Source organism: Leguminivora glycinivorella, chromosome 12 (genome assembly GCF_023078275.1).
Source record: "Leguminivora glycinivorella isolate SPB_JAAS2020 chromosome 12, LegGlyc_1.1, whole genome shotgun sequence".
Classification (NCBI taxonomy): domain Eukaryota; kingdom Metazoa; phylum Arthropoda; class Insecta; order Lepidoptera; family Tortricidae; genus Leguminivora; species Leguminivora glycinivorella.
This window is the reverse complement of record NC_062982.1, coordinates 9,630,301-9,751,701: the sequence shown is the minus strand read 5'-3', so window position 1 is coordinate 9,751,701 and position 121,401 is coordinate 9,630,301. Positions and strand designations below refer to the sequence as shown.

General features: G+C 37.0%; 1 protein-coding gene across 1 annotated transcript; it reads left to right on the top strand.

Annotated features, from left to right (window-relative positions):
- Nucleotides 1-1,885: 1,885 nt before the first annotated feature.
- On the top strand, nucleotides 1,886-100,715 carry LOC125231982 (dual specificity protein phosphatase 22-like). The gene is made up of 9 exons (XM_048137590.1): nucleotides 1,886-1,937; nucleotides 33,712-33,828; nucleotides 74,278-74,402; nucleotides 78,733-78,904; nucleotides 83,008-83,161; nucleotides 88,398-88,574; nucleotides 100,000-100,189; nucleotides 100,537-100,597; nucleotides 100,656-100,715. The coding sequence occupies exons 1-9, from the start codon at nucleotides 1,917-1,919 to the stop codon at nucleotides 100,713-100,715; spliced, it is 1,077 nt and encodes a 358-aa protein (XP_047993547.1). The 5' UTR covers nucleotides 1,886-1,916.
- The last annotated feature ends 20,686 nt before the right edge of the window (nucleotides 100,716-121,401 follow it).

Below are 121,401 nucleotides of genomic sequence, written 5' to 3'. Positions count from 1 at the left end.
CTCAAACATGGTATGAAATATTGATGTTATATGTTATGTGCCTTATAATTGGCAGCGAAGTATGACGTTGCAGGTGCGGCTAGGACGATTGATAGATAATGGAATTTCATACAAACCTTGCAGGCCAAGGCCGGCAGTCTTCTTTTTTAATTTCCAAACACAGATAATTGTGACATAACATCCAGGTATTTAGCCAATTAAAAAAAAAAAAAAAAAAAAAAAAAAAAAAAAAAAAAAAAAAAAAAAACTATAAGGGGCTTTATAGACGTGCCGACTGCAACTGGTACGGGCCCTAGACAATATTTGATTTTGGGTGCGTTTTCATACAGAATTTTTTTTAACTTTTTTTTTTTTAAGCGTATACGGGGTATCAAAGGGGAACGAAAATTCGATTATTTTTGCGCTACGACGCACCGTTTAGGAGATACAGCCATCCAAAGTTACTATTTTCAGTAGACTTTATTTATTTCATACCATGTTTGAGAAAACCACCATACATACCTCGGCGGGAAATGGGGTTGCCCGCCTCAGACCTATCCGTCTATATGTCTTCGGCCGGCAACCCCCTTTGTCCTGGCCTTTGTAATAATGTACTATTATGAAAACCTTAGTAGATTTTGCGCGCGTGTTACGTCAGGACGGCTAAACAGCCTGAAAAGCTCCCTGCAGCTATCGCACTAGGCACGCTAGAGCTGCCCATTTTCTAATCGATAATTTTAACCGACTTTGAATGAATGAATGAAATCGTTTATTCACAATCAACATATGGTTAAAAAACATCTTGGATTACAATAGTGTGTCCTTAATATATTCAGTAGTTCAGTATTTGTTGTTATTCATAATAAATTATTTGTATTTGTAGTCTAGGTAGACGTGTGAAAACAGGATGTCAGTGATATTATGATCATTCAGTCATTTAAAAATAATTGCAGCTGTTTAATTATGTCTAATTAGATTTACAAAATGTATATTTGACAACGAATAGGTATAAAGATTTAATGAAATGTCACTAGCATAACTGAAATTAACATTGGCATTGAATGAAGAAAGAATACATACAAGACATAATTAAGAATATAATAAGTCAGTTAACATTTAAAAAATATGCAATAAATAATCATTTATACTGTAGAAGCAGTTGTCAATTAATATTTGATACAATGTCTTTTTGTACTTGTACCTATTAGGCAATGTTTTTATTTCAGCTGGTATTTTATTAAATATTTATGTTTAAAATTTTTGAAATGATTCTTTCTTTTTTAGGTCAGGTTTTTATTTAGACTCTTATTTTAACCCGAATCCTCATTCTATTTTTTTTTGTAATAATAAGTCACAGCTAGTTCCACTATCATGACAATTAAAAAAAATCTAAAGACGCACGCATGTTTCAAAATTCTAATAAATTCCTAACTATACATAGGAACTATATCAACGTTCATAGTAATCATAGTATGTATTTCTAACGGATTTCATAAAAGTACTAGGTAACTTTACTTTATACTTCATGTAAATTAAATATATTCAAAACTAAACTTATAATCACGTCTCATTTCTTCTCACGAAACTTTAAACACACTGCAAGTATTTCGTCGATAGCGCGCCCCTAGCGGGCTAATAGACGCAGTGACGCCGGCACCGTCAGTGGCGCGTCGCCAGCCCTCCGCGCCGCACGTATCGGCTCCTCGAACACGCCGCAGATCGATACTTGCACAGCCCTAGCCGCCAACTGGCCAGTATGCCCACGTGCGCTGACGTTCATAACCTGTGATGTGCGCGTCAACAATGTAGCCATAGTGACGGTTTACAAATTGACATTTTAAAATGTCGTTTTTATTAAAGTTTATTAAACGTTGAGTGTTGTTATTGTTGTTATGACAATAAATTTGTTGGTTAATTAGGAGTTTGTTGCAACGAAGATGGGAAATGGAATGAATAAGGTGAGTTTTCCATTCCCAAGTTATTCGATTGTTTTTGACGTTTGTTTATTTGTAAAGTTTTGAGAGGATGGGGTTACGTAACGCGGGAATTCGTAGCCGGCGTCCGTAGCAGCCGCAGTCGTAGCTCGCGCGTAGCACCTCGTAGCCGGATTTCGTAGATATTGCATTATCCTGACCTACCTACAATTTTATTCGAAGAAAGGGAACGCTTTGAGTATGTCATATTCTATTTTTCAGTACAGATGGTGTTTTTTTTACGCACTAGTGCGAGAAGTGGTTCATCATATGCCAGGTCGAAACTTCTGTACTGAAAAACGTCGTACGATACACGTGCGAAAAGGAAATTCTTTTCTACGCACTTGTATCGTAATGTACTATTATGTATGCAAAATGATTTCATACAAATTTACGATTACGATTGGTTTGAGTATAGTATAGGTATCTACTCTTCATACCTATACTATACTCAAACCAATCATACTCTATGGAAATTTTCTACTTAGTACTTCCACTTACTAAATACTTTTAACCTACAATACCTGCATAAGTCTATATACACAATAAAGATTACTGATTGATTACCTATTTACTTTATGATCTACTAGCTTTTGCCCGCAGCTTCGCTAGCGATAGAAAGAGAAAAAGTAGCCTATGTCACTCTCCGTCCCTTCAACTATCTCCACTTAAAAAATCACGTCAATTCGTCGCTCCGTTTTGCCGTGAAAGACGGACAAACAAACAGACACACACAATTTCCCATTTATAATATTGGTATGGATAATGTGTATTCAGGTAATTTCGAAAATCACTCATAATTCCTTCATGTCAGATTCTAGTTTTAGAATTACCCGACTTTTGTAAGTAATTTGGTTTAGGTTACAACGTTTTTACTTGCTTGCAACTTTATTGTGTAACCATAAAAGTAATACCTAGAAATGATGTATTTCTATCAACTACCTACTCTTTATTTTTATTAGTGCAAAGCGATAGATGTATATATATATATATATATATATATATACACACATAAATATATATATATATATGTATTTAACTTAATGATTGAATAGTGTATTTCATTTTATATTATGATGTAGGTTATATTTTAATAAAATCATTATTTTATTATATCAATGAAGGTAGGTACTATTAATTGGAAAATATGCAGCCAATCTCCACACAAGGAATATTTTCGTCATTTTCCTGCCATGTTTTACGTAAGTATTATACTCCTAACCAATAATATTGAGAAATATGTAGGTATTAAACTGAATTCAATCAGGTCAACACATTTGAGACCTGCTTTATACAGAAAAAAACCGTTTAAATTATTAAAAAAGTTATTAAGCCCATTAAATACGATAATATAAATACGATAGCATTTGCAAAATTACTCAATCACCAATTGTTTCTGCGTCTAAATTACTACAGAGTTCTTACTAATTTGCGCAGACCACTTTCACATTTCATCATTTCTCACAAATTGAATTTGAAGATTTGGAGATAAAGTTGGGAAGAAAATTGTGTGGCCTTGTGAGGAACTCTATTATTATTCTGTACAGTCACCGGCATAAATATGTGATGATTTCTATACCTTGTTACATTAACGCCTTGTTTGAAATGTCATACGAAATTGTCAAACGATTTAAAGCGACAAGGTACAGAAATCATCACTTATGCTGGTGATGACTGTCTTAGATGTGGTATGTAAATATTGGGGGAATTAGAGAATAGTTTAATCTGAAAGATTTAATTCAAATACGAGTAGGTAAATGATTTTCCTTTCATTTGTAAATAGTGTCATTTATTTCCTTGAAATCACTGATATATTGATAACGCCCTTTTATAGGTATGTATGTATATCTTGATTTTCTATCCACATTACCACTCCACCCTACTTGAGTAGCTTTATAAATATTTCAGATTCTATTACCGCATAAAGGTACACATACACATTCTATATCCACGCATAACGGGTGAGCTCTATATCACTCGGTCTATGATATGTAATGTAAGTAACCTACATACTTTGGGCCCAGCGCGGATGGATATATTAGATTAGATACCTGTATATTTCAGTGGATCAGTGCCAATGCCAACTAATTCGCCAATGCTTGTTTTTACAAGCTTTTATTCAACTTGCCTTGTTAGTATGATAGTTTGGGTCAAAACGTAGAAGCTAAATTTGACCCACTTCCCGGTTTTCGATTGAGCTGACATTTTGCACACATATGTAAATCACGTGAAAATGCTATATTATAGTATCATGGAGCTGATCTGATGATGGAGCAGAAAGGTGGTCATAGGAATTAACTCTGTTATGAAACGTCGTATCCCATCGAGCAAGGGTTTTTTAGAAACGTCTCGGAGAGCAGTAGACGAGAAAGGTACAGTCTGCGATAAAAGCTTGTGCCAAAACCTATAGGTACACATTTAGGTGGGTTGAGAGGTATTCCAATCATCATAAACAGTTTTCATTAAAGGTTTTCCATCCAAGTTCATTACGTTTTTGTGTTCGTCCATTAAAACCCACATTTTCCAATTCATGATAACAACGACGTCGTATTTACGGTATTGGCAACTCGTAAATTTGGCAATGGGCCTAAAAGCAATAACTCATATCATAAGCCGCCGGTGGCAAATGACATAACGTTATTTTTCGCGGCTTCGCAACAATATCGATCGATATAATGTGTGAACTTTCACTTATTATTCCCCCGGTGTAACAACATTAGCATATGATGAAAAAGTTCTGTGCGGAAACCGTTCTACCGAGTTCCTTGCATCATTTATTTAATTTGACTATAGGAGTTCTAGTTACAACACTTCACAGTTTTTGTTTTACAAAGTGTTTGTAAACTTGATAGCATTCTAGGTTTATTATTCTTTCATTTTGTCGTGTCTAGGTAGAGTGGAGTTCACATAAAAATAACATTATAGATATTTAAATATTTAAAGAAATATATTATAAGAAAATAATTCAATTATCCCCACACTCAGTCTTAAACATGAGAATCTGGAACTCGGGACAATAAAACGATGCGGCTCTTATTTTCATAAAGTCGAGTATTTTTAGTGAAAAACTTGTAAATAGCAAAATTTCAAGTCTTAAAGTCCAACGTGGAAATAATTTACGTAACATATACTTTTCGTCCTAGGACCAGGAAGTGGTGACAGACACTCAGGACGCCCACGTCGCCCACTCAAGCGTTGGGCGGATGACCTAAAGATGATTTAGCCCAAGATCGAGAGGCATGGCAAAAACTGGAGGAGGCCTTTACCCAGAAAATAAAATAAATTATTAAATAAATAATTAAGTATATAAAAATGTCGTCGCGAAGGGTTGCTTAACTATATATTTTTTAACTATATTTTTATACAGTTAATGTAAGTGCTTAGCATGCCACACAGGAAGAAGGGATAAGAAAGTGCAACTTTCATTCCTCCTAAGCAAAATTGTGCTTTTAACTTTAAGATTGAATTGAATCTTTGATATGATAAATCAACTAAATAATTATATGTTCAATCCAACAAAAGATAAAATTTTATGGCTAAATACTGTCTTTTCGTACTTTTATTTCCCATTTTGAATGCTCGCCAGGTATTTGAGCGTGGGACTGCCTCTTTTCACAAGTCCATTCTGCGCTGTTTAGAATACCAACCATTCATCCGGGGTTTCAAGATGACATCTATTGAAACCCGGAATATTTGACGTTAGATATACATTTTTCAGCATCTTTCATACCCGGACGGTTTATTAGAATTTTGTGATTGAAAAGGAATCTCGTTATTATATTTTGGATATTGTGGTATCCAAAATATGATTTTATCTTTTGAAATTAATTTCACAGTTTCATCATTCTTCTCAAGTTGTTACGTATAATTAAAATTCCATCTGAAATGCTTATAGAATCTAAACTGACGAGTAACCAAGGCCCAAACCAAGGACCATATAATACGGGACAGACAAAACCCATAGAAAAAAGTGTCCCCCTGAAATGTTAGGGCCTTTTAGGCTTCAAACTAGATGGCGCTGTTTCGCAGCCTGGAAGTGGCCAAAGTCATATTTTCCCGAAATATTTTTGTGTGTTTTTAGTTTTTATAGGAACAAATGACATGCTTCTTTATTTTAATATCATATATAATACCACAATACACATTTTGAAAATAAATAGATTTGTAGACATCATATATCAGTGTAGTATTTAATAGGTGGCGCTAAAAAAATGAGGTACGATGAGGTGAGACTGTAAATCCTATATAAATAATCCTTGGTTGTAGCATGTATGAAAATAGTCCCGAGTTCCTTTTTAATATATTTTTTATAAAAATAAACTCCTTTAGTTGCTCAGCAGAGCATGGTTTCCAGGCTGTGTAATAATTATGCTTGTAGTTATAGGTAGGTAGAAACTTCTCATTCACTGCTTATAATGAGAGCTCATAGTCCTAAGTAAGCATAAAAAGAAACAACTACACTTACTTCATGATGTCACAGAAATGGAAAAATGTAAGTGAAATTAATTCCTCTTCGGGCGTAAATAGTTATTTGTTATACAAGGGGGCAAAGTTGTATTTTAACGCCGAGTGTGGAATTGAAAAACGAGCAAGTGAAAGGATTCTATAGTTGAACCACGAGCGAAGCGAGTGGTGCGAGAATAGAATCCTGAACTTGCGAGTTTTTTAACACACGAGAAGTAAAATACATTTGCACCCGAGTGTAACACAAAACTTTTCCCCTCACTATAGCGAGGAAACTACAACGCAAAGATGCGTTTATCACTGCTTCCAGGTAGTTCCACAGGTGGTAAATCATCTTTATTACTAGATTCACCTACTTTTATCAATTTTAAAGCATGAAATAAAACTATGGAAACGGATTAAATCGCAGCGTCGCGGATTAATTTGCAGTTTGTTTCTTTGTCAATTTTGTGTAGATTAATTGGTTAATTTTTTTTTTTTTAACAGAGTAATGGTAAAATTTTTTGAATATTGTATAACTAGCTTTATTAATAGTGTGTGAACCTGCCTTAGAAATCTATATTATTTGTGGTCATGGTTCGTTAATATTTCTTGTAAGTGGGTAGCTTTTGCACATTTTAATTTTTCCTCAGTCACCCGTTGACCACGAACGCTGTAAAGAGTTCGAAACGTCGGGATGTATTTTAAATTCATTATACGCGATTTAATCCGTTTCCATAGTTTTATTTCATGAGTAACTATCGCGGTAACCGAAGACAATATTAATTTTAAAGCAGTTAATTTGAATTTATTCAAGGTCAAATTACTTTACCCACTAGTGGATAAAATGCGTTTTTACCCGCTGGTATTAAAGGACAAAACACGTGTTTCCGAGCTGGTGAGGGGAAAAAGTAATTATTATCGCTATCTTGAACCTAACCATTAATTATAAAGCTTCGTGGAAAAAGCAATCGTCACTGCGGACACTATGTAGGTAATGCTTCATAATTGTATATAATAATGGTTTTTAGGGTTCAAACTAACTGCCTCTTAAAACTGTGAAGAAGAAAACTTTTACGATACGCGAAAGAAAGATAGAATAGAATTTTTGATAGGCCTAACTTTCGGCCGTAAAAACTTATTTTTTTACACTCTCAACTCTCTCGTTTGTCAAAATGAATACGGTACGTTCGCGTTGTCCTAGAACTGTAAAATTTAGGAGATAGTATACTTTAGTCGGGTTATACTACAAGTTAATAGATATAGCAAAAATTCGAAAAAAAAATTGGTATAGGGGTCGTGCACGTTTTAGGGTCTACCATCTCGTGACCCAAATCGGAAACATAAACTTGCATATTGACATAAAACCAAGTGCTACCAAATACCAATGCTACCATCTACCATTCCCGTACGTTTTGATGTGCATAGGAGGATGTACATTTGATTTGATGTACATCGAAAGCATAAACTTCTTAAAATTTACGCCTCGCGCCAAAAATTTGACGGCTCATGTGCTGTTCTTACAGTTATTGCACGTTCCCAATTAAAATAAATAAGTTGAATTTGTATGTACGGAACCCTCGACTCGGTTTTTCTCGCTTTTTGTTTCGAGAATTTTCTAACACGAATAATAGGTGTCAGTATATCCAAGGTCGTCCAGTAGAATGGGGTTGCCAGTTACACGATTCTAACAAAGGTATTCCTTTACTTAGATAAGGGTCTAACACAAAGCACTGGTTAATTTAGCGAAAACAGATACGATTAGTTATAATGGACTAAGTTTCTTTCATATCAAGAATCTTTGTAACAAAACACGAAACTGGTAGAAGTTTAGCTAATAATTTTCAAAGATATTCTGGAATAAAGCCTAAATTAAATAGTTCAGACTACGGACTAACTATTCCGGCTCCGTTCAGCTTGCATTGCTACGTAGCAATTATTAGGGTCGGTACAACTTGTCGTCCCTTTACGTACCACATACATTTATTACAATTTTATTTAAATGTTTTTGGCGGATTAGTCGAAAGGGATAGTGCCATGCATTAGAAAGGGACACCACGATTTTATTCTCTGTTGATACCAAAAAATAAGAACAAAAGGTAACATATAAAACGTAGATTGTGGCCCGAGTGGCCGGCGGCAAACACGCCTGTTTACTCGGAGGAAGCTGGAATTGGATTCGGCGAAATGTTGTCTTTGGAACTGCGAACAAACAATCGTTCGGTACGTAACCCCGGTGGGTCTTTATAATTAGGGGTGGCCACCAGCGATTGTTAATATACCTAGATGTCTAAAGAGCTCTCAAAAATGACCCCACGAATATTGTGCCACGGTAGGCAGGGCCTCAATATTGTGCCACGGAGCTTGTCAGTGCGCTAATGGCGGACAGTCGGAACAGTTGTAGTACGGCATATTTAGAATATATGTTTACAAAAAGAATATGCCGTACTGTTTTGTAATATCATGTGCTAGTCGTTCCAACAAATACAAAGAAAAATATGGGATTAAGTTTCATGTGTAATTTGGCGAGGTTCATAATTATTTCGATTTATTTTGTACGAGCTATTTTTGTATGGGGATGATGTTATGCAATATTTTTAATAATTTTATTCGAAGCGTTTCTTCCCGGCACTGTTTTACTACTTAGGCGTCATCCATATATTACGTCACAGTGTAAGGGGGGGGGGTCATACTAAATGTGACAATACCTGTTAAAGGGATACAAAAAAGCGTGACATAGGGGGGGGGAGGGGTCCAAAAACCTGAAATTTGACGACGTGTGACGTAATATGTGGATGATCCCTTAAATGCCTACACTATGCCGGTAGATATTACTAAATTCTCATTCCTATGCCACTGGCATATGTCAATTTTTTATTCCTATGCCAGCGGTATAGGGATATGAAGTTTTTAAACACATCTGCCAAGCAAGTGTGGTCGCGCGATAAATGATAAAACATCTGACCGTCCCCCCTAAATATATAGTGAGAAGGGACGGCCAGATGTTTTATTATTTATCGCGCGACCATGCTTGCCTGCCTGCTGTGCGGCCGACATAGGCCAGTAAACTTGTTTAAACACACGTACGTGTCAGTGGCATAGGAATTCGATTATTTTGATCACAGACCTTGTGTCACCGGCATAGTGGTTTAAATGGCCAATCTGAACACATTCGTGGACACGTATGGTATAGCATACGCGTAGTCATTTGTTTCCTTTGGTCTATGACAGATGACGTCACTAAGCGTCCCTGAACGTGTTAATTTAGAAGGTTGTAGAATAGAAATAGACTTGACCTGTGGTCCGGTGTCAGTACGGCGTATTATGATTTTGGAACCACTTTTCGGCTGACATTTTGTTTGAAAGTAGTGTTCTATGTTATTATCTTTCGGTGGCGACATCTAAGTAATTACATATTTAAGGGCCGGTTTTTCAGTCGCCAGATAAATATATCTACCAGATAAAGTTATCACTATCCTTTTCATCACACGTATAAATGACAATAACAGCTAACATTTATCTAACAGATATTATTTATCTGGCGATTGAAAAACTAGCCCTAAAAAGGTAAAATTTATATAATGAAAGCCTGCGTTTAACACCTGTTAACAATAGATGGCAACTGACAACAACCTGAACGTAACTATACATTGATATACAGATATAAATTGAATTTATCTAGCCATAAAAATACTTATTATAGCGGAATACGTGTACGACATAATTAATATTTTCATATGTAGGCTGTTACTTCATAACAACAAATTAATTATGTGGTTATTTTTTAATATGCATAAAATTAAAATTATGTTTGCTTGGTTCTTTAATGTATGACATAAACCCATCCCTTTTCGTGTCAAATTTTAGTCAAATATGAACCGCGAATTCTTAGCTGCCAGTACGTACAGCAAGAAGGTTATTAGCCGAATAAAATCGCTGATTGGTAGTTAGTGACATTATCATTTCAGCTACACTTATCTGTGTGCATTAGTATAAAAGAGATGACTATTGTTTTGTTTACCAGTTTTGATTACAGGGCCTGTAAACGTATTGTCTTGTGTAAATGTAGGCGTAATTGTGTATGTGTGCTAAACGGTGCCAAGAATTTGAACGGTAATGTTCTTAAAGGTGGCTTCCATGTTTATCTTACTTCGTTGGTGGCCACATTTACACTTTACAGTGAATTGTAGAAATGTCATCAAGGCATCATTTTGAGCTTTAGGTATTTAAAAAGTAAATTGGGGGCGATCTGGCAATCTCGACTATGGCAAGTAATTTCAACTACTTAATCGAAATATTTTATGCGTGCTCAGAGGATACATTTAGCACTCTAGAATATGGAAAATGATTAGATTAGTTGAAATAAGCCGCCAGATTGATTGTTATGGTTTTCTAACTAAATTTTTCTTTTAATTTAGAGCACGCTTTTTAGTCCTCTAATAAGTTTGTTAGTGTAAGTGAAGTTCAAATAGGTTGATTATCAATAATGATTACCTAAATAAGTCGATGTAAATTAGGTTTGAGGTACCTATATAGTATATAGGTACCTACTGTTCCATTTGTAATACTATTAACTTTATGTCAACTATCCTAATATTAGAAAATATCTAAAGCACGCTAGTTATTAGGTAAGTAGCTACTTTATCTAGTTATGATAAATGTTCTTTTTAACTTTTCAAACCACCATTACCATATTAACGAACCAGGGTAGGCATTCTGTACAATCATGCAACAAATTGAGCGGGTGGAAGAATTCCAAAGGTCGTATAAAGAGCTCCAATGAATTAATTCTGAGGTTCGTGAGGCGCCGTGCCGCGCCGCGGCTGACGCGTTCGCAAGTCACGCAAACCGAAGATTTTGTCATTGCCCTATCGACTTTTCTTCAAATACAACAAACTTATCATTAGATTCACTGCAAATATGTAGACCTGGCCCCGTAGCCGAATGGCATTTCTGCGACGCGAAACGAGAACGAAACGCCGCGAAAGGTAGTCTGGCTCTGTTGCGCCAATCCGCAAGAGCGATAGATATCTACGAGCGTTTCGTTTCGTGAGCGTTTGTGCCATTCGGTTACGCACGCTGTACAAACTAGCTTTTGCCCGAGGCTTCGCTTGCGCTAAATTCGAAAATTGCGGTACGTTTCATTCAAACTTCCACTCCCTCCCCTCATTTTAGGGAAATGGGGGGCTAGAAATATACAAAAAGTAGCCTATGTCACTCTCCATCCATTCAACTATTTCCATTTAAAAAATCAGGTTAATTCGTCGTTCCGTTTCGCCGTTCAATTATGGACCAAACCGACACCCACAATTTCCCCATATATAATATTAGTATGTAATGGATATATAAGGTCCAACGATAGTTCTTTACTGATTGTTGATGTAAGTTTATTATTTACCCCACTGACTTAGTCATGTTGGAATGTAGCCAACTTACCAGTGCAGTCCCATTATTGGGTATTTGTTTTCACGTTCTTCGAGGCAAACAGTGGAGTTATTCAGAGGTCGCATTTTTGTGCGTCTCATCTCATATTAAATAAATCACTAAGAATGTCGCAAATCCGTGCGATGTCTGCTTATCAATCTTATCATAGATAGGAAATCGAAAGAGTATAATAAGGCGAACTTATTGTTCACTTTTGAATATAGATAGATAGATAAGTAGATATTTATTGTTCAACCGTGTTACACAGGTGTTAATTCATTACATTACGAGTAGTAATTTACAACGGTGCACGGTGACCTATTTAATTCGGGTATACAATCGTAGGTACATAAGTATTTCAAAAGTAGTTTTAATTTCTACGACGATTTCAAAATGAAACAGAATTTATTATGACGCTACGTTATTCAAGTCTCGGCTACAGTCTAGCAATTACCTAACATAGCATTCCATCTCGGGCATAATGCGCGGAATCTGAGGCAGTTGACGATGCGGAGCCTTTAGCTGTCATAGTGAGGATATCCAAATTCATATTTGTATATTATTTAAACGAATGTGTGTGTACGAAAAAATGGACACACGACCTGTGATGTTTTCTTGTATGTAGGTTGAATCTTATGGAGTCATAGCTCTATTATACACGTTGTCATTATTTATTACTATTACCAGTATTTAGTAGGCAAGGTTTGAATATGAGGCTGCGGCATCTAGGTCTCGGCTTTATAATAGCAATTATGCAGCATTCCGTCGCGAAGCGGGCATAATTGCGCTGAATCTGAGGCAGTCGCGAAGCCTGTTAGCTGCCGTAATGAGGACATTTCAATGATACCAGAATTTCCAGATTCATCTTAGTGTTCGCGTTTGTTCAAATATACCTAACTTACTCGAAATTTTGAATATATATTCAAATTAATTCGTTTGTACCAGTCAGGCATTCGGTTGGTCAAAATATATGGCTTTCTGAATTGATTTAGAGAGATTTAATTTACCTCCTGGGAAACCACAATGAAACAGGCAGCTAATGTTTGATAAGTGTACCTACTTGTAAGCCAGTAATTTAAAAATGCTTTAGAAAGTTTAAAATCATGTTTAAACTGAAATGTATGTTTTGGTGGAAATTTAGGACTTGACGACTTTACCCAGCATTCTTACTTAATTAAAAAAAAACGGAACAAAATACCATTATCTTTCCATCCATCATTAAAAATTTGAGAATATCTCGACTCGACACATAGTTTTGACAATGTGACCCATATCATGTGTCAAGTTTGTTAAAATGTTGATATGAGCGCCAGTTACACGACCGTATTTTTAAGGTCTTACCTACGTTTTTTCTTAACTTAACCCATATCGTACAGTCGACTTCTACGACACTCACGGGAAGAAAGGGGTGGTGAAATTCTTAACCCGTCACCACACGGGCACGGTTGTACTCTTAGCTAGAAACCCTGTACTTATATTTGGAAATTTCATTCGAAATGTGAGACGTTTTTTAAACACAGCATAACCAACCCATTTAAAAGCGTACACTATGTAGCTTACCAGCTCAGATTTCATCATCATCATATCAGCCCTTTATCACCCACTGCTGAGCATAGGCCTCTCTTCTAGTACGCCACTTCTCCCTGTCCTGGGCTAATCTCATCCAGTTGTGACCCGCAGTTTTTCGGATGTCGTCGACCCAACGAGCCAACGGATGCCAGGCACTTCTTACATTTGTTAGTGGCCACCATTCCGTTTACATTTTGGTCCACCTGCCATCACTCTGCCTAGCAACAATAGCAACATGTCCCGCCCAACTCCATTTTAGTTTGGTAATAACGAAACCTACGTCTTGTCTTGCACCTTAGTGCGACGACGGATTTCGGTATACTTACATACGCTTAAAAATCCAAGCGGAAAGCCTCCGCAATCCTCTAACAAGCTATCTCAAACACTCAGCTGGTACGTCATCTCCCCTACTCGAGGCGTACTCTTCACGCTCTAGTGCCTTGATTGCACTCTAGGGTTTCACATGAAACCACCGCACTGGATATGCCAGAGGCATCTTACTAGCAAACTGTCTAGCTTTGGCTTACGGACGATTAGCTGTGTTAGAGCGAGATGAGATGAGATAAACAAAAATGCGTCTAGCGGTTAGACGTGCGGGGAATTATTCACGACGACTGCAGTAAATTTTTTATTACTGGGTTCCGTACGTTCAACGCTGTACATAAAAGCATTTGGATGTAAACTATTCTCATTCAACGCTAATCTGTCGTAGCGATCCGTAGTCCGTACCCGATAACATTGATTTCCTCCTACCTACGTATCAAAAATCCATCGTAGGGGCAAAACGACATTGTGTCGTGATTAGCACTGAATTGGGTTAATGAACAGTTATTGTGGAAAATATTTCCTCATATCTATTTAACCCTTAAATGCATGGTGATGTATATATGCATCATATATTTGATGGCCCGTGGCTCGATATGTAGCTATCCAAAATCACATTTATTGTTTAATTATTATTCATTATTTATTATTATTTAATAAACAATTAAATAAATTAAATAATATAATGATTTATTATTTAAGGATTAAGATGAGATGGCGGAAAAGTGTGAAAAAACAGGACGATGGCGATTTTTAGTATGTAATTTAGGCTGATTTTTTCGGAGTTAGTAATTAGTTTATGTTTAAACATTTTATCATAGAGGTTCCACAAATAGTGTACCTTTTTAATAGTAGTATTTTTTTTTAAATAAAAAAATAGGATTTGACCTATTTAACTTCTAACACTGATTTAGTATAAAAATCGATCTTAAATATTTTTTTTATTGTTTTTCCCAGAGTCAGAAAACCATTGTCTATCACATAGGGATATATTAATATATCGATAAAAGAAAAAATAATGCATCTAAGGGTTAATTGAAGGACCAATGTTGAGGGGCTATCCGGGTTGTGGATGCTTGAATATGAACTCCAAAGAATTGTTACTATGATTTTAATTATAAAAAATATACAAAAATATAAAGAGCCGAGTCATGGCCGCGGTGGCTAGTAAGTAATAAGTCAATCCCGAAGATGGCTGCTCCCCGCTGTCCCTCACCCCGCGGTCGCCCTGTTGGAGTGGTACGCGACAGTAAGCAACCCAATGAATAATAACCGCGATCCAAATTTGAATTTTGATAACCCCCCGAAATAGTGGACCGATTGTTATCATTATCAAAAAAAGCTAAACATTCCCGACTCAGCTTTCAAACAAAAAAAAACTGCGATGCCACAAACAGACAGAAGACATTTATATGTCACACTTATATCAACCCGTCGTTTTTGCGTCGGGGGTGAAAATGGATAGGTAGCTAAAAGTACGACCGCACTTCGCCACCAGTCGTTTGGCTATCTAACTTTTCGATTTAAAGACTAAGTAGTCTAGCCTCTATGGACTTGTAAAAGGAATTACTGTGAAGACTGTGGATTTAGCTCTTTCAAGTTCCCATTTATAAGACGTAAGGGGAAGACTGTTTTAACCGGTTGTATTTATACAAAATTAGTCTACAATATCTACCTACAGAGGAAAAAGAGGAGACACAATGGTCCGGACCTTTGGGAGGCATGCGCGGAGCCGAAACCAACACGTAGATGCCCTTTTGACAAGTTAATTTAATCTAATGGGTACACTTTTAGAAAATACTTTTAGCCATTGTTATGTACCTATTTGGATCTCGGCCCCGTAGCCGAATGGCATTTCTCCGACGCAAAACGAAAACGAAACGCTGCGAACGGCAGTCTGGCTCTGTCGCGCCCATACGCAAAAGCGATAGAGATAGATATCTCCTAGCGTTTCGTTTCGCGAGCGTTTCGTGAGCGTTTGTGCCATTTAGTAGGGTAATTAGTGGCAGTGACCTTGCAAAATGTTCGCAAAAGAAGCCACTTGGCACATTTGTTCCTTGGGTCATTCCGAGCTATTTAAGCCCGGTTGACACGCGGTACCCCCCGACAGGTAGGAGGGGCGGGAGGGGGGGGGTAAAGGTACATCTCCCACACTACGTTCTGGGCTCCATATCTTCCCCCAGAAAGTTCCCCGATCGAGTTTGGTGTCGTTTTCATATAATTCGAGGATGAAATATTCATATAAAAAAACTGAGAAAAATGAAAAATCGCCGTTGTTTTATGGCAAGCGAACTTGTTACTGGTTTAAAATGGTTTTGATACGACCGTCTTGAATATCGGGCATCTCAGGCGCGACCACTTCATTTCGCTCGCACCAATCAACTTAACCTACAGCAGCAGGCAAGCACGGTCGCGTGATAAACGATATAACGTTAGGCCGTCGTTTTCGCAGTATTCGTAAGTGGGTGAATCAACTTTTTCTTGCTTTTTGCAAGAATTACCCTTACTTATTATTAGGTCTACTTTTGTGATTTTTAACCTTACCATCGTGAATAAAGATCCTTATTTCACGTATACCAATTACGGAAAAATTTAAAAACGATTCATTTTTAATTAAAACAATATGTGACCCAGTGGAAGAGACACTTTTTTCATACAAAAGTGAGGGACAGCTATGTCCACTGGGTCACTGCTCGAAACAAAGTTATAAAATAGGAAATCCTATAATTACATGTTGTATTGCGTAGCTATTATATTTGTCTTTAATATAATAATTATACATTAATTAGACTAAATCCCAATTAAATTTTCTGACCACATGTAGTCGAAGTATGCGAAATTTTCCTGGCAAAGAAAAGTTGATTCACCCAAGTGCGATAGGGATGCACCGATACGATAAAGTTTATCCAACTAGTGTGCTACGCTCGCTAGTCTACTTATAAATTATAATTAGGGATGTACCGACTAGTCACCGACTAGTCGAGAAAGCCGACTTTCCGGCCACATTTGTAGTCGGCGACTAGTCGGCCACTAGTCGGCAAATTTAGCCGACTAGTCGGTACTACTTTATCTACAGGAAAAGAGGAAAAAAGTACCAATATTTATTATAATCATTTTTATTATCAAAGTTAACACTAAAAGTTATAATCAAAGTTAACACAAAATCAACTCTACGAGTATATATCTATATTTATATCTAACAATCGTATATCAATATAGAATAATGACAATCATAATACCGCACTTGGTAATGAGAAATATGTTATTTTATACAGGATTAGGTACTTTATTTTGTACCAAAGGCAAATTATGATGCAGAAATGTTAATGTCTCCGCTCTATCAGGGAGCAGGCGGTTTCTTTTTGATTCATATATGTTGCCAGCCTCTGAAAACAGACGTTCACTATAAACAGAGCTACTTGGGCAAAACATGTATTGTTTAGCTATACGAGCCATTTCAGGGAGCCTTGAGCGGTTGTGGCGCCACCACTCAAACGGATCTTCATCACGCTTAATGACTGGGATAGCGCAGTAGGACTGGAGTTCATGCGCCACACTAGGTCCACCATCGTTGTAATCTGCGTCTTGATTTTTTCTTGATACTAACTCTTGATAACATTGCCAAAAATCGCCGACTCTACATGATCAGCGGTATTATTAGTAGCTTCAGATCCATTTCGATCGTTTGATTCACTTTCATCTTCATTCAGATTGTTTGTAGTGATTGTAGCTTCGTACAAAAATTGCGATTTCACAGTGCCTATATTTTCTTCGTCGAAAAATTGCATCTTATATCTGGGATCTACCAAAGTCGCGAGTGCGAATAATTTATTTTTTTCCAAGCAAAGTTTACCGAACCTGGTCCTCATCTCATTTTCTAAGATGACTTTTACTTGCATAATTTGGTCATTTTCATCCGTGTAATTTGACAAATACTTTTGCAGTGTTTTTGTGTGAGGTATTACTTCGGATAGCGAAGAGAAGTTAGAACTGACAATTTTTGTAACCTCTTCAAATGGTTTCAGCAGGGTAATGTACTTTTCAAGCATATTCCATTCTCAGCTTGACAGATTTTCAAAATTGACATTTGTTTCAGTCAAGTATAACGACACTACTCGTTTTTGCTCAATGAGGCGCGATAACATGTAATACGTGGAATTCCATCTCGTAGGAACATCTTGGACGAGTTGATGCTGTGGCAATCCCAGTTCTCTTTGCAGGTCATGAAGTTTTGATTGAGCAGGACCTGAATGGTTGAAGTGGCTGACAATTCTCCTACACTTTTTTAGAATTTCCGCTACACTGTCCATTTTCAATGTAGCTGTTATAGTCAATTGTAATGTGTGAATAAAACACGGAACTCCAGTAAATGCAGAGTCATCAATGGCCTTAACTACATTTCTTCCATTATCTCGCACGATTGCATGAATTTTTTCATAATTTATATCCCACATGGTTGGAATTTCTTCCAGACAATCTTTTATATTATGAGCAGTATGAGACTCGGGGAAATATTTCATTTGTAGCACCGCGTGATAGTAATTAAAGTTATCATCTGCCCAGTGTGCAGTAAAACTCAGAAAACTTTGCTGATTGTTTGTGTTTGTCCACAAGTCAGTGGTTACCGAAATCGCCTCGGCAGCGAGCACTCCTTTTTTAATCTCAGATTTTGTTTCTTCATATAGATAAGGTATTTTGGTTTCAATTTTTTTATTAATTTAATAAATCCAATGTTTTCAACGATGGACAAAGGTTGGTTGTCGAGCGCAATCATTTCCCCAATGGAAAGGCTAATTTCTCGGGCCCTGGGATCTTCTCTTGGCCATTGTACAACAAAACAGTCTTTAATATTCTGTTGCCGTTGTGACGGGCTGGCCACTGGATTCGATGCTGGCGCAGGTGTCGGTGATGGTATCGACGACAGTTGCTTCTGTTGCGGCAGAGAAACAGAACGAGGTGATGAATCGCTAGACTTAATCGGAGCGGCCAGTTGAGGAATCAGATGACTGTGTCTATATTTTATATGATTGGTCATACTTGTAGTATTAGCGCCTTTGCCATGACCACCACGGGAAATTAATATCGAACACTGGTTGCACCTCACTTTATTTACATCGCCTTCAGCATCGTCAAAAAAAGTCCACACTCGCGATCTCCGTTTCGACATTGTTCGTACGATTTAAAAGCACTCAATATTTATTTAAGTTACAATTCGATGTGATGTTTTTGCTATGAAATGACAGCGCAACTAATAAATCACGAAAACGTAGGTAGACAAAACAAGTCATACGTAAATATGAACGCAAAACATGTAGGTACCGCGACCGCCATAAACAGGCCGATTCGAATGGTTCCGAATGCTTCCGAACTCTGCCGATTACAATGATCGGCCAGGCCGACTAGTCGGCCACCTGAACGCCGACTAGTCAGCTAGTCGGCTGGTCGGCCAAATCCATAGTCGGTACATCCCTAATTATAATATATACCGTCATTCGCCTAAAGCATTGGGTACTAATGTATCATTTAGTCAATGAATTATAGATTATACTTAGGTTAAGTAAGTAGGTACACATGAAATAAAACTATGGAAACGGATTAAATCGCGTATAATGAATTTAAAATTCATCCCGACGTTTCGAACTCTTTACACCCGTTGACCACGAACACTGTAAAGAGTTCGAAACGTCGGGATGAATTTTAAATTCATTATACGCGATTTAATCCGTTTCCATAGTTTTATTTCATGAGTAACTATCGCCGTAACCGAAGACAAAATTAAGTAGGTACAGTCGAGTTCATAAATATGTGTACATTTTGTCACCTTATTGCAACGAGTTTAGGTGAAGAAATGTACACATATTTATGAACTCGACTGTACATCTGATTTTGCAGTAGAAGACTGAGCTAAGTTGACAACGATTTTAACCCCTCGTATGCTTAGACACGGATCCGTGCGTGGGAATTTTAATCTATTGCTTTAAATGTCAAGGTCACTATTTCAATGACCAAAATTGACAGGCCGCATATGAAGGGTTAGTAGTAGACTGCACGTACCGTACACGCAAGGCTGGCACTCCTCAACTGTGCGTTTCTCCAGAAACTTCCTGCCTCGCACAGCTAAACTGTGGAATGAATAGTCGCCAGCGGTATTTCCGGACCGATACGACCTTCAAACCTTCAAGAATAGAGCGTACACCCATCTCAAAGGCCGGCAACGCACCTCCAACACTTCTAGTGTTTCAGGTGTCCATGGGCAGCAGTGTGTAAACTAACTACTCTGATTATGAAGTAAATATAAAACACTGGACTACGAAATACTTTTATTTAATCAACAACAATTAATTACAAATTAAATGAACTTGTTTCAACCCTAACGGACGTCGCCGGAACAAGAGGCCTCTGAAGGTCGTGCAGCCGCTTTTATCAGCTCGGTGTCCCCGCCGAAGTCGGCTGCCAGTCCAGGTAGGCGGGGAGGCCAGCTACCTGGCCTGTGACGTAGCTCCGCGACAGATGGCGCTGTAGCGGCTCCCCGTAGTACCTTCATGGTCGCTAGATGGCGCTTTCGACGTGTGGCGCCATGGTTGCCAACACGGCCCTCCTGCAAGGGGCCCGCCTCGGGCACCTCACGAGTTCAGATGAAATGCTGTAACACACCAAAACATAATTAGTATATATTGTTCAATGATTTGACGGAAAACATCTCGACTAGCAAAATTTCCTCATCACTCCATTCAAGTCCCGAGTCTAGGCACCGACTAAAGGGCTGTAGCCGCACTTAGTTTTTTGGCCTTTCTACATCGGAGCAACTTGCACTTAAAGGGCATTTCGCCGCACTTAAGATTTTCAAGCTTAACTTGAATGACAGTTATGATAAAAATATTTGCATATCGTAATGATCCCGTAAATAATGCATTTCATCTTGACTCGCAATTATATTAATACTTTAAGTTAATATTGTATTCTTATATGGAAAAAATTAATAAAGTTACTATTTATTGTACCAAATTTTTATTTTCCTTGCCAACACGGCACTTCAATCAAACTATAAGAACGGGAGAGAGATAGAAGAGAATCGAAACAACGCATATTTAACACATACAGTTACTTGCGTATTTTAGAATTATTGCTTTTATAAGAAGCTATAAATATAGGGGTGAAACCAATCAAATTAAAAAAAAAATGAAATTAATGAGCAAGTTGCATGGGCATACATACTTTAAATTGAATTAAGAGAAGTCCCATTCGTCGATTTTTATCCATGGTTTTATATTTTCTGCAGATGTAATGCCTGTATACTTTTTAGCGGTTCTCTCACTACCTTTTACATCCGTCACCTCATATCTATCGTTACCTAATACCTTCTTTACTTGAAATGGGCCTTTGAATGTAGGTAACAGTTTTCTACTCTTGCCGTCATTACTTTGGCTTTGAATTCTGATTAAAACCAAATCACCTTCAGTGTACTTTCGTGCCTTGATTCTTGATCGATCGAATCTGTGCTTTTGTGTTTCAGCGTCAGCTCTAATATTTTCATCAACTTTCTCGCGCAACCTTGTCACGTCTATTAATTGTTGACAGTCATTATCTGGGGCTAAACTATCGCTATCCATACGCAATCGGTAACCAAAGAATACCTCGCTCGGTACTGCTTTAATTGTCTTATGGAACGTACTATTCAAGCCCTGCTGTAAAGGTTTTATGTACTGGTCCCACCTATCGTCTGACGTATCCGCACCGATTGTTTTTAAAGCCTCTAAAATCGTTTTATTAAAGCGTTCAACTTGTCCGTTTGAACGCGGCATCCCTGTCGCGATGGTGTGCAAATGAATGTTTTTACTTGAACAATATTCAACGAATTCACTCGAAGTGAAACATGTCCCAGCATCCGTAATTATTCTTTTGGGATTACCGAACGATTTTGAAATATTTTCTAGTTCTTTTATTGCACAAGACGATTTTGTTGATTTTACAGCCGAGATAAAAACAAATTTTGTAAAGGCATCAACGACTACCAGCAAGTACTCATTTCTAGTTTTAGTTTTCACAAAAGGGCCTAGGTGGTCTAGGTGCAGTGTATGGAACGGTTGAGCGTATTTGGGAAGTGGATATAATTCTCCTTCTTTAGGTCCGCCTTTGTTTTTATGATAGATGCAATTTAGACAGTTTTTTATATATTTTTTTACAATGTGTCTCATTCTTGCGAACCAGTATTGACTTCCTATTCGCTCAACCGTTTTATCAACGGAGAAATGCCCCAGGTCGTCGTGATTACATTTAATTATTTGCCAAATGCATTTTTTGGCACAACCCAGCGACGACCGTGGGCAGTTCTTCTATAAATTTTCCCACCTAGTAATTCGTATTGAGAAAAAATAGTTTTGTTATTATCCAAGTCACCCGATTCAATAATGCCTTTAATTCTTTGTAATTCTGGGTCCTGTAATTGTACCGACAGCAACCAGTCCGATTCTGTTATTGACATAATGACCTCAGTTTCTGATTTTTCACCGGATGGCACGGGGTTGCGACTTAATGCATCCACGTGTTGCATCCGACTACCTTCGCGATGCACGATATCAAATGAAAACTCTTGCGTGGATAGCACCCAACGTGCGATCCGGGGAATTATCTCTTTTTTGGACAGGGCAAATCTAACTGCATTGCAATCGGTAACAATTTTGAAAGTTGACCCCAATAGATATAGACGAAACTTTTGCAAGGAACAAACGATCGCCAAGAGTTCCAATTCGAAAGAATGGAACTTTTTTTCGTCTAATGTAGTCTGCCTACTGTAAAAGTGTACAGGTTTTTCGCCTTCGTTTGTTACTTGCATCAGTATTCCAGCAATACCATCTCTGCTCGCGTCTGTATATAATACGTTTTCCTTATTAGGGTCGAACATTGCCAAAACGCTTTCTGATGTTAGTTTATTTTTAAGCAACTGAAACGTCTCGTCATGAACTGGCTTCCATTCCCAAGTAGTGTCATTTTTCAGTAATTTAGTTAGTGGGGCCGAAATTAAGGCACAGTCTTTAATGAATTTTCTAAAATAATTTATCAACCCGAGAAATTGCCGCAATTGATGGACGGTTTTAGGAACTGAAAATTTGTGTACAGCTTCCAACTTCTTATCATTTGGCATAACGCAATCTGGTTTAATTTTATATCCGAGAAAATCAATCTCTTTTTTGAAAAAATGACACTTCTTCAGGTTTAAAGTCAGTCCATTTTCTTTAAAAATCTTAAGAACCTCCTCTAGAAGTTTCAAATTCTCCTCGACTGTTTCAGTTACTAAATAAACGTCATCTAAGTACAAAATAACATTTCCGAACCGTAAATTGCCCAAAACCTTATTCATCATACTTTGAAAGCAGCTAGGCGCGTTGGCTAAGCCGAACGGGAGCCTTAAAAATTCCCAATGCCCGTCTTCGGTGACAAACGCACTTTTAGGTATTGATTCTTCACTCATCGCGATTTGATAATATCCGCTTTTCAAATCTAAACTCGTAAAGCATTTATGACCTTGAAGTCTATCTATGAGTTCCTCAATCCGGGGCATGGGATATTTGTCCTTAACTGTGATTTTATTCAAAGCCCGATAGTCAACGCAGAGCCTTTTTTCACCGTTCTTTTTGTTGACAAGCAAAACTGGACTTGCATAAGGCGATTTGCTTTCACGAATAATTTTATTTTCTACTAGTTCATTTACCATCTCCCGAATTATTTTTCGATCTGGAATTGAGGCTCTAAAGGGTCTGCATTGAACGGGTTGAGGACTCGTTAAGTTAATTGTCATTTCATGGCCGTTGACTTTACCTAAATCCTTGATATTTGCCGCAATACAACCGTCATACTTTCTAAAAAGCGCTATCAATTCGTTCTGGTGCGAATCAGTATCTAACTCAAGATCGTTCACTTTATGACAAAATTCTTTGAATGAAGCCGCATAATCAAACTTCAATGAATTTCCTACTCTTGAGTACATTAAATCATCTCGTTCGGTCACGTTCCTACCAATAAGTATGTCACAATCTGCTAAATCGTCCATAATGTAAAAGTCTATTCCTGTTAAACAAACCGCATCAATTTTCAGATCAACTGTTATCTTATGCGTAATCGTGTCAGTGTTTTGTTTTTTATAGCCATGCAATGTAACAGGCAAGGGCAGCAGAATTTTTTCAAGTCTTGTTTATTAACTAAAGATGTTGATATGAGTGAACAACTACTACCGGAATCTATAAACGCTTTGTGTTCAAAATCGTTCATACGAATCTGCTTTATGAATTTATTCTGTGGATTGGGGGTAGATATGAATTTAGTTTCTTGTCTTTCTATTTTAACTGCATTCTTTTTATGATAACATTCGGTTTCTGAGTGTCCTTGCTTGTTACAATAATTGCATTGCTTTTTATTGGTAGTCTTGTCACAATTTGCTCTAGTATGATTACCGCCACAATTATAACATTTGATCTGTTTTCGTTGCTGTGTATTATTATTACGTGTCGTGGTGGATCGTTCAGGTACACTAGGTGAAACTGAAGATCCAGATGATTGCGTCTCACTTTTTTGATTTGTGGTCGACTGCGTTTCACTTTTCGTTGAAACTTCACGAGAAACCGCGCCTACATTTTTCACGTTTTTCGACGGTTTATACACGCGACCATGTAAAAAACTCGCTAAGTTATCACAAGTTCCGAAATTTGTAGATTCAACAGCCGCGCCTATACCGCAATCTCCTATATTCCCCACGATTATAGAAATTACATCTTGCTCAGAAAAACCTAACGATAACCTATCAATTTTGCATTTTTGTTCAAAAAAGAACTCATAAAGAGATTGGTTATCGTTTGGCTTGTTATCGACAATTTCTTTTAGTAATTCAAACATGTTTCGACGCCGTTGAAAACTGGAAGTTAACTTTTTATTCCAATCGTCCCATTTCCACGAGGGCCAAGAACAATCGGTTCGTAAGAGAGAATCGTACCATACTTTCGCGGGGCCTTTTAGTTTATTCAACGCCTGATATCGGGTCATTTCGTCAGTCCATGAAAAGGTTCGCGCGTAGTTCATGATTATATTGAGCCAAGCACACACGTCATCATTTAGTGGATTAAACTCGGGTATCATATTATTCAAGGTAGGAGTATTGTTTGTACTCACTGTTTGGGCATCAGCTTTATGTGATACCTTTTTCCTCTTTGGTGGCGGAGGTGACGGAGTTCTCTCGGTAGACACGCTAATGGCGCTCGATGAACTCGAACTCGACCGCTGCCGCTTCCGCTTAGTTTTTGAGCGTTTACTACGCTTACCCATTTGGACGAAGGTAAGAACACTTCTGATGTAAACTAACTACTCTGATTATGAAGTAAATATAAAACACTGGACTACGAAATACTTTTATTTAATCAACAACAATTAATTACAAATTAAATGAACTTGTTTCAACCCTAACGGACGTCGCCGGAACAAGAGGCCTCTGAAGGTCGTGCAGCCGCTTTTATCAGCTCGGTGTCCCCGCCGAAGTCGGCTGCCAGTCCAGGTAGGCGGGGAGGCCAGCTACCTGGCCTGTGACGTAGCTCCGCGACAGATGGCGCTGTAGCGGCTCCCCGTAGTACCTTCATGGTCGCTAGATGGCGCTTTCGACGTGTGGCGCCATGGTTGCCAACAAGTGATTGCTTACCATCAGGCGACCTGTCTTGCTCGTTTGCCTCATCTCCCATAAAAAATATGTTATTTTAAAGTTTTAAACACGTGCAATATCTGCCTTATTATTAATGTTCCGGTCAGTACTTCAGTATTAATACTTACCTACACATTTCCTAATCAACTTAATATACCTACTATCAACTACCAACTGCCTCAATTACCTTTAAATATGTAACAAATAAACCTGTAATATCAAGGAGAATTCCCAAAGTTCTATTTCATATCTGTAATCGAACACGAGCAGAGCTCTCGTCGGTTTATCGGATTATAACATCGAGCGTGCGCAACTTAAGACCCACTTACATTAGATACATTAGATGTAACGAATACGATTTTAGGTGAGTATATTAACAAAAGTGACTCAAGAAAAGATTCTTCGCCTTGTTTTTGTCCCCAAAACTGACGTAAATTATTTGGATAACATATGTACTTAAATGTAGGTACAGATAGAAAAACACGCGAGAGCACTTCACACGGCCGCTTTTTTTATTTATTTGCAAATAAAATAATTTTGACCACGTCACGTAATTGTAAAAAACTATGCTGATGGGACAAAAAAAACAGTGCGTGGAGTGCCTTCTATTATATACTAAACTGGAAACTGACTTTTTCTCCTTGTCTTGTCTAGGGGGGCTACATTTAAATATGATACAATTCAAAGAACATCTACAGGAGCAAAACTTTTTACTTTTATGCCTAAGGCACTGGTCCCACCGCGAGCTAGTAAACTATGAGCTATCGCCGCTATCGGCTATAAAAACGAACAAAAGATAAGCACTCCCGTGCAAATAAAAGAGACACGGCGATGTTTATAGTTACTCGCCCAGCGGTGAGCTATCAATATCGCCGTGTCTCTTTTATTTGCACGGGGATGCCTATCTTTTGTTCGTTTTTACAGCCGATAGCTCATAGCTTACTAGCTCACGGTGGGACCAGTGCCTAAGTCAGTTAGTCGTAAAAAAACGTAAGGTGGACTTCAAACATATCCGTCGGTAACGGATATACTTAAAATACTGATAATATTTTATTTCTTCCTTATTGTTTTTTTACTGTAAAAACTTTTTATTTTACACTTTTTTGTTTAAGACATTGTTATATGTCTACTGACAGCACACTTAATCTACACACACATCTCTCTGTATGCCATTCAGAATTGAGGAGTTCCCTCAGTTGCTACGGATTCCATCAGCAAGGCAGAACCATAAATATTAAAAGAAAACCTTAAAGTTATCTCTTTTCATATAAAAAAGGAATTACTCAAATCGGACCACGGGTGCTTGAGTACTCACTGATCATTTTGACTGACTGATTTAATTTTTTATTAAAAAATCGTCATCATTATCATAAAAACATCATCATTATCGGGTTAATTTGATTAAATTGTTGATTTATGAGAGAAAATGCTCGAGTTGCTTAAGAAAACACCGAAATCACCATCCATGCGCCTTTAAAATTTGAGGAGTTCCTTAAACTTTTCATGGATCCCATCATCAGAACAGCTCCAGATTAAAATAGGACCACTTTCAAACAAAATAAATATTATTGAAATCGGTCCACGGGTCTCGGATTAATCAGGTAACATACATAAAATGAACCCGAATATATACCTCCTTCTTTATTTTCAGTAAGAAGTCGAAGAAAAAGTTAATAGGTATTTTTTTTAATTAGCCCGTTATAGTGTCCCACTGCTGGACAAAAGCGTCTCCCCTGGATTTCCAAACTCCCTCTGGTGTGCTTTTTCCGGCCAGTCACTCATAAAAGTGTCCAAGTCGTCCCGCACTCTTCGCCTAGGCCTGCCACGTCCCCGCTTCTTTGTCGACATCCACTTGGTAGTTATACAGAGTGGGGCCTGTAACAAAGGCGAAAAATTGAACTCTAGGCTATTCTCCTTATACTGATCAACATTTGTTCGGCGACTTTTAAAAATAACTTGTTTTTTGATTTTTATCACCCTTGAAAGTTTTTTCTAAGAGGTAATGTATTGCGAATTCTGTTAAGTCTAAAGTGTGACAGACAACGTCAATGACAACAATAATGGCGTACATTGAAGCTAATATTTATTTTGTATGAAAAATTAAAAATTTAAAGACATCATAATTTTTAAAAGTCACTGAACAAATGTTGATCAGTATAAGGAGAATAGCCTACAGTTCAATTCTTCGCCTTTGTTACAGGCCCCACTCTGTATTATTAGCCCACCTATCCAGATGCATGCGGTAGACGTGGCCTGCCCAGTCCCACTTCAGCCTGGCGGTCTTTTCCCCTACGTCAGCTAGTGTTTCTGATGCGGTGCATCCTTGTGACACCCAGGATGCTGCGCTCCATTTCTTGCTGGCAAACCTTCAGTTGGGACTTCTGACTCTCGGTGAGTGACCAAGTTTGGGCATCGTAGGTTAGGACAGGCAGTATACACATGTCAACGAGTGTCATGTTAATAGGTTAAAAGATTAAAAACTTAATACTTAGATTAAAAAGTTAAAAGGTATCAGGTTTAAAGGTAAAAAAGTTAAAAGGCTACTGTTACCCTGATAAAGTTTAAACGTTAAAAACGTTAACGTTAAAAAAAAGTAACTAAGTAAGTAATTGAGGCGCAAACAGAATGCTTAACTTCAAACCTCTTTTACACAATCTTTAATCTCATTAATCTTTTTTCACTTTTTTAAGGGCTGAGGGTTTAGGGGCTGAGCGCTACCGGATACTCCGGATATCTCCACTTAAAAAATCACGTCAATTCGCGCTCCGTTTGGCCGTGAAAGACGGACAAACAAACAGACACACACACACTTTCCCATTTATAATATTAGTATGGATATACGATTCTTCTACGAGTCTTTAAGTTAAAAATTTCAAAGATAATGTAGATTAAAAAGTTAATAGGTTAAAAAGTTTAACGGTTAAAACGGTCGAAAAGTTATAAGGTTACAAAGTTAAAAAGTTAATAGGTTAAAAGGTTAAAAAGTCAATAGGTTAATTGGTTAACCTGTTAAAAGGATAACCGGTCAAAAGGTAAAAAGTTAATAGGTTAAAAAGTTAAATGGTTAAAAGGTTTAAAATAGGTCGAAAGGTTCCAAGGTTAAAAAGTTAAAAGGTTGAAAGTTTAAAAAGTAAAAGGTTAAAAGGGTAACTGGTTAAAAGGTTAAAAAGTTCATAAGTCAAAAGGTTAATAGGTTAAAAGGTAAAAAGTAAATAGGTTAAAAGGGTATCCGGTTAAAAGGTTAATAGGTTAAAAAGGTAAAAGGTTAAAAAGTTAAAAGGTTAATCGGTTAAAAGGTTAAAAGTTAAAGACGGTTAAAAGGTTAAAAAGTTAATAGGTAACCGGTTAAAAGGGTAACCGGTTAAAAAGTATTAAAGGTGAACCTTTTAACAGGTTGAACCTGTTAACCAGTTCAAGTTCAGACGTTAACGTCAAAGTTAAAGAAGAACTTAATACTTCTTAATTTTTTTTTTATATTTAACTTTTTTTTTACTTTGAGGGCTGAACGCTACAGGATACTCTACGATTCTTCTACGAGTCTTTAAGTTAAAAAGTTCAAACGTTAATAGGTTAAAAAGTTAAACGGTTAAAAAAGTTAACAGGTCGAAAGGTTACAAGGTTAAAAGGTTAAATATTTAATGGCTTAAAAAGTAAAAAAAATTTTAAAAAGTAAGGAATAAAAACTTCACACTTCTTAATCTTTTTTACTTTATTACTTTTGTAAACTTTTTCGTTTTTTAAGTTGTTTAAGGGCTGATGCGCTAAGATTCTTCTACGAGTCTGAGTTAAAAGGTTAAAAAGTTAATATAGTTAACAGGTTAAAAAATATAAAAGGTTACAAAATTAAATAGGTAAAAAAAATAGGTTATAAGTTAAAAGGTAATAAAAAAGTTCGAAACGAGTGGCGTTGGTATTGGTAGTGTTTTAAGTCGACACGAGTTACGAATTTCCTTTTCGCACGTGTATCCTACAACGTTTTTCAGTACACATCTGTCCATCTATCAATCCATTCAGGCCATCGCCCTCCGAATAGTACATTACGATACAAGTGCGTAAAAAAGGAAGTTCGAAACGAGTGGCGATAAATTAAAACAAGACCGAAGGGACTGTTTTAAATCGACACGTTACGAATTTCCTTTTCGCACGTGTATCGTACGACGTTTTTCAGTACAGATGAGCCTCCGAAGTTTCGACCTGGCATATAATGAACAACTTCTCGAACTAGTGCGTAAAAAAACACCATCTGTACTGAAAAAATATAATTCGTGTACACTGTAAAAATGAGCCTTAACGGTACTCAGAGTATTTAGAAATGCCCGCATTCGATAGCTACATTAAGTTATGGCAAGTAACTCGTACAGTGTGAATGGTCCTTTATGAACTCCCGCATCATCAAAGACACTCCATAATCCTAACAACGTCTATGAATTGAGTCTTTTGTATTCAGTTTCCGCACAAAGACGTGATTTACTGTTGGAGCTACACCAATAGATAGCACCTACTCTTTATTACTGTGGCTACACACTTGGCTTGGCAAAGCTTTCAAAAGTAACTACCTTCTCGTACAGACCCGTTCATAATAGGCGAGACGACTAAAAAAAACTAATTAGTCCGTCAGTTAGATTATCAAAGAATTTTAGACACGTATTTTTTTTTTTCTCGTAAACGAAAAATGACGACGGTACAGTGCGTTGAAGTTTCGCGTGACGTCACGCCTAGGTACAATTTTTACTTAGAAGTGACGTCACACGCCCCCATTCAGGAACTTTGATGCTCTATATCTTTGTATTTTTTCATTAATTAGAAAAAACTAAAAATATGTGTTCAGTATTTTTGGACGATCTAACTGACGGAGTAAACAGAATGCCATTTTTTTTATGTAGTCGTCATCCCTATTCTGTCCGTTGCCAACGAGAAACGAGTCGTTGGTGTGCTGTGATCTGTGATGGAATGCTACAATCCGACTGGTCGATGAGTTCGCATCACGCACGTGATTGGTCGCGTTAGATTGCACGCTTTGCTCGCATTCGTGTATTCAGCACAGCGGCGTCACTGACAGCTGACACCGCTGTGCTGGTACTGGTACCAATGGCCCGCCTTTATGAAGCTTTTGCCCGCGGCTTTGCTCGCATTAAATATTCGAAAATTACGGAATGCTCCATACAAACTCCCACCTCCCTGAGACAGAGAGAGACAAAAAGTAGCCTATGTCACTCTCCATCCCTTGAACTATCTCCACTTAAAAAATCACATCAATACGTTGCTCCGTTTTGCCGTGAAAGACTGACAAACAAACAGACACACACACTTTCCCATTTATAATATTAACTAGCTTTTACCCGCAGCTTCGCTTGCGTTAAATTCTAAATTTTAGAATGCTACATACAACCCCCCCATTTTAGGGAAGTGTGGGGTTAGAAAGATACACAAAGTAGCCTATATCGCTTTTCCATCGCTTCAACTATCTCCACTTCAAAAATCACATCAATTCGTTGCTCCGTTATATGAGTCAACGCTTGGCACCATTTTATTGCCGTCCTTAAGATTATAATAAATGAATGCTCAGGCAAGAAACCTTGTAAGATATAGCACGTGAGCTAAGAAAGGTTTCTGTACAGTTCTAATCTTGTTAAAATAATTAACTTTTATTGCGCTGTTACTGCAGTGATAATAAAGTTGCATGAGTGTATATGTATTAGTTTAAACAAATATTGACAATATTTTACAACTAAAGTTGTTAAAAATCAAGTGCTCTGTTACAACTAACCCCCACATTGGGATAGTTGTTACAGATATTCAGATAAGAATTGTAATTTTAGGTATAACACGTATAGGCAAGATTTTATTTGGATGAAATTTAATTTTCCTGACTGAGACTAGAAGCTTATCAGTTAAGCTATTTATATGTATTTAAATACATCATAATATGTTTACTTTAAATATAGCACATTTTTCTTTAGAATAGGGATGACGACTACATAAATAATGGCATTCTGTTTAGTCCGTCAGTTAGATTGTCCAAAAATACTAAACACATATTTTTCGCTTTTTCTAAATAATTATAAAATACAAAGATATAGAGCATCAAAGTTCTGGAGTCGGGTCTTGTGACGTCACTTCTAAGTAAAAATTTTACCTAGGCGTGACGTCACGCGAAACTTAACGCACTGTACCGTCGTCATTTTTCGTTTACGAGAAAAAAGAAAAAAATACGTATCGAAAATTCTTTGATAATCTAACTGACGGACTAGGTAATTAGTTTTTTTTTCGTCGTCTCGCCTATTAGAATAATTGTAAAAAAAAGCATATTATTATTTAAATCTCGGATAAAAAGACTTGCAAATACTGGTAAGTACAACACCTAAGGGCAACAGGTCCTGTTACAACTGGCCCTCCATTTCCCTTCCTACATAAGACCAATATGAAAGTTAAGGGACAAAATAATTAAAACAAGATCCTCATCGTTGATATTACTAGGTATTAAAGAACTGCAAATAGCGAGAGCTTATCCAACGCCAAGCTCTTTCAAAGTCAAATATAAATATAAATTTAAAGCAACCTTGTCATGCGAACCAAAGGCGGCCTAAAGGCCACTGTGCGGGCACGGTTGCCTGTGCCAAAACACGCGATAACTAATCCTATCTTGACACAAATGCCATTCCATAACTTAACCGCGTTTCAGAACAAAAGTTCTGGAAAATTGCAAACGGCTTTAATAGAAGTTTATGAAATACAGTAAGTAGCCTAGACCTATCTAACTACCTATGTTGTTAGACAAATACGCAGATTTTACCTGTCTGGCTTAGGTAACTATTTACCAACTTCTTTAAAAAAGGGTACAGCCTACTGAAATAATGAATATACTGATGGACTAATTCCAATAAGGCCTAGTTTACCCTTTGGGTTGGAAGGTCAGATGGCAGTCGCTTTCGTAAAACTAGTGCCTACGCCAGATCTTGGGATTAGTTGTCACAGCGGAGCCCAGGCTCCCATGGGCCGCGGCAAATGCCGGGATAACGCAAGGAGGATGATGATGATGACACTTTGATGTTGAATTCTACATGTATCCACTGAACACGCAGCCTACCATATATGTATAACCGGTGGACACTCTATTTAATAATTCAAACATTGTAAAACATGGAAAAAATAGACCAGTTACATTTGCCCCCCAGTCGAGATTTACCCCGCTGTACCTTACACTACTTAGGTAGGTACTTACTTATAAAAAGATTGTCCATTTATTAAATTGATGCTAAATAAAATAAAAAAGTTTCTATAAAAGAAAAATGTTCATTCTGTTACTATCTAATACTTTAATGGACTACAGGCAGGCAATTATGGTCGCGCGATAAATGATAAAACATCAGGCCGTCCCTATCGCACTTACTAATAGTGTGATAGGGACGGCCTGATATTTTATCGTCTATCGCGCGACCATGCTACCCGTCCCAGGAAGGAATCCCAGAAAGTTTAGTGTCTCGTTCGGCATGAATATTCGTTTCACGAAACTTGATCGATAAAGAGGCGGATCCAAAATGCTCGAGTCAGGTTCACAATCGCCGTTTTAATCCAAAATAATACATTGTGAATACATTCAAACAACCGTTCGTCCTAAGTAGGTACCCATGATAGTACAGTCAACTGCAGCGAAATGGAGACTTGCATACGGATTTGTGTGCAAGGGGGTCTCCATTTCTCTGCAGCTGACTGTACATGTTCTTATAGGTACATCTTACATTTATGATGCTGTACTTATTAGGCTATTAAGACACTGGTTCGACCGCAAGCTAGTAAACTATGAGCTATCGGCTATAAAAACGAACAAAAGGTAATCACTCCTGTGTAAATAAAAGAGATACGGCGATGTTTATAGTTACTCGCCCATGCGGTGAACTATCAATATCACCGTGTCTCTTTTATTTGCACGGGAGTGCTTAACTGCTTATCTTTCGTTCGTTTTTATAGCCGATAGCACATAGCTTACTAGCTCGCGGTGGGACCAGTGCCTAAGTAGTATACCTCTCCTCAGAGCATATAATACTAGAGAGCGGACAATCCGCCCCAGCGGCGGATTGTCCGTGTCACCGTTGTTACTGTTGTTAGCTTTGTGGTCGTTATCAGAAAGTCTTTCCAAGGACGCCAATGACGGCTACAGCCGACAGTTTCGCTAAAGCAATAGAGACTTATGCGGGACTCCGAAAAGTTCAATGTTTGCACGGGACAGAACTCATCAATCTCCCTCCTCTAACTATTTATTATCAAAATAGCAGTTACCTATAGTTCTCTACCTATTATCACGATTTCCTTTGCCCGCAGGTGCTTTCCGGGCTGTATGTTGGCAACTATCGGGACTCGAAGGACCCCGTGCAGCTCGAACGATACAAGATCACACACATACTGTCCATACACGACGCCGCTCGTCGGTTACACTCCGTAAGTACCTAGATTCATTCAGCATCAGTAGCGGATGACAACTGAACCTGAACCCACATCCCATAATCATCTGAGGCGCCATATACGATACCCAGCATGATCGGAAAAGGGGTGGTGAATTTCTTAACCCATCACTACACGGGGAACTCAGTTATATCCCTTTTGAATTTACTGTGGTATAGGTATATAAAACAGTTAAAGACAGAAACAACTATTAAAGAAAAGTGAATTCAAGGATGTTAAACTATTTATTGAAATGCTTCTCTCTGATCGAACTTTCTTAATCTCTTCAATGACAGGTATAGATTCAAATCGCAAGGCGTCGACTTAGTTATGAAGTATTTTTATATTTGACATAAGTATGTAGGAATCTAGGAATAAGTTTCAGAACAAATATTATAGAGGTTAATACGGCAGGGTTTAGCACATGATTGTCGCAAGAGTATGTCGCCGCGAGATAAATCACACGTCTTCTTCTAATTGTATTAATGACAATGACATAAGGATGGGTAGTCTATCTCGCGGCGACATACTCTTGCGCCAATCATGTGCTAACCCCCTGCAGGACAGAGAGGTAATGATTTACTATAGTTTGAATGCACGTAGGTGTAGGTATCTCATTTCAGTTACAATTTACAAATTAATTCCATTAAATAATGATAAAAAACGCGAGGCTGTATGTACTTTACATAAACATTCATTCGTCTAATCAGTCAGCGACGTACGAAAGACTTGATTAAGTACAACATTTACAACTTCGCCGATTAAGGAAACGCAGGTTCAAGAACCTCAATTTAGATCCTTACGTGACAAGATTAACGAAGTATAACGCTGATTCGACAACTCTGTTTTGATAGCTACAGTAAAAACAAATTTAAAGGGACGAATAACAGAGTTCCCCGCGAGGTGAAGGGTTAAGAAATTCACCACCCCTTTTCCGCCCGTGGGTATCGTAGAAGGCGACTCAGAGAAAATTACAATTTTGGTTTCTTTTAACCCGTTTTCTAAGAGTGGCTGACGTCAACAGTTGCGTACATATGCTCTGGCCTTCCCTTTAGAATAAAGGCATAAGTGTATGTATTGTTATGTCATAATTACATTTTTTCCTTTAAAGCATCAAATACCGCCCACAACGTCGTTTCGACTGAACACACAAGCGCGGCTGTGTACATATTTGATACATTTTTAAACTTTCGCTAAGCTCAGCTGAATCCCAATGGGGACGGGACACAGAACATTGTAGTATACTGTTTTAACATGACGATGAATATTTTTCTGGTGATTTAGTGATATGTTTTAAGTAGGTACGTGTATGTGTTTTTAAGGGGTGCGCCAAAGTTCATATAAAATTGTTATATAGATTATTGGTAGTCCGAAAATGTTCCTCATACAATTTTACATTATAACGATCATTATTTGTAACAATTTTATGTTAATAACTATCGTAACTTCGAATGACTTATGTTCATAATGTCATTCATCATAAATACGTTTTATACTAATGTTTATGTTCATATACTTATTGATCATAACGATTGCGAGTAATATAATTTATCAGTTAGCGAGGAGGAGCGTGTTAGGTTGACCGTGCGCGAACCAGAAACGAATTTTTAATGTAAATTGTATATGTCACTGTAAAAGCTTCAAGCGCGCTTCTATAAATGGCACAAGTTTTTCATAGAACTTCCCCAAAACTTTTTAAATAATTTTATGATGAATGATTTTCTTAAACACAAAATTATGAATGTTATTAAATATTTGTATCGAATTTATGATTAAAAATTTTCGACTAAATGATTATTATGAACAGTGATAGTACCTAGTACTATTGATAATAATGGAACAAAATTATGATAAGTAAAATTATGAGAAATGATCATTCGGAGCACAAATCGGTATAAACAATAATTTTATAACAAATAATTTTATATGAGCCAATATGGATGGACCCGTTTTTAAGGCACCGTCGACCAACGTTTTCTTCAATAATTATTGGTAAGAAATAACTAGTATTCCTAAAGACTGAGCTAAGTACTTATTATCGTAGAATATGGTTAACAATTTGAGGCTAAGCTGAAAGCCGAATCGTTGATAGCGAATACTTAGACTACTATCGTTTGCCCGCGACTTCACTCGCCTTAGAAAGAGACAAAAAGTAGCCTATGTCACTCTCCATCCCTTCAACTATCTCCACTTAAAACATCACGTCAATTCGTAGCTCCGTTTTGCCGTGAAAGACGGACAAACAAACAGACACACACACTTTACCATTTATAATATTAAGTATGGATATTGGATAGTGATTTGTGCGTGTGCACGGGAAAACGTTCCACTTTGTCGATTGCTATAAAGCCGCTTTGTCAGTTTATTCATATAAAGATACAAATAAATCTCGCCTTAATGGTAAACCCACAAAGTGGAGCGTTTTACTAAACACACTCATATTTAAAGATGTGTGCATGACCCTGTAAATGACAAATGAAAGTACGGGAGTATAGTAAAAATAATTGACGACCGGTTTGGCTCAGTTGCGGTCCTGGGTTCGAATCCCGGTAAGGGCATTTATTTGTGTGATGAGCACAGATATTTGTTCCTGAGTCATGGATGTTTTCTATGTATATAAGTATGTATTTATCTATTTAAAAATAAATAAATAAAAAATAAAATATCATTTATTTCAGACCTTGAGCCCATATTAAAATACAACACATAACACAAATTAAACTACTAAAATTAAATTAAATTAGATTTGAAATTAAATTAAATCAGTAGAAAAATGAAAACTTAATGCTTATTTAAGTATGTATATCGTCGCTTAGCATCCATAGCACAAGCTTTGCTTAGTTTGGGGCTAAGTTGATCTGTGTACGGTGTCCCCAATATATTTATTTATTTATTATTTATAATTATAGTAGTTACAAGGTGTAGGCATAACCTAATCACAAAATTAAAATTTTGGAAAACCCCCGACATAGAGGACCGATTTTCATGAAACATGGCCAAGAACATTCCCGATTAATTCAGCTTTCAAAACTAAATCTAAATCGGTTCATCCGTTTGGGAGCTACGATGCCACAAACAGACACACACAGAAACAGACAGACACGTCAAACTTATAACAACCCGTCGTTTTTGCGTCGGGGGTCAAAAGTGCTATAGCCGAATGGCATTTCTGCGACGCGAAACGAAAATGAAACGCCGCGAAAGGTAGTCTGGCTCTGTCGCGCCAATACACAAGATCGATAGAAATAAATATCTACGAGCGTTTCGTTTCGTGAGCGTTTCGTTTGTGCCATTCGGCTACGTACCCTGCCCTTCAAGAAAGCAAAAGGTTATAAACCAACATGTTTATTTGTAAAACGAAACCCTAATACCTATATACTGTGAGCATTCTTGACACTAGGGCACGGCAAATTGTGAAACCTCTTTAGATTATTAGTTGAATTTTCAATTAAGTATTATTTTTTCCTAAGTAGGTACCGACACTACAATAATTAATTATTCTGACCTTAGTTTAAGTACAAAGTGATTCAAAATACCGTTTCACTTTTTCTTTCATTAAAGACTTGAAGTTTTATCGCCATTAGTCATTGTCTGCGCTGAATATTCAACTTAAAATTATCTGCACCTAACTTTGTTAGGGCGGTTTCAGACCGGCACTTGTTTTTACGCGCTTTTTTTGATATTCATATTTTTAAAGACGCTAGAGCCCATCAAAAATTTCCAAAAACGGCGCAAAAAGGGTGTGGTGTTCAAAGTTGGTAATAATTAGCCAAAAAAACTAAACGGTCCGACACAGATTATTTAATTATTATTCAGATTCTCAAATTTTGTTACGTTTGATTAAGTTTTGAAGGAGGAAACAGTCGAGAGCGAAACCTCGCTTTTAAAGATTTTTTCGCAATATCTTTTAACTGAGTTGTTCTGAATGGACAATTTTTTTTTCAATAAATCTAGTTAATAACACTAGTATATTTAACTGAAATTCCCTAATTGAAAGGAGGAGCCCCCTTTCCATTTTCGACGACCGACGACGATTCTTGACGACCGGTCTGGCTCAGTCGGTAGTGACCCTGCCTGCTAAGCCGCGGTCCTGGGTTCAAATCCCATTAAGGGCATTTATTTGTGTGATGAGCACAGATATTTGTTCCTGAGTCATGGATGGTCTATATGTATGTATTTATCTATTTAAGTATGTATATCGTCGCTTTAGCACCCATAGTACAAGCTTTGCTTAGTTTGGGGCTAAGTTGATCTGTGTATGGTGTCCCCAATATTTATTTATTTATATTTTATTTAAGCATTTTCGCTCGTATCATCTTAAGTGTAAGACCTGATTTAGACGGCGTGCGAACTCGCATGCGATTTTAGTTACATTGCGGGCTGTTGAGGTTACATACAAGGCAGCCCGGCCATCAAATACCGCAATGTAATAAAACTCGTATGCGAGTTCTCGTACCGTCTAAATGGGCCCTAAGGCCTGAGTGCACGGTCATATTGGGCGTGCACGTGCAGCGGGGCGGGGCGTGCGGCGTGCGCGTCAAACAATTGAAAGTGAAGCTGATACAAGTGTCCTGAGTCGACGCTGCATAGATCGCCCCGCCGAACGCTCCGATTCAAGCGTCCATTCAGACTTTACAGTAATGGTTACTAGGAATAATATTAAGTACTACCAAAGAGGATCGAGTATTATAGAGAGTTACTGTCGAAGTAAAATGTGTAATCACAGTACATAGACTGCCATCACTTGACACAGGCTAAAACTTTTGAACCTTAGTTTTGACAATTTGGCCCATAATTATTCTTAGCTTGATATGTTTTAAAATGTCAAATATTAATATTAGCGCCATCTAGCTGAGCGTACCCCAAAGGTGTAATGCTATCTAGGCCACCGTACCTTTTTCTGTATGGTACTAAGGTACGTTTTTTTCTTAGACTTTACCTGTCTATACGGAGTTATATATGTCTTTGGTACTACTTACTTACGTAAAAACTAATCTCCATTCTTTAATGTATACGCAACTCGGTACACATCACAATATGTATTTACCTTATATTTCCTAAGCATTTTCTAAAAGACAAAGTACAGACACTTTTTTAAAAAGCACAAATCAATTTATTTTAGTGTCTTTTACATTTTAGCACAAACGCTACTGACAAGAGTGGCAAGTAATTAATTTATCTAAGCGAGACATATAATCACTTTAATTAAATCCCACTGTCCGCGGTGGAAGGATGTCGGTAAGATATAATTTTCCAAAAGATACCTTACAGCATCTCACTATAAAGCGCAAACAAACCATATTGAAACGGGTTAGAGTCCGTTTCCTCACTTTAGAGCAATAAGCACTAAAGCCACTTTTCTCAGAAGTTCTGCAGGCCTAGCCGAAGTGACAATAGTTGACGCTAGGTGGCGATCGAAACTCAGTCTGGCTCTGTCGCGCCACTACAGAAAAGCAAAGGAGAACTAGCTAGGTATTTAAAAAAAAACGAATAGGACGTGTTTGGGCTCATTCTTCTCAGAAGATATTACGAAATGATTTGATCCCGACGTTAAAGAAATATGTCCCAAATTCTCCATATAAAATTCGAGTTTCCAATACGTCACGCTCGTAGTAAGTTCATACTAAAATCGTAACGTAAAGGAAAAATAAAATGAGGACACATTTTTTTTTTCGTCGCGATCGAATCAGGCCCTTGTTTCTCGTAGATAACCAAGTTTGATAACTGGTTTTGTACGAGGAAAAATAATTCTTCCTAGCTAACTGGGTTATGAAAGATGACAGAGGATTTTTTATTTCTTCGTAGATAACCATTATTTTTTGCAGTTTTCTACGAAGATTTTTTTTCTTTTTTGCTTACCGGGTTATGAAATGGGATTTTTTTTCCTCCTAGAAAACCATTAACCAACCGGTTAAGCTTAGAAGAAAAAAAATCTTCACAGAAAACTGCATACAATAATGGGTTTCTTTGAGGAAAAAAAATCCCATTTTAAAACCGGGTAAGCTGAGAAGAAAAAAAATCTTGATTAAAATTGCAAAAAGTAATGGTTTTCTACGAGGAAAAAAATCCCATTTCAAAACCGGGTAAGCAATGAAGAAAAAAATTCTTCGTAGAAAACTCCAAAAAATAATGATTATCTGCGAAGAAATAAAAAATCCTCTTTCATAAGCCAGTTAGCTAGTAAGAATTATTTTTCCTTATACAAAACCAGTCATCAAACTTGGTTATCTACGAGGACCAAGGGGAATCAGCTCGAGACTCTGAGAAGAATGAGCCTAATAAACACGTCCAGATCTGGTGTTAGTTATTCGATATTCGGGATTTTTTTTTAATACACTCAGCTACGATACGCTTACAAAGCGTTAGCGATTGTGACGTTGGCTAGGTACCAAGCAAACAAAACGCTTCGATTTAGTTTCTTAGAAACGCTTTTCCCGTTGTATTGAAATGGCTTTAGATTATTCTCAATGAACTGCGGAGAAATCTCTTTAGATCAAACAATGTAAATATTTGAATGAATTAAATTAGTTGAATGAATGGAATTGTAATAATGAATGTAAATACGGAAAGTTTTTTATGAAGTTACTTCTCTTGGCTAGCAATTTAATCCTGGAAAATAAAACTGAAAGCTTGAAGAAAAATATGAGCGGATCCAAAGTAGGATCGTTTAATTAGCATTGCGTGAACATCCATACTAATATTATAAATGGGAAATTGTGTGTCTGTTTGTTTGTCCGTCTTTCACGGCAAAACGGAGCGATGAATTGACGTGATTTTTTAAGTGGAGATAGTTGAAGGGATGGAGAGTGACATGGGCTACTTTTTGTCTCTTCTTAACTCCTCACTTCCCTAAAATATGGGGTGGAATTCTGTATTGAGCACTCCTCAATAATTCTCGAATTTAACGCGAGCGAAGCCGCGAGCAAAAGCTAGTTATGAATAAATGATTTGATTGTTGAATAAACATATAAGTACATAGATATTTAATTACCCATCAGGGCTTAGAATAATTTAGTTCTAAGTATTTAGACATGGTATTTGGTAATTGAGCCGCGTCCTAATGGCCCATTATGCTGAAAAAATATGGATGTGGTCTAATTACACTCAGTTCAACCACAGTATAATAAAGAGTACTATCGTACAGTATGGCCACTACCGCTCCCCGCTGAAAGTGCCGCCCACCCCCTCTCGGTTACCTCAGAGTTACCGCATGTCAAAAACGCGAACAGTCAACCTGTCATATCTCACTCACACAAGCATGGTACGCGTTCACCTACACGAGCTTAGAATGTGTGCTAGGAACGCGCCTCTTTCATATATTTGATCGCCAGTGACCGAGATGTGGTTCAACCTTACTTGTCCAATCATGTACACAAACACTGCTGGAAAACATTATCTCACTTTTCTCTGGAATTGCATATTAACCATCACTAAAAATGTATTATACACTTAAATAAACTCACAAAGTATTGTAATAAATGAAAAAAACCACTGAAAAATATCATTTCTAAAACGATTTTCATCAATAATTGTAATTACGAACGGATGACATCAAAAACTCCTGACATTACGAAGTCTAAATTGTCTATGAGACGTAATGTTGGGATGACAACTTATCGTTATGAACGATCGATATTAACGTTTGAGTTTGTATAGCTTGGAAAAAGTGCTTTGATATTAATTACAATAATTTATCAGATTTATTAACCGACTTCTTTACGATTTATTTCCTACCTCTTTACAATAAATATTTTTCACCACACCAACTGGTAAAGGCTTTCTTTGCTATTCGAAAACAGATAGCAAAATTTCATTTTATCCACAAGGGGGCAAAGTAATTTCATACAAATTTTAACTCGATGTCTTAATCTGGCTGCTAGATTTTACCTATAAATGATAATTTTGAATGATAAATATTGAATAAATTGATGGATTTGATTTATTTTGACGTTTTATAGTCAGTATTTTGTTCGTGTTGGTGTGGTGAAAAATTTTGTGTTTCACTCGGTGGCAAAGTTTGTTTAACCTTCGTGCCTTGATACCCTCGCAACGCTCATGATTCCACTTTTTGAACCACTCGCTATGCTCGCGGTTCAATATTGGAATCTTTCGCATGCTCAGGTATCAATATTGGCACGAGCGGTTAAACAACAACTTTGCCCCCTTGTAAAACAAATAACTATTACTATCAGTATATTTTTTGTTATATTAATGTTAATGTTAGGTACTATAAAATGAATACTGTACTAGCCTTTTCCATAGGATTGTTGCAAATGTGAGGAAACCTAGTTAAATTTTGGTTTTTATGTAGATATTGTGTGACGTAAAATTGAAAATCCTCTGATGACGTTAGCAGCGTTTATTTACAAATTATCGGTAATACGTCATGTTATCGACATTTCCAATCACTAGTAATTGTCTTTGATCATATCTGACGTTTCGTTTGTTTACATGATAGGACAAGTAAATATGAACCGACTGTACTTACCGTGGCTTCATATAAAACGGTACACGGTACATTATATAATAATAACCTTCACCTAATTCAGCAGATACGTTTTCTTGAATAGCCACTATCCATACTAATATTATAAATGGGAAAGTATGTGTGTCTGTTTGTCCGTCTTTCACGGCAAAACGGAGCGACGAATTGACGTTATTTTTTAAGTGGAGATAGTTGAAGGGATGGAAAGTCACATAGGCTACATTTTGTCTCTTTCTAACGCGAGCGAAGCCGCGGGAAAAAGCTAGTAAAGCATATTGTATTGTATTTAACGTGGTTTATTTAGCAATTTTTGTTCTCTCCGCTCCGTCTGATGCATCCATTATTTCTATTATTCGTTATCAAAATTTTAAACTTGCAAAGTTTCATTACACAAGGACAATATACCTTAGTATTTAGAGGTACAGGAAGTATGTTGAAATCCAAACCACAGAAAAGATAAACGAACTGTTTTAGGCTCAGTGATCCAAAGTGAATGTTTTCCTCCGAAATGATAGCACGCCACCTGTCCAGCAACTTGCGCAGCCTCCTACCAATCATTGACGCTAAGCTGACGCAGATCCGCCGTCACACTTGACTGTTCTCCCAGCGATACCTGTGCCACACCACGGACACTGGCGATCAAATATATGAAAGAGGCGCTTTCCTAGCACACATTCTAAGCTCGTGTACGTGAACGCGTACGCGTGGATGCTTGTATGAGTGAGATATGACAGGTCGACTGTTCGCTTTTTTGACAGGAGGTAACTGTGAGGTAACCACCCACCCCGGCGGCACTTTCAGCGGGGAGCGAGAGTGGCCATACTGTACGATAGTACTCTTTATTATACTGTGCCTGTACCAACCCACCGGCAATCCATGCGGGCCCAAGAACGCTCTCTTGATAGCCCGATCGTCTATCCGAAACGAACTCGAAACTTCCCTGGTTCGGTCACTCAGGTCAGAATAGGAAGATAGTTTAACCTATATTATTATCGGAGATCATTTCAATATCACTTAGTAATCTTCACTAGTTTCCTCGAAATTGAATTACGTACGCAAACCCATCACCCGATTAATCAATTTAAACGCAGACTAATGGTCTAAAGCCGCAAATTCATGAAGCTGTCCTACGCAGCAAGTGGATTTTCCTTTTGCGGCCCAATGTACATTGAGATGTACAAATTGTTTCAATTAAATTTTAGCTTTCGTGTGATCAAATAAAGTAGAATATCATTCGTCTCTAAAATAGGCCAGTTTCCTACTAAAATTTATGTCAATAAACAAACCATTACAGGTATAAAATATCAATATTTTAGCACAATTTTAATTTTTTAACCGCCGCCTCAAATCTCTCAAGGAAGGTGGTTTTCAATTCGTCTGTATGTTTTTTTTTAATGTTTGTTCCACGATATCTCCGTCGTTACTAGACCGATTTTGAAAATGTTTTTTTTTATTGAATGTATATGCATACAGATTGGTCCCATTTTTCTCAGAACCTAGTTCTGATGATGGGATCCTAGAGAAATCGAGTGAACTCCTCAAATCTGAAGGGCACACATATGGTGATTTTTGTGTTTTTTTAAGGAACAGCATGCATTTACGTACGGAACAGTGACATTTGGTGCAGTGGAACTGCTGATGATGGTCAGAACGGAACTCCTCAAATCTGAACGGCACGCTTATAGTGACTTTGGTATTTTTATAAGAACAGCATGCACTTACGTCCAGAACAGTGACATTAGGTACAGTGGAACTGCTGATGATGGTCAGAACCGAACTCCTCAAATCTGAACGGCACACGTATAGTGGCTTTGGTATTTTTATAAGAACAGCATGCACTTACGTCCAGAACAGTGACATTTGGTGCAGTGGAACTGCTGATGAAGATCAGATCACTCTTTCTAGCCCATTTTCTGATTTTTTAAAATTGCAAATATTATAATTATCCAAACTTTCCAAAACGGGTTCGAAAATAGGTAACTTTATATCTTCGTTCCCTGTGTTTAAAATTCGTACCGGTATTCTACCCTGCTTAACTTTACTTATACTCCCCGCTAAAAATATATTTTCGGCTAATTTCCTTGAGTTTACGACATAAACTTTTCCTAAATCGAATGATTTTACTTTAATTAAATGTGATGATTCACTTCTAGCCGGTAATGACAAAAAAGTTTCGCTATCGCTGCCTCTTTGTATTTGTAACACACACCTTTCGTTCCCACGGTGTAAAGTGAGTTCGTCAGTCGTAAGGTCTATAATTGCACTATAAGTTCTCATAAAGTCAAGTCCGAGAACACCGTTCGCATGACATGGCATATCATGATCCTGCAATATATGAAATCTATGTACAAATGATATTGTATTACCGTAGTTTAAAGTCACGTCAGCAACATGTGTACTTATGATACTACCACCAACGCCTGATATTATAGTACTCTTCTCATATATCCGTGATTCTATGGGAACTTTACTTTGTTGTAGAATTGATATACGTGCGCCATTGTCAATCATGAGAACAAGATTTTTGCTACCGGCGGTGAAATTTATGTAGTCTAATCCGTCACATATGGTTAAAACTTTATGATAGAAAAAACTGTATTCTGTCTGTCTCGTCTCTTGTTGTATCGTGGGAGGTCTGCGGTTCGTGTGTACATGTATACACGTTCCCTCGGCGTCCACGGCTCGCTCGAGTTCCGCTATGTCCCCTAAAAATCGCACGTTGTCCGCGACCCCTATGGAAATTATTGCTAGGGACAGTACCTCTATTTGTGGAGTAGCGGGTCCATGTGTTTTGGTAGGCTCGAGCTCGATTATACTGGTAGCTCGTCCCGCGCCCGCGCCAGGCGTAGCGCTGGGGCTGCTGTGTACCTCGCGTGTAGCCGCGGTTCACATTCATGATTACGGGCTCGTGCTGGGGTCGTGCCAGCTCTTCATCCTGGGCCGCTCTGACGGCCTCCTTCAGCTCAGTGTATTCTCTTGCAGCTAGAATGGTACTGAGACGGCGGTTTCTCAACCCATCTGTAAATTTTTTTATGGCCAGGGACTCGTTGATTGGTCTTAAAATATCACAAGCGGCCGATTTCCCGTCGGCTTGCGCTATCGTTAGACCAATGAACAACTCCTCTATTTTATCACCGTATTGGACAATAGACATATCCTTTTGTGATATATTATTTAACTGTAACAAAAGAGAGTTTGCGGATTTCTTGGGTAGCAAATATTTTTTTATATCGGCTACTAGTTGGGTAGCGGTGTCATATTTAGACTTAAGTTTTAACTGTGCAATTTTGTTGAGTCGTGTTTTTAGAACAAAAGAAATCAGCAATTTCTTTTCGCTACTATCTGTTAACATGTCATCTAACATTTCTATTCCTGCTATCATTCTTTCGACAGTTTCCTCTTTATCATCTAAAATTGGGATTATGCTATTAGCTTCTCGTATTTCAAATTGTTTCGCCATTGTAGTTGGTTTTACGGATACACTTTCTATAGCTTTATACTGTAAAATTTTATTATAAACTTCGTCTATTTTCTCGCACAATAATTCCGAACTTACACATTCTTTTGACAGGTCATCGACATGAAGAGATGCAATTATCTGTTTATAGTACTCATATATTAATTGCGCATCATTGATTTTTTTTTAAACCTAGCTTTTGTTGCCGTTTAACCTCACCTAATTTTCGTAGATCAACTCTTATTTTTTCTAACTTATCGTATATATTTTTTAAATCTAAATCCGTACCCTTGACATCACTTTGACGTACAGAAACTTTCACACTTTTCACTTCACACGCGCGTAATTACGTTAAAGTTCATCCTCTGTCCCTCCGTCTCCCGTGCTCTGCTTAAACACCTTCCTCCGCCTCGTCTGTGGTTGGCGTCGACCTCTTCATTGACAGCCTGGTCTGCAGACGTGTCCATACTTCTCGCCTCACTGCTTTCTGCACATATTTTTCATGTGCTTTCTTTAAGAACTTGTACAGTCCGCAGCAAACGATGAGAGCCAAAACCACGAACAACACGGTTATAAGAACGTTATTTATTCTAGTATGCTCGTTTGTGCCTGTTGCGTCATTTGATCCAACCGCATTTTGGGTTATAACGACCTCTTTCTCCTCCTGTTTGCTGTAGCTGTTACCCATGTTATTTATTACATTTTTATTTAGTGTATTTCACTTGGTAATTTAATTATGTCCCTCGTGCAATCACTTGTGCATTTGCTCGCGTCTCACTGTTAATTATATATTCACACGACTAAAAATGCTGATGTCAGGCGCCCTCGTCGCGGCGGCGCTCGCGTAAAACGATGTCACGGTCGCCATGTGGTGTGGAGCCGATTAAATGAGACACATGTACGATTCCGTAGACGACTGTATTAAGACTGTCTATACAATGTGGCATGCAAACTTAACTCTATGTCTATTCTATACTATAACATAAACTACGTACACACCTCAGGAACTCCTTAAATCTGAACGACACGCTTATAGTGACTTTGGTATTTTTATAAGAACAGCATGCACTTACGTCCAGAACAGTGACATTAGGTACAGTGGAACTGCTGATGATGGTCAGAACCGAACTCCTCAAATCTGAACGGCACACGTATAGTGGCTTTGGTATTTTTATAAGAACAGCATGCACTTACGTCCAGAACAGTGACATTTGGTGCAGTGGAACTGCTGATGAAGATCAGATCGGAACTCCTTAAATCTGAACGACACGCTTATAGTGACTTTGGTATTTTTATAAGAACAGCATGCACTTACGTCCAGAACAGTGACATTAGGTACAGTGGAACTGCTGATGATGGTCAGAACCGAACTCCTCAAATCTGAACGGCACACGTATAGTGGCTTTGGTATTTTTATAAGAACAGCATGCACTTACGTCCAGAACAGTGACATTTGGTGCAGTGGAACTGCTGATGAAGATCAGATCGGAACTCCTTAAATCTGAACGACACACTTATAATGACTTTGGTGTTTTTATAAGAATAGCATGCATATAAGTTCAGAACAGTGACATGTATTTAGTTATGTTTTTTAAAAATATTGAGTTTTCAAGTCAAATTTTGTCAAGTTTCGATTTCTTATAATCGGATAAATGAGGAATTGTTGAGGAAACTCCTCAAACCTTAACGGTATACATATCATACATATCATTTGTGTTGCCATCAAATAATTAAAGTATTAAAAGTAGTTTAAAAAAATACCTACACATTTCTACATAATCCAACATTCGAAAGTAGCTTTCACCAGAACCCAGAACCCCAAAGGCGGCGGTTTTTTTTTCTTAAAAATTATTGAAGGTTGAGGACCATAATGTGATATGAATTGGTTAAACACATGGTAGAAGAATGATAGAAAAACATAGCGTTTCGTTATCGTAGCTCTAGTGATTTTCACCTTGTCTAGGCCAGCAGGTCAGGTGGTGTCAATCGAGGCAACATTTTAATGAGTCGCAGCTAAACCAACCCTCTGCCCTCATTTGCGTTCATTGACTTGTGGACAGTGCGTTCATATTTTTACTTAATCCTGTTATATTCTGCACGCATTCTGTTAGTATAGTAAATTAGTAGCCGTTTTTGCGTTTGTTTTTAACCTCTAGTCGCCCTGACGGCTAAGCCACGACATCGGTCTAAGCGCGACAGCGGTGAGCGGCGGCCATACATTGGAGCGAGACACAGCGATGGGACTTTTTATTCGCACGTATGGCTGCCGCTCACCGCTGTCGCGCTTAGACCAATGTCGTGGCTGGGCCGTGAGACCTCCATAAAACGCTCGTCTGTTCTATTACAATTAGATTTTTTTGGTAAATTAAAATTATATTTTTTGTTCTGGGTTGTATTAAGGCCGCTTTGCCTGATGAGTGATGATATTGACGATGCAAACTATTGCTTACCTAATGTTGTGTCTAATGTCACATGTCTACTGACTATTTTTATACCAATTGCCAAATTAAATTTAGCGGTTTAAATATGAAACAATTACAGACACGTTCGCATCTATAATATTACGTAATAGCATTAAATCTTATTTTTTGTTAATGATTTCGTAAATATGCTTTCAACTTATATATTTGTACAAAACATGGAGCATATTTAACACGCAGCTACTGATTTGCTGACTCTACACTTTTCACTTCACTACCTACTTTTTCCACGTCAAGCCTTTAAGCGTTACATCGGTCTAAACAACGTCTAATGGCCTTTTTGCTTATTACTATAGCAAAACACACCCAGCTTTTAGCAGGGCCGGGCGATTTGTCAGGATTAGCAATGCACGGTCGAGAAGTTTCCAAAGTTGCAGAACATTCCTCATGAGAATTTTCGGTAATTTCAGAGAATGTTCTCGAGAACGAGAATTTATCAGAATACTTAGTAACTTCGTAGTTTATACCATAATTTCGTCGAACTCAGCAAGTCAAGACGTAGTCCCGTGGTAGTGCGCTGGCTTCGTTTGCCGATGTTCTCAGGTTCGATCCTGACAGCGATTTTTTTGTTTTTATTTTGTTTGTTTTTTTTTGTATATACATATATTGGCATGACCAAAAACAGGCATCAAGAAATAATAGTTCGGTACCTAATTTAAACAAGTCAGGACTAAAACTGTGAAGTCTGAAAGTCGAAATGTTCCCTGAAGTATAGTGAGAATTTAAGCAACTTATAGTGAGAATTTAGGTAACTTATCACTTATCAACAAAATAGCTAACTATAATAGACAATATTATACCTATAATAACATATAGTTTTATATTATGCCCATTTAAACATTACTTCAAGTATATTCTCTTGTTTAAATAATAAATTGCATGTTGCGGGAATGTTCTGCGAACATTCTCAAGAATGTTTCCGCTTTTTGGGAATGTTCTGCAATTTCTACATTACTAGTCAGGATTAGGTAGGCAAAGGTTTTCTATAGGGTCCGATTTAAATTTCGGTTTCGGTTTCGGTGTTGGTACACTGAGAGAAATTTGCATTGTGAATTTAACAAATTTGACTTGTTGCGGTTTATCCGTTTGAATCAGCCAAACGTATGTTTAAAACAATATGTGTCAGTTCTAATGAACACAAGTTAAATTATAATCTATTGAAAATATTTCAACTTGTGCTGTCTTAAAGTAGTCACACTACTATGTATATAAATTAAAACCGAAATAAATTACACATATGAATATGAGGGCGCTACGAGTCCTTGTATAGATTACTCATATGAGAGATAATTTCGACCTCGACAGCTGTGACCTGGGTGGCCGAGCGGATTAAGAGGCATTTCCCGCGATTGGAAAGTACGCTGGTTCGATTCCAGCCTCAGGCACCAGAGGACTTGGTCACTTTTTCTTTCATATGTGTAATTTATTTCGGTTTTAATATGTGTCAGGTTGTTTTTATAAAATCGACTTGTTGATTCAAATATATTGCCGATTCAAATGACAAGTAGCTTGTTGTTTGAACCAAAGAGCACGTAGGCGCTATTTTAACCAAAAAACTTGTTGAACGAACATGAAAACTGGTTGTATTTTCTCTCAGTGTATAAAAAAAACATACTTCTGGCTAAAGCTGCTGAACCTTTTAAGCAACAACTAAATTGTTAAGTAGCAGCTAGTATAATTAGTTCTGTATGTAAGACTTAAGTTATATTCTTTTTCTTTCTTTGTTGATATTTTGATGCAATAAAGTTTTTATCTATCTATCTAACTTGGACTTTCGTTTCACTCGGATTGCTTTCGAGTATCGTAGCTAGCTGTCCCTATCGCTTTTCTATAGTAGCGCGACAGAGCCAATCTCAGTTTCGATCGCCACGTTGCGTCAACGATTGTCACTTCAGCTAGGCCGGTGGAACCGTGGAATAGGCTAGTTTCCTACTAGTCAAATCAGCTTCTTTTTAAGAACTGTCAAAACGATTTGCTAATATTATAGCTTTTTTTTTATAATTGATTTTGTATGTTTATTTTATTTCTTCTTTTGTTTTTTTCTTAATTGTTTTATGTGTCGTTGGCGTACGTGCCGCCACTAAACCTAGATGTAGTCAGGTCCTCACAGAAAACCAGCGCTGCGGGTTGCCGTGGCATCATGCTGAGTGAGGGTCCTATTTAGCGTCCATTGTATGTTTTGTTTGCATGCCTTCTTCTTTTTGTGTGTACTATGTTGTGACGTTAAATAAATGAATTCTATTCTATTGTAATATGGAATTACTATGAAATACTGAGGAGTGACGTCACGGTCAATTAATTTACTTTATGTCTTTCTCTTTGCTTTATTAAATAGAAATTTTGTTTAAAAATAACTACTGTCCATATTTTTCGTCTAATTATGTGGTACTTTATTTCGTGCATTGCATAAAATATTTTATTTTAAGTATACGAAACTAGCCTATTAAAAGATGTCCCTTTCACTCTTAAAATTAAAACTCACACTAATCAAACTACTATTTTCTATAAATCTTGGTTTAAGTATTCCATTAACTTTGTTAAAATCGGTTTCAGTATCGGTTTCTTAAAAAAATATGTTTCGGTCGGACACTAGTTTTCTTTTTCGTGTAGCCATAGGCAGACAAATAGCAGCACTAAAGGTAAAACTGGGACTAAGCTGCCGGGACCTTAATGTGACTTAGAAGTTTCCTAAGCTTGAATTCGGTATGTTTTATCCACATTTTGTGACAGGTACTTATCGTTAGGTTTTTGTACACCCTGTTTTTATTGAATTTGACGACCGGTCTGGCTCAGTCGGTAGTGACCCTGCCTGCTGAGCCGCGGTTCCAGGTTCGAATCCCGCTAAGGGCATTTATTTGTGTGATGAGCACAGATAGTTCCTGAGTCATGGATGTTTTCTATGTATATAAGTATGTATTTATCTATTTAAGTATGTATATCGTCGCTTTAGCACCCATAGTAGAAGCTTTGCTTAGTTTGGGGCTAAGTTGATCTGTGTGAGGTGTCCCCCAATATTTATTAATTTATTTTTAATTCCGTTAACTTTAAGTGTGCCTCCTCATTGTGTATAAATCCCAACTTTGATCGTTTCCAAGGAAAATGTTTCCGTTGAGTTTCACTTAGGTTTTAAGTATGAACTTGACCCGCTCGTGCGATGTTTGAACTCTGGAAGGTTGCACGCTCTTGCAAAGATAAACTACTCGCAGCCATCTAGGTCACTGTGTGGGTAGATCGTTTCATGCTCACATAAATACACCCTGTTTTTAACCCCCGACGCAAAAACGACGGGGTGTTATAAGTTTGACGTGTCTGTCTGTGTGTGTGTCTGTTTGTCTGTCTGTGTGTGTGTCTGTCTGTGGCATCGTAGCTCCCGAACGGATGAACCGATTTTGATTTTTTTTTTGTTTGAAAGCTGAGTTAATCGGGAGTGTTCTTAGCCATGTTTTATGAAAATCGGTCTACTATGTCGGGGGGAGGGGGGGGGGGGGGTTCAAAATTTTAATTTTGTGGTTATTATTGTTCTTTAGATCAAATACAATTAATTTCTCTAAGAAACACGCGTCTCAACTTTTACGGTTATCGAGTTATTAAAAAAAAAATAAGATAATTACTGAACACGTATGACCCTTTACCACTTCCCAATGTTATTTGTTTTGACATGTGCCGTCAATCACTTGACACTATAATTCTTAAGGGTCTCTCACACTAATAAATTCATTTATTATGTATGAAAACGATGAAAACAATTGTTTTGCGATGGCGAATACAGGATGGTTGCTGATAATGAACCTAACGACGTGTCGAATTTAACGGAAAACAAAAAAAACACGGTGTATATATGACATATGACTTGATTTAGCGGGCGGTTGTAAGCGATGAACGCAGCGTTATAAATAAATAAATAAATATTGGGGGACACCTTACACAGATCAACTTAGCCCCAAACTAAGCAAAGCTTGTACTATGGGGTGCTAAGCGACGATATACATACTTAAATAGATAAATACATACTTATATACATACTTATATAACGCATGCGATCAACGGAATACAAAGATGAATTTTTATGTATATCTTCAGATAATCCCTCGATAATCCAATGGCCGTTTATGAGAAACGCCGCAGTAAATTGTCATTTTTCATGCGTTTCATCATCGCATGTATTCTGAATAGTGTTTTAGTTACAATGAGTGATGAAAGCGACAGAACGATTCTGGTTCTAACAAAAGTCGTGTCTAAACCAGTTCAAAACTATAAATAAATTGTAAATATGAATTAGGCCAAGAGTACTCGTATGTTTTTAATTCCAAATATTTGGATATGTTCATATACAAATACGTATTCATAAGTAAGTAGGTAGGGACATGGACCTAAACGTTCCTGGGTAGGTAAGGTAATTAAATATGGATGCGGACAAAGTGTCAAAAATATATATACACGACTTTATTGCTTATTAATCTTATAATTAACGTGGTGGATACATATTTGAGGCACTTTGTCCGCAACTATGTTGTACAAAACGTGTTCGTATCTAGTTTTGCCGTTAATAGAGGTTACATGTCGTTATTTTTTTCGTCGCGAACATATTCTAGACCCATCCCAGGGGGAGGGAAGATCATGGCCCCAGATCTCTGAACTGATATCTTCACTATCAGGCCTGAGGCATATTAAGCATTTTTTTTTTATCTTAAATACCATAGATATTGTTGCTGTACGCACTTGTTTATGGGCAAATTAAGAGCCTCCGTTATTTTCCATTAAAGCAAATTGTTTCGTGTGACGCGGCTCTTTCTTTTAACACAATGTAGAATTTTCGTCCTGAACGACCGTTTAACATAATTAAGAGCTTTTTGTTTAGCATTCCACTTCTGCGGAGAGCCCAGTTTATTTTTAAAACGACTTTTGAGATTTTGCTGCGCAGTATTGATTAACTTGTATTTTAAAACCTAATTCATATTAATACTTTGTAATAAATATTATCTACATGTACTAGGTATGTGCCAACTGAAAAATCCTCGATTAATACATGTATCAAATCTAGGGTGAACAGGCATCTTCTGGGTGAGCTCACTCTATCGTAGGCCACGTTTTTGCTTTTGGTTAATCTGTGGCCAATAGTAAGCCCATTTATAGTAAAAAAATTACCACCCCCCCCCTCCCTTATCTCCTAAACTACTTAGCGTAAAATTTTCAAAAAAATACACGAGATAGCCTCTACCTATAGATTGCAGGAAAACCTATTAGAAATCTACAGTCAAGCGTAAGTCGGACTTAAGAGAAAAAAACTCAAACTAGGATTTTCACTCACTGCCGCTGCAAGTATTTATGTAGTTACTAAATGTCTTACAATTTCGTGAGCGCGTTTGACAGATAGAAAGAAATTAATTTCTGTTTAGATAATGTTTAGTAATTGTTCAAAATATCGATTATTTGCAAAAATGACTTAAGTTCCTTTAAAAAAGGAGGCGCTTAAGACCGTTTATAAGTTGATTGTCCAAAATGTTGTCCAAATCGGTCCAAAAAAGATCTATATATACGAAAACATAAAATTTGTGCCACCGAAAGCCCAAATCTGAAGTCCATTTTGCTCTATCTCTTATCGTTTCCGAGACATACGAAAATCTTGAAAGTACGAAATTTAGTAAACTTTGCCATCACATATTTTAAGGCGCTCATGACCTTTTTGTATGGAAAATGTCGAAATCCGACTCGCACTTGACCAATTGTTTTTAACCCCCAACGCAAAAACGACGGAGTGTTATAATAATAAGTGATAGGTTTGACGCTTGACATTTCTGTCTGTGGTATCATAGCTCCCGAACGAATCAATCGATTTTGATTTAATTTTTAATGTTTAAGGTGAATTCGTCGAGAGTTTTTTTTTACACACGTAGGTACCAAACAGGTATACGGTCCGCCTGATGGAAAGCGGCCACTGTAACCTATGGACGCCTGCCACTTAAGGGGTGGCACATGTGCGTTGCCGACTCATTAGAAACTTGTAAAAACCTGTACTTATTCCTAAGGAGGTTCCGGGGTGCCGACGACTCAAAGGACAATAGACAGTACTAATTAGTTCCGTAGGTCCTCCCGTCGTCAGCACACCGCACCCTCGTTGAGCTCTGGCAGCCTTACTCACCGGCAGGAACACAACGGTATGAGTAGGGTCTAGTGCTATTTGGCTGCGGTCTTTGTAAAGCGGAGGTACTTCCCCAGTTAGACTCTGCTCTAGATTAGAGCGAGATGATATCCGCTGTGCTGTGCTGTGCGCTACCATAGAGTACATAATATTCAATAGTATGGTATAGAGCAAGAACGATTTAATATTGCACGGGTAGCATGGTCGCGCGATAGACGATAAAATATCAGGCCGTCCCTATCGCACTATTAGTAAGTGCGATAGGGACGGCCAGATGTTTTATCATTTATCGCGCGACCATACTTGCCTTCCTGGACTGACAAAGCCCATATAAAAAAGCGTACCTTTGAAATGTATGGTAATGCCTTTTAGCCTTAAAACTAGATGGCGCTGTTCGCAGCCTGGAAGTGGGCAAAATCATATTTTCCCCAAATATTTTTGCGTGTTTTTATTTTTTATAAGAACAAATGGCATTTCTTTATTTTAAAATCGTGATATCGCGTCAATACACATTTTGAAAAAAAAAATATAGGCATCATCAGTGTAGTTAAGTTATGATAGTGTTTATAATAGGTGGCGCTAATAAAACGAGGTACGATTCTTAGTATAGAGTTATCAGTCGTGCGTTCGTGGCCCACAAACTGGTCTCGCCGGAAGACCAGCGCTGACCCCTGGGTCAGCATTTATGCTGAGGCGGGCCCATTTCGTGGTAAAACCGAGTTACATTTTTTTTAATCTTATGTATATCACAAATCAAATCACAAATCGTTTATTTGCCAAAAAATATCTACATAGGTACATTTCCAAGCAGAACTTTACATAATTACATTTTTGCCATTAAGGTTATATCCGTCGGCCCCAAACTAGGCGCAGCCTGTATCTCGGGAACCGAAAAAATAGATTTAACTGTAGGACATTGTCTAAACGGAATATGTATAATTGTGTTTACCATTGAATAAATTATTGAATCTGAATCTGAATCAGACAAGATATTTGAATGCCGCGCCATTTATTATTAGTTTGACAACTTTTCATGTGACTTTCCATGCCTAAAGGATCCCACAAGTCACAAGTCGCGTAAATTACTTAGTAAATTTTGCCGAGAGATGGCGCTAAACACAATAATGCTCATTAGAGTACCTATACTTCTAGTCTTATATGAGTACCATGAGATTATTTTAACCATTGAAAGTTTGTACGGAACCCTCGGTGGGCGAGTCCGACTCGCACTTGGCCGGTTTTTCTAGGTCAATGGAATTACTTCATGCCAGATTAAAGTTCACAAGCCGTCCTATAATACGATATAGATACCCTTTCAAATTTGCAGACGAAGTATCCTTAAGGGATTTCTTGACCTCGGCCAAGTTAAAAGGCTTTTGACAGGTCCTCTTATAGATGATATACAACTACATACTATAGTTACAGCTCACCGCTTTCCATAATTACGAACAAGAGATGGCAGTCTATGCACTGTGATTACACATTTTACTTCGACAGTAAGGGCCCATTTAGACGGTACGAGAACTCGTATACGAGTTTCATTACATTGCGCATTTGATTGGTGCGCTGAGTTGTTTGTAACCTTAACATTCAGAAATGTATCCAAAATCGCATGCGAGTTCGCACCCCATCTAAATCAGGCCTAACTCTCTATAATACTCGATCCTCTTAGAGTACGCACCAATAGAGACAAGAGACAGAGTAGGGAAGTTGATGGATAAGTGTAAGTACTCGTACTTGTGATTTTCAGTATCTCTAATACAAATTTCATTCGAAAACGCGCCGTAACGCATACGGTAAATCTAAGGGCCAGTTGCATCAACCACATTTGACAGACACATCATCGTCACGTAGCAGACGTCTATGGAACTTCCCATACTATCATATTTAACGAACGCTTTAACGGTGACAGACGGTTTGATGCAACTGGCCCTAAGTAATTTTGCTCATAAGTTTGAATAACGGACCGAGTAGGACGTTATGGAACACTTAGACAGGTTCCATTTCTCAAAAAAATCGATGCGACTGGCAAATCATATTACTTTTTGGCAACCGGGTTTTTTAACCTACTCGTAATTTGGGGTCGTTGAATCCGAATTTGCCGGTTGCCCTCGCGAAATCTTGACCAGGGTGGCTAGCCGAATGGCACAATCGCTCACGAAACGCTCACGAAACGAAGCGCTAGTAGATATCTATCTCTATCGCGCTTGCGTATTGGCGCGACAGAGCCAGCGGCGTATCGCTTTCGTTTGGCGTCGGAGAAATGCCATTCGGCTAGCCACCCTGAAGTGAGTTATTCAAGATGGCAGCCAATATGACCTTAATATAGCGACCTCAGTTAGTTTCTTGTATGGAGAACCCATTTTTTTGGATAATTATTATTGAAAGTAATGACAATAGCAATAACGCGTATTTTCTAAATGTTTTGCCCGACCAAATTCCTGACCGGAAGTGAGATATTTAACATGGCGGCCAATATGTCCCTATATAGCGAGTTCCTTAGTGAGTTCCTTATATGGAGACCCAAACTTTTTTTAAATATTGTTTTGAAATGTTAATTGCATAAAATAATAATAACAATATTACGTATTTTATGAAAATTTGTAGTTTCTATCTGCCATAGTTCAAAATGTACACCCCAAGCATACACTGAAACACGATATTGTAAGGCAGAAAATATCATTAAATACTATCTACAGGTTTTAATTCGCAGTTAGTTTTCAAAATTTATAAGGTACTGCTTAAATAGCAATAAATTCTTTTGAAAATGAAACGTAATTAACTTACGTATCTAATGCTAAGGAATTCTTCTAGTCGAGTAAATTTAACGAGTTGAAATATTATCTGGCAAAATATCAAGGGGAAAATAAGTACCCCAACCGAGAATACTTACCGAATATCCGAGGATACGATCGGATGTATAAATAATATCTTATTCATTTATTCCACGAAAAGGCATTAGGTACTTGGCACAGAGTTTTGTGTGAAATAGTGGATAACAAAGAAAAAGGGACTTTGATTAATGACTTTGAAAAAGTGATGATAAGTTATATAAGGAAGATTTAATGGTCTACCAGCATGTAGCTCAAACGTCATGTACCTATTCATGACCGTCATGTGTAATTGTGTAGTAAGTACCTATTTTAACGAGTTATCTATTTACCTAAATAACAGGTAGGTATATGACTTACACAATAGCTACCTTTAATTAACCAACAATAGTTTTTAATTAAAGTCCCAACACTAACTATTTTCCAGAATATAAGTTACACTACAAACTAGATCTAGGTATATAGCCTAGGAACCATCCGGTCTTGCTACTACTGGGAAAATAACTTAATTCTATAACAGTACTTTTTATGTCACCAAAAATTAAGTTTGGTAATTTGAAATAGTTTTTTTAGTTAAGCCACCAAAATTTGTGACAAAAAACGTATAATAGAATAAAAAAAAATTTTTTTTAATTCACTAAAAATCAGGCGAAAATGGAATCAGGACTTTTGTTTTAAATTCGACTACTTTAATTTATGACCTTTATAACACATTAGGAAACCACCTATTTTTGTGAATGATACTTCGTAGTAGCAAAAAGCGGACTAATTAAATCAGTTATGACACAAGCAATAAAAGGACAAGTGAAGTTATGGTTGTTTTGTATATACATTATGTGTTGAAACACTATGAAAACTGAAACCACCCCAAAAACAAGACGGATGTTCAATATTTTACTAGCTCGGAATAACATTCACGGCAAAAATTACATAAGCAAAAAAATTGGAACAGACTTTTCGTTAGGATCATAATAAAGAAGAATAAAAATTAATCCACCTTTAAATGCTCGCCAAGAAGCGCTAAAACCACATACGTACGTACTGAAATAAGTATTTTCATATTCTTCTTACCTACAAACTCTCTACCATTGACGATGTAATTTCCTGCATTATTTCAAAAGTGACTCATGTGTTCAACCGCATTTTCATTACATCAAGGTATAATAATATATTTCGTCGCCACTACTATCGCTTAAATAGCTCAGGTTGTACTAGCGTAACGTAAAATGACGGACGGTCCTGATGTCGTGGGTTCGATCCCGGCAGTCGAAATTAACTTTTTTTGGTTTTTATTTTTCTTTTACCGCCTTTTTACCCCCTTTATTTAAAATATTGTTTTTTTTATTGTATACAACATTTTATTTAATGCTGTGAGTAATTTAGGTACAGTCAAGTTATTTAATTCCCTAGCCATTTTAAAATGTTATTAGACACATGTAATGCAATAAGGTCGAAAACTGTATTTCAGTATTAGTACGAGTATTGATTGAAGGTAACCTAAGGTTCAACATCGTTCCTCCCCGCAACCGCAATACTCTGTCTTAGCTAACCATCGCTAGACGTTATGCCCTTGTAATAAGGATTACAAATGTACAGTGACAGTTGTCCGGTATGACTCATAGATTTATATATTATTAAGCTAGATTGAGTTGTTAGGCCAAAAAGTGTGTCCACATGAGAGGGTAAAGTTGGGGCTGGTGTCCCTCTCGCACTTATTGCCACTGTCAAAATTATTTGAATGACGTCATCACTGTCATTATTTGGGGATACCAGTCAATATTCAAAGTTACTACCAAATCTACTAATACCGAATTAAAGGTTTTTTTTTAATTGCGCAAATCTTTGGTTTTATGGCTTCATAATAATGACTTACCAATTCGCTACAAGGTATTAATATCCTTGCCTCGATATAATACAAAAATCATTTAAGAAGTTTATTAACTTAGTTATCATACAGGTAAAAACACTACTACTATAGTAATCTCTTTAACACTGGTCACACGTGCGAGAGGGACACCAGCCCCAACTTTGACCCTCTCATGTGGATACACTTTTACTATCCTAATAAGAACGTTTTTCTGCACCGGTGATAAAGTTCAATTTATTATGGCAAAAAAAGTGTGAGCTCAGTCCCTATTGAAAGTCCATGGTATGACTCAATGAAAAATTGGCTAAATATGTAGTAATCGGAAAACAAGCAAAAAGGGTAAAATATATTTCTATAAGTTATTTCGTTGGATTACATTACAAAATGAATGTATAATACATTATAATACTCGTTGTAATTGTATAGATTTAAATAAATAATTTTATTAGTTCAAATTAATGACCGTCAAGGAACAAAAACTAATTGAGTCGCTATTAGACCGTTTTCACATTATCCGATCCGATAACGGATGTCGGAAGGATATCAATAGACGACATCGCCGACATCCGATATCGGATCGGATAATGCGAAAACGCACTTAGGTCTACATTTTACACTTTTGAAAACCAAGATTAATTAGAGTCAGTTGTATGGTCGGTATGTAGTGTAAATAAAAAGTCGAAAAGTAGTAGGTTCTTTCTATACTTTTTTCTATGTATTTTATATTTCAATAGGCAGGCTTCTGTACCCATATTACAGTACTTTCAATATATGCTATCCTATAATTAAATTCGGACACTCGCGTAGACACTTCTAATATTATTTGAATGGCATTACCAACATTAAATCTCCTTTTGAAAATAAATTTTAAAGAATATCCTACTATCAGATCAGAGCCACTGATATTTAATTTAAAACAAATGCCTATAATAAATAAATCCGATTAACCTTTGGGTTGTCTGCTGTCGAATTTAATTATTTTCATAGAAAATATTTTAATTTGTATTCTTCCAGCTCGAGATTCTTGGAAGCCCTGTAAATTTTTCTTTGTGACAACAAGATATGACATGTCAGGAAATTTACACATACATACATTACATACATTTATTGTAGTAAACGTAGTACAAGTGACCAAGATAAAGATGATACAGTAGGGTATTTTTAAAGTTTATGTAATGAAGAAGTAAAATTGCGGCCTTTTTTAGGTATTTCTATTTATGGAATAAATTGGAAATATCTAATACCTACATACTTATTATATATTGGTAGCGGCTCCATTCGTTCAATATTCGTTCGCAATTCATTTTGACATTTAAGTCATTTGAGCATATTATGACAAAAGGTATTTTGATAAAGAGTTTTTAATGTGTCACAGTTCCATTTGCAATTTTGATACTTAGGTCTTTATACACTAAGTTGGTTATGGCATGAACGATTTTTTTCCTAAGCAGATAAGAAGTTATTAACGTTATTAGCATCAACAAGAATGTTATAAATGCAATTTAGACCCAGATTTTTAAAACATTTTTGTTATGAATTGTGCGTCCTTGTATTTACTGTCATTGCAGTAGCTTGTACTTATCAACTTATAATATAAATAAAACATAAAAAAAAATAATTAAAAAAGCTGTAATATCTACGACCTACGTATGCGACGACTGAGATTTGAACCCGTGACCTGTGGCTTGTAAGTCTAACGATAATCGCTGGGGCTATACCTGGCCGTGACATAATGGGTCGAAATTAGACTTTGCATAGCTTTCGCGTGTTTGTAACAAGCGTTGCTTCAACGATTCTGAAGAATGGAAGAATACATTTTTCACAAGATGACGGAGATCTGTCAAATGGTAGAAGAGAAAAACGTGAGATAGATGTATGTACTGACAAGTATATACTCTTTTCGACGACTGTCAAATCGCATGCCTAAAATAAATATGTAATTTTTTAAATTACTTTGGACTTTATTATCGGTGGGAAACGTCTGTTTTTAATCTACCTAAAATATTACTTATGTCGAAATAGGCATGTAATGAGGAGGAACACTCAAAGGATACGACAGATGGCGCCACCCTATTAGTCCGTGAGACGTGAGAGCGAGAAGCTGATAATTATGTTTTTTTCTCTCTCTCTCACATATGAATGACAGTGACATGCCTAGACTCTTGCATAGGCGCCGCCTGGCGGGGTAAAATGTCAGTGTGCCTCCTCATTTACGTTAATGTGTAATAGAAGAACAGAATAAAAAGCATGCGACACGGCTCATCACCTACTCTCGGCCCAGCTCCACTGGCGTGGTGGTTTGCCATATGGATTCCTAAATGTAAGACACTAAGGTCCAAACCAAACCACGCAAAAAATGTAAATATATTATTAAATTAAAGTATTAAATAAAGGTCAAACTTATTGGGTGGATTATCATGCTGTTAATATTGTTAAATAGGGACAGTAAAAGTCAACCTCGTACTATTATCTGTTCCTAATTTGCCCGGTCAAATATTTAGATTTTTTTATTTCCATATAAATATATTGGTGGTTTTTAGATGCTAAATATCTGAAATATTATGTGCTATTCATTTCTGCTTAAAAATATCTGTTGTTATATTTGCTCTAGAGCACGTTAGAAAAAATTCAAAAATTCTATATCATTAAAAAAAGTCTTATTTCCCGTCATATATTTAGGTGGCTTCGGGTTGTAAACCTTAAAACTGATTTTTTTTTACATGTGTCCACCATTAAATTACTGTGAGGTATTTTGCTGAAAGAAAACGCTTATTTTTTGGGCATAGTTTTTTTTAATATCTTCCATTCCAAACTATTGGTGGATTCGAAAATATAGGTTTTTTAAATTGCGATTAAACGCTGTATATGAAAAAAAACTACTGTTGTAGAATTATTTTCAAAAATATTGCACCGTTCTTAGGCTAATAGTTAGTAAATATAACGTCTTACGCCCATTCTTCTTTTGGTTTTCATTTTAAGATCAAAATTTGTTCTTAAATTAGTTGGCATATAATATAAATCATGCTCAGTTTAATAGGTGTCGCTACAAGCAGTGTACAAGTATATTGCCTACAATTTTATAGCAGCATTTCGACTACTTCATTTCCAGGTCGTATTTCCTGTACAAAATTATTGGAAAAGCAGCCGTGTTTGTCTACGAATAACGTTTACATGTTGGGGGTATATTCTCATAGTTCGAGAGTGGGGTAGTAAAGTGGTATTTTTGCTTGGCAATTATCGTCAGGCGCACTGTCATTAACAGCAGCAATAAAAGTAACTGTTGGCAGTTTGTAACGATTACTTTCAGCAATATTTTTGCTTTATTGGTAGGTAGGTACTATTTTTACGTAACTAGACTTTTTCATTAGTTTAATTACGCTTTGATCAATTGCTACCCTGTGATCGTAAAGCTTTACGAACCTCACTTACTTTTATATTTGTGTTTTATAAGCCCTTAAGAATACGTATTTCGAAATGATAGAAGAAGACGGACATAATATTATTTTTATATATGTGGGTAGATGAATAAATATTCAGTTCAGCAACCAGCTTACAGAATATAATATAATAAAATAGAAATTCACAAGACAATTCACAAGAGTTGACGTGAATGGAACAAATGAGTGAATGAAAATGAATTCATATATGCGACAGATTAACCAATGAAATGGTAGCTTTTCTTCTTGACAGTTACGTTACGACTATATGTCGACATTACTCAGACAATCACGGTTTTGTTCATTCTATTCGTGCCAGCTTTCGTGAATCCTTCGTCTCAATACATATTTTACATGGCGCAGTCGGTAGGATACGAACCTACGCTCCCATATTCACACTACGTTCACATAGTTTTACTCATTTAGGTATGTTATTAACTTTGCTGATTCCCTGAATGGAAATGGAAAAATTGCTGGCCATTGGTCAGAATTTCCCGGCTCATGAATATTGCAAATGGCGTCGGAAGCTTTCACATTCAAATAGGTTTCTGAGTTTTCTGACGTCATTCATACACAGCGTTATATGCGAATAGTTAGATTGTTAAAATAGCAATTTAGAAGAGTTGATGGAATATAAAATGAACTAGGCTATAGGGTGAAAGCGAAAATTATTCATATCATTATTAGTAAATGAACCTAAATCGACATTGAATAGTAACTAAACGAAACAATACCTTCAGGCGACAATAGTGACCGTTAATGGTTTAGAAAAGGCTAATGGGAATGATCCAGAGCCTATTTCCACCGCGGTTCACTCTATTGTCCTAACCCAGTGTTCCGGATCAAAGTGTAAACAATGACTCTTATTTACTTCGTTCTACGCTCCTATTGTTCGCGAAAGAATCTACTGTTGAGCGGTTTCGCATTAAGTCCGATCTGAATCCATGAAAATAATATCCGTCATGCTCGCAATAACATGGACATGACTCAAAAGTGTGATTGATTAATTTCTTACCTGTGATTTTATTTGTATACGTTGTAAAATAAAAACACAGACTTCTTATTGTGTAGAAATCTACAAGTAAATAAACAGTATTTTTTTTTAATTTTCAGAGGTAAGTTTATTCCTTTTTACTTCCAAAATACACTTATGAGCTGTAAAATTCCGTTCGCAATCTACTGAAGTTAACGGAGCAACTTTCAGTGCATTAATAGGAATACTTTCGTGCCAATGGGATTGAGAGTCTATTTTGTTTTCCATGTATTGGATAACAGTTTCAAAATCTGGATTTTTTTAAAGTATTGCTTTAATTTTTCTTTGCAAACTGATTCTTATTTCACCTTAAATGCTTTGCAAGGTCAAAAAATAGATTGTTTTGCTTTTATAGAAAAAAAAATAGAAGGAAAAAAAGAACGCATATCTTTATTTTAATAAACCATTGAACTCTTATCAATTATCACTATACTCGTATCATCAATCATTTAATTTATTAATAAATCAATCAAACTTTCGAGTCATGTCCATGTTTGCGAGCAATGACGCCAATTTGTCCGACCTCTGATCATAGCCATAGAACTGCCGTGAATCTGTATGGTAGTTTACGCACTAGATCCGAAGAATGTCCTAATGAAGTAGGTACATACCATACAATTAGTTCCACGGCTATGAAAGATTTTATTTTCATGGATTCGGATCGGACGTAGTGCAAAACCGCTCTTGTGGTGAATTTTTATAGCTAGAGTCCACTCTAAGGCGTTTAAGAATTGAGGGAAGGCATCGAAAAATTCGCTCACATCCAGGAGCATCGGTGGCTTAGTTGGTTAAAATGACTAGACCGGTATTTTAGAAGGTCTCAGGTTCGAGTACTTCCTGGAAGTGTGAATTTTCTCCATTTTTAGTTTAACAAAATTGTCGTCAAAAGAATTTAATTCGCGCATAATTCCGAATGATAATTTACAAGAAAAAATGTGATTTGATGCAAATTGTCGAGTTAAACGCTTTACAATGCAAATAGTCGGCCTTTGGGCCGCGTCTCATCGGCGTCGGATTCGTTCGGATTAACGGATTCTCTTGAATTTAAACGACATTTTAAAAATAAAAAGTTTCATAAGTACTTTTTCCTATTTGTGAATGGTCTGATAAGTGATAATTTAAATTAATCATCTGAAATGTTTGATAGGCAAAATTAAACACCTACCTACATAATAAGGTTGGTTGAACCAAACCTTCTGTAGCGAATATGGCGTTAGCAAAATGTTTGTACTTATGGCATATTCCATAGACTTCTTGAGTGACCTTGATATGTATTTGTGGTTGATGCAACTGGCCTTTAGTTATCTAACTACACTAAGGATATTTTTACCTAAAATTCCAATAGACATTCCTCCTTATCAAGCTTAAACGACCCTTTAGTGCGTTTTCACACGGTCCGGTCCGATATCGGATGTCGGATCGATATCCCATACATTACAGGCGCCATCTTGGTTTTTTTTTCCCTTGAAATCCTTCTGACATCCGATATCGGAGCGGATGATGTGAAAACGGACTTAGGGCATGTAACGCTACATACCTATAACCTATCCAACTGTAAAACGTGGTTCATAATCCAACAACAGAGGCGTTACATGATTTAAAGCTTATTTTGTATATTCTGCAGTGCTTACTAATTCCCACTATAGGCACACACTTATACATATACACGTACATACGTGTGTTCGTGTGTAGAGCTTACGTAACACATGCATCGTGAAATCGTGATTTATAAAGGACTGTGACTTTTATGCGGTTTATTTCTATCCGCTGGTTCGGGTTTCTCGGAAAATTAACAGCTTTTCAACGTTCGCGAGAACCTTTTGCAGATTTACGACTTATACCCATTTTCTCCAAGTTAAAATATAACTCGGTGCGCGTTGTGTGTTGTGAATTCATCTTTAGCAAAGAGGATCGAGTATTATAGAGAGTTACCTACTGTCGAAGTAAAATGTGTAATCACAGTGCATAGACTGCCATCTCTTGACACAAGCTTAAAACTTTTGAACCTCAGTTTTGACAATTTGGGCCATATACTTAGCTTGACATGTGTTAAAATGTCAAATATTAATATTAGCGCCATCTAGCTGAGCGTACCCCAAAGGTGTAATGTCATCTAGGCCACCGTACCTTTTTCTGTATTGTACCGAGGTACGTTTGTTTCTTAGACTTTATCTGTCTATACGGAGTTATATATGTCTTTGATCTTTAGCAAACCGTTGCCTTAACTATTTTCCAGGCCGCACATCAAATCCATGAGATTTTCTTAAATAATTCAAATATCAATTAATCCAATTGAGTAGGTATTAGGTATACTGATTACAACTGGCCCCGTAGCCGAATGGCATTTCTGCGACGCGAAGCGCTACCGAAACGCCGCAGAAATGTAGTCTGACTCTGTCGCGCCAATACGCAAGGGCGATAGAGAATAGCTACGAAAGAGATAGTTATTATCGTCGTCGTTTGTGCAATCGGCTACGTACACTGCTTACATTTTCAGGGTCAAGCAATAAACTGTCAATAAACCGCTCCAAAAAATTAAAAAAATGTTGAAATGAAATGAAATATTTATTTTCCAAGTAGGCATATCACAATGCGCATATGAACGTCAAATAAAGCTACGCCGGCTCTAACCCTACGCCTCAGAATCGAGAAGATTTCAGTCCCCCCTCAGTTGGAGGGGGGTAGCCACTATGGGACCGGCAAGAAACTCAGCGAGCCACTTCTTGATGGTATAGGTCACTGAAAATAAATGAGGAGACATTTTAGTAGGTGCCACTGTACCACTGTCAAATCAAATCACATACGCTATCTATAGGAAATAAGTGTGTCGAGCACTGGTACTTATACTTACCTTCATCATCATCCTCCTTGCGTTATCCCGGCATTTGCCACGGCTCATGGGAGCCTGGGGTCCGCTTTGACAACTAATCCCAAGATTTGGCGTAAGTACTAGTTTTTACGAATGCGACTGCCATCTCACCTTCCAACCCGAAGGAAACTAGACCTTATTGGAATTAGTTCGGTTCCCTCACGATGTTTTCCTTCACCGAAAAGCGACTGGCAAATATCAGATGACATTTCGCACATAAATTCCGAAAAACTCATTGGTGCAGGCCGGGGTTCGAACCCGCGACCTCCGGAACGAAAGTCGCACGTACCTACCGCTAGGCTACCAACGCTTATACTTACCTTATATTGCTCAAATGTTACGTTTACGCTGCGCCAGTGCGACATTTGAAAAATGTCCGTCCACCTGTCCTCAGTGTCGCTGCGATCATACATATCTATCCGCCTCATCGCTTATTCACGGCCCGCCGTACGGTCGGTATTGTAACGAACGTAACGACGTTTGTTATGATTTGTGACAGAAAAACAATACTGTTTTTCGGATTAGAGGTGTTTTGATTTACGCGTCACGTGATTTACGTCACTGTGCATACCTCGTACCTACGAGGTGTTTAACGATTGTATTGGGGCATTTTCAGAATTTGGTTCCCCCCAATTAGCGTAAGTTGTTAACAAAAATTAACTCGCTGTCAGTTTTGTGACGACAATTAAGCATAAAATCTGTCTAAAAAATTACTTTTTTTCATATTTTCAATGTAGATTATCGCATAAAGTTTATGTAATTTTAACACAAAAACAATATTTTTATTGAAATTTCATGCTTCACTATCGTCACAAAACTGACAGTGAGTTAATTTTTGTTAATGACTTACGCTAATTGGCGGTCCCAAGTTCTGAAAATGCCCATTGTATTGTTGTGTGAAAGTTCTAGTATCCATGAACATGTTTGTAGCGTACCTTCACTAACTTAATTGTATACTGAAGTTAGTAGGCTATACTTGCGGTGGCTGGGTCTTCTTTGGTGAATTAGCGTATGCCACTAACTGTAACTTGCTTTCGCTTGATGTTTGGAAACTTTACTAAATGCGACTTAAGGTTTTTTTCTTATTAGAGTTTTTTGAGGTAGTTTTACTTAAGATCCAAATTAGCAGAGTTACGAATGTGGAGCGAAATTTAATTTATATTGACATGTACGTAACATATTTTCTAAGGCCGATAGTCCACTATCATATGTTTATCATAGAAATATGATCATAGGTCTGTATGCCTCCCTTTTTCTCCAACCTGAAGAAAAAGGACGGCATGTTGCCTATGATCATATTTCTATGATAAACATATGATAGTGGACTATCGGCCTAAGAACGGGACGACAAAATTAAGTGTAGAAGAAATTAAACCAACAATGAACGCTATTCAATATTTATTCCACACTCCAACACGTGTTGTACTACACACAACAACTACACACAACTGCTGTACATAATAAAGTACTACTAGCACTAACTAAAACTAATGCATATTATTAGGTTATTTGCAATTCTTACAGATATGATCTACGGATGCCCGGTGACCGGTTATGAATTCTGCCATCCCTTTGCTCCCAGGGGTGTCATAGAAGTCGTCTATGGGATATTGGTTCAAATGTGGGGTGGTCGATGGGCTAGCACTAGCAACAATATAAAAATTTCGCCTGTTTCAACCCCTCCATTGCTAAGAGTGGCACAGAAACTTTGAGCAATTTCATATGTTCTGCTTCCCCTATTATTGTTCCCTTATTGATAATATGTTCCCATTTTAGAATACAGGCGTGAGCTTCTGAATGACTTGTAGATAAAAACATAGTTACTTTTTATAAGTGAGAGCTTTTAGAAGCTCTTGAAGTTTTTTCAGCTTCAGACACAGTCTGCAAGTAAATTGTTAGGTAGGTTTGTAACTGCGCAACGTGGCACTTTAGCAAATGGCTCTCGCTTAACTTTGCATCACTCTTATTTAGGTAAGGATAATTTAGATAGGTTTACAATCTTCATACTAAGGGCCAGTTGCATCAAACACAGTTAACATACACATCATCGTCACGCGGCAGAGGTCTATGGAACTTCTCATAAAATAAAATTTCACGAACTTTTTGACAGTGACAGACGGTTTGGTGCAACCGACCCTATAAGAATCGAGGTACCTCAATTTTTTAGCACCACCTATTAAATACTTTCATAACTACACTGATGATGCCTACAAATTTACTTTTTTCAAAATATGTAATGACGTGATATCATGATGTTAAAATAAAGAAGCATGTCATTTAGCCTTATAAAAAATAAAAACATGCAAAAATATTTGGAGAAAATATGATTTCGGCCACTTTCATCCTGCGAAACAGCGCCATCTAGTTTTAAGCCTAAAAGGCCCATACATTTCAGGGGTACGCTTTTTTGTATGGGCTTTGTCAGTCCAGTATTATATCGTCCTTGCTCTTAGTGTACGCTCGTAAAAGCTTGAAGTTCAGTTCGCGTAGCTACCATTTATTATAGTCGTAAAATAAATGCAATTTAGATGCATCGTTTGTCGTTTTAGTGGCGTATAAGTTGTAAAGACATATTATTATGCAAGAGGGCTAACTTGCTAAGCTAATATATTTTACAGACTCATATTTATGCACCTTCACTCTCTACTTAATTTAAACTGACAATTTTTTTTTCTACAACCTACTCTAAATAAATAGGTATTAAAGTACCATGCCTGAGAACTACTTTACTATGTAGAATTCGACACGAAAGTGTGAAATATCGAAGATAAATACCTAGTAGTTACCGATCGCCGGCGGCATATGTGTCGGAGATAAATGAATTTCCAGCACTTTTCTGCAGAGCGCTCGCTTCCGAGGCTCGTTTAATCGTTTATCCATACAGGGTGTAATTTTTATAACAGAGGATATTTAACGAGCTGATTATATAGTTGACACAGAACTCAAAAGACGTACATTAATTGTACCCATAATTTCTATCAATTTTCATACATTATGGACACATGTACGTGGCGGTGCATTATGTGACCCTATTCTAATCATAATTGCTGCAATCAGCCGATCAACTTCACGCACTGCCGTTATTTTTATAAATTAACTTATAAAACCGTGTGTTGTAAGCGCGAGTCTTCGTTAAATAATCAAACAGTCTTCAGGAGGAAGTGTATGTGTTTATCACAGCTTACTGATAACCTATTGATTTACTCAGCAATGTAGGCTTCGTTTCCAGCATTCATGAAGTGATTGCTGTTGCATTAGTGCTTTATTGCTTTATTCACGACTAATAAAAATGTATTACTTATTGTGGTATTCGATGTAACCTTGGAAACAAATGTTTTCACACATCTATTTACATATACATTCAAGTTTTTTTATTATCTTTTTATTTATTGTTCAGGACACATACAGTCTTACAGATATACCTACATATAGGTAGCTAACATGTATAATAGATAAAAGACCTGGAGGTTCATAAATGTTTAAATACACCAAAACAAGCAAACACGTTTTTGCGAGGAGAACATATAAATATAAGTAAAAAAAAACTAAGGTATAAGGTAAAACTAAGGTATAAATAAGTTATAACGAAAGTTTTGATCTAGTGTGTTCTTTAAAAGCAGAAAGAAAATGCAAAAATTAAATGTTGAATGAATTAATGAAAATTCGATCTCATATTCAAAGTTATGAAACACATTCATTACGTAGACAGAAAGTTGCTAAGCCTTGTGTCAGTTAAACGTCACGAAGACGGGAGAACAAAAGATTGCAAGGATTTATATAGGATTTGACAGCTACGGAAAAAAGAGCGGATTTTCTCAGCCAAGGCGTTATCAACGAAGAAAAGTCATGATTCAACATAATAATGCCTTTGTACGCATCAACATGAAATGAATATGGCAATTTAAAAAGAGGTGTCAAGTAATAAGTATGAGGCCTTTAAAAATATCTCCATTTTTATTAGGGTTCCGTAGCCAAAATGGCAAAAACGGAACCCTTATAGTTTCGTCATGTCCGTCTGTCCGTCTGTCCGTCTGTCCGTCTGTCCGTCTGTCACAGCCGATTTACTCGGAAACTATAAGTACTACAGTGATGAAATTTGATGGGAATATGTGTTGTATGAACCGCTACAAAATTATGACACTAAATAGTAAAAAAAAGAATTGGGGGTGGGGCCCCCCATACATGTAACTGAGGGATGAAAATTTTTTTTTCGATGTACATACCCGTGTGGGGTATCAATGGAAAGGTCTTTTAAAATGATATAAAGTTTTCTAAAAAACATTTTTCTTAAAGTGAACGGTTTTTGAGATATCAGCTCTCAAAGTCGTAAAAAGTATGTCCCCCCCCCTCTATTTTTATAACTACGGGGTATAAAATTCTAAAAAAAATAGAGGTGATGCATGCTAATTAACTCTTTCAACGATTTTTGGTTTGATCAAAGTATCTCTTATAGTTTTTGAGATAGGTTGATTTAACTGTAATTATATTTGCTGCTACGGAACCCTTTGTGCGCGAGCCCGACTCGCACTTGGCCGGTTTTAAATAAATATGGAGATATTTTTAAAGGCCTCATATTGCTTGACGCCTCTTTTTAAATTGTAAATTTAAAATAATAAATAAATAAGGTTTCTTCAGATGTTTTGAAAGGACATTGAATGCCTAAATATGCAAGAGTTAGGAAAAAGGTGTTATAGTATTTTGACAATAATACGTTTTTGTTTACTTTTTGTAAATCAAATAATGTTTCTAAGACTCTACGCGCTATTTACTCTTGCAATAAAACTATGGAAATGTGTAGGTACCAGAGTGGAGTTAACCGCGAACCCTTTACAGGGTTCGAAACGTTGGGACTTATAAGCTTGGGAGTTACCCTCATCTGGCAGAATAATTTTGGTCAGAAACACACTTCGCATAACATGTTCCACAGAAAAACGTTCGGTTGAATGGTAATTTTGCAGAAAACTTAGTTGGCATTATTACCTGCTAGCCTGCTACCACGCATACGACTTGGCAGAATATTATTTCACAGAACATTGGTCGACTCCGATTTAGCATAATTTTATGTACTTACCATAATAATCGTACAGCATATTATTACAACAACAGAATTATGACACGCTATCGAAAAGGAAATACTGTCCCAGAGCAGCTGTTAGGTACGACGACGAGCGTAGCGAGGTATTTCATTCTATTTCAAAGTTACTTAGAGACCAACTTTGTAAGGTTTAATCAATCTCGAGAAATAGGTCATCATTTAATTTTTATAAAAGTTTATAGGGTGCATTGGGATAACTTCGAACTACAGAAATGCTTGGGTAATTTCGAAAGGGGAATCTTGATGTGATAGACATAATGTATGATAGACACTATGTAGTATGTAGGTATTTTAAAGTATTAAGCGCGAAACTTCTGAACTGTGTGTACACTCCAGCGGCCGTCAACTAATACATAGAAGGAAGTTCTGTTGGCCCTATTCGAACACACGTCGATACCAGAATGATATTTGACATTGTATTATTTGTTTACCGTATGTTAAATTACGATAAGTTTTGCTCTAGGTACCAATTAGCCAACGTCAACAATCACTAACGCTAAATATAGGTCGACTGATCGTGTTCTTGACAGGCGGTAACTGTGAGGTAACTGAGAGCGGGTGGGCGGCACTTTCAGGTGACGTTTCAAGCGGGTGGCCATATTATACGATAGAACTCTTTATTAATTCCATATTTAAAAGATACAAACCATATCCGAATTGTCCTGTTAGTCCAGAAGTTAGTGCCACGGGGAGTTAGACGACATTAAATTAAAATGAGGTCCCATCTCAAGGGAACGACACTCGTTTGGAATATGTGATTTATTTTAAAAGTTTATTTCTGGGGTCGCTAATGTGGCAAGTTTGTTTCACAGGAATGAATGTGGCGTGGATAATAGAAAAAGGAGCTGGATTTTGTTACAACTGTCATAATTATTGAACTTTTCAACTCATGAATGCCCATGAACTAAAACTATGGAAACGGATTGAATCGCGTACATAATGAATTTACAATTCATCCCGACGTTTCGAACACTTTACAGCGTTCGTGGTCAACTTACGCGTGACTGAGGAAAAATTACAACGTGCAAAAGCTACCCACATACAAGAAATATTAACAAACCTTGACCATAAATAATATAGATTTCTAAGGCAGGTTCACACATTATAAATAAAGCTAGTTATACAATATTCAAAAAATTCTCACCAAGTTTTAGATAGCTAATATTACAAAAGTATTAATCAGTATTCTGTTTTCAATTCCTTCTGCTTGTAATATAAGTTGTAAACTGTTCTAAGATTATTTTTTTGGCAGACGAGACACAGTTGCCACCTAGTATCGAGTAGTGGTACTGATAATTCCCGCTATTGGACGCGTGATTGTCGCTAGATGTCACTTAACTATGCCTATATACTCGTAAATAACCCGCATTTACTGATGTATGGAGACAACTCTTCCCTTACTTATTTCTCTATGCCCTCAAGGAGTAATGAATTATAAACAAGTTATGGGCATGTATGGGTTAAGATGTACAGTCGCTATCTGATATACGAATAAACGTTTATTCTATTCTATTCTATTCTATTCTATTCTATTCTATTCTATTCTATTCTATTCTATTCTATTCTATTCTATTCTATTCTATTCTATTCTATTCTATTCTATTCTATTCTATTCTATTCTATTCTATTCTATTCTATTCTATTCTATTCTATTCTATTCTATTCTATTCTATTCTATTCTATTCTATTCTATTCTATTCTATTCTATTCTATTCTATTCTATTCTATTCTATTCTATTCTATTCTATAATTAGGAGCGGGCAAAGTGCTCTCAAGAAGCATGTTCCGATATTTTGAGCACTGCGCCCGCGTCGATATATCAGATGGCGATTGTACGTGGCATTATTCGAATCCCGGTAAGGGCATTTTTTTGTGTTATGAGCTTATGAGCACAGATATTTGTTCCTGAGTCATGGATGTTTTCTATGTATATAAGTATTTATATATTATATTATATATATCGTTATCTGAGTACCCACAACACAAGCCTTCTTGAGCTTACCATGGGCCTCAGTCAATCTGTGTAAGAATGTCCTATAATATTTATTTATTTATATAACCACAAATTCATAAAGTCTAACTAAGAATTCAGGACTCTAGCGACAAAAAACTTAAGGGCCAACTTTTTTTAGTAAGTAAACTTTTTTCGTATGAAAAGTTTCTGCAAAGACAAAAATAAAATCATGCAATATAAAATATATAACTCGCCGACGTCCAAAAAATGTTTGTGGAGTTCGTGTCGTGTCACAACACAAGTTATGAGAAGTTTGCATGATGAGCAAAAAAATCCTCTTGACATTTTTAGCCGCGAGCGAGCTTACTTTTTTTTCAACTCGTCGACTTTAATCTGTCAATTAGGACACCACAGACTAAACTATAAGTGCTGACTTTTCAGTGTTGGATAGTCTTTGATTTGACACTTAGTCAACTATAATATTTCAATTACACTTCACTTTAGTTAACTGTGAAAAATTCAAAAATAGAACTTCATACAAGTCTGTCTGTTTGTCTGTCTGTCTGTATGTGTGTATGTGTCTGTCTGTGGCATCGCAGCTCTCGAACGGATGAACCGATTTTGATTTAGTTTTTTTTTTGTCTGAAAGCTGAGTTTAGTCGGGAGTGTTCTTAGCCATGTTTCATGAAAATCGGTCCACTATGTCGCGGTCGGGGGTTTTTCAAAATTTTAATTTTGTGGTTAGGTTATTTAAGTTGAATGTATGCTTAGTTTTAAAAAATATTTCTCTTGTCCGCAGGATAAACACTACCTCTGTATAATGGCGTCCGACTCTCCAGACCAGAACCTGACTCAGTACTTCGCTCTCTGCAACGACTTTATCCACGCAGCTCGGCTTAGAGACGGACATGTCCTCATTCATTGGTAAGAACAATAAGTCTTAGTACGATACAAGTGCGTAAAAGTCTTGTCCGCAGGATAAACACTACCTCTGTATAATGGCGTCCGCTTCTCCGGACAAGTGTGCGTAGCCGAATGAACAAACGCTCACGATAATATCTCTTTCGTAGCTATCTATCTCTATAGCTCTTGCATATTGGCGCGACAGAGCCAAATTACATTTCCGCGGCACGGCGGCGTTTCGGTGGCGATTCGCGTCGAAGAAATGCCATTCGGCTACGGGGCCAGAACCTGACTCAGTACTTCGCTCTCTGGCCTCTGCAACTATGTACTATATCCGCGCAGCTCGGCTTAGAGACGGACATCTCATTCATTGGTAAAAATAATAGTCTAACTACATTACGATACAAGTGCGGAAAAGAGGAAGTTACAGTGGTGGTAAATTAAAACATGACCGAAGAAAGTATTTCATCGACACGAGTTTCAAATTTTCTCTTCGCACGTGTATTGTACGGTGTTTTTCGGTACAGTCAGCTGCAGAGAAAAGTAGATCCCCTTGCCTACAAATTTGTATGCAGGGGGGTCTACTTTTCTCTGTAGCTGATTGTACATATGGCTCTTTGAAGTTTCTACGTATAAGCACATAAAGTAAAGAGCAACTTCTCGCACTAGTACCATAAAATAGCACCATGCGTCTAGCTGTCCCATATAGCCAGATGGTCGCATTCTCACTAGTAGCTTTTACTTACTTATGATATAATAATATTCGAGTATGCTTATCATGCAACGTTGAAAATTCCACAAGAACGGCGACCGTTAATAATAATCGTAAGTTTATACACCGTGTTTTTATTTAATTCCGTTAACTTCGGCATATATAGAGGAAAGAGAATGACCTAGTTAGTTTTCTTAAATTCCTATTTTTATCTGCCTATAAACCTGCGATAAATGTTACTTCAAATTGCTGATTTAGAAGGTAAAAAGTACGACATCCTTCAGTCACATTTATTAACATTGACTTAATAATTTAGGTATTGAAAGTGGCATCCAGGCCAGTTTGGTCACTGTGGAGCACTGGTACTTTTATCTTATTAGAAAAGAATGAAAAGGGAACCTAAAGTAAAATATTTCTTATTATATTGCGCCAATTATGTCGATGGAAAACGCTTAATTAAATATTTTAATTAGATCATAAATATCTGCGGTAATACCTCGTTTATGTTCTTTAAAAGCCTCTCCCGATCTGAAATAGTACATTACGTTAAAAAGGAAGTTCGAATACGATACAAGTGCGTAAAAAAGGAAGTCGGAATTTCCTTTTCGCACGTGTATTGTACGACGTTTTTCAGTACAGGTAGCCATCCGAAGTTTCGACCTGGCATATAATGAACCACTTCTCGCACTAGTGCGTAAAAAAAACACCATCTGTACTAAAAAAAAAACAGTTTTGCGGGAAATTGAGATGACGAGATGAACTCTATTTTGACTATCATCATCAATTTTTTATCGCCCACTGCTGAGCATAGGCCCCTCTTCTAGTACGCCACTTGTCAGGACAAAGATAACAGGATCAGGGTCTTGAGCTAGACTCATCCAGTTGTGACCCGTAATTTTCATACCAAGCGCTTCTTACATCTTAAAGCGGCCACCATTCCGTTAAAATGTTAGTCCATCTGCCATCAGTCACCAATCTATGATACTAGCTTACTTCTTGTAATTAGTAATTTATTTATAAGAATTAAAGTCATATAAATGGTGACAAGTATGTAGCATAAAGCTTGTCTCAACAAAGTTAGATTGTGGCAGACTACAAAATTCCCATTTGGATCTAGCTAAGGCACACTGTTCATACATTTTGTAAGAAGCCCACAAGAGCCGCGGCTGCCATAAGATGAATTTATAATTGTCATTGGCGCTTGTGAACGAAGCCGTCTAGCCAACATGTCAATCGATAACATTTTCGACTGACATTCTGTCACTGAGATGCCATATCATGACGTCACAGCAATATCAAAACTGTAACTTTAGTTAGACGTATGCGATGCACGACTACACGTTAGTCGTTATTGGTTTCTGTTTTTTGACGGATTAATCTGTCATTAGCGTTAAAATTAAAACTGCGATGCCAATATCATACCGTCTTTGGTGCTAATATATAGAAGAGTAATAGAGACACACAAATTGTCTACATGGCTAGGCGGGCCGATGTAGATATTAAATAACCTAATTTAGTGTTTGCTAGACACCAGAGCAATTAATGTTAAATTGGCTGAACAAAGTTTTGAATGTAATTAAACTACAAACTACTTACAGATAATTTATATCATCAATTTCGTTTTAGCTTTTAATTGGATATTTAGGTACTTAACACAGGCCTCAATTGATATTCCTTTAAACTAGAATACCTATTTAGTAAAACTTTAATAGCCAAATATCGAAAATAACGAACCACTGAGCAGCGAATAAAATGGAACTCATATATTATTTAAACAACCGCTTATATTTGAAGTGATGTGGTTTTAGCGGTCGGAATAAAGCTTCGTATTAAATGAATGATTTTTACTAAAAGACATTTCGTACTTTGGTAACTGCGAACGAGCTTAAATTATGCGTCCATTTTCGCACCACAAAGCAAACTGTAGGTAGGTCAGTTTATATAGTAAAACGAAGAAAAACAAAAAATAACGAGGGACCATCTTAGCCGCCAGTACCTTATAGCGATAAGACCACCTATTGTTTTCCCTCTTGTATATTTCTGTATTTTTCGTATTGTTTTAAATATTGAGATGTACAATGAAGTGAAGTGAGAAGTATATGGAGTAGGTATTTGAGTACTATTTCTATTGTATTTTAAACAACAGTACCTAAGTTAGTACCTGACCCTCGTTCTTCAAAATTTTCTTATGCGCACTGCCAAGGAGTGGAATTCCTTGCCGGCGGCTATATTTCCGAGCTCATATAACCCGGCAACCTTCAAATCAAGAGTGAACAGGCATCTTCTGGGCGAGCTCACTCCATCGTAGGCCACGTCTTTGCCTTTGGCTGTGGTCTGTGGTCAAGAGTAAGCCCATTTATAATAATAAAAAAAAAAAAAATTGGCGTCAAGGGAGCGCCTCTAGGCCAATATCCAAGAGTGCAATGGTTGATGCTCCTTGGCGAACGTTACGCAACTACTGGTTCTGTCCCACCAATACGGAAAAGCGATAGAGAGATAACTATGATACGCCACGGAGCACCAGCGATTGTCCTGTTCGCTAGAGTGTACCTACACTTTCCTTCGCTCTTAGCAGGGTGGCTAGCCGAATGGCACAATCGCTCACGAAACGCTCACGAAACGAAGCGCTAGTAGATATATATCTCTATCGCGCTTGCGTATTGGCGCGACAGAGCCAGCGGCGTATCGCTTTCGTTTGGCGTCGGAGAAATGCCATTCGGCTACGGGGCCAGGTGCCGTAGCCGAATGGCATGTCTGCGCGGCGAAACGAAAACAAAACGCCACGAAAGGTAGTCTGGCTCTGTCGCGCCAATACGCAAGAGCCATAGATTTAGATATCTACGAGCGTTTGTTCGGTTACGTACCCTGTTCGCTAGAGGCCCTCACCGGTGATAGTTCGTTACAATAACTAATTTGAGGCCGATCGTCGAATGAAATTGCTGACAATTTCGTGGTAAATTAAGGTTGGGTTTTATTAAACAAAACGGGTTTGGATTAGCTGACCTGATTGTATTCTTGTTCGGGTCAATGGTTGACCGCTTTATTGATTTCAGTTAATTTTATTTGCGTGTTAGGTAGCGAGCACGAAACGTATCTAATTATTACTGTATTATGCATGTTTTTATGCTAGAAATATTATAGTAACATGCAACTCTTGAGCCTTTTTCACCTTATTGCAACGAATTAAGGTAATGGTAAATGTACACATATTTACGAACTCGACTGTACCTACATAAAAACTCTCAATATTATTGGAGTTTTTCGGCACAATTATATGACTATTCAGACATTGTTTTATACTGTAGGTAGTCCGGGATAGATTAGAGCAATTGGCAGCTAGCCTAAGTAATACTTACAAACAAATCCCTTGGTTAAATAAAGCTTAAATGCGTTTTCACATTATCCGATCCGATATCGGATGTAGAACCGATATCCTATATATTAAAGCTACCATCTTTGATTTTTGCCTTTGAAATCCTTCCGACATCCAATGTCGGATCGGATAATATGGAAACGCACGAAGCTTAAACGTAGGGCTCTTTCCCGTCCCGTCCCCATCTCATACCTCTTATTTACATATAGTTATAGAATTTTAGTAGTGATATAAAAAAATTATAAACATTTTATGTTTGTCCACAGTTTAGCAGGCATGTCACGCAGCGTGACAGTGGCAGTTGCGTACATCATGTCAGTAACACCTTTGAACTGGCGTGAAGCGCTAAAGGTAGTGCGCGCGGGTCGCGCTGTCGCCAACCCTAACCTCGGCTTCCAGCGTCAGCTGCAAGACTTCGAGACTTATAAACTAGTTGAGGTATGTCCATTTGTTTTGCGGGCATGTGTGACAGTGACAGTGGCGTACATCATGACACCTTTAAACTGGCGTGAAGCGCTGAAAGTGGTACGCGCGGGCCGCGCTGTCGCCAGCGCCTACCTCGGCTTTCAGCGACAGTTGCATCGAGACATAACTGGTTGAGGTATAAAAGTTCTAACTAGTATTAAATACTTAGGTATAAATATAGTTAAGTAATATTACTGAACTCCCCATCGGCGCACAAACCTCTTCAAAGTTTTGCCGACAATGGGTCTTATGTATAACAAAAGTGTAATTTTTCTTTTATTATCCAATAAATTAAAAAATGTTCATTTTTTTAGCGGGTATGTCACGTAGCGTGACAATGGCAGTGGCGTATATTATACTTAACTGTCATAGCTAAAATTACGTAACTAATTTCACAACGGAAAAATGATTTACCAACTATAACCTCCACTTTCAGTGTTCGAGGTAAGTATTAGGGTGGAGCGAAAAAACACTTTTCTGGAATTAGCAAACCTAATAGTTATCAATCAATGCCCCTTAGTCTATGAAGCCTTTGTGCAAATTTTCAGATTTTTAAATCAACATCTTCTGCCTCCGCAATAAGTTTGAAATTTTGAAAATCTCATACAAACCTGAAAATTCAACTTTTAGACAAAAAATTTCGGCAGTATTATGTTCAGTATACATTATTGATACATATTATTACAAGAAACTACCAAAAATTGCGAAAATAGCGTCAACAATCGCCAAAGTTTGTCTAGTTTCAGTACATTCGCCAAAATAGCCGCTAAAATACTGAAAATTGGCGATTTTAAACGCTATTTTCGCAATTTTTGGTAGTTTCTTCTTAATAATATGTATCAATAATGTATACCGAACATAATACTGCCGAAAAAAAATTTTTATCTAAAAGTTGAATTTTCAAGTTTGTATGAGATTTTCAAAATTTCAAACTTATTGCGGAGGCAGAAGATGTTGATTTAAAAATCTAAAAATTTGCACAAAGGCTTCATAGACTAAGGGGCATTGATTGATAACTATTAGGTTTGCTAATTCCAGAAAAGTGTTTTTTCGCTCCACCCTAGTAAGTATGATAACTTTATAAACGGTCGGTCGGTAGCGTGCAAGACGTGCAACATATAGCCGCCGACAAAAGAAGAATGTGCATTACAAACTCAGCTCTCTCTGAGTAATAAAAAAAAGGTAAAAAAAGTTTATTTGTATCTATCGAAAGAAAATTGCGGATCCGAAAACATTTTCTTACCATCACGCCAGCCATTACTCAAACGTGCTCGATGTTTGCGAGAGGTTTACTTTCAATTGTTGGCGTTGCGCCAAAACCGAATATTTTATTAAAATATTTTACGTAACATGTCGTACCCTTGTTTACAAAAATTCACTTTCCTTTCTTGTCGCACAAAAGCAATTTTTGTGGAAATTGTATTTCAGCGTTCGTTATCTGTGATGTAAAAGCAAGCGGCGGGTGTATCATTATGTTCGGTCCGTGTTCATCGTAAAGGAACCCTTTCGGTACATCGCTAATTTGATCGATATGGGCTCGTACGGCGTGTCCATTCTTACCCTCACGTTTTGTGTCAGCTTTTTGAATTGATGTCATGATTGTAAGATAAGGATCATTGTGAAGACCAACTGTGACTTCGCAAATAATTCCTTTCAAAGTCGTCTATGTTATCAAAGAGGATCGAGTATTATAGAGAGTTACATAGACTGCCATCTCTCGACACAAGCTTAAAACTTTTGAACCTCAGTTTTGACAATTTGGCCCATAATTAGCGCCAAATATTAATGTGTGTGTCAAATATTAATATTAGCGCCATCTAGCCGAGCGTTCCCCTAAGGCGTAACGCCATCTAGGCCACCGTACCTTTTTCTCTAGGGCTTTGAGGTAGGTTTTTGTCTTAGACTTTATCCGACATCCGTCTATACGGAGTTACTGATGTTATGAATATAATTATGCCATAATGAAGTTAGATCTATACAAACTTAACACACAATATTCAAATAAAATATTTAGGCATTCGAAATTCTGTGTTCACTTTGTTGACTCATCATCATCCTCCTTGCGTTATCCCGGCATTTGCCACGGGTCATGGACGCCTAGGGTGTGCTTTGACAACTAATCCCAAGGCAATTTGGCATAGGCACTAGTTTTACGAAAGCGACTGCCATCTAAAACCTTCCAACCCGCCTTCGGACCGGACTAATCCCAACAGGCTATATTGGGATTAGTCCGGTTTCCTCACGATGTTTTCCTTCACCGAAAAGTGACTGGCAAATATCAAATGACATTTCGCACATAAGTTCTGAAAACTCATTGGTATGAGCTGGGGGTCGAACCCGCGACCTCCGGATTGAAAGTCGCACGCTCTTACCGCTAAGCCACCAGCGCTTTTTTGAGTATCCATTCTATTATTGCATTCAATTCTAATATATTCCTGAGCTTTAATAAACCAATTTGAATTCTAACACTTACTTTTAAACACTATCACAGTGTAATAAAGAGTACTATCGTACAGTAAGGCCACTCCCACTCCCCGCTGAAAGTGCTGTCCACCCCCTCCCGGCTACCTCACAGTTACCACCTGTTAAAAACGCGAACAGTCGACCTGTCATATTTCACTCATACAAGCATAATACGCTTTCACCTACACGAGCTTAGACTGTGTGCTAGGAACGCGCCTCTTTCATATATGTGATCGCCAGTGTCCGAGGTGCGACACTATGTAAGTACCTAAGTCTTCTATTGGATATTAATTTTAATAAAAATTCATATAAGTACCTATTAAAGATATAATTTTGTACCTCACCGTACTCCCTCAATTAAAATTCCCGCCGACGGTAACACACACGTTGCAAGAGCAAACTAATTACCGAGTTTCATTTCCTCCATCCGTAGCTTTACGTCTAGCTCACGTATCTACTTAGTTCCTGAAAACATTTGCCTTGCAGAAAACCCCGAGATGCTACAAATTTCTGGAATTTCAAAAGCATCCTACAATGCGGTTGGTTGATGAGTTCATATCACGAGCGTGATTAGTTGCATATACTTCGGTTGGATACTTGAACTGGTCGTGGACAGTCGTGTAGTGAGTCGTCGTACGTACCGCAATGTCAGTGGACGAAATGCGATGCGATACGATGCGTCCGATGCGTACGACATAGACATATTGTGGACGTATACAATAACTTAATTCGATAACCGTAAGAGTTAGGATGCTAGTTTATTCGAGAAATTAATTGTATTTGACCTAAAGAACCTTCCCTAAAAGTTAACGGAATTCAATAAAAACAGGGTGTACTTATATATGCGGGTTTGGCAACATTATTGGTGCTCGTATGCCATGTCCTTACTAAGTAATATAAGTCAATAATAGAAACGTGATTGTCTATGTACAACCCAGCCCGGTTTGCTTCCAATTTTATCACTTATCCACCTGGATAAAGCATCTGTCACTTTTTGGCAAGTATGTCGGTGTGAGAGTGACAGATGTCTTATCCATGTCGATAAGTGATAAAATTGGAAGCATGATAGGCCCCGCAGGTCAGAACTATGTTGGTCATCAAACAACGCTAATGGACTTGTAATAGAAACTGACGGCATAGCATTACTCATCATTGATTGTGCACGCGTAGATAGGTATCACATATTTTTATAGAAGTGATGTCAACAATGTTTTGAAAGGTTTAATTAATGAGATAATTAGAATTAACTGTACTATATGCTTATGAATTTTATGATATTCTGTATCAAAAAAATAGTCATTAACAATATTTTGTATATTTAGCTTGTGACAATGTACTTATTTCACCATTTCGTTTATCCACAGTCGGGTTTCGACACTATTTTAAAAGTCTACAATACTTAATAAACTAAAAAAAAAACTTAATACCTAAGTAGGTAACTGAAAATTGCAATACACAGAAAAAATAAAAAAGCATAGCGTTTATTTTAAGGCGAATTGTGAATAATAAACGTGTTTATAAACAAATAAATAAAACATAATAGGTAGGTCATGCACATTTAAGAGCCGAATTTTCTTTTTTTTTACATTTTTCTGATAGCATTAATTTTTCAGGAGAGAAGACGACTAAAAGAGCGCTACCCGTCCCTCGCCCTGGCCGACAGCGATCTCTCCGAGTGCCGCGTCATGCTAGACTCGTACCAAACCATGCTGAGCCAGCGCACCATCTGCGAGGGCAAGTGCTCTATGGGCCGCCAGTGTCCCACTGGTATGTAACTAGCACGGGACCTACAGTCTCCGATACTACGTGAGGTCTCCATGCCTCTACCCCTCGCCCTGGCTATAGTAATCTCTCCGAGTGCCGCAACATGCTAGACTCGTACCAAACCATGCTGAGCCAGCGCACCATCTGCGAGGGCAAGTGCTCTATGGGCCGGCAGTGTCCCACTGGTATGTAACTACAGCACGAAAACCTACGGACTCCGTAACTTTCATAGTATGAAGAAGATCTAAATGTGATGTTAAGATGTAAATGCCTTACGAAGTACCTAATGTTTCAAATTATTCTGAGAGACTAGCCAATGTGATAATTGCTTGCGTTACAATAACGAAACACTGCGTATCTTTCACCCTTCCATATTAGTTCGACATAAATAGTTTCGTTGTAAACGATTGGCATGTTGAGTATGCGGCCTAATTTTTCAGCATTCTTGTATTTAATCATTTTTCCCCTCCCTAGCTCAGAAACACGTGTTTTGTCCTTTAATAGCAGCGGGTAAAAACGCATTTTGTCCACTAGTGTGTAAAGTAATTTGACCTTGAATATACCTAGTCAAATTAACTGTTTTAAAATTGATAAAAGTAGGTGAATCTAGTAATAAAGATGATTTACCACCTGTGGAACTACTGGAATCAGTGATAAACGCATTTTTTGCGTTGTAGTTTCCTCGCTAGTGAGGGGAAAAGTTTTGTGTTACACTCGGGTGCAAATGTATTTTACTTCTCGTGTGTTAAAATACCACTTTGCCCCCTTGTATAACAAATAACTATTATTTACCTATTCAAAAAGTCAACAAAATTATTCTTCTATTTAATCAAAGGCAAAACTACTGCATAATTTTAGGTGAAACTGCAAACTAATATTAGAGGACGCGTAAAACATTTGCGGGTCGTTAAAATTCTCGTTAACTCGGAAAAGTTACAGTTATACAAAACTAAAAGGCTGGCTGGCGCGATAACCTGCCATGCAAAATTCAAATTATGTCCACAGAAATTTAAGTGCGCTGTAATATGCAGGTATCAAACTTTCTGTACCTAAACTGTGGACATAATGAAGCGAAATATTATTTCGCTTTAAAACACCGCAATATAAAAATGTAATATAGTACATTACGATACAAGTGCGTAAAAAAGGAAGTTCGAAACGAGTGGCGATAAATTAAAATACGACCGAAGGGAGTGTTTTAAATCGACACGAGTTACTACTAGTTATCGTACGACGTTTTTCAGTACAGATAGCATTCCGAAGTTTCGACCTGGCATATAATGAACCACTTCTCGCACTAGTGCGTAAAAAAAACACCATCTGTACTGAAAAATCATTTATTTCGTGCAAGTTACACTCATAACTCTTAATTCTAAGGTATTTGTTAGTGCTTAAGCCTAAGAATACTTGTAACTATAACGGAAAAGGGTTTTTAAAATTATAATTGGAAGGCGATTTTAGCACTAGGTACTTAGTTATTTTCTTTATTTTAGATTCACTTCAGCTAATTGTTCGTTTTCGTTATGAAAGGATCGAGCAAAAATCGTACGTATATTGTAGGTAGGTACGGTACCTTATGGTTGCCTTATTGGAACCCTAGGCCACTCTACAACCATGTCAAAATGACAAGCAGTAAGAGATTTCTTACAATCTGATTTATAACGTCACTATGACATAGTGCTACAGTGTACGTTGCTTCTGGAAAGTTATGTATGAAAATATTGGCATAATTAATGGAAGATTTTTTTTGATTGGGATATGTACATCATAGGCCGAAGTTATTTTTCATCAACCCTCCCCATCTCTCCCCCCTCTGCGTCACCCCTCTTCCCACCCTTAAATAGCCGAAAATGCGGTTTTTCGCGATTTCTGACAAAACTGTTGAAGATACAGAAAAAGCGTGTAGGAACAAAGTAATCCTTAATAAATTTACTACAAATCATTCATTGACACTTTGGTTCTAGAACTTATAGTTTTCGCGTGATCCATCACGAAAGTTGGTCCTTTGCTGCAATTTTCTTTAGTGAATGTTAAGTTTTCCCCTAAATTGCTTATGAAATTTGTTTGATATTACTAAAATATTATAAACTGAAAATGAATTTCAGGGGGAAAAATCACTACCATGGGTGGAACTTGAACTCACGGCTTCTGGATTGAAACTCCAGGGCTCTACCAACAGCTACCAAAAGCTCATCCCCAGTCATCGATATACTATATCAATGGTACTCCTAGCGACTACTACCGTGAAAATATTACGTCTTAAATAGTTACTGAAATTCTAAGACATATTGGAAATTCCACCCATGGTAGTGATTTTTCCCCCTTAATTTTATTTTAGTCATGGGTTACAATATTTTAGTCATATCAAAAAAATTTCGACGATTTCGTAAGCATTTTGGGCGAAAACTTAACATTCATTAAAAAAAATTGCAGCAAAGGACCAACTTTCGTGACGGATCACGCGAAAACTATAAGTGCTAGAACCAAAGTGTTAATGAATGATTTGTAGTAAATTTTTTAAGGATTACTTCGTTCCTACGCGCTTTTTCTGTATCTTCAACAGTTTTGTCAAAAATCGAGAAAAACCGCATTTTCGGCACTTTAAGGGAGGGTAGAGGGGTGACGCAGAGGGGGGAGGAGTGGGGAGAGTTGATGAAAAATAACTTCAGTCTATAACGTACATATTTGAATTTAAAAAAACCTTCCATTAATTATGCCGTAATTTTAGCTAATTTCCCCCTACTATAGGGTTCCATTGGCTGTACCTTGGTTGACAAAGAAAAGACAACAAATAAGAAATATCCTCGAAAATCTTGATAGATTGCCTAAACTATTTCCAAATGCTGACAGTGCCAAATTCTTCCAACGTTTGTTCAATAAGGATTAATGAAGACAAGTTGTTCTATCTTTAGTGGCTGTCCAAATTGATTGAGATATCGTTTGTAGAGAGAAACCAAACATAAATAAGCAAAACAAATCTTTATATACTAGTATTAACCCCTCATGTGCGGATGCGTCAAAAAATCGTGGGTTCGGCCTCGGCAACCTCGGCGTTCCGGAAAAAATGCAAAAAGATGACATATTTTTACGCACGCATCCGTGCATAAGCATACGATGGGTTAATATAATAATAATGACCTGTGCTTTAGAGCAACTTACGCAATAAGCAAATATTTTATCAATTTAAAGCACAGATAGCCTTCAGAGATAACATACACTAGAGAAATTTCGACGGGTACCTCGGCGGTCGGGGTGGTGTAGCGGTTTATCACGTCAGCCGCGTTAGCTGGAGACCCGGGTTCGATTCCCGGCTTCGCCACCAGTGGGCTTGATCGCTTTTACTTTAGTGTATGGTATATATTTCAGTTCACAATTTAAAGTATTTAAACAGGGATATAATTATTTTTTTAGCTGATTGTTTACAGACTCGTAACAAAAAACAAGATTGAAAGTATCAATTAAAGCTAGATTACAATGTATTCGAATGAAATCAAACTATCCTTAGACACGTGCCTCGTTTCCGAGCCGTTGTTTGAGGAACTATGTGGGTCGGCAATTTGCCGCGTACGAGGCGGACGTGCCAGAGGAAAGCCAAATTGAATGCTAATGCTTCAGGTACTTTTAAAAGAAATTTATTTTCACGTGCAAAGAAGTTTTTATTACATTAATGTACTTCTAGCTTAGCCAGTCAATCAAGGGAAATTATGATTACCTACCTATTTAATTATGTCCTTGTAAGTTTCATGAAGAATCCTTGTTTCGGCATTTGACGACGTGACCCCATCTAAATTGATTTAATATAATCGCACATATAATTGATTTCATATATAGCTTAGTCAGTTTGTTACTGCATTGAAACATTAACGACCTGTGTCATAGCGTCCTTCTCATACGTCTATGTCACGCATTATGTACGTACAGACATCTGTATTAATTTTAAGGTATAATAGTTACTTTCTGCTTGCTAAATTGCTTTAGATAATGCTAAATCTTTATTTAATTAATTTCCCTTTCAGTATTTCTGTATAAGTTACTAGTGGAAACTGTTTTGGGTGCTTGCTTGGCTAATTCATATTATTTATATTTTGTATTACTGCATGTTGTTTGTTTCCCGAAAAAAAAACTAACTTTTAATTTAACGTGGCAACTTGTTAACCTTTTAACCGCTCAGAATTTATATTACGAAAATTTTGTCTTAATTATGAGACTTCGTCTAAATGAGCTTGATATTGTATGTTTGATATATGTATTATGTACTGCGCATGTTAGGGGGTTAAAAGTTACAACTGTTAAAATTGCCTTCGATATAATTGTAGTTTCATAATTTGTCCCCCGTAGCGAAATTAACAAGTTAGCTAGTCATCTAGCTCGCGTGACTAGGCTCCATTGTGGCCCTACAATAATATTGTTACTGCGGGTAGTCAATCTTATTGATCGATGCGCCGGCGAAATTACGACAACAATAGTTTCAATGAAGTCAGGTTATGCTATGAATACTTAATATTAAATTACACGGCACTTCTGGCTGAGACCAGCCGAAGATCGGGATTTACTTATAAGGGTGTATTCGAAGAAAGATCTATGCTCAGCAGTAGACGATTAAAGGATAAAATTATGATGATTATTGAGAACCATGGTCTCTATTAGATGAATATAATAGAGACCATTGGTTCCCATAAACTCTTAAGTCATAATGTATCGTTTGTCCACATTTTCATTAGTCACAATTTGATTTTTCTCAGAAACGCGTAATTTTTCAGGAAAGCCAAAAAACAAACATAACCTAACCTAACCTAACAAATCTATAGATGACCCTAAGTGCGTTTTTACATTATCCAATCCGATATCGGATGTCGGAAGGATTTCAAAGGCAAAAATCAAAAATGGCGTCGTCAATGTATAGGATAGCGGTCCTACTTCCAATATCGGATCGGATAGTGTGAAAACGGACTAATGAAAACCCTGAAAAATTAACCGTTTCAGAATTATGACTAATGATAATCTGGCAATCATTAGGTACATTATGACTTGTGATCATTATGTCAAAGAAAAGGATCCGTTAATATAATGCATCCTATGGCGTTGTACCAAGTTCATTCTACTTACATTCTTGATTCTTACTTTTTGTTGTGTTGTTGTATGTTGTTGTCTTGCATTGCGAATTTTGAAATTAAATTGTCTAATATAAGTATATTTATAAACAATATTGTTCTGATCAAGGTTCCCTCTGCCACTCTAGGCGTGTGTAGAACGGGATCCAAGCGTCAGTCGCGGCCCCGCCGACCGTCCACGGCCTCCGGTGACGCGCCGGGGCTGAAACGATCTCCCTCCACGCTGTCAACTATGTCTACAACTTCTACAGCCTCGGGTTACCGACCAAGGTCATCACCTGCTGGACTTTTCAGTTATACTGGGGGTGAGTGTTAACTGTTCATACACTAGGTGTCTGTAGAAGAGCGCCGAAGCGGCAGTCGCGGTAAAGCGGACCGTCCACAACCTTTGGCCGCGTACCGCGGCTGAAACGATCTACCTCCACGCTGTTAACTAGGCCTGCAACCTCTACAGCCTGGGGTTACCGACCAAGGTCACCACCTGCGGGACTGTTCAGTTAGACTGCGGGTGAGTGTTAACTGTTTATACACTAGGTGTTTGTATAAGTAGAAAAGTGCCGAAACGGCAGTCGCGGTAAAGCGGACCGTCCACAACCTTTGGCCGCGTACCGGGGCTGAAACGATTTCCCTCCACGCTGTTAACTATGCCTGCAACCTCTACAGCCTGGGGTTACCGACCAAGGTCATCAACTGCGGGACTGTTCAGTTAGACTACGGGTGAGTGTTAACTGTTTATACACTAGGTGTCAGTATAAGTAGAAAAGTGCCGAAACGGCAGTCGCGGTAAAGCGGACCGTCCACAACCTTTGGCCGCGTACCGGGGCTGAAACGATTTCCCTCCACGCTGCAACCTCTACAGCCTGGGGTTACCGACCAAGGTCATCAACTGCGGGACTGTTCAGTTACACTGGGGGTGAGTGTTACTACAGATACACTAGGCTTCTATAGTTAGGATCGGATCCAAGCGTCAGTCGCGGCCCCGCCGACCGTCCACGGCCTCCGGTGACGCGCCGGGACTGAAACGATCTCCCTCCACGCTGTCAACTATGTCTACAACTTCTACAGCCTCGGTTTACCAACCAAGGTCATCACCTGTGGGACTGTTTAGTTATACTGGAGGTGAGTTTTCATATACTAAAAGTATTTAGAACCACCCAACTCTATAAGCAATCTGTAGGATCTTTAGGATCTTACAAGTTGGGTTTGAGTGGAATTACCGACTAAGGCCTGCGAGACTGTTTAACTACACCTAGAATCTATAAGTATAAGTTTAGTAATAAAGTCTCAAAATGATCTCCATCTACTAAGCTGTATACAGTGTCTACTACTTTTACGGCCTCGGGCTATCGACCGAATTCCTTGCTCGAAAGTCCTTTTTTATTGAGTAAAAAAGTAGTTTTTGTTACCTTTGACGTCTGATATGACGTGTAATGACACCAATAAATAAATAAATAAAATAAATATTATAGGACATTCTTACACAGATTGACTGAGTCCCACGGTAAGCTCAAAAAGGCTTGTGTTGTGGGTACTCAGACAACGATATAATATACAAATACTTATATATATATTTACTGGCCTTAGCGTCTATTTCAGACGATTTATGGTGCAATGTCCGAGAGACATCGCTTTTGATGACTAAAGAGACCTATGCGAATACTTATATACATAGAAAATATCCATGACTCAGGTCAAGTATCTGTGTTCATCACAGAAATAAATGCCCTTACCGGGATTCGAATCAAATTCATTACCTACGAAGTATTTTAAATTTCTAATACTAAACATAACACACATAGAAATGAAATTAGTTACAATAAATCCTCATAAATCAGACTGTTTCATTTCGCGTTGTCCCCGCCCAAGGTCAGGGGTGACTCGGTAAACATGTTTGTTACATTAAGAAAAGTAGAATTGCTGCCAGCACATATCGAGGGTTTACTGGTGAAACCCGATAAGTTGAGCAATCTGGTTTTTGAAATTCGAACTATGTGCAATTTCCACAATGTTGTTATTTCAAGGACAAATTATCCCGATTTATCGGGTTTCACGAGTAAACCCTCGATATATACACAGTACCTGCTTTATTATGTTATTTTTAGAGTCAAGATTACATTTATGATACATTAACTGTTTGATTCAAACCTCAAGATATTAGCTCTAAATATGATATTAATCGGATATGTCAGAGTTAAAAATAAAGTTTCTTCGAATAAAAAAGTCACTTTTAATAATCCGAGCTAGAGCTAGATATCGTATCTCTAAATAAACCTAATAACGTGTCTGAAAATTCCTATTGGATTGTTAGTAAAAGATAAAACTTATTTAGGCAATTCCTGTAGATAAATAGCCGAGATATTAGAAGATTTAAAAGCCATGCAATTTCGGTGGACAGAAAACAATTTTCCCTTTTACTCGCCTCGTCGACTCCACGTTTGCCCTAAGGCCTAAGGCTAGTAAAATATAGCGTCAGAGCTTTAGCAATAATATGCCTTACATAAAATAGAATAAGAACTTAAATAATGGAGATTGTGGAGTCATATTTTGTTTGTTGTGCGACGCCATTTTTAAAAACCGGCCAAGTGCGATTCAGACGAAGAATTTTATCTTCAAAACCGGCAATAAAATCATGCCTGTTGTATGGGAGGCCTACTTAAGTACCTATTTATTTTAGTCTGTTTTTAGTACTTATTTGTTGTTAAAATAGAAACAGAAATTCATCATTATCGAAATTTTACCATATTTTACTGAAAACTAACTACAGTAACGGAGTTAAAACTAATAACGCCTAATGTCAAGTTCTTGTCATATTTCAACAGTTCTCGAAAAGTTTGTACAAAAATTGTGTGTGTGTGGATTGAGTGAGCACCTTCCGAAAATAAAAAAAAATATGCTGATCATTTAGTAAAAGTTCTAAAACAATTGTAAAACGAATCTCTGAATTTGTAAAAAGATAAATCAAAAGATACAGCCATTAACATGTGCTCACTCAGTTCTCACAAACCACCAATGAAAACAGTGAATATATTCATTTAACATATAATATTTATATACTAACATTTAGTAAAAAATAGGCCAACCTACCTCTATAAATATTAGATCACCTAGTGACGTATTAAATTTTTTACAAATAGTTTCTTATGCTCACTCAATCCACACACTTTTGAAAAGCCGAATTTTGATGAAAAACATAAGATTTAGACCGCTATTATATGTGTATAGTTTAGTAAAAGTGAAATGGGAATTTGTAAAATACAAAAAGAACCACTAACGTGTCAGGTTTTTTTATAATAAATTTTTGTAAGTGCTCACTCAGTCCACACGTTTTGAGAAAGTTAAAAATGTAAATATCTTACGATTTGTAGCACCTAAGACACTCGAAAGTACTTCAACATTTAGTAAAAATTTTTACTAAATATCCACCATCTAATATTTTATATTCGTTGTCTGGTTTTAAAGATATTCAGACATAACTTTTCTCATACAAATGTATCAAGTAGGGTAACCACACTATGTCGGCTCCTGATTTTCCCCACCTTCCCATTGTCATATTGAGATTGGGGAGTTTCCTTCGTTCAATTTTGATAATATTAAACTAATACCATATTAATTCTCCATCTGCAAACTGTTTTTAGGTTATGTTCTTGGCCTAGTGATGATGTGTATTGTGTAATTTTTATCGACGTCAAGATAATAACCATATCGACATGCATGCATTAAAAAGGACATGAATGATAATTGGTAAGAAACAAAGAATATAATAATTCACTAGTAAGAAACCAGAACCTGGTAATCTAATCGCGCTAACAGATGAGCGTACCGGATTTGTAAGTGGGAGCGAGAAATAATTATTCTTTTCTCGCTCCCACTTACAAATCCGGTAAACTATTATCAAAATTGAACGAAACTCCCCAATCTCAATATGACAATGGGAAGGTGGGGAAAATCAGGAGCCGACATAGTGTGGTCACCCTACTTGATACATTTGTATGAGAAAAGTTATGTCTGAATATCTTTAAAACCAGACAACGAATATAAAATATTAGATGGTGGATATTTAGTAAAAATTTTTACTAAATGTTGAAGTACTTTCGAGTGTCTTAGGTGCTACAAATCGTAAGATATTTACATTTTTAACTTTCTCAAAACGTGTGGACTGAGTGAGCACTTACAAAAATTTATTATAAAAAAACCTGACACGTTAGTGGTTCTTTTTGTATTTTACAAATTCCCATTTCACTTTTACTAAACTATACACATATAATAGCGGTCTAAATCTTATGTTTTTCATCAAAATTCGGCTTTTCAAAAGTGTGTGGATTGAGTGAGCATAAGAAACTATTTGTAAAAAATTTAATACGTCACTAGGTGATCTAATATTTATAGAGGTAGGTTGGCCTATTTTTTACTAAATGTTAGTATATAAATATTATATGTTAAATGAATATATTCACTGTTTTCATTGGTGGTTTGTGAGAACTGAGTGAGCACATGTTAATGGCTGTATCTTTTGATTTATCTTTTTACAAATTCAGAGATTCGTTTTACAATTGTTTTAGAACTTTTACTAAATGATCAGCATATTTTTTTTTATTTTCGGAAGGTGCTCACTCAATCCACACACACACCAAAAATTAAGGAAAAAGTAATATTTGTTTTTTTATTCCTTTTTTGTTACCGAGATTGATTTCATAAATTGAGATTTTAGTAAGTTTTATTTGGTCATTAAGGTTCTCTAGTATTTATATTTTCTTAATTATAACAATTATCCTGTATATATCTTACGAAAGTCCACTTATATCACTAAATGTTGGTAACAAAATAGGATCGCAATTAAAAATTGCTAACGTGGCTATCCCCGAAGTTCACTTTCCTCCTTTGGAAGTCGTAGAAGGCGACTGTTGGATTTGGGTTCAATCGTGGCGAGGGCGACGGGCTAGCAACATATCACATTTTGGGTTCTTTCAACCCATTAATTGCTATGAGTGACATTGAAACTTGAGCAGTTAAATGTGCTCTGCTTTTCCCTTTTGGGAACACAAACGTGAATAGGGATGACGACTACATAAAAAAATGGCATTCTGTTTAGTCCGTCAGTTAGATCGTCCAAAAATACTGAACACATATTTTTCGCTTTTTCTAATTAATGATGAAAAAATATAAAAATATAGAGCATCAAAGTTCCGGAGTGGGGGCTTGTGACATCACTTCTAAGTAAAAAATGTAGGTACCTAGGCATGACGTCACGCGAAACTTCAACCCACTGTACCGTCGTCATTTTTCGTTTACGAGAAAAAATAAAAAATACGTGTCTTAAGGTCAGTGCGGGCAAGACCGGCATAGTTTATTTGAAATAAAGTTTGAGTGGATAAAACTCTATAATTAATGCAATCTGGCGTAATGCGCATAGTCCTATGGGATAGCAAATATTATATTTTAGAAAGCTTTTACAGTATTTTGGTGAAGTAAGGTACTTTTAAGTGATAAAAATCACTTTTTTTAAGGCTCGGCGGGTTGACCGTCCTCCCGCGATGAGCACAGAAAGACCGTCTAGTGCTTGTTGTCGCGTAATTTCATATGAGAGTAGGTTCCTAAATCATGATCATTGTTATTTTACGTAATAACGGGGCAGAATGTGCTAGATAACTATTAAAATAACGTTGAAATTTTGAACATATAAGCATTTTTCTATTTATAAGGCAAGACGGGCATATGTCCCGTAGATGGGGTTCATAACCTTTTCTTTTCAGGTCCAGATATTGCATAATACGGTTTTTCCAACGAGTACCTGCGAAAACAATTTAGTCACGATAATACAGGCTCATATAAATCCAACTACTTATGTGTTTTTGAAACTATGTTAATTAAGAAAACGTAATAGGATATTAAGATACGTGAATTAGTTTGGTAACATTTCTTAGCAATGCTTGGTTTTGTTATAGTCACTACAGTATGAATGAATGCGTAATTTTTTTTCATCACACTCGCACACTAAATGTGATTTTACACGCAGGCGGAGCGTGAGTTATAGAAAAATCGTTCTCCCAAGGGAGTTATGAAATTTCTAGTACCGTATTGAATTTTATCTTTTTACATATTTTTATGTTGCAAGTGCGATGAAAAATATTGTGTGTAACTCGGGGAGTATCAATATTACAAACTCGAGTCTTGGAGGAGCTGAGTGGTTCTTTTCTGTTCAAGGATATTGTTGCCAGTATAACATATTAATTCAATGAAAAGAGTTTGACATTATATTGCATGATCGTTTATAAATTGTTGTAGATTAAGTTCGTACTACTGATTTGCAGTAGGTATATTCATTATTAATATTTTGGTAATTTCCTCATAGGTGACGTGAAAAATTGTATATGTCACATGGTAGCAAAATTATTTCCACCTTGAGCGTTAATACTGGAATCCCTCACTACGCTCAGGATTCTAATTTTGAATCCCGAGCGTAGCGAGATTAGAGATTCCTTTACTTCGTTCAGGATTCAATAAACACCCTTTGCTCCATTTTGCTCGATTACGACTTCAAAAACTCAGTAGAGATTTAGTAGAGAGATAGAATGACGTCTGCGTCATTAATACATAAATATTTACATAAATATTTGTATACTTAATACATAAATATTTGTTTCAGTTATTAAAAATAGCAAACAATATACAAGTCATGTCTATACATCTTCCGAAGAATGTATTGATAGAATCTTTTTTTGATGCACTTCCTAACGCCAGCGTATATATCGACGAGGAAGACGAAATGATTTTGCTTGAGAAGTGCACAGTTTGTGCCACTAGTCATAGTTTCGATATGACCCTCTGTGCCTCCAGGGTTCAGTTTCTGCCGTCTGACGAACAACCTTTATCAAATATGTTTTGTCAAGGGTGCGCAAATATTATGTTTTCTGTTTAAATAAATAATTGGATTCAAAATTTCTAAAATACATAACTCTCTTTTGAAATATTTGTCGCCGCATGTTACACAATCTATACAAACCTACCAACTTAAATATGATGATGAGTAATGCAGTGTAAGTAGGCTTAGTTCTGTTCACCACAATTCTTCACAACTATGTCATTTTTAGGGTTCCGTAGTCAACTAGGAACCCTTATAGTTTCGCCATGTCTGTCTGTCCGTCCGTCCGTCCGTCCGTCCGTCCGCGGATAATCTCAGTAACCGTTAGTACTAGAAAGCTGAAATTTGGTACCAATATGTATATCAATCACGCCAACAAAGTGCAAAAATAAAAAATGGAAAAATATGTTTTATTCGGGTACCCCCCCTAACTGTAAAGTGGGGGCTGATATTTTTTTTCGTTCCAACCCCGACGTGTGATATATTGTTGGATAGGTATTTAAAAATGAATAAGGGTTTACTAAGATCGTTTTTTGATAATATTAATATTTTCGGAAATAATCGCTCCTAAATGAAAAAAAAGTGCGTTCCCCCCCTCTAACTTTTGAACCATATGTTTAAAAAATATGAAAAAAATCACAAAAGTAGAACTTTATAAGTAATTTCTAGGAAAATTGTTTTGAACTTGATAGGTTCAGTAGTTTTTGAGAAAAATACGGTAAACTACGGAACCCTACACTGAGCGTGGTCCGACACGCTCTTGGCCGGTTTTATTTAATACTTTCGAATGATATTAGTAACACCATACGAATCATTACCAAAACTGTATTTCGAAGTTAAAATCAAAAACGGTACAACTATCATAAGCAGAGGGCGGAATTACTCATGGCAAAAATCAAACGTCAATAGAGTTGGAACGTAAAATTTTATCGACTATCGATTACACTGAAATTATTGAGTTGTTTATTGTTGGTTATTGTTGAGTTGTTTTCGACGTAAGTAAGACAAGGATACTTCTTTATCCATTTGTTGACTGTTTTTCGTTTTGGATTAACCATTTTTTTCAAACGTGAATTAGTTGCAAAAGGACTAGTGACAGAAATGGTAATTAAATGTCATTCAATTTACTTTTAATCTAATCAAAGAGGTCAAAATCAAATGGTCGACTAGCTAATCAAAGAGGTTAATGTTAAAGTCAGAAATATAAAAGGTGACTGAATTTATCGATAGCTGAATATGTCGATAAAATTTAACATTCCAACTCTATTGACGTTTGATTTTTGCCATGAGCAATTCCGCCCTCTGATCATAAGCAAAAAACGTACTTATATATTGATATTGTTTACACTCGACTTATTTCCAATAAAGCCTAAAAAAGGTTGGCAACTCCTTGTTTATCGTATGCCGGTCTTGCCTTTCTCTTTTATGCCGGACTTTCTGAGTAGGCACAATTTCTAAGTTACATATTTCAGAACATAAAACAAGAAATTGAACGCGTTTTGACTAGATTAATAGTACTAGTCAGAAAGAACGGTTATTAAATGACTACGTTACATACATGATATACAAATATTCCGACTGCTTCTATTTTATTTTAATTTTTTGCGGAACCATGTTGAACTCGATGCTCGAGTTCGAAACACGAATCAAGTTTATTGTTAACTAGTGTTCGTCCTAGGGATATGTATTCAAGACCAATGGCTTAAGGATGAAGAACTGGTATACCTTCGGAGGTGTGAGAGGCGTAAATATATAAACACTAAAGTTATTGTCAATAGACGGTCTTTCCGGGTAGACGGTCTTCCCCACACTGACCTTATATTCTTTGATAATATAATTGACGGACTAATTAGTTTATTTTAGTCGTCTCGCCTATTTTTGTATGTATGTGTAAGTTCGTAGCCCGCTACGTCGTAGAAGTCTACGAACTTTGTAGCAGCCTATTGAGTCGTGTTGGCACTCAGTTATCTTCGTAGCAATTTATCTTTCAGTTAATCTATCAAAAAAAGATCTATGTTGGGGCTGGGGGATATCTAAAAAAATCATAAATTCGTAATCAATAATCATCTCAGATGAATTGTGGAACCGACTGATGAGAGAAAAATACCATTAGTGGAGATAATTATATGCTTTAATAGCCCGTTGTTTGAGGGGAGGACCCATTCGAAAACAAATAGTTTTGAAATAAACCAGCACCGATAGCATGGTCGCGTGATAAACGATGAAACAGCAGGACATCCCTACCGCACTTACAAATAGTGCGATAGGGACGGCCTGATGTTTTATCATTTATCGCGCGACCATTGCTTGCCTGCCTGGAAATAAAAACAACTTAAGCGGTTCATTTTTCACACATTTATTTCTGACGTGACGTAACTTGTTTTGTAGGTCGTATTCAATACGTGATTATAAGATGTAACAACGATGCGAAAACGATTTGCCATTTGGGCGTTTTCCAAAATAATTTCTTTCTCGAATTTCACCCTTTCTTTCTCGAATATCTAATTTCACCAGATCTGGACGTGTTTGGCCTCATTCTTCTCAGAATCACGTGCTGATTCGAACCCGACGTTAAAAAAATGTGCCCCAAATTTTCCATACAAAATTCGAGTTTCCAATACGTCATGCACGTACGTAGTAAGTTCATACTAAAATAACGTAAAGGAAAAAAAAATAGGACACATTTTTTTATCGTAAGGATTGAATCAGTTCGTGATTCTGAGAAGAGTGAGCCCAGACACGTCCAATCCAGTCCAGTCCAGATCTGGTGAAATTCGATATTATTCGAGATTTATTTTGGAAAACGCACAGTTATGAGTGTGTACCTACAGTTAACACAGTTGTGTACACAGATAAAAGAAAAACGCCAATTCAAGTATTCTGTAACTGATTTCCACTTTTATTACGAGCATCCCTTGAATACAAACGACATTAGAATTTGTCAAAGGATTGTAAAGACATTTCATTGATCTCATAATGGCGTTCTTGGCAATTTAATCCTTTGATAAATTCATTGATAGCATAGAATAGAAAAACAGACTATGGGGTCGATGTTCCCATTTAGAATTCGCCCTCTAGATGTAAAACTTTGATACTGCAGATCAAGTACTCGAGTAAAATATATAACTTAAAGAAAATGAAACAATACAATGCTTGCTGCTTTAGCTGCTGAGACACAGCTTTAACAATTAATGCGTGTTTGACTGATCATAGACAGCATGTAGATTAACAGGCTACAGAGTAGATCGATTCGAACGGGTGCGTAACGATCGATATAACGTTTTAGGATTCCGTAGTCAACTAGGAACCCTTATAGTTTCGCTATATCGTTTGTCCGCGGATAATCTCAGTGACCGTTAGCACTAGAAAGCTGAAATTTGGTACCAATATGTATATTACTCACGCCGACAAAGCGGTAAAATAAAAAGTGGAAAAAAATGTTTTGTTAGGGTACCCCCCCTACATGTAAAGTGGGGACTGAAGTTTTTTTTTTAATTCCAACCCCAACGTGTGATATATTGATGGATAGGTATTTAAAAATAAATAAGGGTTTACTAAAATCGTTTTTTGATAATATTGATATTTTCGGAAATAATCGCTCCTAAAGGAAAAAAAAGTGTGTCTGTAACTTTTGAACCATATGTTTAAAAAATATGAATAAAATCACAAAATTAGAACATAGACTTTCTAGGAAATTTGTTTTGAACTTGATAGATTCAATAGTTTTTGAGAAAAATACGGAAAACTACGGAACCCTACACTGAGCGTGGCCCGACACGCTCTTACTGAGCGTGGCCCGACACGCTCTTGGCCGGTTTTTTTGATATAATTTTAGTCGCAATAACGTTTATTTGATATATTTATTGAATCATATAACAAGTAATATACTCACAAATTGTGTAATTTAACAGAAGGTATGTCTTTATTGTATTGTTATCAAACTTTGTTACAGTTTCAGATGTTAGAGGACGTCACTCTAATGCATATATTCAAGCTTTCCAATTATAAAGGAAATAATAAATTATTTACTGTTCTCTATACTGAGTTGGAATTTACGAGCGACTGAAATTGTTACGATTTTCTTTTGTCACGTGCCTTCATTCTGAGAAAGCTCAGGAGTGAAAGAGATGGATGGTGTGTTCGTGACAAACGAACATCAAGGACGGTGGACGTGTCTTGTGATTGTCATTCGGGTGAATAGTAGTTTGAGTTTATATAGCTCTGGAATTTTATTTCCTTTATACACATGTGCTGTGTTCTGTCTGACATACGTTGTGTTTGTGTTAGAATATTGAGCAGCGAGATTTATTAATATTTCTTCGTGTTTCCTCTTTTCCTCGTTTCCAGGGGTGCAAAGATACTCATAAATTTCAATAAGAATTAAGTTTGGGGATTTTATCTGGTTATTAAATATAGAGGTATACTCGTATTTCTCGTATTATTAAATATGTAATTTTTGTCTAGGCATTCTTGGGAAATTTATAGCGCCTAATATCTGATAATCAAGTATTTTGAAGGCCAAATATTGGCTACTTTTGTTTTTTGAGAGATTCTACGAAATTGGAAAAACTTGCTACGTTTTAGTTCGTTGTATTTTGATCTCAACTGCAAATTCCGCAAAATTTTACACAAAGGGCGCTGCTAAAACATTGTGAGGAAACCGTTAGTGCGTTTTCACATTATCCGATCCGATATCGGATGTCGGAGCGGTATCCCATATATTACAGGCGCCATCTCGGATTTTTTCCATTGAAATCCTACCGACATCCGATATATTTTCATCTTCTTAAACTTTAAGAAACTTTAAGAATATAAGATTTTTCGGAAATGTAGTCATATAGAAGCATAACAAGCTGTACTTCGTTTTTCAGCAACACACCGGCCAACCCGCTCTGCATCCGGCATCAGTATAACACGAGTAACGGACCCCATAGGCGGAGGGACAACTATGGCGGTCGGTGGTAGTGAATACTCCCGTCGAAGAGCCGCCTCCGCGCCAGCGACACCCGCTTTGTCACCAGCTTCATCCCCACCAGGGTCACCTCATCGGGGTCATCAGAGGTGAGTTCATTTACATACCTACGGCGCAACAGCCAACCCGCTCTGCATCTGTATAACGCGAGTAACGGACCCTATAGACGGAGGGACAACCATGGCCGTTGGAGGTAGCGAATACTCACGCCGGAGAGCCGCTTCTGCACCAGCTACGCCAGCTTTGTCACCAGCTTCATCCCCACCAGGGTCTCCTCATCGGGGTCATCAGAGGTGAGTTCATTTACATACCTACGGCGCAACAGCCAACCCGCTCTGCATCTGTATAACGTGAGTAACGGACCCTATAGGCGGAGGGACAACCATGGCCGTCGGAGGTAGCGAATACTCATACCGGAGAGCCGTTTCTGCACCAGCTACGCCAGCTTTGTCACCAGCTTCATCCCCACCAGGGTCACCTCATCGGGGTCATCAGAGGTGAGTTCCAAGCAATCAAACTGTTCCAAACAGGTTACAAGACAGAACATACCCCTAGGTGGTGGAGGAACTATGGCGGTCGGTGGTAATAGTGAATACTCCTGCCTGCTGGCAGTGAAAATTTCTATAAATGCACTATATATGTAGGTAATACATAACTATTCATCCAGAATATTGATTAATTAATTCTTGTATAATTTTTAAGAAAAAAAAACCGCCGCCTTTGGGGTTCTGGTGAAAGCTACTTGCGAATGTTGGATTACGTATTTCGGTTCTGACCATCACCAACAGTTCCACTGCACCAAATGTCACTATTCTGGACGTAAGTGCATGCTGTTCTTATAAAAATACCAAAGTCACTATAAACGTGCCGTTCAGATTTGAGGAGTTCGGTTCTGACCATCATCAGCACTTCCACTGCACCAAATGTCGCTGTTCTGGACGTAAGTGCATGCTGTTCTTATAAAAATACCAAAGTCACTATAAGCGTGCCGTTCAGATTTGAGGAGTTCCGTTCTGACCATCATCAGGAGTTCCACTGCACCAAATGTCACTGTTCTGGACGAAAGGGCATGCTGTTCTTATAAAAATACCAAAGTCACTATAAGCGTGCCGTTCAGATTTGAGGAGTTCCGTTCTGACCGTCATCAGCACTTCCACTGCACCAAATGTCACTGTTCCGTACGTAAATTCATGCTGTTCTTTTAAAAATACAAAAATCACCATATGTATGCCTTTCAGATTTGAGGAGTTCCCTCGATTTCTCCAGGATCCCATCATCAGAACTGGGTTCTGAGAAAAATGGGACCAATCTGTATGCATATACATTCAATCAAAAAAAATTTTTCAAAATCGGTCCAGTAACGACGGAGATATCGAGGAACAAACATTAAAAAAAAATGATGAACTTGATAACCGTCCTTCTTGAGAGATATGAGGCGACGGTTAAAAATATGTGACCTGATCATTACTTCGAAACGAAGGCAGTTACGTACTTAATACGATCCTGATCCGTCTAATAAGTGTTCAATATGCAAAAATACTTTTTATAGCATCGGTCGACCTAGCCCAAGCGACAATCGTTGACGCTACGTGGCTATAGAAACGCAGTTTGACTCTGTCGCGCTACTATAAAAGAGCGATAGGGACAGGGAGAGCTAGCTAGAAAACGCTTACGAAGCGTAGGAGTCGTGACGTTGTCTAAGTACCCAGGGCTGCTGGAGGTCACACATTATCAAAGGTCATTTGTTTTAATAAAATGCCTAATTTATTACAATTTTTTTATGGTTTCGTCAAATTAATTTTTTTTTAGGTATTCGTACTTGGAAACACCGATAAAAATATTTATGACCGCTGTAAATAAAATTATCCTTTTCACGTGGCCTCGAGGGGCATGTAGTAGCCAAATGGCTATAAAAAATAAATTCGATAGAGCAGCGGTTCTCAAACTTATTTTCCCATGGAACCTTTTTACAAAGCAAAATATCTGATGGAACCCTTAAATTAAATAATATTATTATTATTTATTTATTCATAATAAACAATTACACTTATGCAGTATAATTAATGCGCCAAACGGGAATAACCAGTTTGTTGGCGCTGCGCTCAGTTCTAACTTTAATCCTTACTGGTTGATAGGTAACTGTTTACATGTTGTGTCTTATGTGAATACTATTGTTAGTAGAGATAAAGCATGCAACTATGTTAGGAAAATATTTTGAACTAAAGTGTTTATAGCTACTAATACCTATTAGTTACATATTTCGCTTAAAGTTATTAATTTATTAACGTTTAAGACTTTTAAGGTACATTTCCAACATTTGGTCTTTTAATTTCCTTTTAAAGGCTGCTTTGGTACTATTTTCGTCTACAGGTAAGGATCGTATACGTGGATATATATATCCGAGGAATGATATAGTGTAATGTTCTTTCTCCATAATAATTACAACTCTGAGGTTCGAGATATTGAGATCGGTTATCATCTCTCAACGACCTATTGTTTATAAATACGCATAAACAAAACGAATAGTTTATTGCAGTCTTTATTTTAATAAGTAGGTAATCATAATAGTAAACTCTAATCATTAGATTCTAATGTGAGGTATTACATGAAACATTTTTTAATAATTATAGGAAGATAACCAGATTCTATTCAGATTAGCGCAGTAGTAGGTATCGGGTAAGTATAAATAATTATGTGTTAGGACTTAGTACCTATATCTACTCACTATAAAGTCTGTTTTTTTTTTCATCATAAATTATAATCATTAATAAATTATATGTGTAAGCCTTCGATGCCTGAGAATAAATGTTGTTAGGCCAGATGTCATCATAATTGTTCATTACTACATAATTACCTACCTATTTCTATTTTATTTCCTGTCTACATTTTTGTTTGGTATCGTTTATAAGTTTATTGTTTTCTTTCATCTAATTGTTTTATTTCATCAGAAAGGCCTGCGCATGGGTAATACCCACGGTGAGCTGGGACCCCGACTCCATGTGACCATGCACCCCTGCAAATGCACGATCTATCAGAAGGTTATCATTTTCACATTTTTATTTTACTGCTTATTTTCTCATCGAACTTTCACAGCCAGTAATTTTCATTTAGTTGTTGGATAACCATAATTTGGAATTGATTTACTTAATCTCAATTTCTATATACCTACTTACATCGCGATGCACGTTTCTCATGTCTCATGGCACGAGGACATCCATGAAAAACGATAATTGATTTTTTATCTGCAACGCATCTCAATATTTTTGTAGTAAGTATATATGTACCTACAAAGAGAAACAGAAAAACAGGTGCCGTAGCCGAATGGCATTTCTGCGACGCGAAACGAAAACGAAACGCCGCGAAAGGTAGTCTGGCTCTGTCGCGCCAATACGCACGAGCGACAGAGATAGATATCTACGAGTGTTTCGCTTCGTGAGCGTTTGTGCCATTCGGCTACGCACGCTGATGAGATTTCAGTATTCAGTTTTTTACAATACCAACTGTTATACAGTACCACATCTCGGACAGTGGCGATCAAATATATGAAAGAGGCGCGTTCCTAGCACACATTCTAAGCTCGTGTAAGTAGGTGAACGCGTACTATGCTTATATGGGTGTAGGGCTGCCATCTCGAATTTCGCCAAACCCGGACAAACATTCAAAAAACCCGGACATTTGGCGTAAATCGCGTGTTTTCCCCGGACGAGTCCGAATTTTTTTTTAACCTTTAATTTTCATTCATTTTTTTTTATTTCATACAATGTGTAATTTGCAGTGAACAATAACAAAAACAAAACAATTTTTCTTACAAAAAAATAAAATTTGTCTCTTGTTAGGGTTCCGTACCACAAAGGTACAAAAGGAACTCTTATGGTGCGACTCTGTCCGTCGTCTGTCACATTACTAAATATCTCGAGAACTACTTATGATATCGATTTGAAATTTAGAACAGTTATAAATGTTATGAACATTGTTAACCTCTATAAATTGATTGTATTATTTGATTTTATTTATTAATATAAATTATATAAAATTGCCAAACTAAAAGGGGACCAAACTGTAAATTTCAATTTACTAGGCCAAGTAAGGTATCGTTAGAAAGAGCTCAAATTGTGCATAACAAACCTAATATATTTTTTTTTTGTTGAAGAAAAAAAAAAGATATTTGAAGGAAAATGTAAAAAAATACCGTTCTCCCCTCGTCCCACTTATCTCCGAAGATTACCAACGAAAAATTGTGAAAATTTTAAGAAACATATATTACAGGAAAAATAAAATCGAGTCTGTATCTTGGAAACTTTCTTTCTTAATTGACAAAAAAACTTCAATTTTTACTCTCATTTTTACCACCCTTGCATAATACATATTATACATCCATATCGTATTTCAAAATTATACGAGATTGTACCTAAAACATGATCTTTCAAATAAAGTGAAAACTGTCGGTTAACTTTATAAAGAGTTATCCCTGAAAAACCATCATACTATACAGGTCGCGCAAATTAGTTAGAGAATGCACCGAGAGATGGCGTACACAAAAGAAAACGAAACGACGTGCGAAATTACCGACCATATTTTACGTTTACTAACGCGGAAGAAAAACGCATGAAATTCAAAAATTCGCATTTTCCGGGATCTAAGGTTACGCTAGATCGCTTTTTCACCCCCGAAAACCCCCACATAACAAATTTCAGCGAAATCGTTAGAGCGGTTTCCGAGATCGTCCGTATATATAAATAAATAAATAAATATACAAGAATTTCTCGTTTAAAGGTATAAGATACTTCTAGTCAAGTCATTAGAGTTAATTATATGAGATGAGATTTTTTTAACCGTAAAAGTTTGTACGAATACGGAACCCTCGGTGGGCGAGTCCGAGTCGCACTTGGCCGGTTTTTTATTATGTAAACAGATATTAGTTAATCAGTCAACTTAAATTCGCTGATAAATACTTAAATTCAATGGGGTGCTTCCTTACATGAAAAGTGTCCGGGTTTTCCCCGGACACTTCTTGACACCCCGCCCAGACGGCCCCCGAACGGCCTCCAAACTAGGACAAATCCGGGGAAACCCGGACGGATGGCAGCCCTATATGGGTGAGATATGACAGGTCGACTGTTGGCGTTTTTGACAGGCGGTAACGGTGGGCGGCACTTTCAGCGGGGAGCGGGAGTGGCCATACCGTACGATAGTACTCTTTATTATAATGTGACAGTACTTACCGTATATTTATGCGTATGCCCACCGATATAAAGTAAGCGATTGTTTACTTGCAATGGTCCTCTATCGTCAGCGTTCCGTAATTACAGTTTTTTTCGATAAAAGTGAACATACGACTTCACTTTCAAAGCGAAAAGGCTATAAGAAATCAAACAAACCATTTTCTTTTGTTTCTCGTCGGCCATGCTAAGCATTCAGCACGACTTGACACATTTAATTCATCGTCTGAGCGAGTCTGCGACATCTCCTTATCTCGCTTAAATCCTTTATTCAAAACGCTAGCAAGCGTAACGGCTCAGACGGACCAGCCGAATTCACAAACGTTTACGATAATATCTCTATCGTAGCTTTCTATTTCTATCGCTCTTGCGTATTGGCGCGACAAAGCCAGACTACATTTTTGCGGCGTTTCGGTGGCGTTTCGCTTCGCAGAAAAGCCATTCGGCTATTACGGGGCCAGTTTTATTAGCGACGGCCCAAAATACGCCTGTAATGCCAAAGAGGCTGTACTTTTATCGGACAACTCTTTCATTATCAATCAATGCATTTCATGAGTCGGAAAAAAGTTTTCTTAAAATAAAAATGCGACTATACCAACTCACATATTGCCAAAGCGCTAGTGTTTAGGTATTTTTGAACACCTCAGACGCTGTGACATATGTAACATATGGCGACTGTTCATTCTTCCATGCAAACGTCCATTATATTGGTTAGCTTAAACAATCCGCTTTGGATACGCGATTGGATTAGTCGGGCAGTGGGCGGACATTATTCTTATCCCACTGAGGAATGAAACAAAATAGATGTTATCGCAGACGATTCAGCACTTCCTTCATTCAAGGGGGATTACTATGACGTACTAAAGACGTTCAGTTTAGGTTGAGAGAAAGGGACACAGCTATAGCAGTTACATAGCTCCGTCCCTCTCTCTCCCAAGGTCGCTCGTCCAGTCTTCGTGTTTATTGCAAGGATTTACTTGCTCATTTCACTTCTTGTGCAAATCTTACAACGTCTTATTATCACAAGTCTGATGGTTTATTTGACTTGAATTTGTTTTATTTACATTTCAAATGAGCACTTAACAGTCAGATGAAGGCACGATATTATTCTAAGCCTGGAGTCACTGTTTATTTTGTGTTAAATAAGGAATATTATCTTTCATGTAATTTTCATTCAGTGCAAAACTCACTCAAGAGGATTTTCTTGTGGTGAACTTGAAAAGCCAAATAACTGAACATTATTATAAATAAGTACCTATTTTCTATACTTGACAAAACACACAAAAAATCGTTTACAAATTGCGAGTCAAATTGTAAAGTTCTTTTAATCTACCTTGACGAAGTTTTCAAAATATCTATTTTTTTAAATAGGTAAGTATTTATGTGTTAATATCTATTTTCACCGGCAGGTCGCGCGCAGTGCAGCGGTGTTCGTAGCACGCGGCCCGGGGCCCCCCGAAGTCCCCGCTGCGCCAGGCCTCCGTCGCCGCGAGTTACTATCACAAGGATTGCCCGCCCGCCCATCAGCGCGACAGCTTCCAGTCTAACTACGTCAACTAACTTTATTCTTCACGATCTGGGAATATAATTACATAATACACATCGTCCTCTCGGGCTTGTGATGGGTCAATTTGTCAGGGGTGTGTAGGGGGCCTGAGGCACCTCGAAGTCCCCACTGCGCCAGGCCTCCGTGGCCGCCAGTTACTATCACAGGGATTGCCCGTCCCAGCGCGACAGCTTCCAGTATAACTACGTCAACTAACTTTACTGCTTCACGGTGTGGGAATACTAGACACATCGTCCTCTCGGGTTTGTGATGGGTCAATTTGTTGGGGTTATGTAGGGGGCCCGGGGCCCTCCGAAATCCCCGTTGCGCTAGGCTTCGGTGGCCGCGAGTTACTACCACAAGAACTGCCCGCCCGTCAGTGGGACAGCTTTCAGACTAACTACGTCAACTAACTTTATTACTTCACGGTGTGGGAGTACTGTTTACACACCCTCTGGGTACCTTATGATTAGCTATTTTTTGGGGGGCATGCAGGGTTCCTGGGGCCTCCCAAATGCCCCCTTAGGCCTCCGTAGCTGCGAACAACTACAAAGACTGCACGCAACATATTCAACTCTGATTACGTCAACTGACTTTATTATTTGACTTGTTTGGAGGTATGTAATGTAGGGGCCCGGGACCCGCCAAAGTCCCCGCAGCGCCAAGTCCGCTCGCCAGCGGGATAGCTTTCTATCTAAATACGTGAGCTAACTTTAATGTCCGAGCTGGCGATTCGGTGCGTTATTCGGTAGGTAGACATTTTAACTTCATTTTTCACCATGACGATATGTCCCCACGGGATTGTGTCGCGTGATTGTTGCTTGTCAACGAAAAGTGCTATTTGTTAATATGTACGTTATGTACTCCTGTCTCATTGTAAATCCTCAATTTGCACTGTAACATAACAATGCAAAAATTTAAAGGGCTTTCGTGACTTAAATTTCCCAGCGAAAAACACAATTTATAATTATTATGTCATAATTTACCAATTTAAAATTACAATTAAATTGTTTGAATATATAAACGCACATGATGTACGTAGGGTAGTTAGGTATTTAAATACGATTGATTATCATTATCAATATATACATATGTGCAATGTGATGCAGTAACGCCTGAAGCCCGTCGTGTATTACAGAACTACGGTGGATATTGAAATAACTTAAACAAAAACGTCATCCGAGTCGTACTTATTTAGAGCTAATATTGGACTTAAATTGAAGTTCGAATCGGGGATGTATTTACTTCATTGGAAAATGGAATAGCGTAACAAAGTTATTGTCTTATTGTATTACATAACTGGTTGTTTTTTTTACCAATATAAGACATGTTTATAACTTACCTGTACGTTGGATCACACTTAGGCCGGCAACAGACAGTCTTAAAATTCATAATCTTATAAAGATCAGATCGAGTGCACGGAGTTCCATACAATTTCGCGACTGTCCACAGCCACACGCACTCTTGTTTTTTAAGATTATGAATTGTCAGATTGATCTGACAGATTGCATACAAGACTTTTTTTAAGATTATGAATTTTAAAGCTAGGAACATACTACGCGGACGTCCGTCGTAAATCGACCGCGACCGCGACCGATCAGTGTGCACGGACCAAAACATCCAGCGAGCCAGATTTCGATCGGACGTCCATGCGCTCAAGGCCACGTCCACGTCCGTCGACCGATAGTTTGCACGGTTAAGTGTATAATTCATTGTCCAGATCCTCGTCCGCGGTCGATTTACGACGGACGTCCGCGTAGTATGTTCCTAGCTTAAGACTGTCTGTTGCCGGCCTTATAACTTACCTGCGAGAAAAAATGGCTGGCGATAGTGGCGATGGCCGTAGATGATTTATTTATACGCAACTTTTTTGTATATATTTGATGCGTACGTAAAAATGCCTTTAGTCCATTTGCTAATAAGTCGAATTAATTAAATTGGATATATATGACTATATTACGTTAAGTATGTTAATTCATAATGTGATGAAGCAAACGAAATAAATTGTAAATAAATTAAATTATGCTATTTTAAGATGCTCTGGCTGGTTCAGATTTACAGATACGAGTAAATATTCTAAAGTCGGTTGAATTGTACTAATTGTAGCTGTAGTTTGTACTTATTTATATGAATTGTAAATTATAGATAGCGTGTCATTCCAATTTAAGCTTTTGAATCTTAATATTCATTCTAATATGGTTTAAATCCTATTTCAAATCTCGCACTTTTTTAGACTAGTTGAATCGCTGCAATTAAATGTGCAAATTATGACTCTAAGTGCAAAACAGTAGATACCTATCAATTTTAAATATACTTTAATTACTACACAATTTAAAAAAAAATCGAGTTCTGTTCGAGGACCGAAAAGCATTAACGACAGGGATCGGATACCGGTTTTACTCAGTACATAAATAACGGTATTATTCCGTTCTTCGATTTATTATCAGCAATTCCCGTCAACTTTGTACAAAAATTAAGGGAAAAGTTAAATTTGTTTTTATTAATTCCTATTTTGTTACCAAGATTTTGTTGATTAATTGAGATTTTATTAAGTTTTATTTCGTCATTAAGGTTCTCTAGTATCTTAATTTTCTTAATTATAACAATTATCCTGTATATATCTTACAAAAGTCGAATTATATTACTAAATGTTGGTAACAAAATAGGATCAATTAAAATTTGCTGACGTGGCATTGTACAAAGTTGACGGGAATTGCTGATATATTTTAAAGGGACAATTTTGTGATTCGTTGTTGTTATCCAAATCTTCCAAGTCTTTTTGGAGGCTTTTCAAAAATATCGGTTCTGATCTCTAATAAACGATCAACGCAACGCTACACTGTAGCACGTGCGTAGCAGCTGTAGCGCTTACAAACGCAGAACCCGCCTAGTGAGTTATCTACTGCTACCAGATAAAAAATGGCGCACTAAATACTTACGTCAGAAACGGGTCGTAATTTATAACCGCCCGCTTGTATGGCTGGCTGAGCAAAGTTCGAGTGCCCACCAGGCGGGTTCTTTGTGTCGAATTGGACAATATTTTGATAACCAACTATAATTACCTTTTGTCCTCAAATAGTTTCGCACTATTTTTTCATAAACATCGGCATACTTGTCCCACTATATGCACTTCGAAGTTCGCAAAGACTCGTTTTAATTTATAATTACGTATGTGTACTGTACTTAAAATCTTGTCTTTGCTCAAAATTGTAAACCCAGTCCGTTCCCTTTGCATACTTTTAGTACTTACTTATAATTTAGCTTATGCGTGCTTACTCGCACTTTTATAAGTAGTTTCTAAGAACTTTTTCCTATACTTACCTACAACTGATATTATAAGTTTAAGAATGAACACGTGTCACTAAACATCTGTCAGACATACCTATAGCTTTCCATCAGAAAAAACCCTATTCCAAATTTTAAGTCAAAAGACCTCTTTGATAAACTACTTGAATTCTTCTCGGTTGAACAAGTTCCTTATGCGCAATTGCGCATGCAGCATAAGAATTAAAGACCCTATGGCCATATAATTGTCACAAAACAAATAAATTGATATTAGTATTCGTACATGAAAGCAATAAAATTCTATTCTATTCTATTCTATTCTACTAAAACTAGCGACAATTGATATAATAACACTTTTCCGTTAAAAAGTTGCAATCATTGCGAACGTTGTCAAAAATCGTAAAAGAGAGATTAACTTCCGGCTGTGTAATTTAGTCCTTGTACCATTTGCAACACTGTTAGCTGTACATTTGTAATCCTTATTACAAGGGCATAACGTCTAGCGATAGCGAGCTAAGAGTGTTGCTGTTAGTACTGTACCTACATTTTTTTTTTCAAAATAGGTACATTTTGAGTCCAAATTAAGTTGTAAGTGACACGTGAGATGAGAGTCTACCATTCACTGATAAATCGATAATTAAAAAGTGTAATCAAGAATCCTTTTTTTAAATGAAATAATAAAACTCGAAGGAAGTAAAACGCGATTGTCAGTTTAAAGAAGCCTACTTTTTTACATAATTGTATACGGTCCCGGGTTCGAATCCCGGTAAGGGCATTTATTTGTGTGATGAGCACAGATATTTGTTCCTGAGTCATGGATGTTTTCTATGTATACTTATTTATATATTAGGTATATATATCGTTGTCTGAGTACCCGCAGCCTTCTTGAGCTTACCGTGGGCCTCAGTCAATCCTATAATAATAATATAATTACAAAAGATGAGTTGTTCGAAATCTCAACCCTTACAGAGTGTACCAAGCCTAAGTCACAATCGCTTATGTCCCGTAGCGCTACATCTCTATCGCTCTTCCAAATAGGCGCGACAGCCAGTTGTTTTTCGATCGCCATGTTTCATCAACGATTATCACTTTGGCTAGGCCGGCAGTAGGTACTGACAGCGAATGGTAGACTTTAGAACTATGTTGTGAATTTTTGCATATCTCTTTCTCTCTCGTCTCGCTAGGGCTTAGCCTGATTAGGTATTGTGATTTAGATGCCTTTAGCACGGTGGCATTAGGAGACTAGCTTTTAATAATTTTACTAACACTTAAGAAATGCTGCCACTGTAGCTTTGTTACAAATTCGTGTACCTGTCGTGTATTTATTTGTTAAGAGGAAACTTTATTTTATTTTCAATATTATGAATGATAATAGAACTACCTCGCCCTGTAGAATAATTTCTTAAATAGATAGGCAGTTCCAGAGACACACCTGGGTACATAGCCAAGATGCCAATTATTTGCACCATAGTGAACGATACGATAATAGGTACCTACGTTGTCTCTTTTATCGCACTAATTGGGAAGAATGATAGAGATTTTTCGTTTCGATAGCCACGAAGCAAAGGACTGGTATCTTGGCTGGGCATTCTTTAATAGTACATTACATCAGAGGCCGGGAAAATGAGGATTTCCGGCCAAGTGGGTATATACGGATAGGGATACGAGGCCGGGAATCCGTTTTCACGCCGAGGCATGTATAGTGCTTTTCTCAAACATACAATGAAATAAAAAAAAATGCTCTAAAGGACAATATTTTATAAAAAAAAGTTACTTTGCAGGCCTAGGCCTAAAAAATAATATGAAATCCCTTAACAGTCCTCTCGAGTTGTTGCGCCCAAAAAGCGATACTTCCCAGCCCATTTTAAGGAACGTAAAGACAATATTTCATTGCATGTTTGAGAAAAAATGTTTTATGTAACAGTGCAGATCAGATCACTTTTTCGGATACCTACTAACTGTCTTAAAGCTGTAATAAATCTAAGTAGGTCCTTACAAATCTAAAGTTACATTTTCACATCGATTCGTTAAATTCACTCGCTTATAAAATTGTGAGTACTGGGTGGCTAGCCGAATGGCACAATCGCTCACGAAACGCTCACGAAACGAAGCGCTAGTAGATATCTATCTCTATCGCGCTTGCGTATTGGCGCGACAGAGCCAGCGGCGTATCGCTTTCGTTTGGCGTCGGAGAAATGCCATTCGGCTACGGGGCCTGAGGTAGTTCTAGCTTTTATGTTTAGTTTGCGGCACCGTTCTTAATAAATACTGTATTTTTCCATCGCTTTTACAAAGTATTGTGTAGCCTGTTTACTCTATCAAGGGATTTCGGGATGTTAGTGCCTGTAGGAGATTTTTTAGTAACATCTTCTAACTTTGATTTTGAAATTAGGCTGATTTTTAGAATAGGGGCCGATTTTTGAGTCTCACTGTCACTAAAAATACCGGTTGAAAACGGTGACTTGCCTATTATTTTCAGTGACAATTTTCTGAATTCGAACGCGTGAGACTCAAAAATCGGCCCGCTGGTCCGTCCTTGGTGAAGTAATCAGGCGAAGAAAGTCTATCAAAAAAAATATGAAGACCTGTGTTATCCTACCTCGATCCATCGCAACTGACAATATTTTATGAAAATTTTAAGAGCACTATTTTGTCAGGCAGAAGTCTTATATAGAACATCAGAAAGATCGGTATTTTTACATTCATATATGTATGGAGCCCGTAGGTAATCAGTCTTGGTTCATATTTACACTGAATTCATAACGATTATATGAGAGTTGAATATTTATTGAAACACATTGTACTGTTGGAGATCCCAGTTTTGACAAATATTTTTATACCTGTGTTACCATTATGCACCTGAATTGTGGTTCTTTGTTAAAGTTTGAATAATTTTAAAGTCAAAGCAATAATGTAATGATGCCATGCCGACAGACGACATGGTGTGATTGTAACTGTATATTTTTAATGGCCGCTGTACACACATGGCCAACAGTTCCACCAACCCCCTTGGCCATGTGTGTAGAGGGCTACTTGGCCGTAAGTTGGCAGTTGGCGCTTGCGCTTGCCGGCCAACCGATTCGTGTCGGTTTTTTGTCCACACATCAAAGGATCTTGGCGCCAATGGCCAACTGCGTTTACACGTTGGCGCTTCATTCAGTTGGTCGTCAGCCGTCAGAGAGGACGGTAGTGAAATATTTACGAAAATAATAAGTTTATCTATGTCAATAATAGTGTAGATTTTAGGAAATAAAATAACCTTGCAAATGTTTAATGTATTTCCTAAAAAGATAAATGTTCTTATCATAATATTAAAAAAATTGTTAATATTTCAAATAATTTAATTTTACTACGGGGTTATTATTTTTTAATCAAATTTTTCTGTCAATGTCTATGATCTAGAATTTCCTAGACTTTTCCATTCCACGTCCATCTTTCATGAAGAGCCAATGCCAAGTGATTGGTTCGCCAATGTGTAAACAGCGGCTCTTATCTTGGCCAAGGGGTTTCACAAAGGGCTGGTGGAACCGTTGGCCATGTGTGTACAGGGGCCATAATAAAAAATATATGATGAAAACTACTTTGTTTCATTTACAGTACATCATAAAAAAAATATTAGGGTACTAAGGCAAAACTTTCTTGAAAACCGCATTTACATGAGATGAAAATAAAACACAAGTCATAATATATCAATATTGTTATGTAGATATTTACTTATATTAAATCTTGGAGCTAAAACATTTTAATTTATATATCTAACATTATCAGTTAAAATTTCATTCAACAATGATTCACAAAACTTTATGAACTGTCGTATTGCACCTTAAAATTTTCTATTTCAGTTACAAAAATAATTTGAATTTGTATTCGGAACGAAGGAAGCATTCTTACATCTAGATTACATTGGCCTATGAATCGCCTCCATTCCTTTTAATAATTTATAAACCAACCAATTTAGGAGTACCTAGATAGACATATAACCTGGCAAAAAAGAGTGAAAAGGGGCGCCACCGTCTATGTAAAACGTCTTGCAAGTGGCAACTATACTCTGTCAAACAAGTCTGTCAGTAAACAAGAACAAAGAAAACTATATGCATCCTTTTCTTTAGGGTGCTAGCTGCTAGAGAAAAGGATACCTATAGTTTTTTGTTCTTATTTACTGACAGACCTGTTTGATAGAGTATATTTTGACATTTTTCAATGAGAATAGTTAAGTGTTGCTATGATAAAAAAAAAAGTTCAATTTTTCTACTCTTTTTTGCCAAGCTGTACACTATATTTAGAGAAGTGTATTTTCTAGAGGCTTATTTTATATGACTTTCATAGAGAAATAATCCTTTTAGAAAATATGCTTCTCAATAACTCCCTGTGTTATGAAACCGCTTGTCCAATTTATAGTACAAGGGGCCAACAAGGTTTTAGAATTTTTCTTTCATGATTACTCCTTCTTGATTGGGGTAAAGACCTATTCACAAAAATCAAGTAAATCCTACTTAGCTTTAATTGACAACCATAAATTACAAAAAATAAGCGTCACTACATTTTATAAAAATCTAACAACTCAATTTAACAAATGCGTGGATAAAAGGAGTGATTTTTGAAAAGGGCTTATTTCTGAATTAAAACCATATCCATATAAAATAAGCCCTTTGAAAAATACACTCTTACAATGGCGAGTGGAAGGCGATGCTCGATGTACAAATAAATGATAAATAGCTAGTATTTACAGGTGGATTAGCTTAACTGGCAAGAAGCTTCAAAACTTTTTTAATGCAAAAAATACAAATAATGCCTGTTCCACACGAAGGTATTAGGGCATTTTCGCAAAAAAGATTCAAAAACTTTTTCTAAAATAGGTAAGTTTAATGTTTTTCCTACTCAGAATCACGAGCCGTTTCGATCCGACTAGGTAAAAAAAAGCGTCTCAAATTGTATATTTTCACTTCGTTACCATTTTTCAAACACTTTGTACAACGGTTACAAAGTGGAAAGTATGCAAAATAAAATAAAAAATTGGGACCATTTTTTTGTCCTTTACCTATCGGCTCGGGTATAGGACTCTTGATTTTGAGAAGGTAAGAAAAACATAAAGTATACCTACCTTAGAAAAAATATTTTTGGTGATTGTTCTCGCGAAAATGCATATTGAATGATTTATCAAAACTAGAAATTTTAATTACCCGTACTTACGATACCTTAGATAATATACTAGATAATTTTCATCACATTTGCTGTTTAAAGGTCTCATTGCGTCTACGTGTAGGTACTGAAGAATAATGTACTATTTTATTCCCAAGGGAGTAATTGATTTCGTTTTAAAAATTAATACAATCCGTACAATACTTCAGGCAAAGGATGTTTCAATCAGCCAAAGGTTTTTTTTGCACAACTAAAATTTAACTATTAAACTATAAAAAAATATTATACGGTATGAAAAATGCATTTTATTGATGTTTTGAGCTTGACCGCGTTGCCATAGCAACGAGCAGTACAACACCGCGATTCATTGAAGGTCTTGCCTTATGACTTTTTCTCTGTGTTTTCCTCTCAAATGTGATGAAAAACATTGTGTGTCTCACAAAATTAGGTGATATAAGTGATGTTTGTTAAAATTTAATTTTCAAGCCACATCTAATGTTTTTTTTATTCAATTGAAGGATCAAAATTTGATTTAATGTTGATTACTCTGTTTAAAAAAACTGTGCGTTTTGTTTCGCATGCGTCATAACTACGCAATAATTAAAATATATCTAGAAATAAATGATAATTATGTTGAACAGGCATTATGGTATTTCTTTTGTTTGAAATCGATGTTGAGTTACCTATTCTAGAATACAATCATACTTGGTATTAATAAATTATAAAATACGCGCAATTGCAATCTAATGTTTAAATATACACATTGACAAGTAAATTATTAAGTAACATTAATTCAATACCAGTAGGTATTGTTGTACTTACATAAAACAAATAAGTAAGGGGCAGATGGAAAAGGTAAACGTATATGTAAGGCAAAATATTGCAAAAGGTTAATCAACACATATATTTAATTGAAGAGTTTAAGTACCAGTGAAAATATGGAATGTTAGTGAACATAACAGGCATAATTATAACTACCTAAGTAAATAAATCAACTTAGGGTTGTTATTTATATTTAGCTTTCACTTCAATGCTTAGGAGATTGGTAAAATAGTTATTTGTTATACAAGGGGGCAAAGTTGTATTTTAACGCCGAGTGTGGAATTGAAAAACGAGCAAGTGAAAGGATTCTATAGTTGAACCACGAGCGAAGCGAGTGGTTCGAGAATAGAATCCTGAACTTGCGAGTTTTTTAACACACGAGAAGTAAAATACATTTGCACCCGAGTGTAACACAAAACTTTTCCCCTCACTATAGCGAGGAAACTACAACGCAAAAAATGCGTTTATCACTGCTTCCAGTAGTTCCGCAGGTGGTAAATCATCTTTATTACTATATTCACCTACTTTTATAAATTTTAAAGCAGTTGATTTGACTTTATTCAAGGTCAAATCACTTTACCCACTAGTGGATAAAATGCGTTTTTACCCGCTGGTATTAAAGGACAAAACACGTGTTTCCGAGCTAGTGAGGGGAAAATTAAATTGTTGTAATTGCGTGACTGACTGTCATATAAATATCAATTTATTTAAGACATTAACGTTAACCTAACTCAATACTCTTCCATAAATCGGCCACTTATTTTTTCTAAAGTAAAAGAGGTGGTCGAAGTTAGAACAGTAAATGTTGCCCCGGGTGAAGTCACGAGTAAACCTATTTTTTACTAACGTCTACACAAATATAATATAAACACCAACATATACGTGTGATAGGTACTTTATATGTAAATGCTTCGGTCGTTTTAAATATTATCAATTTGCATATAAATCTTAAATCAAAAAAGTTATTGTCATGGAAAGCAAATCTCAATTTGTAAAATCTGTGCGAAAAAAAATCTTTAAATTATCTACATACTTACACAACTGCTTCTTTGTTTTTTTAATTATTTAGGAACTCGGAAACAGTGACACGGTACAGTCGAGCAAATAACTGTATATCAGACATGTGAATAGTAAAGACTGTTAACTTTCATTATAAGTTGCGTGCTATCTTTTAAGCTCGTGAAACACAGCAAGAAATAGTTTAAAGCAACGCCATTTCGAAGATTAATGCTGGTATTACATAAAATGGCAACTGTCTATAAAGTAACGCAAACCAAAATGACTGAGAAACGCCCGGTCCATGGCTATGGACGCTAGCCACCGCCTCATTAGTAACAGAAGAACAGACGACAACCGAGAGAAAGCAACCCCATCGTGGAAGACGGACCGTCTATAAAGTTTACTTGTCGTATCTTAGGGCGTCAACTAGATGGCGCTATAAGTGAAAAAAAAAAAACGCATGCGTCTACGTCAGTTAGAGTCAGACCATGATAAGTTTTGATTTTGATACAGTATTGCACTAGTTAAAGAACAATCATAATTTCATTACTTTCATAATAACGCTTGCGCACTTGCGCAGTTTGTGTTATCAAAATTCCTGCCAAATAAGATTGGTCTGACACAAGCGGCGCACATTATATTTTTCGTTATTTCATGATCTCCATACATACGTGGGAGCCATCGGACGTCCATAACTCCATACCAATAGAACTACTTACGTCTTCTTCACTTATCCATACTAATAGGTATTATAAATGGGAAAGTGTGTGTGTCTGTTTGTTTGTACGTCTTTCACGGCAAAACGGAGCGACAAATTGACGTGATTTTTTAAGTGGAGATAGTTGAAGGGATGGAGAGTGACATAGGCTACTTTTTGTCTCTTTCTAACATGAGCGAAGCCGCGGGCAAAAGCTAGTATTATTATACAAGTTAAATTTGCTCGGCTATAACCGCCTTTAGAATTTCGGAACTGGACGGCGAAGCGTTATGAAGCTTATTTATCTTTGAAGATCATTATTACAGACATATTTGTATAGACGTCTAATATGACATATGACATTTACGAAACAGATATTAAAGCACGCTTCAAGTTTCGTCTAAAAAACAAATGGCGAAACTGGTCCTTAGTTGTTGAATTAAATGCAATATTTTATCAATGCAGCCCGGCTATTACGCTTCCGATTTTATCACTTATCTACGTGGATAAAGCATCCGTCACGTTCTGGTAAGTATGTCAGTGTGAGAGTACAAGATGTCTTATCCACGTGGATAATTGATAAAATTGGAAGCACAATAGCCGGGCAGAGCAGAAGCGTGCCAAAGGAGATCATCTTAAAACTTTTCTGTTGAATGTGTAGGTAATATGAAATAAATACATATGGAATTCTTAATTAATCTATAATTTATACATGATGACATCAGACATGGCATCACAAAATAAAATATCATAATAAGAAATACATTTATTAAATAATGAAAAATGTAATCAAAATAATAAATTATTGTATGATTTAATTACTAATGGATATTGGCAAATATCCATTGATAAAGAAAATAACATTAGATTATTTTCACTCTTGATAATTCGAATGTCGTCTCTGATTTCACCCTGTATAGGCAACCAGATATTCGTAAATAGCGCCACAATTGGCCTGGCTAAAATAAGTTGAACCGCTTGAAATTGAACAACATTCAATTTCAAGTTTGCACCATTAGATCATTTAATAACGGACTAGAGAACGGACAAGCCGCCAGCGGACGTGTCACAATAGCTATAGTCGAGACGGCTAAAAAAACTAATTAGTCCGTCAGTAAGATTATCAAAGAATATACACGTATTTTTCTTTTCTCGTAAACGAAAAATGACGACGGTACAGTGCGTTGAAGTTTCGCGTGACATCACGCCACGCAATTTTTACTTAGAAGTGACGTCACAACTTCGATGCTCTATATCTTTGTATTTTTTCATTAATTAGAAAAAGCGAAAAATATGTGTTCAGTATTTTTGGACGATCTAACTGACGGACTAAACAGAATGCCATTTTTTTATGTAGTCGTCATCTCTATTGCTAGCTCATTGACCAGACACGACTCGCTGGTCGTTCGAATGTACACAGACATGGAAATGATGCGCGTGTATTGGGCAATATCCTAATAGGAGCGTCCATCTACAAGTGTTTGTGTGTGTGTGTGTGTGTGTGTGGGTTCAAGAACTTGCGACGCCTGTCAATTCCGATCTTGATGTCCGATCTCCTCCCTTTTTATTCATGGGACTCGTTACATTTTGGTGCCTTCTTCTTTGTCGCTGTCCCACGCAATTGATTTATTTACATGAGGCTTTTTACGAATAACTCTTTTTAATGATGTTACTGTAGACATGAATACGCTACCTGTACATTCTGCAATCATTTTACAGTTTCTACTTACAAATCTATACACATTATATAATTTAATCGAGCCGTGGTCGTCGGGGTATCATCCTTGTTAAATATAATATAACACAATTATATTATATTAACACATCGAAAGGCAAATGGTACACATTTTATTAGCGACTAAATATTAAAGACTTCTAATTTCGTCGAAGAATCAGTCAAATGTCTTGTTATTGTGTAAGTAGGTACCTAGTATCTGTATCTACTGTTTTGCGTGTCTGTTTAAAAAGAGAACAGAAAGCATTTTTGGTTTGCTTAGTATAGGGCTATGTGAGTCTGAGCCTATACTTTTCCCCAAATATTTATTTATTCATTTATAAGTACATACTTTTGATCGAGTTAGCAGTCTGTAATATTTAACCGTCACTGATATAACTATACAATAGTCCCAGTTTTCCATGTAATATGAAAAACAATTCTTTGGCCGTTCACATTTTTGCCCAAAACATACGAAGTTTTGATATGTTAATGAATTAGCTTTTTGCAGTGATTTGGCAGTTGAATTGCAAGCATTTTTCATTTCTTACGTATCAAATAAGTAAGAAATACTTTCGCATTTGGTGAGCTTTTGGCCAAATATTACTTAAGCACATATGCTTTCAAGAAAATGGTACCAATTTTTTTAGAAAAGTAAGCAATGGGACATACACGTTATGACATTTAGAACTTGTAAAGAGATCCGAATTGATCTGAAGTATCCTAAATGGTGTGCGTGTGGATTGAGTGAGCACCTTCCGAAAATAAAAATAAAAATATGCTGATCATTTAGTAAAAGTTCTAAAACAATTGTAAAACGAATCTCTGAATTTGTAAAAAGATAAATCAAAAGATACAGTCATTAACATGTGCTCACTCAGTTCTCACAAACTACCAACGAAAACAGTGAATGTATTCATTTAACATATAATATATTTATATACTAACATTTAGTAAAAAATATGCCAACCTACCTCTATAAATTTTGTATCACCTAGTTACGTATTTAATTTTTTACAAATACTTTCTTATGCTCACTCAATCTTCACACTTTTGAAAAGTCGAATTTTGATGAAAAACATAAGATTTAGACCGCTATTATATGTGTATAGTTTAGTAAAAGTGAAATGGGAATTTGTAAAATACAAAACGAACCACTAACGTGTCAGGTTTTTTTATAATAAATTTTTGTAAGTGCTCACTCAGTCCACACGTTTTGAGAAAGTTAAAAATGTTAATATCTTAAGATTTGTAGCACCATAGACACTCGAAAGTACTTCAACATTTAGTAAAAAATTTTACTAAATATCCACCATCTAATATTTTATATTCGTTGTCTGGTTTTAAAGATATTCAGACATAACTTTTCTCATACAAATGTATCATGTAGGGTGACCACACTATGTCGGCTCCTGATTTTCCCCGCCTTCTCATTGTCATATTGAGATTGGGGAGTTTCGTTCAATTTTGATAATAGTTTATATTAAACTAATACCATATTAATTCTCCATCTGCAAACTGTTTTTAGGTTATGTTCTTGGCCTAGTCATGATGTGTATTGTGTAATTTTTATCGACGTCAGGATAATAACCATATCGACATTCATGCATTAAAAAGGACATGAATGATAATTGGTAAGAAACAAAGAATATTTATATACTAACACTAGTAAGAAACCAGAAATCAGGAGCCGACATAGTGTGGTCACCCTACATGATACATTTGTATGAGAAAAGTTATGTCTGAATATCTTTAAAACCAGACAACGAATGTAAAATATTAGATGGTGGATATTTAGTAAAAATTTTTACTAAATGTTGAAGTACTTTCGAGTGTCTGTGGTGCTACAAATCTTTAGATATTTACATTTTTAACTTTCT

Excerpts from the sequence above, each read along its gene's own strand:
- LOC125231982 (XM_048137590.1), top strand. The coding sequence starts at position 1,917 with ATGGGAAATGGAATGAATAAG. Across the intron at positions 33,829-74,277 it reads CCGCTCGTCGGTTACACTCC|GATAAACACTACCTCTGTAT; the intron begins GTAAGTACCTAG and ends TCTTGTCCGCAG. Across the intron at positions 88,575-99,999 it reads ACTTTTCAGTTATACTGGGG|CAACACACCGGCCAACCCGC; the intron begins GTGAGTGTTAAC and ends TTCGTTTTTCAG.